We start from the raw sequence: 144,179 nt of genomic DNA on the forward strand, positions 1-144,179 counted from the left end.
ACAAATCTCACTCCTGCAGTCTGATCTCGACTGTGCTCTCTCTCCACATTCCCTCAGCTCACTGTTCACACCCTTCGTTAGTACTCTACCGAAAATCTAGGCTCCACGTGGAGTTCCTTCAAAAATAAAGTCCATCAATGGCTTGGTGTGTTTTTCACCAATAGCATATTTTTTAATACCCAGTGCAGGTGAGCCAGTTTTCTGAAAGCCTTCGTATGCACAGAATCACAATATCATGACTAGTCTGGAGACACAATTCCGTGTCCTGTATCGAGCTGAGGATGCTGTGCAACTTTAGTCGAGTCACTGCTGTGGCACGCAGTTCACAGTACCACAGCATCGCGCTGCTCTGGCTTGGTAGGAATACTGGAGGTGAATTGTTCGACCCATACAGCATTTGCCTCTGGAAACAGCAGCAGTCGTAACCCCACGTATATGCGACGCATTAGGGCATAATTTGCAATTCATAATAACTATAATCAGACAGTTTTATCAGCATTCAAATTGGGAACAATGCTGTAGGATATACTTTCCGGGATGTGAGGTCGTGGTCCAAGAACTTTTCTGCTCCTTATGCTTCGTCCAGGACTGCGCTGGACTTCCTCAGAGGCGCTGCTCCGCTGAGTCTTGCCGACTGACTGGTCGGGTGTCTGAGAGCGACTTATATATTGTGAGAAAGGGACGCGTGGTTCAGGTGACACGTGATGAGCAGTGATAATCCATAGCAAAGATAAGGTCGGCTATCGATTACCACCTTGTCAAAGATAAAAATTGTTAACAATTTTGTAGAGCCGCACTCCATATATCGCTAAGTTTCATAGCCTCCTCTTTCCTATTAAAATTACCGTGATGTTTATAAATTTCAATAGCTTCTCTATATAGCCGTGGATAGTAATTTAACGTTGTAGATAAAACTTCGGTATCCGAAAACTTCACTTGGTGGTTGCCTGGTTGAAGAGCATGTTCCGCTACAGCTGATTTTTCTATTTTTCCCAGTTGACAAAGACTTTTATGCTCTTTTAGTCGCGTGTTTACGCTTCTTTTGGTAGTACCAATGTAAACTTTACCACAGGTACATGGAATTTTATACACACCACATGTCGACAGGGGAGGGCGTTTATCCTTCACAGATCGTGGTACTTGACTTATTTTCTTTGTTGGTTTAAGGACCGGTTTTATGTCATGTTTTCGTAAAATCTTACCGATCCGATCTGTTACTTTTTTAATAAAAGGGAGAACTACTGTATTTTTCTGTCGTTGTGGTTCATTCTTATCTTTTGGTTTTCTTTTCCTTGGACGCAAAATTCTACTTATCTCTTTTCTTGAGTAGCCGTTTTTTTCAAAAGCCTGCTTCAGATGTATCATTGCAGCATCCAATTTTTTTTTCTATACTCCGCGAGCCACCTTACGGTGTGTGGCGGAGGGTACTTATTGTACCACTATCTGATCCCCCCTTCCCTGTTCAGGTGTACATATCCGTTCCGCTCGATCGACAAGACTTTTTATGACACCCGTTTTTTTGTTGTGGATGATGATTAGAATTTTTATGTAAATATCTGTCCGTATGTGTTGCCTTCCGAAAAACTTTATATTCCAAACTTCTATCGGACCGTCTCATAACTAAGACATCCAAGAAAGATATTCTGTTATCCTTTTCTATTTCCATGCTAAACTTTATTTTTGGGTGAATTTTATTTAGATAATCAAAGATATCATCCAAGGCCTTTCTGCCATGGGACCAAACCACAAATGTGTCATCTACATATCGATACCAACGAGATGGTTTGTTATTAGCTTTGTCTAGGGCTGATTGTTCAAATTTCTCCATGTAAAGATTGGCAATCGCAGGGCCTAATGGATTAACCATTGCTACTCCATCAAGTTGTTCATAAAATTCATTATCCTGCTAGAACTGACTTGATGTAAGACAATGTCTGAAAAGAACAGTCAAATCTTCTGGAAAATTATCCGCTATGAAAATCATAACTTGGTTAACAGGAATCATTGTGAATAAGGACACAATGTCAAAACTTACAAGAATATCTTCAGGGGCCAGCGTTAGTCCCTCTAGTTTTTCAATAAAATGACGCGAGTCTTTTATATATGAGTCAGTTTTTCCAATAAATGGTTGTAAACAAGTTGTTAAATATCTTGCTATTTCATAAGTGGGAGAATTGATGGCACTGACTATGGCTCTCAAAGGAAAATCTATTTTATGAATTTTAGGTACACCATACAATCGAGGACACATAGCTTCACTTTTCAATAAAGTTCTTTTATCTTCTTTTCGGATATAGGTAGATGACTTAATCAAATTATTTGTTTTCCTAAGTACACTGGCTGTAGAATCCCTCGCAAGTTTTGTATACTGTCCTGACGTAAAGAGGTTCAAAATTTTCCTTCGGTAAACTTCTGTATTCATAACAACAGTAGCGTTCCCTTTATCTGCAGGAAGAACCACTGTTTCTTCATCTGCATTCAAATCCGTAAGAGCCTTCCTCTCACCTTTCGTTAAATTACTTTCTAGAGGTCTGCTGTGGCTTAAAACTCTAGTGGTTTCAATTCGAATTGCATTCGCGGTTGCTTTAGGGATATTTCGTATACCTGCTTCTACATTCGCGATAATATCTTCAAGTGGTACTTTTACAGGTGATATAGCGTAATTTCCTCCTTTTGCAAGGACGGAAATCTCGTCTTCAGATAACACTTTCTTTGACTTGTTGAAGAGCATGTTCTGCTACAGCCAACAGGCAACCACCAAGTGAAGTTTTCGGATACCGAAGTTTTATCCACAACGTTAAATTACTGTCCACGGCTATATAGAGAAGCTATTGAAATTTATAAACATCACGATAATTTTAATAGGAAAGAGGAGGCTATGAAACTTAGCGATATATGGACAGTGGCTCTACAAAATTGCTAACAATTTTTATCTTTGACAAGGTGGTAATCGATAGTCAACCTTATCTTTGCTATCGATTATCACTGCTCATCACGTGTCACCTGAACCACGCGTCCCTTTCTCACAATATATAAGTCGCTCTCAGACACCCGACCAGTCAGTCGGCAAGACTCAGCGGAGCAGCGCCTCTGAGGAAGTCCAGCACAGTCCTGGACGAAACGTAAGGAGCAGAAACGTTCTTGGACCACGACCTCACATGCCGGAAAGTATATCAACAGCCATGTCACCCGGTCGTGAAAGCCTTCATTCTACAATGCTGTAGGAGCTCCAGCCACTCTAAACTTTGCCAACTGCACTACAGTACTTTCTGTATTCATTCTAAATAATCGTTATTTATGCTTGCTCATCGAATTTCATCCTGTGTCTTTCGGAAATAAATATTTGTAACAGCAGTGGACATCGATAGTTTTAGTAGAGATTAGACACTACAATCCTTCTTAAATGAATATAAATGGAAGATAATTAAAGTAGTTAAAATTTATTAATTTAAGTCCACTCCTGTTTCACCACTACAGCCAAAATATTAATTAGGTAGTTTCAAATCTACCTAGCGCATTTTCTTTTTACATCTGTGTAGCTGATGGATCGTTCTGCAACGTAGAATATTACTTCACAAATACAACTAACGATAGTTACCCCACGTTACCAAAATAAACAAACACCACTGACAATTTTGTAGTCCCTTTGGAATAAATAGAAGTAATATCAAATGGTTCAAATGGCTCTGAGCACTATGCGACTTAACTTCTGAGGTCATCAGTCGCCTAGAACTTAGAACTAATTAAACCTAACTAACCTAAGGACATCACACACATCCATGCCCGAGGCAGGATTCTAACCTGCGACCGTAGCGGTCATGCGGTTCCAGACTGAAGCGCCAAGAAACGCACGGCGACACCGGTCGGCTGAAGTAATATCAATTATATCGAAGTATAAACATATTCCATTACGCGAATTGGAATAATTAACAAGCAGAAGTAGTTAAATAATGACAAAGTTAGTTGGATGTTGGCATGAGCTGTTGAACAGTGAATTCGACTGGAGTGGTCTGGGGCAAGTATGGTTAATATTTATTTTGCTATGGAAGTTCAGTTTGTCAACATTTTAACCAAAAGACAAGTGCAAAGGTTGTACACTGGCTCCAGCCCATTGCTAGGATTTGACCAGCGCCATATTTCACCCTTTCCAATCCCACAACTCCCACCTCACTCCACAGTCACAAAGAAGACCCACAAGCATTCCGACACAGACACCACTGCCATCACAACCAGCAAGAAACCTCAAATTGTCCCAGAGAACACTGACCAAATGGACACTGCTCCTTCTTCCTCACCTTCTCCCCTGGCTGTTCATATCTTCCTACTATCCCGCCCTGAACCTAAATTCCTCAAAGCAAAATCACTCACTCTCAATTTAGGAAGTATCTGCAACATTTCCCTATCATTCAAATTTTCCATCAAATCAACCAATCCCATCTTCCTCATGGATCTCGTTCTCAAACTCCCTGGCAACACCTTTGGTTGTCATGGTTTTTCTCGCCCCATTCCACACCAAACCCCCATCCAAACAATCCTCTCCAACCTCACTACTGTGACCACAAAGCTTGGCACTGAGATGCTGGCAGAGGAGGTGATTACAGAACATAACTCCTATCCTATCCCTAGAAATTGGCACTGTCCACCGTATCCTTGATGACTTTGGAACGATCTACCTCATGTACATGATTACAGAGCATGCTCCTACCAACAACCATCTCCTCACAAAGGGATCTCTAATCTACCATCACCATCATGAAGCCGAACCCTCCAAGTCCCCCTCTCCCAGTCCCACAGATGTCAAAAATGTCTCCTCTATAATTGCCACGTTACTCCAGATTGTAAGAATCCTACCATCTGCCCTCAATGTAAGAAACGCCGCTGTCTTAAGCAATGTCCAAATTTAGGTTCCCTGCCGCCCTGCAACACCTTTACCCATACACACTCTTAGTACTCCATGGAGTGCAATGCCAAACTCCACCCATCAACCTGAATAATTGATCCTATGTATCCTATTGACCTACTGACCATCCCATCCATCCTAACAACTACCTCCAACTACACCCCTGTGTGGAAGACATAATCTGTTTCCTTACTACTGTACTACAAAACATCCACCACTTCTAACGCTCACGCACCCTTCAGCAAATATCGCTGGCCACCTGCTCAGTATTCCACGTCAAAACTCAAGTAACATACTCCTGAAACCAAGTTCACTTTGTATTCACCTGACTCGACTCCCTCATATAAACCTCTCATTCTCTAACCCATGCAACCTTCTATGTATCCTCTTATCATGGCGTGACAGCAGAACAGCATGCTATATAGTGAAATCCACTCCTTCCCCACCAACAAGTCCCTTTTGATGCATATTATTTCCCAACACAATCACGATAGTTCCATCCTTAATGATACATTTCTCCAACCACACAAATATTATCCATACCTGTCCCTATCTCCCCCACCACACTTATAACCCCTCCCCCTATCACACAGTGTACCAGTTAGCTATCACAGAAATACCCCTGTTTGGCCACAATCTTTACTCAGTAATCCGACTGAACCTCTGATCCTCAACCTCTTTTTCAGAACCCTAGCCACTGCCTGTCCTACCATGCACACAGGACCTAATAATCCTATTCTCCGTGATTTTCTCACCGATATTTTCTGTATCTTTCACACCTATATTATTACTGCCAACCTCAAAGTCCATAGTTGATCCCCCACAGATTTCAGTTGGTGTGTCAGTTCAAGGACTCCAACCCAGATGAATCTGTCGCCACCCCACAGAGCATTTGTCATGAAAGCAACACCACCCCAGGTATTATCCTAGGATCTGCCAACCTCCTTGTACATCTCACTGCAGAAGTCCTAGATCCAATTGGAAGTGTCCTCCCATTAGACCTCATCGCCATATCCTAAACTGTACTCTGCCCAATGCACCCCATAACAATCTCCATCCAAAACTTCTCCATGACTATTCCTACATCTAATGGAATGCCTACCAGGAATTCATAGATACCCAGATAAGAAGCCACCCCCTAAGCTTTCAGAAACCAAGTGTTCTCACCCATACCACAACCTTTCTGCAGCAGACGTTGTCAGATGCTATCTCAATTCCACCACCCCTCTAAAGCCATATACCTTCATCATTCCTCTCTCCCACCACAGGCCATATTCCTTCTCTGTGAATCCCATCCCTTATATCGCTCCTTCCAATGGACTCAAGACAAGGACACACTCATATGTACATACAGTGACACATTAGAAATGTACTCAATGCCAAGAAATGCTGGGACTGGAGATAGACATCTACTGGTCTCAGTGCTACATTCTCCATTAACTCCTCCACGTGTTGGAAAGCTTTTCACTGACTTACTGGCACCTATTTAGTCCTCACAATCTGAACCTTCACAACTATCTCCCCTTACCATATGACTTTTGCAAAATCAATCACTTTGTATCCGCTATTTCTGACATCTTCTCCCTCCCTAACTTTCCTCAGTTTGAATACTCTGAATTTCCTACTGACCATGAATGTGCAGATACCACTACCCCATCCCTGGCAACCAGTTTGCAGTACTTGAACTGCTTACCAGATAAATAATGAAACCCCCCATTCATGGCACTGGACATAAAGCAAATACTTCAAAGAATGTGCAACACCTCCACTGGTCATGAGCATATTACTTGTCAACACATCAAAGAATGGACTCTCTCCTTTCCCATCAACCTCGCCACCCTGTATACCACTATCCTCTGCACCTGCCACTACCAAGGCATGTGAAAACACGCCAGACTCCTACTTTTCCTCGAACCAAACAAACCCCCCACCAATACCTCTTTGTATCAACCCATACACCATATCTCAGTTTTTAACAATGTCTTTGAATCCATATTCTCCCAACACATCCACTGCCATTTGCACCAACACCTTCTGCTTCACATTACCGCTATGTGGCTTCCATCCTCCTTCTCTCCTAATGACAACGTCCCCATCTCAACAGTCCTCAAACACCCGAAGCGTTCTGCAATTTCCAGACTGCTCGTGCCGAACTTACGGACCATCTCAATTTTCTCTTAACCGTGCACATGTAGACCGTAGATGATCTTCGTTGTACAGCGAACAGAACGTTTACAATTTATTGATCATAACTCCTGAACCTCGCCCATCTCCAGTCCCACCAGCTCAACCGCCATACATATGCCATCTTTGTCTCCCTTGACCTAGAGAAAGCATACGACTGTGTGTGGCACTCCAGTCTTCCTGTCAAACTCAGGACATCTGCACTCCCAGTCAATTTTGTCCGCCTTAGTGCATATTTTCTCTACACTCGCCTGTCCTTTGTCATCAACAACAACATCTCATATTTTCTACACCACTGTAGGAGTATCCCAAGGTTCTGTTCTGTCCCCTCTCATTTACGTCTCACACACCGACGACATGCCCAAACCACCTCCTCCCTACCAAACTTCCTTAACTGTGCTGAAGTCACCATATTCCTTGTCCTCTATCCTATGCTCCAGAGGTCCAAAAGATCCCTTTAAGTCCACCTCAGTCATTTTACCTACTGGTGTAAACCATGGCGCAATAGTTAAAGGACACACCATCCACACCTTCCATATCCATGACCTCTATCCTCACCGTTAACAATCGTCCTGTCCAGCTCATTAACACACTAAAATACCTTCAACTAACATTCGACCGGCGATTAACGTCAGAACCTCACTTAATAACCAACCAACACAGAGCACACAATAGACTAAAATTACTAACTGTTCAAATATGAAAACTACACTCCTCCACTATCCTTCACACATAAAAATCCCTGAACTGCATCATCCATTGCTATGCAAGTGTTAAGGGATATCTGATCCATTTAAGTCCTATAAGCCCCTCCAAATCCCTGACCACCATGCTTTCTGCTGCTCTTTACACGTCTTCTTTCCATCCCCCACAAGGATCCATTACGAACTCATCAAATTCTGGCCTCTCCTCACTCACACAGAACGCCTTTGGATAATCTACACCATCCGAAAACTCGACTTCAGCAATCTCCTCTTCTCTATAATTATAGGGTGCTGCTGCATCTCTAACTACACATCACACCTATGCTCCACCTGCACAACTCCGATATCCTCTCCCAAATAAATTTCAACCGTCTCCCAATCCCAGATCATGTACTCCTCCTACCAACATTGAATCCACTTACCACTCTCCAACCCTTCCCCTCCAGTGTCTCCCTTCCCATCCTCTCCCTCCCCCCCCCACCCGAGACCTCCTCCTTTTCACCATCTCAGTCGCTCCCCAGTTATCCCTTCAATTAACACATCCCACTGCCAGATATCCTTCTTTCCCTGCCCCACAATAGCCATCCCTGTCTCATCGTCATTACCAACTCTTACTAGCCGTCAGTTAACATCCCCTTCACTCCTTTCTCCCAACTACTTTTCCTTACGTCTACCATCCCATGGCAGGTCCTCTCGAATTTTAGTGAAAGTATGCAGCGATACATTTTTATGGTCAGTATCTTTTCTGTGCTGTGAAGTGTTGTTACAGTCGTCTTTCGAGTGTTGGTATTCCTTATCTATTTCTTAAATTGTGTTGTCTGACCATATTTTCACCACTGCTATTAAACTCTTCCTTCATCTAGCCTTATCTTTCGTAACCCTCATATTTCACCACTATTTGAAAGTTATTATCATTACGTCCTCATGCTTATTTGTTAGCGCCAAAGGATGTGTAGCCTCCGTCCGAAGAGCAGGTTAAGAGTACTGCTACCAGACCACACTCCGGCACACATAGAGCAAGGGGAGATGAAATCACAATAAAGAAAAAAAGGACGAATTCAGTACGTTTGTTTTGTGACTCGACTGACTACTCATGACGTTTTAATTTTGTTTTGCTTACGAATAGCAATACCCAGAAACCAGTCGAGTGTTTTTGAATACACCACATCGGCTAAAAGACGTAAGACTACGCGGTCCCAGTGAGATTTACTGCGGCTCGAGAACTTCAGGCTTTAACTTGCTCTTAGGAATCTCCTTCCGAGAACAACGTGGGACATAACTCTGATCGAGAGTATCATACTTTATGTCGCTCCTCGGATCCTGTCACCCACGGATGGTCAAAGTCACTTCATTCGAACGTATCATCATAGAATCGGTAATTTTGGTGGGAAGTGGCATAAGTGAGCTTGTATTTATACCCTGATTCCTGCTTATTAACGGCAGTTTACAATTTCTCTTTGAACAACTACGATACACTGTGATCTTTGTTATGCTATAGCCTTAAAGGAAGGGCAGACATAGTGTGTTGCAGTCGTAGACCTTAGTGTCCGTTGCTTTGCCAATGGCCAGTTCTATGAGGCTCTCTCCCATTTTAGTGAAAGAAAGAAGTTCTTCGTTCATGTGCCGTTCGTACTCAAACGTTATACACAAACAAGCTTTATAAGAGAAAAATAGATTCTACCTTTACGCGGTCTTGGAACATAAAGAATTACCCAGGGGGCTCTGTCAGCTAGTAAATAACATTTCGCTGTTTTCTATCATTCCCGATGTTTCAATTTTAATGGGCAGTAGTGTAATTAAGCTCTAACGTATGGAAACCGGTCTATACTCCCAGAAGTAGGCTTTACTCACCCTTTGGTGGACTGTGGAGGTGGCAACATCCACTGCCACAGCATTACGATGCCGTACGCGGTTGCAGAGACCATAGCAGATTCTATGTGACTCGTGTGAAATTTCGCCGGCTGCACAATGTTGCGACCGGTGCGGTGCGTCGCTGGAAGCTGGTGCCTCGGCAAACAGCATTTAAAGCGGAGGCCGCTCTCTGGTAAATTAAAGCGGCGGCAGTGGGGAGGGGCCGGGGGGAGGTGGGGGACGCGGCTCGGGTGGCGCCGGCGCCACAACTCGAGCTTAAAGCTGCGGAAGGACCGGTCGAGTGGCGAGCGGGCGCCAGGCGCGCCGGGCCGGGCCGGGCCGGACCCTGTTTCAAAGGCGGCCCCCGAGCGCTCAGATAGGCAGAGACTCACCCACCCCACCTCCCAGCCGCCCTCCACCAGCCCCATCCTCGGTACGATGAAAGACCAGAACCGCCTCTGGAAGGGCGCAACATTCCACCCGGCCGCCCTGCGTAAACGGCGCCGCTGCTGCTGTTTCAGTTTTGTGCTTCCCACAGCGGGAGCTTTTAATTACAGACGCAGTTGCGTAGCAGGTGGTCTACCTCACCACGTCCATTACCATTCTTGACACTGCCTAGTAAATGACAGAAGCAGGTTTTATTTCAATACAAGCAATCATTCTCCAATGAAGAACTATTTAATATACTACTGGCCATTAATATTGCTACAACAAGAAGAAATGCAGATGATAAACGGGTATTCATTGGACAAATATATTATACTAGAACTCACTTGTGATTACATTTTCACGCAGTTTGGGTGCACTGATCCTGAGAAATCAGTACCCAGAACAACCATCTCTGGCCGTAATAACGGCCTTGATACGCCTGGGCATTGAGTCAGAGCTTGGATGGCGTATACAGGCGGAGCTGCCCATGCAGCTTCAACACGATACAACAGTTCACCAAGAGTAGTGACTGGCGTATTGTGGCGCCAGCCACTCAGCCAATCACCCAGCCACCACTGACAGACGTCTTCAATTGGTGAGAGATCTGGAGAATTTCCTGGCCAGGGCAGCAGTCGAACATTTTCTGTATCCAGAAAGGCCCGCACAGGACCTGCAACATGCGGTCGTGCATTATCCTGCTGAAATTCGGGGTTTCGAAGGGATCGAATGAAGGTTAGAGCCACGGGTCGTAACACATCTGAAATGTAACGTTCACTGTTCAAAGCGCCGTCAATGCGAACAAGAGGTGACCGAGACGTGTTATCAGTGGCACCCCATACCATCACACCGGGTGATACGCCAGTATGGCGATGACGAATACACGCTTCCAATGTGTTTTCACCGAGAGGTCACCAAACACGGATGCGACCATCATGATGCTGTAAACAGAACCTGCATCCATACGAAAAAATTTACGTTTTGCCATTCGTGCACCCAGGTTCGTCGTTGAGTACACCATCGCAGGTGCTCCTGTCTGTGATACAGAGCCAAGGGTAACCGCAGCCATGGTCTCCGAGCTGGTAGTCCATGCTGCTGCAAACGTCGTCGAACTGCTCGTGCAGATGGTTGTTGTCTTGCACACGTCCCCATCTGTTGACTCAGGGATCGAGACGTGGCTGCACGATCCGTTACAGCCATGTGGATAAGATGCCTGTTATCTCGACTGCTTATGATACGAAGTCTTTGGAATCCAGCACGGCGTTCCATATTACACTCCTGAACCCACCGATTCCATATTCTGCTAACAGTCATTGGATATCATGTAACGGAGTGGTTTATTATTGTTCCGAAATGTTTGTAGTTTCTACAGGATTTTATTTCTCCTTGCTTTGTTTTCACTCAAACCTGTCCACTACACATACGTGAGGTCTTGTCCAGATTGTTCCGAAACTCCATTTGCTGTAATCCTCCTTAAGCTTTCCCAGCATGTATTTCATATTACCTTCATCTTGAGAGACTATTGTCTGTTAATTCACAAATAAAAGAGAGTAAAGAGTATCGTCGCACGCTTGAGCATTTCCTGTACAAACCGTTCAGTGCCTGTTTCAAATAAATGCCAGGCAATATGAGTGAGATACCACAACTTCGTTTCAGGCATTTGCCAACGAAAGTACTTCAGATAACCTTGGTTCCCATTTTAATCATTACTTTTTCGTCCCTGTATAACATTTTAGCAGTTTTATCCATTTACTCTCACATAAACATTTCTTGCTTCTTATTGTTTGAATCTAGCGAGATCGCCGTAAGCTTCCTACAGATACACAAAGGGTATGCATGCGACTATATTTTAATTTGTATATATTTCCAATAACAGTGTATGTTATCGAGGCATGATCGTCCTTTCCTAAACCCACTTGGTTCTTCACTTAAAGCCGACACATCCTTTTCTATTTTCTTAGTCACAGTATTGCGGAAAAACATAGCTGTTGATGGGATTACACGTACTCCTCTAGAATTTTAGAACATTCATTTGTTATTTTTTATACATTGAGGAATAAATTACAAAGTTCATTAGATAGGTGGATCTTTACCCAGATCTATTTTTTCAAAACCTTTCTGTACATACCTTATCACTACACTTCCTCCATACTTCAGAAGTATCATTCGTACAATTTCTGAATTTGAGGCCTTACATGCTGTTACTTTAGACTGCGCTGCTTTCACATCCTCCTTCATTATTTCTATATTGTTTTCTTCTAATATCTTGACTACTTCTACTCCCTCGTAGTCCAATCTCTTTTCCTGCAATTACTTTCAATAACGTACTGTCCATTCTTGAGCGGGACTTTTTTACGATGTTCTTACACTTACTGAGATTTCTCATTTTTAATAGCTATTCACTATCCAATAGACTTAATATATCCTACTGCCAGCGTACAGCCTGCCAATGTTCATACCACTCCATCGTGATATGGACCTGTTGTCTGAATTTGACATACAGGTCTCTCCACCCTGCCGTCTTGTCACTTAGTCATTTCATACGCCTTTCTTTTATTTCCTGAATCATGTCTTCCAACTCACTGGAAAACCGTTCTATGTATTTCCATTTCTTTTCATCATTTTCTAGGGCTTCTGTTGCTGCGTCCAAAAGACTTTCGTACAAAGCTCTGGGTTCTTGTACCGTCTCCATGTTAAGTTTATTCTAAAGCCTGTTTTAGTATATCATTTTGACGTTGTAATATCTAAGAAGGTGTGCCTAAACACCAAATCCTTTCGTTCTATTAGTTAATCCTCGATTATCGTGATAGTTGTTTACATCTTTTTACAGCGTATTTTCCCCACTACCGAACGACAATTTCTGGTGCACCCCAGTTGTTTATACGTTTGCCAATAGTGTCTTCCTTTTTATCCTCATTAACGTCATATCTGTAATCGATTTAAAGTTCCTCGTAGGCTCATGCCACGTCAATTTACGGATATATTTATGATGAAAAAAGGTGTTTGCTACAGTTTCATCCTGTTCCTTTGATAGATCGATTAACCACCTCTCGTTGTCGTTTACCATGCTTTCTTCTAAAGGACCTAATATTCCTTCTTCAGATATGCCCACCGCGATTTTTAAGCACCAAAAACGATTATCTCCTGTTACTCATTTGCTGCTTACATTACGTCTCCCAAGTAACGAAAAAATTATTCGTTCTCTTCACTTGGCGCATTTTCATTTATTGTGTATTCTCCAATTAAAGCTGTCTTATGTACGTTTAATACCACTTTATCCTCTTTATTACCAATATTTGTTCCTTATTAAATATATATCTCATCCACGTAGTGTGGTTTAGTACAGTCACTCTGATTATGTTGGGATTTTGGTACACCACCCAACATATGGCAATAGCTCCACAGAACCTCTTCTCCGGAGCACTTCTTCTTATTTTCGATTAGAGTTATTACCTACAGTTCTAACTTACTTATTTCAGTTGAGATATCCGTCTGTTTTGCTTTCAAATCCTGAATATTCCAAGTACCAATAAAAGTTGTCGTTTTGCCTAGCCGAAGTCTTTGTTATCCCTCCTGGCCGAAGCTTGTGTTTTTGGACTGAATGCAACCGTATCATTTTGCTCAGAATGAGATGCAGAACCATCGCTCATACCCCCTTCCAGGAGTACCATGTATTATTTTAATTATTTATTCATTTTTGACGGGTGTATTCCCCTGATGTGACTGGCTCCTGGAATTTAGAGTTCAGTATTTCAATATACTCCTTTGCTGCTAGCATTGTAATTGATTTCCTTTGACCAACCACGTGAGATGCATTCCCCTTTTTGCCACCCGCGGAGCCGCCCGATGGGGTATTGCATGTATTGTATTGTATGTTAACCGAGGACCTGGAAACGACAGAGAGGCTCCGTCCCCACCGCAGTCACAGTGGTCCACAACCCCACAACGAACTACCGCAGTCCGCTTCGCCCCTCCGTCACCCCACACCGAACCCACGGTTATTGTGCGGTTCGGCCCCCGCTGGACCCCCACAGGGAACGTCTCACACAAGACGAGTGTAACCCCAAAGTTTCCGTGGTAGAGTAATGGTGGTGTACGCGTACGTAGAGAACTTGTTTGCGCAGCAATCGACGACATAGTGTAGCTGAGGCGGAGTAAGGGGAACCAGCCCGCATTCGCCGAGGCAGATAGAAAACAGCATAAAAACCATCCACAGAGGGTTCAGGAGGGTTATTCGGAACACCGTGCTGGATCCCAGCGGCCTCGTATAACTAGCAATCGATATGACAGGCATCTTATCCTCGTGGCTGTAACGGATCGTGCAGCCACGTCTCGATCCCTGAGTCAACAGATGAGGACGTTTGTAAGATAACAACCATCTGCAAGAACAGTTGGGCGACGTATGCAGCACCATGGACTATCAGCTTGGAGGCCATGGCTGCAGTTACCCTTGACAATGCATCACAGACAGGAGCGCCTGCGATGGTGTACTCAACGACGAACCTGGGTGCACGAATGGCAAAACGTAATTTTTTCCGAGGAATCCAGATTCTGTTTACAATATCATGATGGTCGCCTCGGTGTTTGACGACATCGCGGTGAGCGCACATTGGAAGCGTGTTTTCGTCATCGCCATATTCTCGCGTCACCCGGCGTGATGGTATGGGGTGCCATTGGTTACACGTCCTTACGACCCGTGGCTCTACCCTTCATTCAGTCCCTGCAGAACCTTGCATTTCAGCAGGACATGCAGGTCCAGTCCGGGCCTTTCTGGATACAGAAAATGTTCGACTGCTGCCGTGGCCAGCACATTCTCCAGATCTCTCAGCGACTGAAAACGTGTGGTCAATGGTGGCTGAGCAACTGGCTCGTCACAATACGCCAGTCACTACTCTTGATTAACTGTGGTATCGTGTTGAAGCTGCATGAGCAGCTGTACCTGTATACTCCATCCAAGCTCTGACTCAATGCCCAGGCGTATCAAGGCCGTTATTAGGGCCAGAGATGGTTGTTCTGGGTACTGATTTCTCAGGATCAATGCACCCAAACTGCGTGAAAATGTAATCACAAGTGAGTTCTAGTATAATATATTTGTCCAATGAATACCCGTTTATCATCTGCATTTCTTCTTCGTGTAGCAGTTTTATTGGCCAGTAGTGTAATTGCAATTTGAAGAAATTAACAAGATTTTACAAGATTGGTAATCGGACCTTCAGCTGTGAAAGAGTTTTTAAATTATTACTACCATGACCTTCAGCCAAGAAATAGTTTTGAATTTGTTGTCGTTGAGGCTTCAGCCGTATAACAGTTCTTAATTTATTGTCACTTTTGTTTGTTGTTGTTTCCAAATAAAGTGTACGTGATTGAAAAATAAACTAACAGCAATTGATTACGGCCCCATCCACAATCGTAACCCTATCCTGCCTACCTTGCTACCAGTTCTCAGTGGTCATGGAGGGTCACTGATTAAAGTGCATTCGATTGCTCACTCTTGACGGATGGCATATGAAAGGATCTACGAAATTTTAAATGAAGAATTATAAATGCAAAAATTATTTGCAAGATGGGTGCCGTGACTCTTGACGCGCGCCCACTTGCATGGATCCTCGCCATGGCAAAACTACACGAACTAAGGTATGAATTGTTGCCACATCCACCTTATTCAGCTGATATGGCTCCGTCAGACTTCCATCTCTTCCCAAAAGTGAAAATTTTTCTTGGTGGACGAAGATTCACTTCAAACGAGAAACTGATAGCCGGAGTTGACAACTATTTTGCTAGCCTGGAGGAAACTCATTTTCCAGATGGTAACAGTGCACTGCGACGTCATTGGACCAAGTGCATTGGTCTACATGGAGACTACATTGAAAAATAAAAAAAAGTTCAGTGATGTAAGTATTTTTTCTTCTATTCCCTTCCGAGAACTTTTCTAACCACAAGATCGCTAAGATCTTAGAACAGCATAACCTGAGGTGTGTATTACGGTCGGATTCCGTTTTAATTAGAGTCTGTGAAAGACTGTCTAGCATATCTACCATCTTCTGACAGTGCAACGAAATGAGCAGGACCTGTTGTGACACAGTAACACTATGGTGAAGAAGCATCATTAACTTAATACGCAACTCCACCAAACGAGAAGTTCAGCCATTTTTTATCTTAAAAAGTGGTCACACTGTGGGTTGTGAAAAACACAGATTCCGCAGCAACCCTATCTGGAATTGGCGGGATGTGAACCCAGTGTCTACATGGCTGAGTCTCTTCAAGTAAGGTCCCCATTAAACCATCAAGGAGCCCAGCTCCTGCTTCTAGTGGTGCCAATAAGGAAACAAAAAGACGTTCCAATGGACCACCTCATTTAAATTACTAAACCTCTTTCCCGAAATCAAGTATAGAATAAAGGTTGCCCATCAAACCGTAATAATTGACAAAAAAAATTAGTTTGCAGTAGTTCTCACTGTTATTAGTGAATTTAAAAATTTAAAATGCTGCCATATTGTATTCAGTGAGAGAAACAATCTTATGTTAAAAGCTTAACACAATAAGACAAGTGTTACACTTACAAGGGGGTGCTGGAAAGTAATACCTCCGAACATTTTATCCTGGTCTCAGCATCGGGTGAGCCCTTACTTACCTGCGTATTACTTGGTCGACTTTGCTGCTTCTCTGACACAAGTTGCCACAATTTTTCACTAGAAGTCTCCAAATTGTAGCATGTAACATGGCGGTGCATAACCTTCAAACCTGGCATTCAAATTTTCATGGCTCCTTCATTAAAGTTTGATATTAGTATAGAAATTTTGAGAATGAGAAACGTGGGGCTGCAATAGGTAAATATTTATCGAAGATTTAGGCCTACACTGGTTGGTAGAACGAAAGGGCTAGCATTGATTTCGTAGGACTAAGACGGTGGCAGCTTGTCAGGGTTGCCTAAGTATTGTCCGCTTTACAACTTCAGGCAGGCGAGTGGGGCGCCAGGGAAGGTGCAACGAGCAGATGGCAAGTCCTGCCTTTTTACGTATTTCAGACCGGCTTTGTGGACAGCAAACACGAGATGCGCAAAATAATGGACTAATGTGGCGAGCAGTATTTTAATTCTAGAGGCCCCTTGATGTGAAGCTAATTCTATGCGAGTGAATACACGAGTTACGGTGTGATGGCGCATACGGGTTATAGCATTAGTGCAGTTTTGTGAGATGACAGGCATCTGGAGGTGTCACGCTATTGTGGAAGGACTCTCAAAACTGGAGGGAAACCTCCATACTCGGTCGCAGGTTTTTGTAATTTTACTATCGGTAACAGACCATCCTTGGTGTCAAAAAAAGTGAAAAGCATAAAGGAACGCTAAAATTTTACGGTCTGCACAGCATTCGCAGGCAATCCGTATAAGTTAATTGGTTGACTTTGGTCAGTGGTAGACCGTAGCTAATTTTTGGCGGGACCTCCATCGGTGGCGGTTTGTTTTAGATTTGTTGGAGGAAATGGAGAAGAGTCCATCATAGAAGACGATCGGAGAATGGTGTTGCAGATATCGCAACACACCCTCATCCTCTCTGGCAAGCCATCTCCAGGTCAGCGGCGTTCAGATCGGCACGTGAGATATTTATAGTGAGCATTAAAGGTGGCCTGGCAGCTAGTTCGTTCTGTCATTCTGTACCATACTTTTCGAATTTCATACAACATCTTCACTCAACGGTCAGAGTTCATGTGTTAAATCTGTGATCGTTTTACTCAGCCACCAAGCTTCGTGTCACTGTGTATTTCGATAGCAAATTATGACAGCTCGCTGTAGCCGAAGTGAATGGATCATTTCCTGCAACCAGGGGTGGAAACCGATATATCTCTGTGCCTGTCGAACTTACGTCTTAATTCTGACTCTCACACCATTACACAGAGCGACAATACTCGCTGTGTGAAAGGCACTTTGCGGAGACTTCTGGATACAGGTGGGATGTGTGGACAGAATTATATCGGAAAATGGTTTCTAATTTAAATCAGAAACTTTGAGGGCCATAATAAGAAGACACAGAATGCTGCCTACGTACATCTCAGCATAACAAACAAGTTCGAACTCCACGGAAGAAATAATGGGGGAAGTCGGAAATCCATGTCACGTATACAGCCAGAAACAACATCTGATGTTTGGCATGCTATTCAGTCAATCTTACAATTTCTTCAACGACATGCCACGTAATTTTACTCCGTTGCCACTATTAACAGTCCTCAAGAATATGACACCACCAGAAAAAGATTCTAAAACTACTTGAAGACCCGAATGTGGAAACGGAACTCATGAAACAAGTACTGGACAGAATCCGAGAAGGAGGTCAAAAAAGGAAAGCGAAAGTGGTCCAGAAGGGTAGAACAGGGTAATACCCGGTAGAACAGAAGGTGCTGGCCGAATGTTTCCATCTGTCCAATAAACTGAAGAGTCAGTGCCAGAAATTTTTTTTTCTATGTACAATGGGACACTGCATGTAAGAGGGTTGCACATGTAAATCAAAGAAGTCGGTTAGTGTGCACCATATCAACCATAACAAACGTTTCATTGAGTAAATAAGATCGATTAAAACTGTGAAGGTGAGAAAAGAGTAAAGAGAAGGTTACCGTATAACTATGGATGTAAGTAAATATAGAATAGTCACCACGTGACATACAAAAAACATAACTTCTTTAGATTATCAGGTTCAATGATAATTTTAAATGCCGGCCGGAGTGGCCAAGCGTTTCTAGGCGCTACAGTCTGGAAACGCGCGACCTCTTCGGTCGCAGGCTCGAATCCTGTCTCGGGCATGGATGTGTGTGATGTCCCTGGGTTAGTTAGGTTTAAGTAGTTGTAAGTTCTAGGGGACTGATGACCTCAGAAGGTAAGTCCCATAGTGCTCAGAGCCATTTGAACCATAATTTTAAATGAATGGAACAACTATGTTTATTGTATCCCAGTGAGATGAAGTTTATATGAAATAATTAGATCATGGATCCGGAAGAAAGCTGTTACACACACACCAATTCCTAGTAGAAAAGTAGGAACTGTTTGAATCATGAGCATTAAGGTATGAGGAATTCGTTACACATTTGGTGTTCGACTCATTTTGAGGAATGAGGTGCTGATACTATTCTACTAAGGACATATTATGGTTGTGTAGTTTGTTCAAGTGTTTGGTTACCAAGAAATAATGTGATATTTGTCGTCTTCTTTTTTATTTCCGTCGATGTTGACCCGACTTAGAGACAATGATTTTATATTGATGTTCTCCTCAGTGCTTTGAGCAGATCTGATGTGACTGTGATGTCATGGTGTGGTCGGTTGATGACAGAAGGTCCGAATGAAGAGTACGTTCGGTGTGAACACTGTAGTGCAGGAGAAAGAAGGGCAAGTATGGCAGCAACAAACAAAATGTTTCTCAAGTGCAGTGTAACCCAAACGAGAGAAGACTACTGGAATACATGATACACTGCGGGGCACACCGATGTTCGACAACTGAAATATCTTGAGTCCTGTAACAGCTAGTAATGAATCTTAAATCCCACTGTTTACAACAATTTTTTTCAGTAGTACATGGGAAGAAATGTGCGACTGGAATAAATAGATGTCGATAAAGAGGAATGGTGTATCCATAAGAGCTCGCTGAAGTTACAAAATTGTTAAGGCTTTCGTGGCCACTTGTTGACAAACTGCCTATTGGCGTCTGTCTCGTGTTCTTCGGCCCATGTTCATCTAATGATTTTTCTGACGTTTCGCCAGCACGACTGGCTGGCATTGTCAAAGCTTCACCCTCCATTGCCGGTGGTGAACTGGAGCCGAGCTCGCGGCCGCAGACTATATGTACCTGGCGCACCAACGTCCGAGGGCTTCTCCACGGTCATTTCCGGTGCGGTTCTCCTCTTGCTACTTGCGACAGTCGTTCGCAGCAGTACGGGAAGCCAGGATCCGTTTACCTTAAGGCTTTCCTCTTTCTTGTTGAAACTGTTCGCGTGTTTTTGTATTTCTACAGCTTCCCTGAATAAGCGCGTGTGATAGTGCTTCTCTACAGCCAGAACTTCCGTGTTGGTGAATTTATTACGTGGTCGGTCTCATTCAGTGCGTGCTCTGCCACTGCCGATTTCTCCACCTGCCCCAACCTGCAATGTCGCTTGTGCTCTTTGATTCTGGTGTTAATTGATCGTCCAGTCATTCCGACATAAATTTTTCCGAATGTGCATGGTATGCGGTATATTCCCGACATTGCAAGTGGGTGTCTTTACTCCTTCGCTGATCTAAGACACTCTTTGATCTTCCTTGTCGCTTTTAAAATCGTCTGTACGCCATGTTTGCGCAATACACGGCCGGTTCTGTCCGTCACTCTGGAAATGTATGGCAGAAAGGCCGTACCCGACATTTCTTTTTCTGGTTCCTTACTTCGCCGAGTGTTTAGCCCTGTTACAGTTCTGATATAATTTGTGGAGTACCCATTGCTCCTCAGAACAGTTTCTAGGTGTTGCATTTCTCGTTTGAGGTGTTGCGGCTCACACATTCGTCCTGCTCTCGTTACGAGCGTACTAATCATGCCTCTTTCCTGGCTCGGGTGGTGGTTTGACAGTTTGTGCAGGTATCGGTCCGTGTGTCGGTTTTCGATACACGTTGTGTCTCAGGTTTTCGTCGTCCCTTGTGACCATCAGATCTAGAAACTGAAGTTTCTTGTCCTTTTCTGCTTCCATGGTAAATTTTATGTTAGCATGGAGGCTGTTCAAGTGCCTTAGGAAGTCACGGAGCTGTTCTTCACCATGGCTCCACACCACGAAAGTACACTCCTGGAAATGGAAAAAAGAACACATTGACACCGGTGTGTCAGACCCACCATACTTGCTCCGGACACTGCGAGAGGGCTGTACAAGCAATGATCACACGCACGGCACAGCGGACACACCAGGAACAGCGGTGTTGGCCGTCGAATGGCGCTAGCTGCGCAGCATTTGTGCACCGCCGCCGTCAGTGTCAGCCAGTTTGCCGTGGCATACGGAGCTCCATCGCAGTCTTTAACACTGGTAGCATGCCGCGACAGCGTGGACGTGAACCGTATGTGCAGTTGACGGACTTTGAGCGAGGGCGTATAGTGGGCATGCGGGAGGCCGGGTGGACGTACCGCCGAATTGCTCAACACGTGGGGCGTGAGGTCTCCACAGTACATCGATGTTGTCGCCAGTGGTCGGCGGAAGGTGCACGTGCCCATCGACCTGGGACCGGACCGCAGCGACGCACGGATGCACGCCAAGACCGTAGGATCCTACGCAGTGCCGTAGGGGACCGCACCGCCACTTCCCAGCAAAATAGGGACACTGTTGCTCCTGGGGTATCGGTGAGGACCATTCGCAACCGTCTCCATGAAGCTGGGCTACGGTCCCGCACACCGTTAGGCCGTCTTCCGCTCACGCTCCAACATCGTGCAGCCTGCCTCCAGTGGTGTCGCGACAGGCGTGAATGGAGGGACGAATGGAGACGTGTCGTCTTCAGCGACGAGAGTCGCTTCTGCCTTGGTGCCAATGATGGTCGTATGCGTGTTTGGCGCCGTGCAGGTGAGCGCCACTATCAGGACTGCATACGACCGAGGCACACAGGGGCAACACCCGGCATCATGGTGTGGGGAGCGATCTCCTACACTGGCCGTACACCACTGGTGATCGTCGAGGGGACACTGAATAGTGCACGGTACATCCAAACCGTCATCGAACCCATCGTTCTATCATTCCTAGACCGGCAAGGGAACTTGCTGTTCCAACAGGACAATGCACGTCCTCATGTATCCTGTGCCACCCAACGTGCTCTAGAAGGTGTACGTCAACTACCCTGGCCAGCAAGATCTCCGGATCTGTCCCCCATTGAGCATGTTTGGGACTGGATGAAGCGTCGTCTCACGCGGTCTGCACGTCCAGCACGAACGCTGGTCCAACTGAGGCGCCAGGTGGAAATGGCATGGCAAGCCGTTCCACAGGACTACATCCAGCATCTCTACGATCGTCTCCATGGGAGAATAGCAGCCTGCATTGCTGCGAAAGGTGGATATACACTGTACTAGTGCCGACATTGTGCATGTTCTGTTGCCTGTGTCTATATGCCTGTGGTTCTACAGTGTGATCATGTGATGTATCTGACCCCAGGAATGTGTCAATAAAGTTTCCCCTTCCTGGGATAATGAATTCACGGTGTTCTTATTTCAATTTCCAGGAGTGTATTATCGAGGTACCTGTACCAAACCTTAGGTTTGCAAGTAGCCAAGTCCAGTGCCTGTGCTTCGAATTGTTCCATGAGGAAGTTGGCCACTACTGGTCTAAGAGGACTACCCATGGCGTTGCCTTTCAGCTGTTCATAGAAATCGCCATTCCACGTGAAATAGCTCGTGGTGAGACATGCATGGAAGAGCTTTTTGATGTCTTCCGGGAATATGGAACCGATATGCTCCAGAGCGTCACTGAGTGGCACTTTCGTAAATAATGAAACAACTTAAAAGCTGACCAGGATGTCGTTTGGTGCAAGTTTCAGTTTCTTGAGCTTCTCAGTAAAATGTCCTGAGTCCTTAATGTATGTGTCGGTCTTCCCTACGTGTGTCTGGAGCAGGGAGGCCAAGTGTTTTGCCAGTTAATACGTCGGTGAGCCAGGAGCGCTAACGATCGGTCTCAGTGGAACGTTGTTTTTATGGATCTTAGGTAATCCATACAGCCGAAGTGGTAGGGCCTCTGTATTGCGCAGGTTTCTTTGTATGTCCGCCGGCAGTGCAGACGATTCGTATTCCGTGTGATACGCTGCGTCGGGTCTGCGCCTAGTTTTCGGTACGTCGTCGGCTCTAATAGGTCTCGCATCTTTTGCTCATAATCTTCGGTCTTCATTATGACGATCGCATTCCCCTTGTCGGCAGGCAGTACCAATATACTCTTGTCGGTGTTGAGATTCTTAATGGCTTGTGCCCCTTCTTTCTTCAGGTTGCAAACCCAAGGTGTGGTACAGGTACGTCGACGGTACTTCGTGGTGTGGAGCCATGGTGAAGAACAACTCGGTGACTTCCTAAGACACCTGAACAGCCTCCATGCCAAAATAACATTTACCATGGAAGTAGAAAAGGACAAGAAACTGCCATTTCTAGATGTGCAGGTCACAAGGGACGGCGAAAACCTGGGACACAACGTGTATCGAAAACCGACACACACAGACCGATACCTCCATAAACTGTCAAACCACCACCCGAGCCAGAAAAGAGGCATGATTAGTACGCTCGTAACGAGAGCAGGACGAATATGTGAGCCGCAACACCTTAAACGAGAAATGCGACGCCTGGGACTATTCTGAGGAGCAATGGGTACTCCACAAATTATATCAGAAGTATAACGGAGCCAAACACTCGACCAAGTAAGGCACCAGAAAAAGAATTGTCGGGTACGGCCTTTCTGCCATACATTCCCAGAGTGACGGACAGAATCGGCCGTATATTGCGCAAACATGGCGTAAAGACGATTTTCAAAGCGACAAGGAAGATCAAAGAGTGTCTTAGATCGGCAAAGGAGAAAAGACACCCACTTGCAATGTCGGGAATATACCGTATACCATGAACATGCGGAAAAATTTACGTCGGAATGACTGGACGATCAATTAACACCAGGATCAAAGAGCTTAAGCGACATGGTAGGTTGGGGCAGGTGGAGACATCGGCCGTGGCAGAGCACGCACTGAATGAGACCGATCACGTAATAAAATTCGCCAACACGGAAGTTCTGGCTGTAGAGAAGCACTATCACACGCGCTTGTTCAGAGAAGCTGTAGAAATACAAAAACACGCGAACAGTTTCAACAAGAAAGAGGAAAGCCTTAAGGTAAACGGATCCTGGCTTCCCGTACTGCAGCAAACGACTGTCGCAGGTAGCAAGAGGAGAACCGCACCGGAAATGACCGCGGAGAAGCCCTCATACGTTGGTGCGCCAGGTAAATATAGTCTACGGCCGTGAGCTCGGCTCCAGTTCACCACCGGCAATGGAGGGTGAAGCTATGACAATGCCAGCCAGTCGTGCTGGCGAAACGTCAGAAAAATCATTAGATGAACGTCGGCCGAAGAACCCGAGACAGAAGCCAGAAGGCAGTTTGCCGCTGAAGATATTCTACAGGTAAAGGAAGAGCAAAGATATATCCAGTGTTTTCCATAAAAATATGTAAGTTATGACATTGGAGGTAACATGGGAAACATGTCAGCTCAACTTCGCGCAATATTCATTGGGAAGGTTTACTATGATCAAGCGGTGCTAGCAGAGGTGAGGTTGTGGCTCCATCACCAAAGTCAAACATTCTACAGCGACGGTATCAACGAACAGGTATGTGGCTCGGAGAGATGTATTCGTCGCCAGGGTCAATATTTTGAGAAATAAACATGTAGTCGTAGAGAATGAAGATGCAGAATGTTAATAATGTGTCTTTAATTAAAAAATCTTGAGTGTTTTAACATAAGAAGTTCGGAGGCGTTACTTTTCAGCACGCACTCGGAGAAACAACGTGCTTGTCTCGAGGCAGTTAATTGATGGTGTGTAAATATCCATACGTAATTTATCCAGTATTGGAGAATGAGAGCACTTAGGCACTTCCAACGAACTTTATACGTAATTCCAGATGTTTAAGAAACTTCTTCCAGCTGACATCATCCACAAAATGTTGAAAGGAATTAGTTTGTCGTTTGCTACATTTTCGCTGTCCATGCAGTTAAACTTCAACATCAGGCATGACGTCTTAATATATTGCTTCTTTTCTATCGAATCTATTCGCAACACGCTTTGTGTACAGTGTGTACAATAATTTCCAAATGGACCTGCAAAATTATGTGGTTGTAAAAATATCTCGAGATATGTCTTTATAAACGTTAACATGCCTAAAATACTAGCTTCTGCTTAAAATAAAGCGCCTGTTACCCAGAATATATTATTCCTGTGTTTCGTAATGAGTGTACTTAGCGATTTCCAAAAAAATTAAACCACCATTTCAAACGTTTCCTAAACTTTTCTCGTTTACATGCTAAAAGTCGAAAACTCAACACATTAATGTATTTGTAAAGTAATCAGATGTTTAGTCATTTTTTTAGACGTGGGAGTTAGATTCTACAGAAAATCCGGTGTCTACTTGTCACACCACAAATCAAATGTAGCCTCGTTGCCAATATTAATGTAGAAGGAATGATCCAATCTGACAGAAGACCCAAGAAGATTATAAATTACGTATCAGCCGGAAAAACATTCTGTCACATTATGTAAGGCTTCTTCAATATGAATTCCCGTTTGAGAATGAGTAAATTCAATCCTGTTGTTATCATTCAGTTTATCTCTGTCTTGGAAGGAAAATTAACACATTTAATCACACTATGTAAGAATAGAAGTAGTTGCCAGGGAGTAACTGATGAAATCATAACCAAATTCCTTTTAAGAAATGGGCATTTTATTCACTTTAATAGTGCCTAGAAGAATTTTTTGAAAGAAACAGATTTAAAATTATAATTAGAAAGCACCCTCTAAATATCAAAGTTACAATTTATTCAGAGGCAGAAAGAAACAAGTTTTGACTGTATGAGCTTTCGGGCAGAGAACCTTGCCGCTCCCTTTTGACACGGCCATAGTTTCAACCGCTGATAACAGCCTCTGAAAGACTACACTGGTGCAAATCTGCAACACATCAGATTACTTTAAACTAAGAGTTTTAACAATTTACACAAGCACACAAACAATGCAACCCCTGTTGGAGGGATGGAAATGGTACAAAACACTAACAATAAAAATATTAACCTTGCCACCAAAGGTGCAATATCACTTTAACTTCTGAGAAAAATCTTGCGGTGAATTTATATACTAAAATGATCATTTTAAGAAAAGCCCATGAAATGCAATCTTATATAAAATTTGCAAGGTTGGCCAAACAATAGTTAAGATGCTCTACAGTACACAGATACCGCCTCTCAAGATCATAGGCAATAATATCAAAGTTTACAAAGATCAAAACATATTTCAGGTATTAGTCCGTTACACTCCAAGCAATAAATTCGTTAACACACCAAATCCGACAAACATGACTGAGGCAGCCACTAACGTACGGTAGATTGATAGCGAGATTACCGAACAACCCGAACCGCAGGTTGCTCTAACCCGCCCCTACTCCCAAGGCAAAAACGGACCACCCAATTTATAAACCACCACCACCATCCCGCGGGTGGGCAAACGGAGAAGAATGGTGGGACGACCCCAAAGCAAAACGGCTGGTGACCTCACCAAGAAAACAAGTAGAATTTAACAAGAGTTAATCAAAAAAGATATTACCAATCACTTAACTTCTAATAAACTTCGATTTCTCGAGAAGACCTGGGGCAGCACCCCCAAATCGCTCTCCCGAACCGTCGGCTGCCAGCCGCTTCAACGGACGCAGGAAGACGCGCCGATCTCCCGTCTCACGGCGTCGCAGCTCGCACCGGCCAGACTGGTGTCGTGGGTTGACTCTTGTTGCTCTTGTGTCGACCGCGAAGTCACTACCCCTCGCTATACGCCGCGGCCCATTGAACTCACGTGGCGACCTCACATGCGCCGATGCCCAAGATGGACAAGTCATCTTGTATCTCAGTGCGCGACCGACCAACCGATAGATGCAACCGCCAATAACCATTGCCTGAGCAAACTCGAGCACACCGGAGGCCTAACGTGCAGACTCAGATGTAGGAACTAAGCCCCGACCGGGCGACCACTCGCTGAGTTCTCTTATTGGTGGAGTGGAAAGACTTTTTGCCGGCTTTAAAGTTTGATCCGAACGACAGACATACTAGCAATCCGAACAACAGACCGACACTAACTGCCTAACAAATGCGGACAAGAGACAGATTAGGAACCTGGGCTCGAGAGACTGACCCAGACTGACCGACTGGCGAGTTTTTTTTTTTTTCCTTTATTGAATTTCAATTCCCCCCGAAGGGGGCGGGCTGGCAGCAGCTTAGGACGCCGCTCTGCAGCCTACAGATTTTCTGATAAAAAGCAGGAGAATAAACAATAATAAAAAACAGGCGATAAAATCGGGGACTTAGTGAGTAAACAGGTGAAAAGAAAATGGGGAAATTAAAACAAACAACAGAGGGAGGATGAAGCGAATAAAAATACATACGGAGCAGACAGGGGAAACAATAGACAATTAAAAAAACACGGCGACAGTCTGGATTCTGTTCGCAAAGTATATAAAAATGCACACCCAGCGACAGCATGGTTTCTGTTCGCAACACAACACTGAATAGTCACTAGAACACAGCACGAAAAGTCGGCAAAGGTGACACCACAGTCGAGAGCAGGTGGGGGGAAACTGGACAGGAGATGGGAAAACAAAAAGGGGGGGAAAGGAGAGGAAAAGCGAAGGGGGGGGGAAACCGGGAAAGGAGCTGATGGAGGATGAGAACCCATAAGAGGGGTGGGGGGCAGACGCGACAGGGAGGGGGGTAGGCAGAGGAGGGGAATACAAAAGGACTGGGGGGGGGACTGGCGAGCTCATAGCACCCCTTAAATGCACGTGAACAGGCAACCTTTCCCCTTTCCCACCAGAGGGAGACACCAAAGTTGCGATTGCCACAGCGGCGCCACCTCCAGAAACGGAGGGCGACTGCCTCACACTACAGGCTGCGGCACGCTCTTCAGAACAGCAATTTTTACCACGGCTCAGAACACAAGAAGAAGACGACAACCATAACTGTACCGACTAAACAATACCAACCTAGCAACGGTACCAACGCCAGTACCTAGTCGCTGCACGGCTCAACCTTTTTTTGCACTTAAGCACTGATTTATGAAGTAGTAACACATATTTGTCAAACACTGCGCAGATCATCATCTGAGCTCTCCGCACCAAATTTAAATTTATTTGTCCACTTGGAAACAGTTGAATAAGTAGGAGTAGAGTCCTCCAGTGTGTTCTGGAAGTCGCATGAATGTCCTTTACATTCCTAACTTTCTTTACGAAGTACTTAGACACTGCTCGAATCTCGATATTTTCCATTTTCGCAAATCACTACGCGGGAATAACAACAGAGCCTCGTCACCGCCAAAGCTCTCTTCCAAGAGCACTGACAGGGCACGATTTACAGACAACAATCCAATGAAAATCACGTGAACAATTCGTTACGCTAGCGCTCACTTCTCGTGGTGATTCCGAGAACTTTTCGAACCACCCTCGTACCTTGGAGTCTCCCATTCTCTCTGCTTTCGTGGCGGTCCTAGGTGACGAAAGAGCGTCGCGTCCGCTGGTTGTCACAACAATTTCCTTGAACATCGCCTTTCACTGTTCAATCTCGGCTGGTAATCTCTCATCGTCGGAGATGGGCACCGGACGCATGGCTGCTTAGCAATACGAACTGTGGTGGTGACAGGATATGTCAATATAAATCAATCTTTTCTACATGTTGTGTATGAGTTTTACATCACGTTTTCTTTTCTGTTGGACATGCAGATAATGGTGGGCTATGTTGTGTGATGCCTTCATGAAGTTGAGGCGGTACACAGAACCTTGTTCAAAGATGGTGTCCACACGGCAATTTTATAATCTACATATTAGAAGAATAGTGTTGGGTGTAGACTGTCGACTTTATAGCCTTACCCACCTTTTTCCCGTCTGACCTGTCCGCTAAATTCTTACGAAACTGATCGTGTGGAAGCGAACCTGTCAATTTTTAGTAATTTGGACTACACTTCTATAATTACGGAATTAACAAGAATTGTTTGATCGGAGTTAGTTGCTTTTACTTGCAGCGCTGTATGAATTTAGTCCCTAATGAAGGTGTTCAAGTCTGGACATCTAAGTCCAGCCTGCTGCCTGTTCCTTGAAAATCGGCTGCTCAACCACCCGTTTCTGTACCAGGGCTCGTCTGCCCATGTGCAGCCACAACAGACGCCGTTTATAACATACGCGCATTGCTAACGCCTTCCCGATTTTCGGGTGACACTGCATTTCTGTTAGTGACGGCTAAGGACTGGGAAGATCAACTGAACGGAATAGATTGAGACTGTAAGAAGAACATCTATTAAAAGTAAAGAAGGATAATGAAATGTAGCAAATTAAGCAGGGCGACTCTGAGGGGATTAGATTACAAAATGATACTCTAACAGTAGCAGATGAATTTTGCTGTTTGGGCAGAAAAATGATAAAGACTGGAGGAATGAAGAGGCAAAATGTAGACTGGAAACAACGGTAAAAACGTATCAGAATAAGAGGAATATCATAGTATCTGATTAACACATTTAAATGAAAAGCAGTTATCTCTGATGGTATTTGTAATGTAGCATTGTATGGAAATGAAACATAAATGCTTATCAGTTCAGACTAGAAAGACTGAAGCTTTTGAAATGTGGTTCTGCACACGAATTCTGAAGACTAGATTTGCAATATCGAATAACAAAATACTTGGAAATGAATCGAATCGGGGAAAAGAGAAATTTATGGCAGAACTCAAGTAAAAGAACACATGATGAGGCATCAAGGAAACATCAACTTCGTATTAGGAAGGAGTGTTGGGGATTAAAAATTGCAGAGGGATACCAAAGTTTCGATATAGTAAGCAGATTTACACTGTTGAACGATGGGTTAGTTATGCAGGGATCAAAAGACTTACACAGGATAGAGCAGCAAGGAGAGCTGCAGAGAAATAATCTCCTGATTGAAGATCGCAACAGCAACATGTCTCTTATCTACAAATCATTGGGTCATCACTTTTCATCTATAAGAAGCTGTCTCCCCTCTCATATATGTCAAATCACCGTAACTTCGTACGACCAATGAGAATATTTCTTCTCATTTGGAAGTACTGTTCATGTAAAATGAAAAGGAATTTTTTATATAAATAATAACACATACACTGAATTAGTTTTTGTGTCAATAATATTCATAAATAGATTCATTCACCTTTGACTGAAAAATACGTTCACGCATTATGCGGTCACATGCTTAGAAACTCGCTTACAACATACAGGCATGTACAACATATGCACGCTTGCATGGCGAAAGATTTCGTTGCTTTGGTTCACTGACACAGGCTACTGAACTTATAATTAATATATTTTCAACCCTTTTCTTAGCCTAAAAATCATCGCACGATACGTGAAAATACTTCTGGCATGTTTTTGCCTGTGTACTGGAACCTTTCATGCGGCTTTCACTAAGGTTGGTTAGTTGGTTGGTTGGTTGGTTGGTTGGTTTGGGGGAGTAAAGGGACCAGACTGCTACGGTCATCGTTCCCTTGCTCCAAGACTTGAAAACACCAACACAGAGTAAAAACGAAAAACGGAAAAGATGACAGACGACACAGGACAAGAGAAACTTAGACAAAGAGCAGACAAAACGAATTAAAATCACACAGAGTGTGTTGGTGGTTGGCCGACCATAGTGAAAAAGAGGAAAAGCCAACCACCGAGAAACATGTTAAAAACTCAGGTTAAAACGGTAGGCCAAAAGCCAGACTCATTACTAAATAAAAATAGACACTTAGAGGAAATGATAAAAGCCCCCTGTCCGAATAAAACGCAAAACTAAGCCTGTCATGGCAGTGTCAGCTTGTAAAAGGGCAGGGAGCGTATCAGGCAGCGCAAAAGTCTGCCTGACCACAGCTAAAAGTGGACAGCCCAAAAAAATGTGGCCCACCGTCAGCGTCGCCCCACAACGACAAAGAGGCGGGTTCTCACGACGCAGTAAATAACTGTGCGTCAGCTGTGTGTGGCCAATGCAGAGCCGCCAAAAGACAACTGAGTCTCTGCGAGTGGCTCGCATGGATGACCGCCACGCAGTCGTTGTCTTTTTTTTTTTTTCTATGGGACTTAACATCTATGGTCATCAGTCCCCTAGAACTTAGAACTACTTAAACCTAACTAACCTAAGGACAGCACACAACACCCAGCCATCACGAGGCAGATAAAATCCCTGACCCCGCCGGGAATCGAACCCGGGAACCCGGGCGTGGGAGGCGAGAACGCTACCGCACGACCAAGAGATGCGGGCAGTCGTTGTCTGCTTGATAGCATGGAGTTTATTGGGTGTGGACAGATCGCGCCATTCAGCGTCCCATAGCGCGAAAACTTTGCGGCATAAGACTGCTCGCAAATCAGTCTCCGGGAGGCCAATGTCCAGGGTGGGTCACTGGTGGCCTTTTTGCCCAGGCGATCAACATGTTCATTGCCCAGGATGCCGACATGACCAGGGGTCCACACAAAGACCTCAGAGCGACCGCAACGGGCTAGAGCATGGAGGGACTCCTGGACAGCCACCACCAGATGGGAGCGAGGGAAACACTGGTCGATAGCTCGTAGACTGCTCAGGGAGAAGCTACAGATAACGAAGGACTCACCTGAGCAGGAGCGGATATACTTGAGGGCACGAAAGATGGCGACCAGCTCAGCAGTGAAAACGCTGCAGCCACTTGGCAATGAATGTCGTTCATGGTGGTCCCATAGAGTCAGAGCATAACCGAGACGACCACAAACCATTGAACCGTCAGTGTAAACGACGCCAGGGCCCTGATACGTTCCGAGGATGGAAAGAAACCGTCAGCGGAAGGCCTCCGGAGGGACTGAGTCCTTCGGGCCCTGTGCCAATTCTAGCCGAAGGCAAGGGCGAGGCACACACCTCGGGGGCGTGCGCAGAGGTGCCCGGAAAGGAGGCGGAAGAGGTAAAACCCCAAGCCCGCAGGGAAGCTCTCTAACGCGGACCGCGATCGTACAACCCGACCAGGGCCGACGTTCTGGGAGATGGACGTGCGACTGTGCGAATAGTAGACGATAGTTAGGATGCCTGGACAAGCTACAAACATGCGTAGCATAGGCGGCCAGCAAACGTTGGCGCCGTAACCGCAGTGGAGGGACACCCGCCTCCACAAGTATACTGTCCACAGGGCTGGTCCGAAAGCACCAGTGGCAACGCGTATCCCACTGTGAAGGATTGGGTCCAGCACCCGCAACGCAGAAGGGGATGCTGAACAATATGTCAGGCTCCCATAATCCAGTAAGAGGGTAGATCGGTCGGCGCCCTAGCTGGTGTGGCTCAAGCATCGCAGAGCATTTAGATGCCGCCAACACATCTGGTTAAGCTGCCGAATATGAGGCAGCCAAGTCAACTGGGCATCAAAAACAACTCCAAAAAACCCGTGTGTCTCCACCACTGCAAGAAGTTCGCCGGCAAGATAAAGCCGCGGCTCTGGGTGAACAGCGCGTCGCCGGCAGAAATGCATAACGCACGTCTTGGCTGCCGAAAACTGGAAGCCATGCGCTACAGCCCAAGACTGCGCCTTGCGGATAGCGCCCTGCAGGTGACGTTCAGCAGCTGCAATGCCAATAGAGCTATAGTAAAGGCAGAAGTCACAGCATTCAAGTACGCTGAGACAGACGTTCCCACTACCGCAGCGAGCCCGTTAATTGCTATTAAAAACAGGCAGACACTTTAAAACCGATCCCTGTGGCACCCCATTCTCCTGAACTCGGGAGGAACTATGGGAGGCCGCGACTAGCACGCGGAAGGTACGATGCGACAGAAAATTTCAGATGAAAATCGGCAGTGGACCCCGAAGACCCCAACCATGAAACGTAGAGAGGATGTGATGACGCCACGTCGTATTGAATGCCTTCTTTATGTCGAAAAAGACAGCGACCAGGTGCTGAGGGCGGGCAAAGGCTGTACGGATGGCTGACTCCAGGCTCACCAGATTGTCGGCGGCAGAGCGGCCTTTACGGAACCCACCCTGAGGCGGAGCCAGAAGGCCCCGTGACTCTAGTACCCAACTCAACCGCCGGCTCACCAACCGTTCAAGCAACTTGCAAATAACGTTGGTGAGGCTAATAGGGCGGTAGCTGTCCACCTCCAAAGGGTTCTTGCCAGGTTTCAAAACATTCCCGCCATTGCGACGGAAACTCACCCTCGACCCAAATACGGTTGTAAAGGTCGAGGAGGCGTCGCTGGCACTCCTATGAAAGGTGTTTCAGCATCTGACAGTGGATGCGATCTGGCCCAGGAGCTGTATGACGGCAAGCGGCTAAGGCACTGTGAAATTCCCACACACTGAGTGGAACATTGTAGGATTCAGGGTGGTGGGTGCGAAATGAAAGGCTCCAACATTCCATCCACTCTTTAATGGAGCGGAAGGCCAGTGGGTAATTCGCAGAAGCGGAACTCAGAGCAAAATGCCCTGCCAAGCGGTTTGCAATTACACCGGAGTCAGTACAAACTGCTCCACTGAGTGAGAGCGCAGGGACGCTGACAGGGGTCCGACAGACATAGAGGCGTCGAATCTTGGCCCAGACCTGCGATGGAGGCACATGAAGGCTAATGGTGGACACACACCGCTTCCAACACTCCTGCTTGTGTTGGCGAATAATGAGATGGGCCCGCGCACGGAGCTGTTTGAAGGCGATGAGGTGTTCTACGGAGGGATGTCGCTTGTGACGCTGTAACTCCCGCCGGCGATCTTTAATCGCCTCAGCAATCTCAGGCGACCACCAAGGCACAGTCCGCCGCCGAGGGGACCCAGATGAACGGGGAATGGAAGTTTCTGCGGCAGTAACAGTGCCGGTGGTGACCGAGAGAACCACCACATCCATGGCGTCATTAGAAAGAGGCTCAATAGCGGCAATGGTGGAGAACAAGTCCCACTCAGCCTTATTCATAGCCCATCTGCAAGGGCGTCCAGAAGAGTGACGCTGTGGCAGTGACAGAAAGATCGGAAAGTGGTCACTACCGCACAGGTCGTCAAGCACACTCCATTGGACAGAAGGTAAGAGGCTAGGGCTGCAGACTGAAAGGTCGATGGCGGAGTGTGTGCTGTGTGCCACACTGAGATGTGTGGAGGCACCATCATTTAAAATCGAAAGGTCTAGCTGTGTCAATACATTCTCAACGGTGGCGCCTCGACCTGTTGCCACTGACCCACCCAACAGAGGGTTATGGGCGTTGAAGTCACCCAGTAACGGGAAAGGCGGCGGCAGTTGAGCTATCAACGCAGACAGGACATGCTGTTGGACATCACCATCTGGCGGAAGATAAAGACTGCAGACGGTAACAGCCTGTGGCGTCCACACCCGAACAGCGACAGCCTCTAAAGGTGTTTGCAGAGGGACAGACTCACTGTGAAGAGAGTGAAGGACATAGATGCAGACGCCACCAGACACCCTTTCATAAACTGCCCGGTTCCTATAATAACCCCGCTAGCCACGGAGGGTGGGGGTTCACATCACTGGAAACCAAGTTTCCTGAAGAGCAATGCAGAAGAAAAGGTGAAGGCTGATAAGTTGTCGGAGCTCAGCTAGATGGTGGAAGAAGCCACTGCAGTTCCACTGGAGGATGATGTTGTCCATGGCTGAGAAAGGCGTGAAGGGACTGGGGAGGCAAATTACGCCGCTGGGTCACCTGCTGCCTCCGATTGAGCACCTGTGAAAGTGCTATCCATTGCGTCTGAGGGACTGGCGAAATCCAGGTCCTCAACAGGCGCCAGAATCTCTACCTCATGTTGAGACGCAGAGCTTGTAGGAAGCGGTGGAATGGGTGCCACCGCAATGTCGGCATTCTTGGGAACCTTCTTTTTCTGCTTCGTGCATTGTGTCTTGGGGGGTTCAGGCTGGGAGGGCTTCACTGGGTCAGTGTCAGGGACGGACGACGACCATGAGGCCCTACGACCAGCGACCAGTGGTTGTTTCAGCCACTTGTGGTTGTCCGCGTTTCCGCTGGTCGGAACATGCGAAGGGAGGTCCCCAAGGGACCCATTCCTGGCGAAGAAGTCTTACACTTCTCTGGCTGGGAAGGGGGAACTGATGTCCCCAATGGTTGGGGGGGGGTGGAGTGTTGCTCCTGAAGTGGATGGAGCAGGAGCAACAGGGAGTGAAGTGCCCCCCCCCCCCCCCACCATCAAGGGTGCAGGTGTGGTCCTTGGACTCTGAGAGCTGACTCAATGTGTTGCAGCTGATGTAAGTGTAGCAGGAGTGACAGTGCCGGCATAAGAATACATCATGCGCACGGGATGAAGCCGGTCAAATTTCCGTTTAGACTCCATGTAGGTCAGTCGGTCCATGGTCTTGATTTCCAATATTTTCCTTTCCTTCTGCAGAATCGGACAGTCCAGCGAGCAAGGGGATGGTGCTTTCTGCAGTTGACACAGATGGGAGGCACATGGAATATCAGGATGGGATGGTCGACAACAATCGCGACAGATGAGGGTGGAAGCACAGCGAGAATACATATAGTCGAACTTCCAACACTTGAAGCACTGCATTGGGGGAGGGATATATGGCTTTGCATCACAACGGTAGACCATCACCTTGACCTTTTCAGGTAATGTGTCACCCTCAAAGGCCAAGATGAAGGCACCGATGGCAACTTGATGATCCCTCGAACCCCGGTGGACGCGCCGGACGAAATGGACACCTCATCGCTCTAAGTTGGCGCGCAGCTCGTCATCGGACTGTAAAAGGATATCCCTGTGGAAAATAATGCCCTGGACCATATTTAAGCTTTTATGGGGAGTGATAGTAAGAGAAACATCCCCCACCTTCGTACTAGCGAGCAAGGCTCGTGACTGGGCAGAGGATGCTGTTTTTATCAAGACTGAACCAGACCGCATTTTTGACAAGCCCTCCACCTCCCCGAACTTGTCCTCTAAATGCTCTACGAAGAACTAAGGCTTTATGGATACAAAGGATTCCCCATCAGCTCTGGTACAGATGAGATACCTGGGCGAATACGATTCACTTCCATACATTGCCTTTCGTTCGTCCCATGGTGTGGCCAGGGAGGGGAACGATTTGAGGTCATAAACGTTAGCTTTAAAATGAGCCCTCGAAAGCTTAGAGACTGCTGGTGGCTTGCCACGCTTCATTGCGTGTCATCCACCCTGATGCCACCTACTCCGACCAAGGGCCCGCCCCACAGGCACCACCCAGCCACAGCAAGGGCCACCTGGCAGGATGGCCATTGCCGGGAGTCCTGATGCCCCAGAGAGATGGGCATCTATTCCTTGTCATACATGGGGAGTAAACGGCGCAGGCATCAGTAGAGCGATCCCTGTGTTGTCAGGGGGCTACAATGAACAGGGTACATGGCGGCCCCACCACAACGGACTGCCAACCATGCTGGATTTTAGGTGACATATAGTCCATGGTCGCCGTCAGTGCAGAAAGTGGCACTGCACATTACATGGTGGAAACTGCACGCAGGAACGTATCCATGCCCAAGAGATGGAGAGCAGGCAGGACTGCAATGCAACAACATATAACCTGGCGAAAGATCTCAACACAAGATCGACACAATGCACCAAGTAAGGCGTCCTTCCCCAGTCGGCTCGCTCTTCGGAAAAATTTTGCGATATGGAGGTCAAACCCAAGAGGGGACCATCACATAAGGCCGAATCGTTTGAGACTCCTTTTAGTCGCCTCTTACGACAGGCAGGAATACCGCGGGCCTATTGTTACCCCCAAACACGCAGGGAGGGGGGAGGGAGAGGGCTTACAGTAGGGATAAACGGAAGGAGGTGGCTTCATTTTAAATACGCTGGCCTTTTATTAGAGAGAGTGATGGCTCCATTCTTGATCCTGATTTTCGTATTCCGTGGTTTCCTTAAATTGCTTAGGCAAATGCTGGAATGGTTCTTACTATGAGGCCACAGTTGATTATTGATTGTCCTACTGTTTTCTAAGTAGCCCAGTATTTACGTAAATGACTGCATACATCAATTACGTTAAATTGGTTGTTCTTAATGTAATACCAACAAAAGCCATATGTACTTGTAAAAGTGACGGGTAGAGTACTTCTATTAATACCACGGAAAGCAGCCGTAGGCTCTCTCCAGACCTCAGCTGTTTGTACGCAGTTAAATAAAGATAAGTTTTATAATTTTATTTTGAAACAAAAAATAGTAATATTATCATCTGCACCTTTTAAATTCATATGTCACACGACACACGACTTCAAAGTCGTCAGTTACACTGCTGTAATTACGTTTCGCTGAAGTGCGGATAAACAAAGATACGGTTCGAAATTATAATTTGAAACAAAAAATAGAAATATAGTAAACTCATCCTATTAACTTCGTATCTCACAACACGCCGCGTAGACTACAACGTTCTCTGTGATAAGGTACCAATTACGTATCATTACAGTGTGTGTATGTGTCTGCACATGCTTTGTAATGAGTTGTGCACTCCAACACTTTCAGTAATATTCAGTGTTTTAACCTGTGGTAATAGGTTGAAGGTAATTTTCAGAAAAGCATACTATCTCGTTAGTGGGATGGTACAGAGAGGTAAAAGTAAATTATTTAATGTTTTCAAGTTTACTGTAACGTTTCTGAATCACATTTTGCGATTTTTGTTCCCAGTCCCCTGCCCTGGATCTATAAATTTATAATGTTCGCCTGGTTAGTCCCAAAGCCATTTGTGCACAAATATCAAAGAAAAATGTCAACACATACAACAGCCGGATATATATTAATTAACTGGTTAAAGTTGAAGTAGTATTTTAGTGTGAAACAGAACATGTAGCTCAATCACAATAATATTAATTGTACGTTGAAATAATGATAGCAAAAATATATTAGGATACAAGAGGGTCGTCTGTTTTGTGCTTCGAACACACTTGCCACACAGTGATTTGAGTGCATAATGTTGAGTCCGCCTTCGACAGTAGTTATTAGAGACGGAACAATGCCACAAAACCGTTAGATGTGTCTAGCTTTGCCTTTACTGTCCGCAATCGCCAGGGAGCAGCAGGTCAACGTCGGCCAGCGCTTGTCGGATTAACTGCCGGCGTTTCCAAGGTAACGAGGGACACCGCACCCATGGGACATCTCCGGCGGGATCAACAGGTGCCTGCGTGACTGAGGCGGCATCTCCCAGGAGCCACGGCTGCATTCCCTCTGCCGGCGGTCAAAGGAATACCTAGGCTCCCTGTTCTCCGCTCCTCCCCGCTGCAGACCGCAGCAGAGCATCTGAAGCGGACTGCTGCCAAACGCCACAGTTAATAGAAGACTTCTGCTCACAAACAAAAGCGCTAGTTTGGATGTGCTAGTGCTTTTGAAAACGACGTCATAGTCCCCTTTGACTGTTAAAGCTTTTTCATTTCCACAACTGCAATTCATCAAGTGGTATAGCTGTGCTTTAGAACCTGTCGAAATTTGAAAATGTCCTAAGTTACCTAGGTTTTGACACGTGCTAAAGCACAGTTATACGTGATGGTGAATAGCAAAAATGCAAATAAATAATTTGTATAGTCAAAGGCGACTATGACGTGATCATAAATCTTTACGTGACTGTGAAACCCGACGACAAGAAGTTTGTCATAGCGATGATCATTGCCTATTAGTGAAATTAATTAGCTTGCTTTCAGATAAGGTTTTTTTTAATTCGTAACAAAGTAGATTATTGTTTCCAGTACGGCGCTACCTGTTATTTAATTAACATGAGAAAAAAAATTTCTTTTGCTCCCTCATTTAGTTATAACCTGTTAACTACTTTACGCTTCAGTTAGCTTTACCGAACGTTGTGAGAGCTCTTGTATGCAAATTTATTAAATACTATTTATAGCAGTATACTGATACACGTATCTAAATAATTCTAGATGTCCTTTTAATTTGTAGCCTTTAGTTTGCGGAAACGGTCAACACGTTGAATCTACGATAAATTTCCACATGACTTTCAGTCGCTAATGATAACTAAAGTATCCGTTAACTTTCAGGACTCTTAACGAAGAGATGTAATGCACGTATGTTAATTTTGCTTCACTGCCGACACTAGATGGAAATTACGCACATTCTAAACCAAAGAAACCACCAACCGTGCAATACCTTTGGACCGAAAGTGTTAAACTCTGCTTTTATAGCTCATAGTGCAGACTGTGCACATATACATAACGAAGTTGGTTGTCAGGCTGTCGTTAATTACAAGAAACTGGTTATTACTGAATTACCAAAAATAATAATAATTTGCACATGAAAGTCTCCAGCCACATCTTCATAATAAGTGAAAATCCCGCAAGAGGTATACCAATGCAATGAGGCAAATTGAAACGATAATATTTTTTTCTAAATAACCGTGATATGACTTTTGTTATAGTATTACTTGATATTGAAACGTAATATCTGGTGGCAGGTTTCTACAATTAATATCATACTCATCAGTCTTTGGTTTTCATGGAGTTGACTTAATGTAAAGCAACTGAAATGCCGTAAGGCCTTTTGTAACTGTTGCTTCACTCATTGCAGTAAAAGGCAGTTTCCACTAGTTATGTGATGTTATTTACATGATGCTGGCGACATTCACTCAGTTCACAACTATTAGTTGAACACTTCATGTTTTGGTACTGGTGTCGAGCTTCCTTCACAAATTCGTGTAGTATAGCTTTCAAAAGTTTGCATTTCTTCAGTTTAGATTCTTCAAATGGAAAGAAATCTACTGTTAAAACATTAGCTACCAGCTAATTCCCAACGTACTCACAACTGCAATGTTATTCAAAACTAGTAGGTGGTAGTGAATCAGCGCTATGGTTCAAAAGCATTTTTGGGACTCACACATTAGTTACACTATATTGTAGTGTTGAGAAATATCGGTGAGGAAGACAACTACAACCAGCCCAGCAACGATATTTTTGAACAATAATTTATTTTAGTGCAACTCGTTTCGGACCAATGACCGTTGTCAGACGGTGTCGAGGATTTCTTGTACAAATCTCTGCGTTTTAATCCTGTACTACCAGAGTATAACCGATTTTGTTGATCGCAAAATCTTCCCACTGCTTTACTTGAAGAAAAAAGTTCTTTATGTATCTTCATGTTTATTATGATGAAGCGCTAGCAGAATGAGGACAATCTGACGCACACATGCGTTCTCACCTGGTACGTGTGCACCAGTCGTCACGTTAGATAAGTGGTTTATTTCTTTGCAGCAAAGAACACGGTGATGCAAATAATAGAGGGCACAGTAAGGTAACAGCGTTACTGTTACATTCACATCGATGTTATTGTCGATATCTGACGTGATTTAGTAATTATTATTCAAAGATAAGTGTGGGGAGGGAGATATTATGAAACACCTGTAAAAGTAATTTTAATAATAACTGGACTTTTACTTCATTGTTATGTACCTACGGATTTAATACAATCATTTTTGTAAAGTGTGAACTAAGGGTGTGTCATTTTACTGTCACGAAAGAAATGGTATTCTGCCAAAGAAAGAGGAAGCCATTAGGCAGAGGACAGCCGAAAATTTTCCGTTGGAGTTTTATGTTATGATGGCCTTTTGTACGAGGGAAAATTCGCAATAGGTCGACCCAGAAGACAGCATCAAATAAGGGTTCCAAGCCTGTGCCTTGTCGTTTCCGTTACGTGAACGCTGTTTTTGCAGAACGAAAACGGACTGAACTGTCAAAGAAGCTTGTCAGTAGAGTTTGAGTGAGGTCAGGTGTTAATGTGTTCCGCAAGACATTAAATGTTTCCGCTAACATATCACAAAGAACAAAAGAAGACAATAATTAGCACTTCTGCATTAATAAGGTGTCTCATGCAAACTCTAGCTGTGTATGCAAGACCTTTCGAGGATAAAAGATAACGTTGCAAGAATTACACCATTTTACTACAAAAATGTTTCTCAAATTTGGATATTATGGAGTCTGATCTATGTAGCAGATACCACACGTGAAGAATTTGCCGAAATAGTCTTGCACCACATTCTCAAATTGGTCCTGACAATTCATGCAATAGACAGTTTATTTTACAAATATTTCCAAAAATTAATGGTACCAAAAGAGTTTTGTTTTATTTTACAATTTTTATTTGCCATTACCTGTTTTGAATCACCTATCGATTCACCGTTAGTTCAACTTATTTACTACTTGATTCCAGCAATGTGGGGCTGATGTAGCTGTGGCAAGAAATAAGAACGAAACATATATTGTGGCAAGAATTATTTACGTTATGAGATCGATTTAGAGGCATTACTTACACTTATTGTCACGTTAAACTTACAGTACTTCACAAATTTTGCCACAAGTAACAACTTCCACTTGCTTTACAAAGCATGAATAAACGTGAGAGATTAACTAAACTTATGTCAAAAAGTTAGTGTCCGGCCATAGAGTATCTGTATTCAGCATTCGCATTGCACATTGGCGACAGTAATTATATATCTATCTCTATTATATTCATTATTGCAAAAATAACATATAATATAACTGCAAAAATAAAATATAATTTCACTGCAAAAATAAAAAATAATTTCACTGCAAAAATAACATATAATTTCCCTGCAAAAATAACACGTATTTACACTGCTTAGCTGACTTGCGTTATTTACAAAATCTGTCAAACAATGCTGATCTTTGATCTACAATTTTAACAATGAAATAGCGTTTGGCATCTTTTCAGTTAATGGACATTGATCATTACAAAGAACAAACCAACCGTCACTAGTAGCCGCAAGTAACGCATCTAAATGCATCTAATACTGAAAATAAATCTCACCATATTCAGTAATTTCATGTTTCTTGCAACAGATACATCACCCCACAATACTTAAAACATGCAATAAATATGTACATCTGATGGTAAATCGCTAGGCGATTCAAAACAGGAAATGGCAAATAAAAGTTGAAGGACTGAACAAAAAGTGACTGGTTGCAGTAACTTTTCGGAGCCTTTATTCACCACAGTCGAAGTGCTCTACATCCACAATCGATAATAGTTTAATTTATATTGTCATTCTGGGTAGAAAAACGAGACTGCGTTAGTATAAATGATGTGGTATAGTGCTTTAAGTTCGGTCTATTGACAGTTAATTCTAACCAGTGTAAGCATATTATTTCAAGTATTTACCATCATTTTGATTGAATTCTATCTTAAAATTACTATTTATTGCAAATGCTATGAGAGTGTGGTTTATTAAATTAAGAAGGCATCGCTGGATAGCCGTGCGGTCTTAGGTGCCTTCTCACGGTTCGCGCGGCTACCCCTGTCGGAGGTTCGAGTCCTCCCAAGAGCATGTGTGTGTGTGTGTGTGTGTGTGTGTTTTCCTTAGCGTAAGTTAGATTAGGTTAGATTAAGTAGTGTGTAAGCCAAGGGACCGATGACCTCAATAGTTTAGTCCCATAGTACTTGCCTCAAATTTTCAAATTTCCGAAGTAAGGAAGTTGAGATACACAACTTTTATCCGGCGTTTTGTTACAGTAATTACTTGAATTTCATTTTCTTAAATTCATTTCCTAAAAGTCTCACGTTTAAACCAGTCTCAAGATTAAAGTGACTTGAGTCAAATGTAAAGTTAGAAAAGGAAGTCACTTCAAATGTTAATTTTATTCAGGTACCGGAAAAGCTTCCCTCAGGACTTAGGTCCGTTACTGACTATTATATTTATTGACCATCAGGAGGAATGGATGGATTAGTTTTGCTTCCTGGCCCAGTGGTAAATGCTGTTGATGTGCTTTAGGGGGAAACAATAATTTTCAAAACAATGATGACATGTAACAGTGAAGCAAAGTGTGTACTTTGTTTATGGATACAATGTCCCTGACATCTGCCAACTGAACGGTGCAGAAAAAGTAAGGTAGCTCAGTCAACATTCAGACACTTACAAACGTGGTTAACTTTAGTAAGAGAGTTAACTTTTCTCTGAAATATTGTCAGAGTGTCAAAAATATGGTTTCTAGTAGCGAGTCCGAAGTCACACTTACCACAGTCAGTCTACGTTCTAGCAACTTCACGTTGCTCCACAGGCGTCATCAAATACTCACAAAAAGGGACAAGAGAAAACTATAATTTACGAACAAAAACGAGGGTGTTGGATGGTTAAAATGCGTTTAGCTTCTATGATTTCTGTAATATAATTGTAGTTACAGCTGTACTCATTATTTTCTCCAGCATACATGTTGCAGGCTATTTTTTAATTTTTTTAATTTTCATGTCAACTCATACCATTGCTCATGACGGTTTTATTTGAAAAGAATTGTAAGTAAAACTACAATTGGAACATAACGTGACGAATATTTCTATAGTTACTATTATGCATTTCTGGGCTACGAAAAGCCTATTATTGCTAGACAAAATTGTGAAGAACTTTTAATTTTAATTTTTTTTTTTTGGTAGTAACATTGCACAGTTCAATATTTTTTATGTACACTATACGTTAATATTTACTATTTGTTATTCAATATATTGTGATTCTGCGAAAGTCACATTTAATATTATCGATTAATGTGTCGGTCTGTGTTAAGTCCGACTACAGTGGTTGAACACTGCCAGTTATTATTGTGCTGTCACGTTTATTGAACACAGAAGACAGTTTGCATAAAGTTCAAGCGAGATCCACAGAACTCAGTCCAAGAGTAGTTTCCTGTTAACAGTGTACGAGAGACAGGCCAAACAATACTCAGTATCAAGTCTGTGTAATGCGTAAGCGCCACCTTAGACGATACAGCCGGAGCGATGGGAAGTAACAGCCAGCGAGCAAACACATGTGTCGGTCATTTGCTCGTACGCTTCCTCTGGCCACTTCTGTAGATCGCAAGTCTTATACGTTGATCTTCCTATTCTTTGATGATCTTTTTATGTACTTAAAATATAACTGTCTCCCTGTTTTTCCAGTTTATCTCGAGTCAGAAGCAGCTGTTTATGCAGCTGGGTGCTGTGACCACCTTGTAAGATCACTACGCTGAATTTTTCGGCCTAGCCGCGGAAACTTCGTGCTGCGCGACCTCAACGTTTTCTCGTAGAAGATGTTGGTCACCGCTGAAGAGTGATCAATTAGACTTCAGCCATGCTGAATTGTCCTTGGAAGATGTGGAGCCTAATGTAATGCGCGGTTCCGCGACCTTTGTAGTTTCTGTCAGTGTGTTTTGGCTGTGTAATTCCTATTTCACTAAACAGCAGTGCCTTTTACAATGTGTCAACCTGAAGGTGTACTATGGGACTTGAATTCGAAAGTGGGTAAACCTGCTGAGCAGACTGTTGATTTTGTTCTCGACGTATCTGGTGTGCTGGCACCACGTTAGGTGGTCTCTAGTGGGAAACGAAGGCATTGCACCGTGTCACTCCGTGGAACAGAGCTGTCTGCGATTCTGATGGTTGACGCGGGAGGAACTAACAAGAATTGCACTTTGTCGGTAGTGAACAGAAGGCGGCTTATGTGTGCAGAATGTCACGGGCGAACTGCGTTCGACGTTGGAGAGCGTATACATTCACGCTGCGGCTGAAGAAGGCCGTATTAAAGCACAAGATACACACAGACACTCTTAGGTTTTACAGCGGTGTAGATCGTTTACAAGATCGGTCCAAGGACTGAGCCCTGTTGCATTCCAGCACTTCTTTCACTTTTTTCCTTACACATTCATTTTATACGATTTCTTTTCCAAACACAGAAATTTCGTAATTACAGCGAAGACTCTGTGCTTGGCGTTGAAAGCGTATAAAATGAACGTCTAACGACAAAAGTGAAATAAATAAACGTGTTATCTCGATACGAAAAAAGTAGAAATTTCACAGCTTCATAAGTATGACAAACTGTAGATTGCGAAGCAGACGTAAAGCTACCAGCATAAATACCAAATTGCTCCAAGTGACGAGCAAAATAAACAAATAAACCCGCTGAAGGTCGATGGAAAAATGCTGAAACACGTCTGGGTGAAAACAGAAGTACAAAAGTGTCTAGCGCAAGACAGAATTCCTCTCTACTTCCTACGACAAAGGTACTGGTTCCATTTTCTCCTATGGCGGTGTTCACGGATCGATGAACTTCAGATGGGTATGGCTGCTTCCGTTACTCTTCCTTATTTAGGCCGCTGTTACATAGACGCGAGGCGTCCGGCAGTAATAGTGGACTGTCAAAAATCTGTTGTTGCGTTGTTTCTCCTGGCTAAAGAGCGAAGAAGTGGCAGCACCTTCAGGCATCTGTGGCGTAACGCACTGCGTGAATTTCATGTTTTTTTTTTCTGCTACGTGCTTGGGCTCTGCTGCTAGATGCTTCAGCATAGGCTGGCACCGTCGACGCGGAGGCTGCGGCGTACGATGGGCAAGGGAGTGTCGTAGCCGTACCCATTTTTTGCAGCTTGTTAACTTGTCCGTGTTAGTGAACTATGACGCGATAGGATACGGTGCAGACGTGGAGTGCTCATGTCGGCGTCGGAGCACTTGCGGATAGGAAATCAGGAACTGCACTGTTGCCAGCACACTTGATCCTCTTGTGTGGCATGGAACAGTGGCATGTAACCTGACTGATACTCTAGCACCGGTATCATTGTGCTGGGCCTCGCTGAGCTCTTATATTTTCTGCCAACACCGTGAGACTAGGGAGGAGAGTCAGTAGGAAAATCTTTCTGTTCTGCGGATTGTCATTTGCAAGAGACAGGCATAGTGAAAAAATATCCACAGTCTTTGGCAATTTGAGCTTAACGACCGTCGTTACACAAGTCTAGAGCTTCAAGTTCTTCCTTTCTATGTGCGGAGTTCATAGTGAAATGCAGATCGTGCGGCGTTATCTTGATAACTTTGAGATTTGTGGTCGCGTGAGTATACAATAAGGTAGCTTTATATCCGACGTTTCCAGTGTCACTCGTCGAAAATCTTCAGCCGTACGTATAAAGTGCGTGGCAAAATTGTGGTACACCACCTTTCACCCGGCGTAGTGCAGCAGCTCGATGTAGTATGGACTCCACAAGTCGTTCGAAGTCCCCTGTTGAAAAAGTGAGCCATACTGCCTCTATATTTTCCGTGCTTGCGAAACTGATGCTTGTGGAGGATGTTGTGCACGAACTGTCCTCTGGATTATGTCCCATGTCAGGCGATCTGCTTTGTCAAATTATTCGCTCGAACAGAACAGAATGTTCTTCAACCCAATCGCGAAAAGTTGTTGGCCGGTGACAAGGTGCACTGTCAACCATAAAAGTCTAATCGTTGTTTAAGAAAACGAAGTTCATGAATGGCTGCAAATGGTCTCCAATCAATGTAAACATAGACCACACCATTATGGAGCCACCAGTTTTCACATTTCATTATTGACAAGATGGGTCCATGGCTTCGTGGGTCTCCACCACGTTCTAACGCCACCGTCAGCTTGTAACCTCCCCCTCATTTATCGACCTTAATGACAGTGAAAAATTAAACCGCGTGTACCTAATGGAAATTTGGGAAAAGCAATCGTCACCGAAGTTAAACTGTCGGTAAAGAGGGAGGAAAGGGTTACATCTAAATGAAAGGAACAGTGCAAATGAAACTGGTGGAAATTAATTTTGAAAAGGGGTAAAGTTAATAAAGAAAGTAAATGTGCGGCCGTTACGTTAACAGTTAACTAGCGGTAATTAGATATTTGAGATTTGGGGGAAATTACGGTAGCCAGTCCTAAGGACACTTACTATGGTAACTGAAAAAGAAAGATTATTACACATATAATTAGCACTAGAAGCGTGGCAAGTGAAGGTTGACAAGTGTAGTGTGAAAACTGAAAGTTTGTCAGAAGTAATAAATTTCGCTACTCTGTGACTTAATTTAGCAAAATAATTAATAAAATGGGAAAATCGAAAGTTAATTTAGTGACTGAAGTTAATAGTGAGCTTTCTTTCTGAAGCACATCGAAATTCAGTAAAATTCGGTTAGTCTTCGACTACCTCAACAATCATTTCAAAAGCTACTTGAATCTACTCAATTTAGAAATAAGAGATTTAACTTTGAACTTGAATTAAATGATTCTGAACAATTAACAATAGTAAAATTTAGTACGTACCAAGCTGAGCTGCAGTCACAGGCAAGCTAAAATACGGTAACAAAACTCGCACTCTTCATTTGTGCTTGTGTAATCTAAGTATTGTAGCCAGCTATGAATACTTTAACTGAACTTTGAAATTAAAGTAGTGAAATGGAATGATTGTACTTTAATGCTGGCGTCTGAATTTGAACGACACTCGGGTTCATTCCGGAAAAGGAAGGGCCCTGATTGGTAATGCAATTGGGACAATGAGCAACAAAGGTTCATGCTAAGTAACTGTAATTTTGTGATGCAACAATTTTAAAAGTTTGAAAAGCTGAGGTCTGCAATACAGTTCTAAAACTTTACGCGCTTCCAGTCTTCCTTGTTGGTTGATTGAAGGTTTGATGCCGTCGATCGAGGAGGTGGCGACAGTCACTCATTGTCGGCCGTCGCTGTTGCAGAAGCTGGATGTTGGAGCACCTTCTTCTCGACACGGTTACCAGACGAAACGGGCTCTTGATGTGCGCCTCCTAATGCTTCCCGTCCGCGACACCATGTCAGAAACTATCATCGCAAGTCGAGCGCAATTACATGCTGCCAAACCCTGAAAGCGCGGCAACTCGCGGGAGCTTCACACAACACACCTGCTCCACTCGCTACTCCAGCCAGACTCCCTCTGCTCAGCCCGCGCTCCACGCGGCAGAGTTAACACTACCAAAGATCCTACATACTTTGATTCTTCACACGACCTATCGATGTAATCGTTCGATAGCATTTTCCCTAGGCAAGACCCAGCGTAAAAATACAAATACTATTTACGAAACAAACCAATTATACATCGACATAAATGCATATATATATATATATATATATATATATATATATATATATATATATATATATATATACAAATAGTAAAACAATTACAATTTATAAAGAGACAGAAATGTCATATCTTCAGGTGACAAAACAAGGAGAAAAAATTATAGTACAATAGATGGTAATAGGAGGGTTTGCATTTCCGACGTTACAAGCTGTTACCAACTGAAATCTGCACTGATCTGACAGCCCATGGGTATTCCAGGGGTCTACGGTTCGCCTGTTTTGATCAGAAGCCCAGGAGAGGCGCTACAGGCCATGTACTCTTAACAAGCGCATTGACTTGAGTAGTCTGCTGGCACAGACCATGACGCCAAATTTCGCCGAACTGTCCTAACGGATACGTTCGTCCTACGTCCCGAAGTGGTTTCTTCCGTTATTTCACGCATTGCTGCTTGTCTGTTAGCACCGACATGTCTACGCATACGCCGCTGCTGTCGGTCGTTAAGTGATGGCTGTCGGACACTTCATTGTCCGTGGTGAGAGGTAATGACAGCAATTTTGATATTCTCGGCACACTCTTGAGACTGTGGATTCGGAACACCGAATTCCCTAACTACTTCCGAAAGGGACTATCCCGTACATCTAGCTTCAACTGCCATTCCGTGTTGACATTTTGATAATTTTCGTCGTGAGGCCATAACCACGTTGGACGCCTTTACATATGAATCGCCCGAGTGCAAATGGCAACGCCAACAATGCGCTACCCTTTATGCCTTGTGTAGGTGACACTATCGCAATCTGTATATGCCGAGATAGCCATCCCATGACCTTTGTCACCACTTGTACAGTTCTCTTGAAATTGAAACTTTGGCGTTGGAGGCGGTAGGTCTTATTTTGGTGCGGCAGAAGCGCGTCTGAGCCTTCTGGGGGTTTTGAAAGCAGTGCAAATGCATTAGTAGTTTCTGTTGGGGGTGCAACTGAAAACTGTACTCGTCGAACAGTTCTTCTGGCCTGCACAAACCGTCGGTATCATTTACGTATGTCTTGGCAAGTTTTGTGCATTTGGCGGCGAGAGCCGCAGCTATTCTTTTCTGTCTTGTGGCAGTTCTAGTTGGTGGAAACAAAATGGATTTTTCTTCTTCCAGATCCTACTTCGATAATGCCAGGGGGCTTTATGTAAGTCGTAAATGACTGCAGTGTCTGTTGTCAGAGCAGCGTGTACTGTACGTGTTTACCAGTTAGCAATCTGGACTTCCCAGTAGCACTTACGAGTATAATGCAAATGCCTTTCCGTATTTTCACAAATAATACGGACAATTTAGATATGAAACAACATTGTTGCACTTAATTTCACCATACATTGCGCATAGTGCAAAGTGGGTACAAAGATCGAAGAGTCGTGTTTGTGTGCCAAATGAGGTACAGAGGTAAAGATGGCTGGCTCTGGAAGTACATATTGACTGAAAGTTTTATTTTTAGTGGTGGTAAAATTCATGAAGTGGTTGGGAGAGCCAAATATGTGGTAATGTTGCGTGTGTGTGTGTGTGTGTTTGTGTGTGTGTGTGTGTGTGTGTGAGTATGTGTGTGTGTGTGTGTGTGTGTGTGTGTGTGTGTGCGTGCGTATCTACGTGCACCAGGTTTTACTCCCTGCCCAAGAGCTCTCCACACCTTCTCACCCAACCTGTGTCTGCATACAGGCAACACAGATGTGTGAAAACATAAGGGCAGTACGAAGACAGTACGGCATAAAGCTAATGAGCTAATAAACCACACAGGTAGACGAATACATAAAATTTATTAACCAACAGCTGATGTCGGATATTCCTGCAAGCCGAAAATTTGATCCACTAGCCGTATATTGTTAGGCTAAGGTGCAGTAGTCTTAGAGACAACATATGGTCAATAACTTACTTTTATTTACTAATTTTCACCGTGATTAGAGTACACATCAATTACATACAATTATGTTGGATACCTAGGAATATCAGTTGAAAAACCACAACTATCTCTCTTCATGTTGCTTAAATGTAGCAAGACTCGTATGACTACATAATAACAACCTGTTACGAACTTCGATGAAACAGGGTCATGATTAATGTTAGTCTCGTTGTGTTGTTTTGTATTACTCTTTCCACAGACGGAGACAACAGAGAAGGTGTTCATCTGCAGAGTAAACAGACACTTTTGTAATATGCTTCGCAGTTAAATGGTGTCCATTATTACATGTGGCGTAATTATTATTACATAAGGTAACGTAATAACTTAAAATAATTTCATGAAGTAGTGTGTAAGGAGCGCTCAATTGAAACAGTAAATCCATGGTCAAATTTGGATAAACTGTACCAGGTAAATGAAATAATACGGTTAATAAGATGTTCCGGGTTATTATACTGTAGTCAACTGGATTTTACTTTAAAACAAGACGTTTCGTCTCCATATACGAAGGACATTTTCAAATGTCCTCCACAGATTGTGACGGAATGACGGGTTTTAAAGTGGAATCCATTCGACCACGGCATAATGGCCCGGAACATTTTATTAATTGTGACATTTCCGGCCTTGAAAATTTACATTTTACAAATGATATATTACTTTGCTTTGTACTGTGTCTTCTAATCAAAAGAAATTTTGTTTTCTCATAACACTGTCAGAGTAAAAGAAATGTTTTATAACATTCCATACGTCATGAGTCCGCCGCTCGTGGTCTGGTCTCGCGGTTGCGTTCTTGCTTCCCGATCACAGGGTCCTGGGTTCGATTCCTGATGGGGCCTCCTTCCCCGAGATGACTGGGTGTTGTTGTGTCGTCTTCATCATCATCATATTCATCCCCATTACGGTCGGAGGAAGACAGTGGCAAACCACCTCCATTAGGACCTTGCCTAGAAACGGCGGTGCGGGTCTCCCGCATCGTTCCCCTATGGTCTGTCAAGATGCATGGGACTTTATTTCCACTCCATCCGTCATGAAGTAGGCCTTGTGAACAGTTGTTGAAACTTCAATTTGGGACTCAAGGTAAAATGATGCGTAATTTAATTTGATGGTGACACAAATACCAGATAAGGAGGAATTGACGTGAAACTGATTTCCACAGCGACCAGACGAAGACTCATAAGTGATCAGTTACGGAAAATTTTAGTTACTGAATTTTGTGTCTTTAAAAATTTGTCGGAAAATGAATCCAGTTTGTGCACCAATGCAGACAAGGGCAGAAGGAACAAAAGTTCAATGGAAAAACTAAAAAGCCAATAATAACCTTAGCTGCATACGTAATGTGAGTTGTACAATTTGATATACCCGCTTTGAAGATTTATTTGCAAATTCTGCGTTGAGATATGATTGTAGAAGTACCGTTTTCGTTAAAATAGCAAACAGCAACAGAGTTACAGGACTGAATTTAATTACCTGTTGTGTTTGGAAATTTAGTAAGCTTAGTTAGATTTCATAGTCTGCATAATATACACTTTCCACTGTCAGACATAGCACTACGAGAATGATTCAGTAATTTGGCCAGCCACTGCTATATGCAATAAGCATCTGGAAGAAGCTCAACTGCATTAATGCTAAACAAATATGTGATACAGAGTAAAGTATTTATTTACAATTTTCATAATCTGTGGCATATGCTGATATTAAGATGCATGAAAGTTGTGTGCTACCACCATTCAGATTAAAGGAAGCGATACAGGTGCAGTTACTGATTCTAGGGTAGAGATGACTGATCTCAACCACCCTGTTCAGTGGAATTTCTGACTGTAAGAAATTACCTACATTACCTGTTAGCACATGAAGAATTCTAGCTGACATAAGTAAGCAAAATGAAACTGGTAAGCTGCAGGTCCACCTTGGTGTAAGACTTCACAAGCAGTTTGTGCGTCACACAATTTTTATTACTGACACTCTGGTGCCACAAACATGCTAGGTGTCGATTACCTCAGAGAAAAGAAAGCAATGATCAGTTTTTCTGCAGGTGGAAAGGAAAGATAAATCATTTAGTTTCAGCTGAAGGCCACAGCTCATTTTGTCCACAAACATGAGTATAGGTGGTGGGGCCAAACTCAGACCCACAAATCTGAGCACTCAAAAGTACTTGCAGTGACATCAATACAGTAACCTACTGAGGACAAAGTGTCCGAATCAGGTCATGTTATAGACTATTTGAGAGTCAGCTTGCAAGGTTATCTGACCAAAATCATTTTTGAGGGAAGGCTTGGAGTGTTTAACTGTTACGAGGGCTAATTAGAAGTTGTACTTCATGATACATTCAATATTCTGTCACACTCAACCTCATGGACAAAAAGATTTATCATTACATTAGAATAAAAAACAGATAACCTAACAACCATATCAGCTTCTTGGCACAGATGTTTATGGACCTCTTCCATGAGTAAAGACTGGAATTCATTATGTGCTAGTGTTGCATGACCTGTTTAGGAAGTATTAACGGCTGTAAGCAGTCAAGAATGTGACAAGTATATCTCACAATAGATACACAGAAGCTGATTGTGTGGCTAATATTGAGCAGTTTGACACACTGCTGTCAGATAATGACGCACAATTTATGATTTCCAAGTGGAGAAACTTTCTATGGAACACTGTGTATGACCTGTTTTTATTTGGAAATACTATCTAGAAAGGAATTCAACTGTGCAATGTTTTCACATACTGTTGCCATAGGTAGCAACAGACCGTACGTCGACTGAGTGGTTAGAATGTTTGGAAGCAGTCAAGAAAGTAGTAAGTGTTGTGCCAAATACACTGGCATGTTACATACCTTACGAGTAGTTAATTGACGAGTCAGAAGATATTTAACAGGATAAACTCATACCGGAACTAGTAGGACATGAAGTATCCATATGTCTAAATTTACATATGTATTCAGCAACCCACTTTACCGGGTGTGGCTGGGGTTACTTTTTGTACTACTGCCTTTTCCTGTTCAAGTCACATATGGTAGATGGAAAGAACGATTGCTGGTAACCCTCCATGTCGGGTAAAATCTCTCTAATTCTACCTTTATGTTCTTTTGCAAGATATACACAGGCAGAAACAATATATTCACTGACCCTTCTAAGAACATACACTCTCAGAACGTTAATGCTAGACCATACCATGATGCAGGGCACGTCTCTTGCAGTGTCCGGCAATTACAGAGCAACTCGTGACGCATACGTTCTTACTAAACGAAACTGTAACAAAACGTGCTTTTCGTCTTTGCACCTTCTCTGTTTCCTTTATCAGTCCTCTGCAGTACAGTTATTGTAATGAGCAGTAGTATTTATGTAGTGGCAGTATGGATGTTTTGTAAGCTACTTATTTTGCTGTTTATCTGCATTTCCTGATGCTTCTTCCAATGCATCTCAGTCTGGCTTCTGCATTACGTGTTATTAATTTTATGTGGTTGTCCACTTCCAATCCCTCTGTATATATACCTCAAGATTTTTATGGAGGAAACTGCTTTCAGTGACTGTTTCACAATTCTGTAATCATGTAATATGCAATTCTTTTTGTCTGTGTACCTGTAATATGTACCATTTGTTTACGTTTGGGTCAAAAGCCAGTCCTGGCACAATACGTTGATCTTCGGTAGGTCTTCCTAAATTTCTCTGCAAATTTCTGATGCAACTCCTCTGTATTCAACAGCATGCGACCGAACCGCTGAATCTTTCCATCAGTAAATGGGGTATGTTCTCCACTGACTCGGTTGTTTTAACCCCCTCCACTGACGGAATGACCCACTTCCCAATTCCGTATGTATAAAACCAATACGGACTTGTAGCTGTCACGCCTTTGCGCTTACTGCTACGTATTTTAACTGTAAATAGCTAAGTCCCAATGGTAAGAGGCAGTAGTGAATTCACGTAGTTAATATTTGAATCCAGCACAGCTGCCACAAGCTCAGCTCACTTTTACTCCACTCCTACCCTCGCCATTGCACCACATTAACTAGGTGCTACGTGGACCTTGCTAAATTCACTTGCGTATACATTTTTGACAGTTACTCGCCAGTATTTACCTAATGAATAGTACACTCCTAACCGGACTATTTCCCTAAGAGCTGTGATGATTGAACGGGTTCGATCCACGGCCTACAGTGCCCTACAGTTCACATGGTAACACTGCCTACCTGACCCACTTAACTTGGTAGTGAGCTTATGTATCTAATCACCACTGCTAGCAGCAGTGGATAATCCTATCAGCACGACGAGAGCAGCAGACTTACCGTCGAATCCTCCTGAAAATACTTATAACTACGGTCGCCAGCTCTGAAGGAGCAAAAGAATAAATCAATTTTTGGGCTCGTTTCAAAGTGAAATGGCTTGAGTTGAATTTAAACTTAATTCTGAATATTACTATTTCTGATCATTCTAGATGATTCTACAAAGCAAATACTCTCTCAGTTTCTGTGAGTTGGCTTGGTAATTACTACCAAGACAGGTTATGCAACTTCGATTAACAAAATTCTATCCTTCAACTTATTTAATGATTTTGGATATTACTCTTTGGACCATTGATACAGAATTAGTTAAGTGACTTTACTTGAAAGGTTGCTCAGAAAAATTTAAGTAACTCTAAATAGGCGACTCATTCTGGTGTGACCATTGCTCTTTTCAACATTCTTATACGCTAAAGTATTCTACAACCAAAAGAATTGTAAATGAAAGAGGCGATGGTGGCCTCAGTCTGATTTCACTATACTATGTTTGAGGTTACTACACTTTACAATGAACAACATGCGTCATAATTTTACTCATTACTATATTCTGTCCTCTGCACTTGCATAAAAGAAAACTGGTATTCTCCTTTTACATGTATACAAAGTTCGACTTAACAATTGCAAGCAGTCTTGCCTTGGGTAGACGTGTCGGTGCTGGTGGTGAGATGCATGTGGCTAACGCAGCTCTTCACGCCTCATGCCCTTAATGGCGGCTGGAACTATGAGCTGTAGCACTCGTATAAGCTACTGCACGTCCGCCATAAAATCTGGGCACAGGAACTCTTACAATCAGCCCCAGTGGCATAGAGGCGGCTTCAACAACCATTCGTCGCGTTTTACTCCAAAAACGGCGACGATATTCGCCTCTTCGCTGTTGCACAATCACTTTTGCGTGAGCACAGTTACGCACGTCCGATCACGTCAACACTCCCCAGGCCATTTCATTGTTCAGTCCCTGTGTCTCCAGCTACCTCTAGCTACGCTCGTATCACCAAGAGTGGGGGCGTTCCCCTACCACCTTTTTACCGAAATCATTTAGTATTTAAGAATATTTATATTTACTACCCTGGAGTCCATACCAGTCATAATAATTTACTACTAGCGTTTTACAACATTAAATTATACAGTAATAACTTATAATTACCAAGAAAAAGAATACATTTGACTCTGAGAGCTTAGTGCATTGTCTGACAGGCCGCACTAATTCCCAGTTTCGCCAATAGATGGCATCAGGGTGCACTCCCTGGCAGTCTCACACAAGCGCGCCCGTTTCCGACGCGTGGGCTCCAAATTACTGTCAGCCCACCCTCATTTCAGTTCCGTTACAAGCATCATCCACAAAAAGCCTCATGGAAATTCCTGCGTTATCTAATAGGTAATCTACAAACCCACACACAAATTATATATATATATATATATATATATATATATATATATATATATATATATATATCAATTGAAGAGCCAATGCAATGAAAGTTGTACCACCGCGAGCATTCAGAAGTGCCGCAACACGATTTGGCATAAACTCAAATAACGTCTGAAGTAGTGCTGGAAAGAACTAACACCATGAATCCTGAAGGGCTGTTATAAATCCATAAGAGGACGAAGGAGTGGAGATCTCGTCACAACAGCACGTTGCAAGGCATCCCAGATATGCTTGCTCAATAGTTTCCTTGTCCGGGGAGTTTGGTGGGCAGCGGAAGTGTTTAAACTCCGAATAGTGTTCCTGTAGCCACTCCAAAGCAATTCCATACGAGTGTGGTGACGCATTGACTTGCTGGAATTGCCCAAGGGCGTCGGAATTCACAATGGACATGAATGGATGCAGTTGATTATACATGATGTTTACGTCCCTGTCACATGTCAGAGTCGTATCTAGGCGTATCAGGGGTCTCCTATCACTCGAATTGCACGCGCCATACACCATTACAGGCCCTCCACCATCTTGAACAGTCCCCTCCTGACATGCACATGCAGGGTCCATGGGTACAGGAGGTTGTCTCTATACCGGTAACCGTGCACACTCTCGATAGAGTATGATACGAGACTCGTCAAACTAGGCAAAATGTTTTCAAAGATCAACAGTCCAATATTGGTCGACATAAAAGTTTTCTGGGTGTGGTACGGCGTCATAATGTATAACACTACTGCTGCTGGTGTAGTTTCATACATTAAGACGCGGTACTACACCCAGAATACTTTTATGTCTACTGACTCTGGCCGCGGAAGCCTCCGCAGTTATAATAGTCCAATGCTGGTGTGGACGGGTCCAGGCGAGGCGTAAAGCATTGTGTCGTGTACTCGTCAAGGGAACAAGAATGGTCGGGCCTGTGACTCCGAAAGCCCATATCGATGACTTTTCATTGAATGGTTCGCACGCTGACACTTGTTGATAGCCCAGCATTGAAATCTGCAGCAGTTTGCTGAAGGGCTGCACTTCTGTCACGTTGAACGATTCTCATCAGTTGTCCTTGGTCACGCTATTGCAGGATCTTTCTCCGGCCGCAGCGATGTCGGAGATTTGATGTTTCACCGGATTCCTGATATTCGCGATACACGCGTGAAACAGTCGTACGGGGAAATAACCACTTCATCGTACCCCGGACATTCTGTGAACCTTTGGTCAAGGGCCGCCCATTGATAGAGACCGGGCCAAATATCTCACGAAATAAGCAGCAAACGAAAAAACTACCAAGAACGAAACTCGTCTAGCTTGAAGGGGGAAACCAGATGGCGCTATGGTTGGCCCGCTAGATGGTGCTGCCTTATGTCAAATGGATATCAACTGCGTTTTATAAATAGTAAACCCCATTTTTATTACATATTCGTGTAGTTCGTAAAGAAATATGAATGTTTTAGTTGGACCACTTTCTTCGCTTTGTGATAAATGGCGCTGTATTAGTCACAACCGTATTAGTTTCGTGGTATCACTAACATTCCGCCAGTGCGGACGGTATTTGATTCGTGTTACATTACCCGCGTTAAAATGGACCGTTTACCAATTGCGGAAAAGGTTGATATCGTGTTGATGTATGGCTATTGTGATCAAAATGCCCAACGGGCGTGTGCTATGTATGCTGTTCGATATCCTGGACGACGTCATCCAAGTTTCCGGACCGTTCGCCGTATAGTTACGTTATTTAAGGAAACAGGAAGTGTTCAGCCACATGTGAAACGTCAACCACGATCTGCAAGAAATGATGATGCCCAAGTAGGTGATTTAGCTGCTGTCGCAACTATTCCGCAAATCAGCAGCAGACAAACTGCGCGAGAATCGGGTATTTCAAAAACGTCGGTGTTGAGAATGCTACATCAACATCTACTGCTCTCGTACCATATTTCTATGCAGCAGGAATTGCATGGCGCTGACTTTGAACGTTGTGTACAGTTACGCCAACGGGCACAAGAGAAATTAAGGGACGATGACAGATTTTTTGCACGCGTTCTATTTAGCGACGAAGCATCATTCACCAACAGCGGTAACGTAAACTGGCATAATATGCTCTATCGGGCAAAGGAAAACCCACGATGGCTGCAACAAGTGGAACATCAGCGACCTTGGGCGGTTAACGTATGGTGCGGCATTATGAGAGAAAGGATAATTGGACCTCATTTTATCGATGGTGGTCTAAATGGTGCAATGTATACTGATATCCTGCGTAATGTTCTACCAATGTTAGTACAAGAGGTATTACTGCATGACAGAATGGCGATGTACTTCCAACATGATGGATGTCCGGCACATAGCTCGATTGCGGTTAAGGCGGTATTGAATAGCATATTTCATGACAGGTGGATTGGTCGTCGAAGCACCATACCATGGCCCGCTCGTACACCGGATCTGACATCCTCGGATTTCTTTCTGTGGGGATAGTCGAAGGATATTTTCCATCGTGAACCACCGACAAAGCCTGACAACGGCGTCAGCGCATTGTCAATGCATGTGCGAACATTACGGATGGCGAACTACTAGCTGCTGAGGGGAATGTCTTTACAGGCAATGCCAAATGCACTGAGGTTGACGGACATCATTTTGAGCATTTATTGCATTAATGTGGAATTTACAGGTAATCGCGCTGAAACAGCATGCGTTCTGTAACAGCATGCGTTCTCAGAAATGATAAGCTCACAGAGGTACCTGTATCACATTGGAAGAACGGGAATAAAATGTTTAAACGTCCCTACGTTCTGTATTTTAATTTAAAAAAACCTACCTGTTACCAACTGCTCGTCTAAAATTGTGAGCCACATGTTTGTAACTATTACAGCGCCATGTATCACAATGCGAAAAAAGTGCTCAAACTAAATCATTCATATTTCTTTACGTATTACACGAATATGTAATAAAAATGGGAGTTCATATTTAAAACTACGCAGTTGATATACTTTTGACCTATGGCAGAGCCATCTAGCGGGCCAACCATAGCGCCATCTGGTTTCCCCTTTCAAGCTAGACAAGTTTCGTTCTGTGTAGCTTTTTCGTTTGACGCTTATTTCGTGAGATATTTGGCCCGGTCACGATCAATGGACCACCCTGTATGTATATATCTCCCTGAGGCAGGCCGGAATTACTTTTACGTCTGAACTGATCTCTGTTAATAATGCTGCATTTAGATTGGTAGAGGCTTTTCAGCCCATCCACACCGTAGGTCTGATATTCAGCATGCTGATACACTGACGAAAAAAAAATTAACACCAAGAAGGAGTTGTGCGTCATTAATTTAACTTGGTGGGCATTTTTCGGCATCTGAGAGTGGTATAAGAGTGGCGCTAGTACCTCCACTATGAGGATGAAATCAGTTTGCTTTAAATTCACGGTGTAACGGACATGATTCGTAGTTTCTTTTGAGATAAGATGTGGGGAGTTGATATTGGTCACGAACGTCTTTAACGTTAAGAAGACACCATCACCAACACTTTACTGAGTTTGAACAAGGTCGTGTAATAGTGTTACATGACGCTGGATGTTCCTTCTGTGATATTACAGAAGGAGTTGGCAGGAACGTAGCCACTGTACATGACTGCTGGCAGCAGTGATCATGAGACCGCACGGTCGCAAGAAGACCCGCCTCTGGATGGCCACGTGGCATTACCGAGAGGAAAGACCTTTGTGTTCAGTGCATGACAGTGCCACATCGTACTACATCTGCAGCAGCAATTTGAGCAGCGTTTGGCAACACAGTGACAACGAACTGTTAAAAATCGGTTACTTCAGGAAAAACCCCGAGCGAAACATCTTGTAGCGTGCATTCGACTGACCACAAACTACTGTCATTTGCGACTTCAGTTCATTGGATGGCAGGCTGCAAATCAGTTGTGTTTGCTGATGAAAATTGGTTCTGTGTCGTTGCCAATAACGGCAGTTTGTTGCTTAGAAGGAGGCCATTTGAGGGCCTCCTACAAACCTGTCTGCAGCATAAACACACAAGACTTATGGTCTGAAGTGCGATTTCCTAAGACAATAGTGGCAATCTTGTTGTCATCCCACTCAATAACTGCATATTAGTACGCCAATCTGGCGATTCCACCTGTTATGCTAAAACTAATGAACAGCATTCCAGGGGGTGTTTTTCAACAGAGTAACGCTAGCCTAGAAATCGCTGTTGGAACTGTACAAGTCTACAGAGTGTCGACATGTTGGTTTGGCCTGCTCGATCACCAGGTCTGTCTCGAATCAAGGACATATGGGATATCACTGGACGAAAACCCCAAAGTCATCCACAAACGGCTTTAACCGTCCTTGTATTGACTGACCAAGCGCAATAGGCGTGGAACTTCATCTCAAAATCTGACATCCGGAGCCATTGCAACACAATGCGTGCTTGTATTCAACATTGTGGTAGTTACAATGGTTATTAATGAACAGATATTTCACATTAGCTATAGCTTATCTCCAGCTCGAATGAACTTGTGATCTTGCAGTGTTAATCACATATCTTACCTAGACAAATGTATTGCCGAAAATACTTTATTGAAAATTAATTATTGATTGTTGTTGCGATCTATTTTCTATCAATGTTTGCTTCATTAGTCAGCGTTCCGGAAATGTATTGAATGCATTCTGGAAGCCGAAGGGACACGGCATCTACCTAGGTACCTGTACATAATGACTTCTGTGTGTGGTGGAAGAACCAAGAAAGCTGGTTCCCTCACAGTTGTTTTCGGACCCATGTTGATCGCTACAGGGAAGGGTTTCGGCCTCCAGAAACATCATGAGTGTACAATATGTTCCAATATTCTACAATTCACTGATATCAGAAGTGTCCTCAGCGTCTTTAGTGGTGGCATGAATAAATAAAGTCTTCTCGCTTTGCCAATAAAATTCTCGAGCTTTCGATGGCTGGTTCCGCCATCGTCGTCAGGAGTAAAACTAGCGACTGCCAGGCATGGACATAAGAACATAAAAGTGGAAAGAGTGGGGTTAAAATATGCACTTACATGGAGACATTCAATGTAGGAAAGTTAAAAAGTGTGCTTATAGGTAAAGAACACAGCTGGCGATTTGCAGAGCATGTAAAATACACTGAAGGCACACACGTAAGTTAAAATTAGGCCCCAGTATGAAAACACACCACAATGACGACACCTTAAAACTACTGCACGAGAAGAAGTCATACACAACGAAGAATTAAAATTGCCGTGAGGAGCCTGCCAGGGAGGCGAGGGGAGGCCTGCCGGGCTGGTTTTTCTTCTTTTTCATTATTGTGATTTCATTCCATGTCCCATATGGGACAGGGAAATATACACAGATAAGATGACGTTCATTATGGGACAGTTAAAAAAAGTCGACATAAAGTTAAAGTAATACAGTAGCCATTTCATGGAGCACATAAAATACGCTGGAGACACATGCACATGTTAAAAGTTGGTCACGGTATAAAAACACTTCAGAACGACAGACACTTAAGAAACCACTGTAAGAGATGGAACACACTCGAAGACTAAAAACTGCCAGGAGGCACCTGTAAAGGTGCAGGAGGCCTCAGAGGAGCGGAAAAAGAGGGGAGAGAAAGGTGAAGTTTGGGAGTGGTGGTTGGAGGGGGTGGGATGAAAAGATAGAGTGGAGTTGGCGAAGCACCAAGGTGCAGAAGACAGGTGGGATTGGAAAGGGAAGGCAAGTCAGGAGACAGCACAGAGACACAGAAAGGGGAATGACCGAGGGAGGGCGTGTAGGAATGAGAGAAACCACTCAGGGGAAAGGAAAAGGAGGGTAGAGGGAATCCTGATGAGTGAGATGGCGAAAGTAAAGTTATGGTTTGTAGGAGGGGTAGATATCAGCATTAAGCTCATCATCCGGAAGGGGTAGGGGCTGGAAGTCGCATTGGGAAAGGAGGGGGAGTGTGTGCGATGGAGAGAAGGTGGGACACAACGATAAATGCGTGATAACAGCTTGGGGTAGAGAGAATAGAAGATATCAGGTGGTGGGGGGATTGAGTTGGAAGACGATGTACAGGGTGTGGATGTGTTCAAGGAAAAGGAGAAGCCGTGGGAAGGGGATGATATCGTAGAGGTTCTGCATGGGGGACGGGAGGAGGACATGGAAGGCAAGGCGGAGTGCATTGCATTCAAGGATTTTGAGGACCTTGTAGAATATGGAAGGGGTGGAAATCCAAGAAACTCTGGCATAACAAAGAATAGGGTGGATCGAAGACTCATAAGTGTGAAGAATTGCAGGAGGATGGAGTCCCCATGTCTGACCAGACAGGAGTTCCAGGAGGCAGAGTCTATTGTGGGCTTCCTGTTGGTTGTAAGGGGGAGGTGGGGAGGGATTAGAAATTTTGGGTGAGGTGGTCATTGTAGAGGAGACAGCACTGGCAGCAATAGGACTGTGAAGGGGAACAGCAAGGGTCAATCGGTTGGCGACGGTTGAAAATCAGGGCTCCCTGATTGAAGAGGTGGTCTATGGAGGAGGTGGGCTCTAAATACATGCATTAGGAAGGCAGGCCGGGAATAGTTGTAAATGCACCAGGCCAAACATATTTCCAGGGTGGGGTGGGCTTTCAGTGCCACCAACACCTCAGTCTTCATGATCAAAGGGCTTAGATTTGTGATTCCAATGAAGAGGATTGGTGGACAATGAGAGTTTGGAGCTGATTGGGAGAGGAGGGGGGAAAGAAAGGGGTGAGGGATGCAAATGGGCCAAAGGTGATAGTGGGAAGTTTCTGGAGGAGATCAGAGTGGAAAGGGGGAGAGGGGAATTGATGAGGATAGTGTCTATATGTGGGATAAGTTGGGCAATGGGGGAACTGGAGTTGTACTTACAGATTTCGAGGGTGAGGGTGTGGACATCTAGGAACTTACGACAGGGCTTCTTAGGGATGAATGTATACAGGGAGTGGGCGGGGGATGCGAGAGGAGGGGTGACGTCCATGGGGATGGGTGTCAGGAGGAAGAGGACTGTGGGTTTTTAAATGAAGGGGTGGAGGTGAGGTCGCAACTTGGGTGGTCGGGAGGTTAATCGTGGGAATTTCCTGTGAGAAGGGGTGAGGATCTGGTTGGTTTGGAAGGTGGTGGGAGGCAGGCCCCTCGTGCGAGGCAGAGACACTTTGAACGGAGCTGGGAGCGAGTGACCTCAGATAAAGCGAGGGGCCGGCGCCATGTTTGAAACTGCCGCTCCCGCCTCCATACAAGCGTTAAGCATTTGCCGTTGCTTCCTTTTGGCATCCAAAGCCTTCCCCCAAGCCCTACTTAGTATGTATCCGTTGTCCCATTTGAAATATTTGCTGTTCCGTCTAATCTCAGACTATCACCTCAAGGTGCTATTTTTATCGGAAGCTTAGTCGCGATGCGACACAGGCCATAGTCAGGAAGACAGGGAAGCTATTAAAGGAATCTGGTTTACCAGATGAAATGGTGATGAAATTAATGCTTGGCACCACCTCGCATGCTTATTAGACTGGCAAAGATATATAAGGAACATTTTTTCTCTTACGCCGATTGTTAACCCAATCAGCTCGCCCACCTACAGACTGGCGATACATACTGCAGAATTATTAGCGCCAAAACTGGGTCATTGTGAACACCATGTTGTAGGCTCGGAGACATTTGTTGAAATGGTCAACAAATGAGAATAGGTTGAAACTATGTAATGATCAGTCTTGGACGTGGGTCACTTTCTATGAGGGTTTCTACAAGACACTGGATCTTTTGGCCCAACAGTTTCCACGTGGAATCGTCGAGTTGTACCGTGATGTTATAACGACAACGTATTTCTTGTACCGAGACCAATACCATGAAAAGACGGGTGGCATAGCAAAGGGCTCTCCACTGTCTTCTACAGTCGTGAATTTCCTGATGGGGCACTTTGAGGCGCAAGCTCTGAACTCTACGGTTTTGCGTCCGTCTGGTTTCCTTAGGTACGTCGATGTCACGTTCCTGATACCTCTGTATGTCCATCTTTTCAGACATGGTTCGTGGACTCGTCTATTCGATACAGGATGTCAAATTAAACACCTTTCAGCCGTCTAGTTTCCTAACTTATTTTATTTGGCTATCAGTTCCGGCGATTTACTACGTCATCTTTAGGTCCCTCACCGACGTGTAGGAAGATTTCACCTCGGTTCTGGTCAAAGAAGGGACGAACAATACAGGTATTTGTAGATTTCTGATTGCTGTGATAGTTGAAGTGATCGCCGAAACTGGTACCCAAATAAAATAAGTTTGGAAACTAGATGAATTAAAAGGTGTTTAATTTGACATCCATTCCTATTATTGCCTCGTGTTGAATATACACTGCAGCATTTCGTGGATCACATGAATGCTGTCCATCCGAACATTATACTTACGATCGAGACGAAGAATAATGGCAAGCTACAGTTCTTAGATATTTTAGTTGAGCGGTAGGCTGAAGGCCTGCTTGGTCATTCAGTGTGCAGGAAACCGATGCACTCTGGTCGATATTTCAACGCCAGTAGTTCTAATCACCCTGTACACAAGAAAGCGGTGCAGAACACGTTAATAGACAGAGTCAAAGTTATTTCTGAAGACGTACACCTACGGTCTGAATTGCAGCACTTGAGGCACTTGTTCAGGGAGAATGGCTACAGCAAGAAAGACATTGCAAAGCGTTCAGGTGTCACCGAAGAACGACGCCTTGTGAAACGGCAGAAGAAGCCAATCCGGCGGCTTTCTTGGCGTACTGTGGGGCAACGGGCAACATCTACTGCAGAGACAAGGATCGAGACCAGTGTTTCGGCCCCTCACAAAGATGCGAGATACGTTGCGCCCTGTTAAACACGACGTAGCTCTTCATGTGTCCAGTGTGTATGGTGACCCTTACGACTACGGCAGAATCTACACTCCTGGAAATTGAAATAAGAACACCGTGAATTCATTGTCCCAGGAAGGGGAAACTTTATTGACACATTCCTGGGGTCAGATACATCACATGATCACACTGACAGAACCACAGGCACATAGACACAGGCAACAGAGCATGCACAATGTCGGCACTAGTGCAGTGTATATCCACCCTTCGCAGCAATGCAGGCTGCTATTCTCCCATGGAGACGATCGTAGAGATGCTGGATGTAGTCCTGTGGAACGGCTTGCCATGCCATTTCCACCTGGTGGCTCAGTTGGACCAGCGTTCGTGCTGGACGTGCAGACCGCGTGAGACGACGCTTCATCCAGTCCCAAACATGCTCAATGGGGGACAGATCCGGAGATCTTGCTGGCCAGGGTAGTTGACTTACACCTTCTAGAGCACGTTGGGTGGCACGGGATACATGCGGACGTGCATTGTCCTGTTGGAACAGCAAGTTTCCTTGCCGGTCTAGGAATGGTAGAACGATGGGATCGATGACGGTTTGGATGTACCGTGCACTATTCAGTGTCCCCTCGACGATCACCAGTGTAGGAGATCGCTCCCCACACCATGATGCCGGGTGTTGGCCCTGTGTCCCTCGGTCGTATGCAGTCCTGATTGTGGCGCTCACCTGCACGGCGCCAAACACGCATACGACCATCATTGGCACCAAGGCAGAAGCGACTCTCATCGCTGAAGACGACACGTCTCCATTCGTCCCTCCATTCACGCCTGTCGCGACACCACTGGAGGCGGGCTGCACGATGTTGGGGCGTGAGCGGAAGACGGCCTAACGGTGTGCGGGACCGTAGCCCAGCTTCATGGAGACGGTTGCGAATGGTCCTCGCCGATACCCCAGGAGCAACAGTGTCCCTAATTTGCTGGGAAGTGGCGGTGCGGTCCCCTACGGCACTGCGTAGGATCCTACGGTCTTGGCGTGCATCCGTGCGTCGCTGCGGTCCGGTCCCAGGTCGACGGGCACGTGCACCTTCCGCCGACCACTGGCGACAACATCGATGTACTGTGTAGATCTCACGCCCCACGTGTTGAGCAATTCGGCGGTACGTCCACCCGGTCTCCCGCATGCCCACTATACGCCCTCGCTCAAAGTCCGTCAACTGCACATACGGTTCACGTCCACGCTGTCGCGGCATGCTACCAGTGTTAAAGACTGCGATGGAGCCCCGTATGCCACGGCAAACTGGCTGACACTGACGGCGGCGGTGCACAAATGCTGCGCAGCTAGCGCCATTCGACGGCCAACACCGCGGTTCCTGGTGTGTCCGCTGTGCCGTGCGTGTGATCATTGCTTGTACAGCCCTCTCGCAGTGTCCGGAGCAAGTATGGTGGGTGTGACACACCGGTGTCAATGTGTTCTTTTTTCCATTTCCAGGAGTATATATAGGCCAGACAATTCGCACAGTTGGAGTGCGTTGTACTGAGCAAAAAGGCATATTCAGCAAAGTGAGCTCTACAAGTCGGCCATAGCTGAGCATTGCCTCGAAAACGGACACAACACAAGAGTCTGGGACTTCGTTATAAAACAGGCGGCTGAGATTAGAATGAGCAGCAACAATTTCAACAGAGACCATGGCTACACGCTGAGTATCGCGTGGGTGTGGGTTTTGGGTGCTTAACGCTTGTAGGAAGGCGAGAGTGGAAATTTCAAACGTGACGCCGGCCCCTTGTGCCACCTGACGTCGCTCGGTCAAGCGGTTGGCCGGAGCTGCTATGAGCTGCCCAACTCCACTTAAGCGCATGCGTGGTTTCAGCCCTCCCTTGTTGGTGGCAGCGGCCGTAAACGTAGATATCAAAGTTTGAAATAGTGACTGCCCCGGCAATCAGTAGTTTACTCCTTACGGCGATGGCGGAGCTAGCCAATGAGAGCTCTAGAATTTTATTGGAAGTGATACGGCTTGGAAACCGAGAAGATTTGATTCACTGATGTCAGATACAGAGTGAGGCAATTAACAGTGTCCCGAACGAGTGGACATGACTGGAAGTTAGTGTGTGCACATAACCATTGCATTGGTCTTCGTTCGGCGAAAGTATGTCATATCTGGGAGAAGTAGTATCTGTCATTTCCTTGCTTGCGGCAGCACCAATGGAGGAAGGCGATCAATTTTTTCGACCAAACACCACAGTGCCGTCGAAGGCCGTCAGGAGATGTTCATCTGTATCTGTAACATTGCACTGTGGACTCGGTGGCGTGTCTGTCTTGGGAATTGTATATAAGCCGGATTAACTCACGTATTTCCCATTTGCTACATGATTCCACAGTGGGCGCTTCCCCCTATAACGTGGTGCACCGTGCGCCATACCACTAACCATGTCACCGCTGGTTGCCGCCCCTCTACAGCATCACTTGGCCGTCCTTGAGATGCTTTATATATCGCGTGCCGTTGCTGTCCTGGTAGCCTTTGCTCCTTAAAAAAGATTCGTATGTGGGCAAGCCAAGGTGAGATGTGAGCCACTGCTACCTGTACCAGTGCGTCTACCAAAGTGCCCGTCACACTGGTGTCGCGTCCATATCTTCGCCGCCTTCATTACTACTACGTAGAGTAGACTTCAGAAAGCAGCCCTGTGCTCACAAAATATCCTAAGCCAGGATTCGGTGTGCCGACACCACCGGCTTAGGGAGAACTTGGGCCAGGTACGGAATGCGAGAAGTTACATAAGTGTTGGCAAAGGTGACCCGTTGCATCATGTCTAGAGCCCTTAACGTGGGACTTCGAACACTCTCACGAACCTTTTGCAGAAGATTCCTGTAGCTGAGTGCCACCATGCGTCGAACGTCTGTGATGAAGATAATTCCCGAGCATTTCATTTTGTCTATCAGCTGTAGTGATGCCACATTTCTCATTGCGAGTCCTCTACCGATGTCCATCGCTCCCGACTGTGCCATGTTCATGCTAGTTTCCGTAGCCATTCCATACAAATTAATGTACTACAAAGCCATTCTAGCCTTGCCGTCCAACTTTGCTAAAAACAATAGGGCATCCGCGTATGTTCGGTACAGAAACTCGTGATGCCTTATCGTCATTCCTTGGAGCAGGTTCCGCAGCCCGCAGAGCAGCAGCTCGAGAGCGATGTCATAAAGCTTCATCGACAACGGGCACCCTTGTCTGTCCCATCGAGAGATGCTGATGGGACCCACCATGCGTCCATTGATGAGCACTTCGAGGAAGCGCCGCATACTTTGTGGACAGGGATGATCCTTCCTTCCACAAAGGCGGGTGGAAGAGAAACACCGGGGGATGTTATTCCGGATACATTTCAGTCCGGCCAGCCAGTGTGGCCGAGCGGTTCTAGGCGCTTCAGTCTGGAACCACGTGACCGCTACGGTCGCAGCTTCGAATCCTGCCTCGGGCATGGATGTGTGTGATGTCCTTAGGTTAGTTAGTTTTAAGTAGTTCTAAGTTCTGTGGGATTGATGACCTTAGATGATAAGTCCCATAGTGCTCAGAGCCATTTGAACCATTTTGAACCATTTCAGTCCTTTGCGAAACCTGAAGATATATAAATGCCCTATAAAACTCTAACTGAAACTTGTCGGACCTCGGTGACTTCTTCGATGCTGCCTTATAAAACGCTTGTATTAAGGCATTATCTGCGACTTCCCATGTTAACTCTCGCTCGGCCGTCGCGTCGGATAGCGTTCGTTGGAACATCATGGAAGGTTGCCCCGTCCTGTTTCGCTTCGTCGTAGAGATGACCATGTTGTTCCACAAAGGCTTTGGCAATTTCTTTTTGTGAAGGCATAGGGCGATCATCCGGCAGTACGACCGTCTGCATTAAGGCTTTGCGGCTATTTTGTTTCTTCTGATAACTGATACGTTGACAGCGATTATCCTCGGACTTGTTCAAAGGACCTCGCGCGGACTGCGAAACCCTACAGAAGGCATTGCGTTACGGTAATTATTTGGAGCTGCACTCATTTTATGGCAGAACTCCGATCTTGTGAAGGCGCTTTGTACAGAATGTTCGCGGAGCATCATGAAATAAAATTCCATCGTGTGGCGTCCCCACATCACCTGCTCCCTTCCGTATGCAGTCAAGGCTCGGCGCAACGCAGGCTTAACGCATTCCAGCCCCCGTTGCAAGGTCGTCGGATATGTCGGGAAGCGTCGTTCACATATGTGACAAGTGTCTTCGATTAAGCGTCGGTACTCAGATTCCCCGAAGAGTGTGATATTTAGTTTCCAAACACTGCGACCCCTCTGCCGCCGTTGCCGGTGTGGGGAGCGGTGCATATGTATGCAATGTGATCTGAAAAGGCGAAAAAGGCGATGGGTCGTAATTCCGCACTGAGGATCGCAGATTCGAGACGGCGTGTTAATGCAGATTCCACCCAGGCGACTTGCAGAGTGACCTGCGACATACGTATAGCCGCGTCTGTTGCCATGTACCGTCTCCCACTTGTCGATTACTTTCATGTCCTGCACCAGTTGCCGCAGCTCGACGCATGAGTTATAGCGTGGCTACTGCCGCTGCTCCTGGCATGAATTATAGCGTTGGTGCTGATCCTTTAGTGCGAGCACGCAGTTAAGTCGTCTCCAAATAGAGTATGCTCGTAACGACCTAAGAATAGTAGTGAAAATTACCCTACTCAAAATGAGGATCGATCGTGCCTTCTGTCAGACCCGGACGGCGCATGAATATCAACGATCCGTAGTCCTAGAACGCTGAGCTCCAGCCCTCGCGCTGACGGCAGATACACCAAATCCTCTGTCTGAGTTAGAATTATCGCTGTTCCGCTGTCATTATCTATAGTGGGTGTAATGTATGTGTAGTGCTCATAGACGTCAGGAAACCTGTCGACACATACCTCCTGTGGAAGGACCATGACGCACACAGCATGTCTCGTAACAATTGCAGTTTCACAAGCGTTTTAACTGTTTTAATGTTAATAGAGGCTGCCCAGTAAGTCTTCCGCTGTTTCTCAGTGCGTAAAGCGCAGATAAATGCTTATAGGTAGCCTGTGTGCTACTGCTCGTCGACCTGGCGTCTGCTCGATCGTCTGCATCCTCTATGTGGTTAACATCCGGTGGACGCCGCACCTACTATTGAGGCTGTGTCGTCGATCTGTGGATCAGTATGGGATACATCAGCCCAGTTCCCATGCTGAAGGGCTCTCTCTCGTCATGTTTCTCCCATCGGGCTGGTCGAAGGCAAAGGTGTTGTTGCGTTGGATGGAGGGAATCCTGACTGCTGATCTCCGTCTGGTGGTTCTTTGATCAGCCCCTGACTTGTGTGATTCACGTCGTACTGCTGTGATGGAGGGAGAACATTCGTTCCTCATCCGGATTCACTGCGTACGCAGCTCCGTCTTCCGTGCAGTGCTTCAAGCAGTTGTCTGACGGCGCTAGCTGTTGTTTCTTGTGCCGCTTCGGTGACAGTTGTTTGCGCGTGTGCGCTTCCGTGTCCCAGATTAGAAGTGACTTCCTGCGCTCAGGGAAGAATTCAGCTGTCAGCACAGCCGTGGGGTCAGTTTCCATCCCTCTTAGGGTTCCATTCGCTTCGGTCAACGGCGTCGCCGGCGCCGGAGTGGTCCAAGTGTCAGTCTTCAGGTGTCCAAGTGTCCGTTCTTCACAGGTCGGCTCTCCACTGCGGGCGGTTGCCGAAAACCGCCTGCATGGTGGAGCTGGTCATTCTTCGGGATGAGATCTGTTCGAAGCGAGTCAACATGCGTTAGTGTCAGCGACGTCGGCGTGGACGTAGGCACTGGTTCGCCGGTTGGAACTTGCACAATCATCCGCTGCACATATACTGAATGGACGTAGCCTTCTTTCCCTGATCCGGAGCAGGTTTCGGGCTGTCCATCTTACATAACGATTGCTCTACATCCGCTACCGAACGAACAAGTGTGAGGGCACATGTTATCATGTCCATTATAATTATCCGGGCTGTTATGCCGTGGTCGGTTGATGAATGCTGTGGTGATTCCCAACGTTTCGTCTCCGACTGCGGGAGACATCTTCAAGGGGGTCCGTAGCTTGATGGAAGGTCCAACACACACACTGGCTCGCTACTGACATGTCAGTCAGTAGCGAGCCAGTGTGTGTGTTGGACCTTCCATCAAGCTACGGACCCCCTTGAAGATGTCTCCCGCAGTCGGAGACGAAACGTTGGGAATCACCACAGCATTCATCAACCGACCACGGCATAACAGCCCGGATAATTATAATGGACATGATATTTCCGGCCGTGAAAGTTTACATTTTAGTATGGCACACGTTATTTCAGTTAGATTCTGATCTGTCGCACCGCACTGAGAACGGGGTAGGTGGTGAAGTTCGACCATCTTTCCTCCATGTGGCTAAGCACTCTTCCATATTGGCGTAGGGCATCAATTATCACGTCAGACGGAACCTCGATGGGAAGTTAGAAATTCGTACGCTTTGTAATCTCAGTCCTGCGTGACAAACGTCCTATCCGCACTTATCCCCACCATGTTGTTTCAGTAATAGCCGTTTCCCTTGTGCTCGAAGTCTCCGTCTGTGCTAGCACGCTATGATTGAGCGTGATTGTGTTATGGCTCCATAGAGCAAGTCCCGAAAAATGACACTTTAGGAGTCGGCATATTACACCATTTAAGCTTCTTGATAATGGCTCTGTGGAATGTGGCAATCTAGTAGGAGCTGCGCTCTGCCTTCTGCAACAGAGCATACCTTGCGTTCCCCCAGATACCTGTTGTGGCACATATTATGAGCCGGTAACACACGGTATGAGCCGGACCTAATTCTCCAACGTCCGCACCAAGTAATAACTCTAAAAATTTAAATGCGTGCCCAGGAATATTATTTGCTGTGAAAAATTACTAAGAAAAGGAAAGAGATTACATTTTTATGTCACATTTCTCTGAAGTCATTATACATAGCAAACTAGTTCAACTGTTGAATAGTGAAAGTACAAGTTAAATTAAGTGGAGGTATACAGAAATGGGAATATGTATTACATGTTACCGGGGACGGTGCGTGTGAGTACTGTCTTGGGATGAAGAGATGGCCGCAAGAGTGGGAACTGTAATGCATCGAATTACACAGGAGCCCGACGATCCACAATTTAATAAAGAGTCATATTTCCTGACAATTTTAGCAGTTTATGGTTATATGGATGTTAGTATATTATGTCCAGTCATCCCGTCTATGGCCGGCCGCGGTGGTCTAGCGGTTCTGGCGCTGCTGTCCGGAACCGCGGGACTGCTACGGTCGCAGGTTCGAATCCTACCTCGGGCACGGGTGTGTGTGATGTCCTTAGGTTAGTTAGGTTTAAGTAGTTCTAAGTTCTAGGGGACTTATGACCTAAGATGTCCCATAGTGCTCAGAGCCATTTCAACCATCCCGTCTATTACTTTAGCTTGTGTTTTGCGTATAATGTTTCATTGACTCAATACAGAACCTTCTCATTATTATCGCCTCTTAATTCTTAGCGTTCTTCTATCACACCATCTCTAAAACACGACGATTCCCCTCTCTTCCAGTTTTCGCACAGTGCTCTTTTCATCTCCATAAAATGCTGAACTAAACAGGTATGTTCGCAAATTGAGGCCTACTGGTACTTGTACTCTGCCTCATCTCATGAAGCACTCTTCTCTTGCGCTATCCCAACACTCATGTCATCTTTGGCTAGTTATTTGTAGCGCACTGCATGCCAAAAGCAGGGATCTGAACCCAGTGTGCAGTTTTACTTTTTCACATTCTGTAAGGTACTTAACTGAACAACATCTTTGATATATAATTAATATTTTTCTTTTTTGTCTTTAAGAAATTACACAAAAGGAAAAAATATGACAGTAAAACATTCTATCCTTGTGGGAAGAGAAAACAGTCTAATGAGGAGTAATTAATTGACACAGTGGTTGTGACAGAGCAAAAGCACTAAGACCTCTTTAAACCAGTAGCAAATCTCTGCTACCGCAGATTGCCGAGTCTCATGCACGCAACGTTGGAGGCAATAAACAGGATTAGGCGCACATTCTGGTCACCGCTGCCGGCTTTCCGTATCACCATTTGTGGCCACCGCTATGTAGTGCCCACTAATCAAAACGTAAGTACATTACTCACGCAACATCAAACGAGGACATTAATGCAGTAGCCAACATGCCTGCGCAACAGACACGTTTCATTAGCGGCAGCCTACACAGTATCTCGATTTCGTTCACTACCACGAAAAATAAATAACTACAAGTGATAATAGCGCTTTACTACATGGACAATGTTGACAGATTTAGGGACCCAACGAAGACTTTTACTTGGGATACTTTTGTAATGCCATGTGATATTGTGACAATTATAGAAAATGGACACGCAAGTTTAGAAGTTTCCTACGAAATAGAAGTTTCATTTTTTTCATCGACAGCATTATGAGTGAGCGTTATTTTTGTAAGAGCTTCTGCTTAAAATTCGACGTAAATGCTTTTACTGACCCTATCTAGCGACTGGCGTCCTATGTTTTGTAAATCTGGTGAAGAAGTGTGTCATGAAACGTTCAAGTCATTGTACTTTAAATGCTGTATATGACCAATAAAGAGAGGAAAGTAAATTGTATCAGGAGTTTTACTGCTTGTGCAGTATCATGTAAACTATTATGGGCATATCGATGGAGCCAATAGAGAAAGAGAAATACAGGTATGGACTGGAACCATATTGTCTTCGAAGTAATCATGAGTTAGTGAAGTACAGGGACAATCTACATACACGAGCTGTAAACTCTGGAATGATAATCTGTGATTTCTGTGTAAGTACGGTTTCATGCAACTAGACAGTACAACTGCACATTTTTCTGTGTAAGTACGCTAGATATTCCAAGCGTTGAATCGGAAGGGGGGGTCGGGTTCATTTGCATGACCACTTCACTCAGTGCTCCTTTTGCCTGGTACCCATTTTCTGAGAGCATGCTACACCTTTCCTGTACGTGACACTAGCTCCCAACGACGAAACACTTCTCGCAAAGATACTGGTAAGGTCTAATTATGTTCGTGTGGTTCCTGACATACTTGATATACTGTAAAAGGTTTCTACGAAAGTGCTATGCATCTATAGACTGTGGTGGTAGCCACTTTGACCACCGTCTCTACGTACAACATTTTTCAGTAAACATTATATTACTCTTACTTCAATAAAGGTGTGTGTGCATCCGTTGACCTTATTGTTCCTCACATTCCAAAACTTTCCATGCCTCAGGATTACATTACATTGCCATAAGTTCCTACTCCAAAGCATTTCGACTCCTCTGTTACCTCTTTCAATTAATACGCAACATATTCAATCACAACTTAAAAATTATTACTGTTATTAATAATGCTAATTATTAGTATTGTTAATTATTGTTGTGGTGATTGTCATTGAATATTTTTATGGTTGCCTGAGATTGCCAACTGGAGAGCTGTCTCTTTCTTTCTTTTGGTCTCGTCCCCTGTCACGCGGGTTCGGCCTTGTTATAACGGTTTGGCAGTGCTAATGGCAGAGGGTGGCCGGATTCCCTTCCTGCCAACACCCCGAACCCCCTTGGGATGTAAGTAGTGTACCCCAGCTGTTTACTTATAGCGCAAGCCATAAAACTGGGTGAATATCTGCAAATGTATATGAGTCGTGTGGCTGAGGCGGAACGTGGGGACCAGCCCGGCATTCACCTAGAGGGATGCGGGAAACAGCCTAAAAATCGCATCCAGGCTGGCCGGCATACCGACCATTGCCGTTAATCCGCCCAGTGGATTCGATCCAGGGCCAGCGCGCCTACCCGTGTCCAGGAAGCAGCGTATTAGCTTTTTTTTTCTTTTAATGGGTATTAACCCCGCCGACGGAAAACAAGATTCGACATGTTGGTGAAGAGGTCTCGATATCGAGGCATTCGCAAGCATGTCCAATAGGCAGTGATCATGTACTGCACGAAGTTCATGTGATCTTCCCCCTCGTCTTCTACAACATAATGAACGAAGTGTCCCAGAAACTACAAAACGATGTGGGTTTTAGACCGTGCAAAGAAAGAAGAATCTGGGCGCAATATGATGTCCGTAGTGTATGCAGTCTCAGAAGATCGAGTAAGGAATGCCAGTTGTGTCCTGATCCAAGATCAGTTAGCCATATGACCCCCACAACCAAAGCGAAGTCGTATCGTATTTGGAGAACTATAACGACTACATAAATCCGTGTCACTAATCCCAGTACGGAAAAGATGCTCGTTCGTTGGAATCAGGTTAGTTACTACATTATACCACGAGGACGCTACGCGCATCGGCAAAATCGGAAGACTGATATTGAACCAAATTGTCGTCCAGGTTGTATGCGGCGATTCTCTGTCAATGGGGTTCGGGCAAGTGACTGCTTCCCATCGAATCTTTAGGATTTTCATGGTAAGTACAGGTCTCCATGTCAGTCTCTAAAAAGCTCACCACAAGACATAAGTCACAAATGTGTTTTAACTCATAATTTACGCGACCAACATCAGTAGGGGGTTAAAAACTAGCAGGACATACACACAGAAATAAATGAGACGTGAATGTGTAGGTTTCTTGATTCATCGTCAAAACATTACGCCGCACGTATAGCATCTGCGTCTTCCTCCGTAAATCTGTGAGGTCCAACCCTCCAAAGGAACGAGGCTTCGTTATCACCTCATACCGTAAGCGAAATATATGTCTCTTCCATAAGAAACGACCGGACAATTGTAGTTTCTTCGTCGTCATTGAGGGAAGCTTGGGCCACATAATAAGCTTAACATAAGACACCTTTCATGCTTTAGTATCGCTCCCTGAATTTTGTCCATAACTGACTTCCAGTTGAGCGTCGCCATTTCTAGTGGACAACGATCAATTATGATATCGTGAGAGGTATGCCGATGCCCGCAGTAGTCCATGGAACAACCGCGTAATCAAAACCTCGCAAGAGAAGAAGCTAGCATTTATCTTCATTAAGTTTAGCACCTCAACCCAAACAAAAATGATAGATTACAGGCTTCAGTCGAGGTGTTTCAGCTTAAAGGCAGATAAGAGCGTTGCGTTGTGTTCAGATGTAATTGTCGTATCCAAAATTCCGACAAGTGGGTCGTAAAAGGTTTCATTGGACTCTTCAACGTCATAGATTTTTACATAGTACTGGTGTAAGATACGCACTACATCAGCTTGCGCCATTACGGTACGTCCATCATTTGTCGGGAGAGAATGAATACAAGCGCTTCGGCGACGGGTCTGATGCCGAAACAAATGATATAAGGAAGTCAGTTCTTCCGTCACCAATGAACACGGCTTCGATCAGATTTTCAAACCTTCCATTTGTTTTCTCTTCAAAGTCAACAAATTTCAAATGGTTCAAATGGTTCTGAGCACTATGGGACTTAACATCTGAGGTCATTAGTCCCCTAGAACTTAGAACTACTTAAACCTATCTAACCTAAGGACATCACACACATCCATTCCCGAGGCAGGATTCGAACCTGCGACCGTAGCAGTCGCACGGTTCCGGGCTGCAGCGCCTAAACCGCGTGGCCACCGCGGTCGGCTCAACAATTTTACTTTTACACACCTAAGATCCGCAATTCGCAGAACGGCGTGATTCGACGCAGCATTAAGTTCACGCAGTATGTAATAGTAATATTCATAACTTCTCCGAAAGTCTCGTGCTTTGGCTGGACATAAAAGTATCAAAGTTGGCCTGAGCCTCGGTTTTGCTAGCTGTGCCCACCAGTAAAGGGTGGAAGAGAATTTGCCAGTCTACCGTTGAGTACGCTCTCACACGACTTGCATCACGTGATCGAGAGAGCGGTCAGCTAGGTGAGCGACGTTTTACATCCACGGAGGGCGAAACAATTTCACTCGTTGCCGTTCAAGATTAATAGTTGTGGTCACAGCACAGTTATCCGTAAAGGAAGCTGGAATGACTTCAACAATCAGAGTACCATCGCTCAGGCAGTCTGATAAGTGAAACCTGCTAGTAGAAGTCGCAGTAAAGTGGGTAAATTTAGCTAACTTCGGGTATTTACATATCCAGACGTCTTTTAAGCGTAAGAAGCAGAACAATTCGTGTAATTCACGAGAGAAATTAAAATTTGGAGATTGATCTGCAGGACGCAATACACAGTTAAAATAACCACCCAGCAGAATAGCCGGGGGACTCTTACGCAACAGATAAACAGTTTCCTCTATATAAAAATTGGAACTTTCCACTGCACGACCAGTCCCAGAAGGGGCATATAAAAGAACCGAGGTAAGAACAAAGTTGACAACCTATGCCCCTGCCAGAATCCAACATTTCCACCTCAGAAATAGGAATGCCTTCGCGAAAAGAATAAGGAGGTCCCCCGAGAATATTCGGGTGCTACATTTTAGATGATACGAAAATCAGTTAAGGAGAAATTACAAAATAGCACTTCTGTAAGAAGACTATGTCCGTACATGAATCATAAATGAATTGCCGCAGCGAAGCCAATCGCAGTTCTGATTCCACACGATTAACGTTTGAGGAAAGGAACGTATAGGCTTGGGGTCATTGATCACAGCTGGACAGGGATGTACGGAACCTCCGAGTAGAACTAGGCAGGCAGCTGAGAGTCAAGGTCCACTGCTGAGTCTTGAGAGGACTCAGACATCGGAGGACCAGAACCTCTGTCATCGCGACCTTTTTTCTTAGATTTCTTACTTGCCACCGCAAGGTCAGGTTGTGTATGCTGTTTCTGTCTGCTACGTGGGATGGCGGCCTCTGCAGACGGAACTGTGGGAGGGGTCATAGGCACAGCTTTCTGTCCACCTGCGTTACTGCCAATGCAACAGGAGATACTTGGTAGCTAATTTTATTCTCCTCGGGAGCTGCAGTAGTCGGAAAATGCAGGAAACCGTCAGCGGCTGAAGTCGAAGGAGCAGGAGGGCATTGCATCTTCTCAGACTGTATCGGAGGACACAAAGCCGAAAGGGGAAGGGGGGGGGGACTCCGCTCCCTCAGCACACACAGGCGGCTCAACAGGAGCCACTTCGCCACTAACCGTACCACGGACGGGAGGTACCGTAACATCGAGTGGAGCAGGGGGACAATCGATGCGGAGGAGGCTGGAGTAGAAGGCATACCCAAATCATAACCATCACCATCCTGACTGCGACGTCGCTTGTTGGTCGCCGTTATAGATTCTAACCTAGGGCCAATAGGTTTCTGAACCTGTCACGAAGGTAAAGGCGGAAATTAATTGACACGATTATCAGAACTGACTGTTTGTTCATTATGATCCGAAGCAGAAGTAGGCCCGATGCCGGGAGTGGAAGGAACAAGATCAGCATTCGTCAATTTGCGACGCTGCACTAATGACAGCTTTAATAAAAAAGCCCTCCACGGACATTTAGACAAAACGTGCCTGCTTTCATTACATAGGAAGCAGGTTCCCTCTTGACCAGTATACATGGTACGGACGCGGTAACCACACCTTCTAAATGTGATGGAATGTTGCGTTTGACATGCATTTCCACGGAACGAATTCCACTGTAACACCGTAATCTGTGTCAAGTAGACCAGCGCTCACGACGAACGTTTTTCACGTTACCATATGGAGACGATATATCCTTCAGAAATTTATCATCAGCTTCCAGCGGGAGGTTGAACACTCGAACATTGGTATAATCGAATTCAGCATCTCCCGGGGACACCATACAATAGGAATTATCGCAATGCTTGAACGGAAGTTGAGAGCCGTGTCGCGACAGCAATCTTTCGACGTGAAGGGGATCCCATAATTTTCACGTAAAACACGTACTCGTGTGCATCAAAATAAGCGGCGTGGACCTGAATGTTCACATGAATTGTATCGACAAGCCAATCGTGGATTTCTAGAAACCTGTGCTGCAGGTGTCGCGTTGTTTTATCGAAAATAAAGCTCGCAGTACTTTTCACGGAACACACGTAGAAACCATAGTAGCCATAGTGGAACTGCTGACGCCGCTGCAAGTAGACTAACATAAACAGACAGTAAAGGCGGAGCGATGGCGCAACGACTCACTCGGCAGACAGAACAACACTAACGAGGACAACTCCACAAAAGCGACGCTGCGGCAAGTGAAATAAACAAGAACCTTCCCGCTCGATGCTCGAAGCGGAACTGTCACCTCTCGGCTACCCTGGCGGGTAGGAGAGCCACCTCTGAAGTTGAATAATGTAATTTGCTTAATACAGAAGTTTGTTTGCCCAGATGGCAGATGTTACCATCTTGCGATATGGAAAAGTATTACAAAAAATTTTTTGCAATCTGATGATCGTTATTCGTCATAACGAAGGAAACCAATTACGTGTGTTGACAGCTGACGGCTTATTGCCGAGAGTTGGTCGAGCGGACTACATAGTGTTTAGGGATACCACCAACCAGCAGCGGCGTATTACATAATATTGCTAAGTTATCGTACAGAAGACAGCTGTAAACGTATAAAAGAACAAATTTCTCAGAAATAAAAGTAGAATGAATTTAGTAGAGCCTGTGAAAACAACTATTTCTAGTTCACATGCCATCTGACGGTCAGTTCTGAATGAGACAAATGGCTTATTTTTCAGGAAGCCAGCCAGAGTGGACGAGCGGTTCTAGGCGCTACAGTCGGGAACCGCGCGACTGCTACGGTCGCAGGTTTGAATCCTGCCTCGGGCATGGATGTGTGTGATGTCCTTAGGTTGGTTAGGTTTAAGTAGTTCTAGGGGACTGATGACCTTAGATGTTAAGTCTCATAGTGCTCAGATCCATTTGAACCAATTCCACTCACTGCGGGCAGTGTTTCCTCACCCTAGGCTGTAGGGGCGGTCTGAAGACTTACTTAAGAAGTCACATTTTTCATACAGGGGTCAATTAAAATCGTCGCCAATGTGTTCACTACGCTCGTTGCTACTATTAAATGGTTCGAATGGCTCTGAGCAGTATGCGACTTAGCTTCTGATGTCATGAGTCGCCTAGAACTAATTAAACATAACTAACCTAAGAACATCACACACATCCATGCCCAAGGCATGATTCGAACCTGCGACCGTAGTGGTCACTCGGTTCCAGACTGTAGTGCCCAGAATCACACTGCCATTCCTGCCGGCTACTATTAAATCATCGAGGCCTTGATAAAGTTTCTTGTTCATTACATCAATCCTGTCGTAACTGTGACAGCTTAACATAAACATTAATATCAATTCTTTGCTAATACCACGTGCTGATCCCTGGTATCTCTTGAAATGTAGCCATGTCGTCTTTCTCCCAGACAAAAACCTCATTTTAATACTGGTTCAATCAGTTTATATTTCAGGACAAGATGTTTATGATATTATGCTTTTCCACATGGATTAACCAATCTTTAGTTCCACATTTGTGTACGTTTCATGATATAAGTGCAGGTACAGGAGATGGACAGAAATATGAAACACTAATAACGCCACAGAGTACTGTGCCTAATACGTTTTAGAGAAACCGCTGGGATTCAAAACAACTTCCAGTTGTGTCAAAATGGACAAACACACCTTGCGTGGTTTTCTAGGGAATTCTATAATATTTTTACTTCTAAACAGGGGGAAGTGCAAATAGTGATGATGGGCGTGGACAGCGATTGCTCATCCTTCTCTCGAAAGCAGACCACAATGGCTCAATAATATCGTGATCTGGTGACCGTGGTCTCCTGAGGAGATGTGACAGTTCATCCTCGTGCGCCCTCCCACCCTCCCCCTCCCCAAACAGTCTTGGACGATGCGAGCTTTGTGAGCAGAGGCTCTGTCGTCTAGCAATATATCGTCAGCAATGACGAACAAACATTGTATCATGACTTTGACTCGATCAGTCAGAGTGGTCACACAGTCCCTGTCAGTAATGTCACCGTGATGAGTAACCACGGGTCCCATGAAATACCACGATTATGGCTGTCAAAATGATCACCAAACATCAGCGAGTTTTATTCTTGCAATGCAGACTCGGCCAGAAGTTGGAAAGAGTACGAATCAAGACTGATTTGACCAAATGACTTCCTTCCATTGCTCCACTGACAAGGTGATATTGCTTCGGGACTGCGTTTTGCTGTTGTGGGCACTTGCATCATCGATAAGTGGTTTCGGAATTCCAGATCGTTCGGCAGTTCCCTGCTTGTGGAGCTCCCAACGTTTTGTTATTTTATTGACAGGATTCGCCAGTGTGACATTCGCTTCTGCAATGACATACTGTGCGCCGTGACTTAGCACATGGTACTTTATTCGTTTCCCATGTATGCGGTTGAGATCTTGGATACGATGCCTCTTGAAACATCACATACTTCACCTAACTTGGTTTCGTAAACAGACACCATACGAGCACCAACAGTTTTCACACGTTCGAATACAGTGACCACCGACACAATGCATACACAACTAATCGTAGAACTTATCTGATGACTACTGACACAGGCAACATATTGAGGACATTGCATGTTACACATCGCGATCTGCAGGCTAGGCTAGCACCTGCTTCTATGTTCAGACATGCTGTGGACTCTGGAAACTGTTGTCACCATAGGGTGCCATGCTTATTGGAAGAGTGTGGTCCGTTGAAATGCCTTAGGGCAGGGGCGGGCAGGAATCCTGCACATGTGCGGTGCACTTGCACGCATGCAGTTAACAGGTGTTCCGCGTGCACACAGGGGCAAGCTGGCCACCCGCTTATCTCCTATCCCCACCATACCTTCTGTCCGCTCCTTCCTCTGTAATGCGTTTTGTTTCCTAGCTTGCTTTATTGAGTGAATGAATAAGGTTAGTAGGAGTGCTTGGAAGAAATCATGGTTTGAAAGAGTACCTATTACCTACGATACGTTTTATTTAATTATCACAGGTGGAGTTTACAATACGTTTAATATCTGGAACAAAATTTCTACATACAGACAAACACAAACAGTAACGTAAATTTTCATCACTGATGTTTGCTCTTAACCGAGACTTATTAATTCAGCAAATGGTTTTCCAGCTCTCGCTATATTAAGCGCAGTCTTATAACTTGCACATACCGCTGGGCTATTATTGTTGTCGTCCTGAAAACTTGAAAACAGTGCTCCATAAAATGTTAAATCAGTTAGATGAGAGACATGACGAGAGAAAGTCGCAGATCTTTCGTGACAACAGTAACTACGACAAATTCAAATGGCTCTGAGCACTATGGGACTTAACTGCTGTGGTCATCAGCCCCCTAGAACTTAGAACTAGTTAAACCTAACTAACCTAAGGACATCACACACATCCATGCCCGAGGCAGGATTCGAACCTGCGACCATAGCGGTCGCGCGGTTCCAGACTGTAGTGCCTAGAACCGCTCGGCCACTCTGGCCGGCCAACTACGACAGATTCATCTGGTATCGTCAGATCGCTCTTCTTAAGCTCAGTCAATTCCCCATCCGCTCAGAATCCGACAATAAATTGTACTCGTCCTTGTCAAATTTATTATAATGGCCTTCACTACTAAACTTCCGTTGACCAGCGAGAATACTGCCACATATTAAACATTTCGAATTTTCACGTTTTTGCACAAAGAAAAAATGATTCTCCCATTACTTTTTAAAAGATAGCAAATCTCCACATCTCCGTTTCTTGAAATACAACGTTCACTACATAGTGCTCGCTGCGCATCAACGTCCGCAGCTTAGCCTGGCACTACACTGCCGCAACCTGTCGGCTGTCGCCACAGCCCCGGTCGACGCCTGCACGCGAGCAGCACACGTGCAGCGCTGTGCGCTCGTGAGCCGCGTGCAACGTTTGCGCGCCCCTGCCTTAGGGCATCAGTGATACAGTGCTTGCTGTAAATGCATTTACTTTCAAGATTCAAACAATGCCACATTAACATTAACTAAGGGGCAGAATAGCGCCTGTTAATGGAAGTTGCTGACTCTTCCAGCCCAGCAGTGCCTACGTTGCACGTGAGAGGTCAGGAACGTCTCCTTCAGCAGGGGCGTCGCCGTGCAGGTTGCCAACCCGGAGGCCTGCAGGTGTTGCCCACCTAACCTTGACGCCGACGGCTGACATGCTACTCAACTTAGGTGCTCTGAAAGACATCAAAGTTGACTCCAAATGAGCGGCCAGCGGCTCCGCATGGGATGATTATGGCCATGCAGAAGTATGCCCTGGTCTCCCAAGTAGGGTGACCAAGCTACAGCCAGGGAGTCAGCACGAATGCTCCTCTTCTGGACACTGTGTATGGCCTGCAGCTAGCATGTCACCCTCGAGTGACCTCCGCTATGGATCTGGTCAAGAACGCTCGGGTCTTTACATCTCTGGTAAAAAAGCAGGGGGCAGTGGCATTGAACAGCAGTGTAGTGCATCAGACGGGCTGGGCTGTCGTAGCTGTAGTCACGAAACGAATATTAGGCAGCACATCTTGAAACAGCCTCGACGTAGATTTGCAGTAACTCACAAAACTGTCACACCAACCAATGACTGATGCTAGCAACCGAATAGAGTAATACAGGTTGCTTGCTTGAGATTTACCAGTATTTATGCTGTTTGGCTCGTACGGATGGCGTTATCAAGCTGTGTCGATTAGTGAATTTGACCCCATTTCTTAAACTTTTCAGAGCTGTGCACCATACTGTGAGGTCCCAGCTTTGGCATTCAGATATTCAGCTTCGCGCTGTCTAACATATTGGCAGGCTGAAAGTCGGTGCGCTGTGTGTGCAGGCACACCTGTATTCTGTCCAACATTACAGTCAGATGTTAGCCCCGCCACAGTTCGCCGCCAGTTCTGTTTTGCCAGTCTGCCCAGGCTATGACGCCCAACGTCTGTCATGAGGGCTGGCCGCCCAACGCCACGACGTCTGAACGTGGTTTCACCTCTGTTTCGCCATAGCAATCCTCGAACATCCGACAAATCGTGCAGTTTCCGAAATGCTAGTGCTGAGCCTCCGGGCCATCACAATCTGCTCGCGGTCAAACGAAGACAGACCGAGTGCTGGTCTCTGACAAGCAGTCATTCTCGCCAGGTGTTGCTGCTCTCGCGGGGACGGGTTTGTTTCGATAGTAGGTCGTTGGTTATAATATTCTGACCGGTCTATATATATGTATTACACTGCTTATCGCTAATACTCAATACATAAAACGTCCCTTATTAGTAAAGCAACTATAATCACACCACTGCAATGGTCACCTGTGTGTGTGTGTGTGTGTGTGTGTGTGTGTGTATGTGTGCGTACGTGTGTGTATATTAGGCCTATAAAAATAATTTTTCCTACTCGGACGAATTTCGATTTTCACAGGCAGCAGAAACCATTATTCACCGTTACTGTTAATAATTAAAAAAAAACTGCGTACGAAACGGCCAAATATTTGTAATACCTTAGTTTCAGTCTTCCTCAAAAATGGAAACAAACATCGCTGTAGTTAAGTCACGTGGCAACTACAATTTGATCATAGCGACATGCCCAGTTTGCCATGCTCACCCAGTAGATATCCATATTCTACAACAAATATTTTTGATTACAGCGCAATGAGAGTAACATACGAAACAGCAGTTCATGTTGATGCTTACCTAATTTCAGTCTAAGTAGGCACTACTAGATCTTCAGTGAGATTACATTAATTATTTTACAGTTACATACTTCCCTGGGAAAGACAATGGTGACTCTCGTCGGAAACTTGAACTTCATGCAGAGAATTAACTTGGTAAGTGCACTGAGAACGTTTAACACAGATGTCATATGACATTCAACAATAATGGAAAAGCCCTCAATTTGGCCAAGAAAAAAAAATATTTAATCACTGGAAGATTAGGTAATGTTATTTAAACCAATTTCAAGTGACAGGAAAATTTATTAGTCGATCAGTACCTAAATTCTGTTTGCAGACAGGAAGTTCTGCACACCTGTAGTGATATACATTCAGTAATGCATTCTCGCACACAGAGCTGCATCCCTGCAGACTCGTTTGCCTTTCAATCCTAAGGGCTACACACACCTTTCATCGAGTCCTCTCCGCTGTAGCCGTCGACAAATACTTATCCCGGTAATGCATCCCCGCCAGAGGGTGGTGAGGGGGTGGAGCGATGGAGGAGGCCGGTCGATATTCCAGGGGCCGCGGGCGGCGAACGGCTGGAGCCGCTGCCTCCAACTGGCTGCAGTCGGTCTCTGGAACCCAACTCGAGTTCTCTCTCCAGCGCACTGAAGTGCCCTCTGCAGGCCACTAGCCAGATCCCAGGCAACTGGTGGCCGATATTAACGCACCCCTGCTGTCCTAAATGGTATTCTCAGTACCAAATACTCCAGAATTCCATTTAATTTTCAGTGCCTTCATTCGTTCGCAAACAGCCATTACGAGACATCAACTAAAGCACCGCAGTTTACTTGATCTAGTTATTTCCTCAACGTTCTGAATACTTTCTGTTTAAAATATGACGAGAAGATCGATTCGTCACCATACTCGTGCTTGGAACAGGTGGAGGAGTAATATTTGACACTGTCACACTAATAGCGCAGAACATTCACGTACATTTACTACTCTCGTAATATCTGTCAATGCCCGTAATGTAGTTAGGAAAACCAAATCAGCAGTGACACGGAAAAATGGTCACTTAGCGGAAGCGGCGAGCTTCCTTTACTCCTACTTCGAACATTACAAATGTGGCGACCATAGGATTTCAGTGCCAGGCGTCATTTTCTTTCTTCAAGCCTTATTCATAAAAGTATATTAGTAAAAAAGCATTCGAAACGCCTTCTCGGGGTGCGAAACTGCCCCTACGAGTGGAAGAATCATCAACTTCATGATAATCTAGAAATCTGTAGAAATCACTGCACTGACTACTTCCGTGAGAAATTATTCCAAATTATTTTAATAGTTGCCTCTTCCTCCTAAAATAATAATATTAATAATGCGAAGGTTACCTGGTTTCCGTTCGGATTTCATGTAGGGACTTGGCACATCGGACTCTCAGGAGAAGAGATTAGAGCACCACAGTTTATAAAACGGAGCATGTGATATTGGCAACTTTCATTTCTTAGGGAAGCTTCAGAGTTGGAAAGTAGATTTAAGTATATTAAAACTATGATTACTTGGTGTTCGTGAAAGTAAATGGAAAGAGGATAGAGACTATTGACAAGATTCTGATAGGGGAATAATAACAACATCACAGAACATTCCTTGACATACGAATGAAGAAAACGATATAGAACGGATTAGCAACACAGCAATAGTAATATATTTCTAAGTAGTAAACTGATAGCTACAGTAACAAGCATGTACAAGTCTGTATAAGACACCCAACGGAAGAATCGAAAAGAGCGCTGAAAGATTCATTTTTATCTTCCTTTTACTTTCCTCAATGTGTCTTTCCTTGTTATTATATTGATAAGTTTCACAGATGTATTCTGTCATATTTTACAAAGTTATTAGAAATGGAATAAGAATGGAGCGAGCATATTTAATCATTCTGAGAACTAGTAATCTGTCTCCGTCCTCCCCTTGTCCTGTAATGATTTCTGTGAATGAATGAGTTTCAATTATGCCTGTTGTGTGAAACACATTCTCTTGGCGTAGAGTAATGTCAGCTCCTCCAAAAATTTGTAGCAAAGTAGTTATTCTTAACATGAGTTTGCCCGCTGGTTCCGTCCGGAATATTGGCTAGAGGATCGCTCCCACTGTGCTGGAAGAAAGAAAAAAAGAAAAAGAGCTGATACTCGCTGCAGTGGTTGCTGGAGCTTTTTTAACTTGCTGTGAGATACGCTTTCGAACTATGAATTTGAGTGTGTTCTCTGTAAAGTGGCTTGGTACCGATTTAATTTAAGTTAATTAGATTTAAGTGTTATAGACTACTGCTGCGCTAGTGTCAGCCCTAGGCGAGAGAAAAGGAAATATTATCAAAATTCAATGAAGGCGCGGTTGGGCGATGAAATCTGGGGCCCCTGGCATAGTAACAGTCGACTGCAAGCAGGCCAGGCAAGGCAAGCATGGCACTCGGGAGCGTGGATCTGAGACGGCGGTATTGCACGCACCATTTATTTTGAGTGGAGCAACAATGAGGCAGTAAGCTGCAGCGTTGCTTTAAGTTACTGCGATGTATGAGGCAGGGCACTAGGCCTGAGCCAAGAGTGGCAATTTGTAAGTGGCTGACGTGTGGGAATTTATCACTGTCATAGTTTCTATCTCTCTCTGACACTATGTCAGAAGCGAGGGAGAAACCAATAAAAATAGAAGGAAATTGTAGCGTCGGGACGGACCTGTACTGGTCTACGCTTATAGAGGCCAGTCTACCAGCAATGTTATAAGTATTCAGCATAAACTTGTACTTTGTTTCTACATACTTGTTAGGGCTGTTTTCCACCTCCGGGGACACAAACCGGGGCAGGACACCTGGAACTTGGAGATCACACGGTCTGCATGAAGGAGGGCAGTGACAGCGATCTGCAGTGGGTCCAGGAGGGGCTCAGTTCCACTCGAGTCTACAGGCCATGTTCGCTTCCCTCGTGACAAACCGGGGTCCGGGCCAGGCGTACGCTGCGGGAGGTGCAGCAGCACTGTTACACACCATAGACGGTGGCGGGTGTTCCCATCCGCAAGCACCACTAGCGGCAAGTTGCGGCATAGCGTCCAGGAGGGTGCGGGTTCGAGTCCGATGCTGTCGTGGGAGCAGTGGTGGCCCAAGGGTCACGGGTGACCAGTGCACCCACTTTCGTCCCATGGTCGGACAGAGCAGGCCAACGGGCCGGAGGGCGGCGAGGTGCAGGGACTGTAGCAGTCGCGGGCAGCGGAGCGGCGCCAGCCGCAAAGCCCCAGCCGGCGGAGACCTGGAGAGCGCGGCCGACTTCCATCGGCGGGTGACCTTGATGTCGGCAGCAACGGCGTCGGCATACCAGGAGTTTGCTGAGCCGGCTGGACTCGCGGGACATCATCGCGTGGCGTCACGCTGACAGTACGCTTCACCCATAGAGTACAGTACAGTGGACGAATAAACGAATGTTACCGACTCCCGCTGTATCACTCTGCACTGCCCCTCGACGATCTTGCACTTACTCAGCCTCTTGACAAAATACGGCGCGGTGGGTCCCGGCTTCAGCTCGTCCATCTGGAATCCCGGGTTCGACCCCCCGACCGCGCAACACTACACTGAAACCCAAAGAAATTTCTACACCTGCCAAACATCGTGTAGGGCCTCCGCGAGCACACAGAATGGCCACAACACGACGTGGCATGGACTCGGCTAATGTCTGAAATAGTGCTGGAGGGAACAGACACCAAGATCTCTTCCGAACAGCACATTGCAGGGCATCCCAGATATGCTCAATAAAGGCTATGTCTGGTGAGTCTGGTGGCTAGCGGAAGTGTTTAATCTCAGAAGATTGTTCCTCCCACTCTGCAACAGCTCTGGACGTGTGGGTGTCGTATTTTGCTGCTGGATCTGGCCAAGTCCGTCGGAATGGACAATGTACATGAGTGGATGCAGGTGATCAGACAGGATGCTTACATACGTTTCACATGTCTAAGCCATATCTACACGTATCAGGGGTCCCACATAGCTCCAACTACACAAGCTCCACACCATTACTGAACGTCCACCAGCTTCAGTAGTACCCATGGATTCACGAAGTTGTCTCCACAGTCCAGTGTCGGTATTGACGGGACCAGGCGAGGTGTGACGCTGTGTGTCTTGCAGTCATCAAGAGTACAGGAGTGGCCTTCGGCTCCGAAAGTCCATATCGATGACGTTTAGTTGAATTGTTCTCACACTGACACTTTCTGACGGTGCAGCATTCAAATCTGCAGCAATTTGCGAAAGGTATGCACTTCTGTCTCGTTGTACGATTCTCTTCACTCGTCGTTGGTCCCGTTGTTGCAGGAACTTTTTCCGGCCGCATCGATGTCGGACATTTGATGTTTTACCGCATTCCGGATATTCACGGTACACTCATGAAATGGTCGTACGAGAAAATAGCCATTTCATCGCTACGTCGGTGATGGTGTGTCCCACCACTCGTGCGCCGGCTATAACGTCCCGTTGAAAATTACTCAAAAATCTTGATAACCTGAATTGTAGCAGCAGTAACCGATCGTCAACTGCGCCGGGCACTTTTCGTCTTATATAGGCGTTGCCGACTGCAGCGCCGTCTTCTGACTGTTTACGTATCTTTGTATTTGAATATGCATGCTTATACAAGTTTCTTTTTCAGTATATGAAGGAATCATTCACCTATTTCATTTATGGGTTGGGATGTGTTTTTGATTTCATTTCAGATGTGATTCTTCTGTAGTTATTGTGAATGGGCAAACATAACGCTTGTCTTTGATTTGCGCTGACACCGCCACCTTCATTAATCACTTGTTACATTGAGTCTCTTCGTATGCATCTGAAAATTAATACCTCTAAACTCATGGGTATTGCAGCTCGTTGAATTAAGTATTTTAAATGAAATTTGCCGGATGTGAGTAAATTAGTGGTCTTAAGTTTTGAATGTGTGTATGGTAACCCCGTTGTGTAAAGTTTGTAACTGTTTAATTAGGTAAGCGCCTTCAGCGACACACCTATTATTCTTATTTGTACCCCCATTAATTTTATCGTGGGTTTAGTGATGTCCCGTATCTTGGTATTTCAACCTCACGTCGCGCGTCGCCATGTGCGATGAAAGTGACAGCGTACTTCATGGAGATTGAACCTCGATTTGTGTGACAAGAACCCAATGTAAGTGAAGTTATTGAGCTCACTGGCTTCTGTGGCAAAGCACTTATGTCAGACTCTCTCTTACTTTGGTTCCACCTTTATCTTTTGTGTGGTTTCATGGAAATGGAATAAGTTTCTAGAACTTCTATAGTGTACTTCATTACGTGTGCACGAGGCAGAATAATTATGCTTTCTACGAAATTTCCTGGTTTTGAACCAGTGCTCTCAGTGTGTTTTTGTAGAGTGTGTCATTACGCGCGTTAGGGGAAGATTTTCTCTCAATATTATTTTAATGTCTGTTGTTCTTTATTCTGGTATTCAGACTATTGCGATTAGCTACTGTTCTGATAGTTATTGACTTGCAAATATCCAAGCCAGTCACAGAGTTTCACATCATCCGAACAACCCCTAATGCTTTTCACGAGATACAGTGATGTATTATCAGATATTTCCCAACATGAGTGAAACAGGTTATCAGATGTAAATTTTGTTTCCATGTTTTCTTACCGTATCCGTATCATTCCATCATTTCTCAGTCTAAATTCAGGGGGTCATAAATGATATACACTACCACGAACGGACGGCATTGTGTAGGCGAGAGTAATACGCAGGAAATATGAAAATTAATAGCTTCCCCCTCTTCCGAGTAAACGGCGAGTCCCTGGCTGTAAGTTAAGAAGGGGGCCTGCTAAGGTATCGGCATATTACACAATTATAACTCGAAGCGCAAACCATCGAAAAAACAAGTTTACGCTTTTCCCTTATAAGCGCTTCCAAGGGGTGTTTGAAATAAAACCTAGTTGACTTTTTTTACTTGGTGATGCCTGCCACAATTGCGGATTACTGTAGCCTTCCGATAAAGCACTTAACTATGGAGTGAAAATCTAAATTAAAAGAAATTTTGACTTTTTAACAACCACGCGATTCTGCTTGTGTACTTCTGTATAATGCATTGCTCAACGGTGCTGTTTCTCTTGTTCCCTGAAAAACGTGCGTTTTCCTTTTGGGTAAATATATTTCTGTTATGTGTAGTCTTTGTTACGTCAGTGAATAACTTTATTTAATGAGCACAAGTAGAAAATTACTTTCACAGAGAAGTGATGTGGGAATCGCTATTTGTTACGACCTTGTCAGTTCTCATAGCATGCTATATTCCTGAAGCGAATGACAGGTGACTCAACAGCGAAACGTTCACTCAGAATGAGCGACACAGAATGTGATTCTTTGAACAAGAATCGCTAGGCAGTGCAGCTACAACACTAAACCAGTGTGAATTTAGTCTACTGGGTAGCACGAACTGAGCAGAGACCAAATTGCTACCGGAAGAAGACAACACAAGAACCGCTAGGCAAGTAATGAGCGAAACCAGCCCACCAGAAAACAGATATACTGCGGAGCGAAATTTCGGTGCTCTGACCCATCTGCAGCGAAAATGGTGTGCAAACCAAGCTCGGCAACCCCAGTCGCCTTCGATTTAACCAACTTTCAGTGTCTATTCTTATAACAAAAAAATTGTTCAAATGGCTCTGAGCACTACGCGACTTAACTTTTGAGCTCATCAGTCGCCTAGAACTAAGTAAACCTAACTAACCTAAGGACATCACACACATCCATACCAGAGGCAGGATTCGAATCTGCGACCGTAGTGGTCGCTCGGTTCCAGACTGTAGCGCCTAGAACCGATCGGCCACTCCGGCCGGCTCGTCTTATAACAGTTCAAAGGACAAAAGTGGATGTTGATGATCAGAATGCGGTTGCAAATAACCAGATTGCAGAAAGCAGGAATACTGGAGAAGAAATTATGAAGAAGGCAGCAAATTTGAGGGCTGATGTGGGGACCATAAATTAGTAGTGGGAAGATATTACTAAGAATGTGAAAGCAATAATCTGAAGGGAGTTAGAACTATGACGACTCGAAGATTGGGTCAGTGCAGTGAAAAGTGGCTTCTACATTTACATACACACACCGCAAGCCACCGTATAGAGCATGGTGGAGAGTACACCGTACCATTATTAATCATTTCCTTTCCTGTTCCAGTGGCAAGAGTGTCGGAAGAACGGCTATCTATATGCGTCTGTACGAGCCCTAATCTTTCTAATCCTTGTGGATCTTACGCGAATTAACGTTGGTGGTAGTACAATGATTCAACATTCAGCCTCAGATGCCGGTTGTCTGCATTTTCTCAGCAGTGCTCCTCGAAAACAACGTCGACTTCCCTCCGGTGATTCCCACTGAGTTCTCGATGCATCTTCGTAATAACTGCGCTTTGTTCGAACCTAAAGGCAACAAATCTAGCAATCTGCCTCTGAAATGCTTCGACGTCTTCCTTTAATCCGACCTGATGCCGATCTCCAGCACTCGAACATTACTCCAAAATGGGTCACATTGGTGTCCTATACACGATCGCCTTTACAAACGAACCACACTCCCATATAACTGTCCCAGAAAACGGAAATCGACCATTCTACTTCCCTACTACAATCATCACATGCTCATTCCGTATCACATTGCTTTGCAACATCATACCTGAAAATTTAGTCGAGGCGACTGTGTCATGCGGGACGCTACTAATGGTGTATTCGAAGTTATGGGTTTGTTATTCCAACTCATCTGCATTGATTTTCATGTTTCTACATTTAGAGCAAGTTGCTATTTATCGCACCTACTAGAAATTTTGTGTAAGTCATCTTGTGTCCTACTACGCTCACGTAACGACGACACCGACCCATACGGCACAGCATCATCAGCTAACAGCCGCAGACTGCACTTTATCCAGTTCACCATATCATTCATGTATACCAAAAAAGCAGCGGTCCTGTCACGCTTACCTGGGGCACTCCTGGCTACATACCCTGCCCCGTGATGAAAACTCGCCATTGAAGACAACGCATTGTGTTCCGTTATTTGGGATGCCTTCGAGCCACTCAAGTATCTGTGAGTATTGTGGGCTGATGGTATGTTGAGTGATCTGATGCAGGTACAAGAAACTATAACTGCCGTTAGTAAAGAGCATGTAGAGATTCTTCAAGGCGTCTGTCAGTGCATATCCTTTCGTGGAGAAATCTTACATCAGTCAACACGGTGAGGACGTCAGTAATGTTACTAATAAATTAAAACTATCAATGAATGTGGTAAAATGGCTGTCACTCCTCTATTAAGCAGAAAACGACCCCACACGACCAACTGAAATCAGAGAGAGTGGGAAGATTTAGTCACTGCTTTATTTCAGACTGAATGAAATGGATATCAGTTGTAGAAACTACGGGGCACTGTCTCACCTCCAACACGCGACTGCTCACAATGGCGGTACCCGAGAGGGCATGACTGATGTTAATAATGGGACTTGCAGTGGACCAAAGAGAAAGGTATAGAAGCCGAGGAGTAGCGAGACTTTGGAGAATGATTATACCACATGCAAAGTACAACAACGCATCCGCATTCAGATAACTGCGAAGTAATAAACGAGTTCAGTGACGACCAAATTGGAAGGCATTTCTTGCTTTTTCAAATGTACGCAATATTATTTGACTCCACTGGTATTCAACATTTTTGGATGTGGATAGACTAGTTTGATGGTCCATTATGTACGCCATGCTCTCCAGTATTAAAGATGAATTTTTGTATGTGTACACCTGAGAGAATAGTCACCGGCCCACGAGCACATTTTAATCCACAAATGTAAAACATATTGCGGTGTGCGTTTTTGGATGAGAACTGCATATGAGATAAAGCCAAACTCAGTATACAAATAGTGAAGATATATGGAAATTACATTTACCAGAATCCAATACCATTTTTCAAGAAAATGGTATGGAGTAACAAGTATTTTGATGCGCCGTGTGCCACTCCCGAATTAATATGGGTTTTCCTTATCGCGAAATCACGGACAATATGAAACTGTTCTAGCAGTCAGGCTACAGCCATGGCATTGAGGTGTGTGAGCGAGTACCATCAATGACAAAATTACTTTTTCACGTAGGTTATCAGCACGAAGTAACAGGGAAACAAGGCATCCCTTATGGCAGAATACATAAAGGTCGTGACTCGCAGAGGAACTGCTCGAGCCTACGAGGTAGGCTGAATGACAGAATATCGTTACAGATGACGGGAGCTCAAATCGCGTATTCCTTAGAAGTGTGGAACTAACCAGTGCAGACCCACGAAGCAACAAGTGGAATGGTGTGGAAAAGAAGGCTCCAAGGAATTGACAAGATATGGATAGATAAATGTAAGTCAGAAAGGCCCTCGTACGACTGTTTGTGGGGAGGGGGGAGGCTAGCACCTGGGATACGAAGTATTTTAACACTTTGGAAGCAGCTTTAAAAAAGTTCAAGTTCTAACCTCGTTAAAAGCTCGAGTAATAGTCGCTTCCAAATTATATTCGTGAAAGTAAAACCCTGGAAGTTACAATGAAATATACACCCTTAGCTGCTTACAGGCGTTGACATACGTCAACGGGGGCAAATGAAAATGTGTGCCCCGACCGGGACTCAAACCCGGGATCTTCTGCTTACATGGCAGACGCTCTATCCATCTGAGCCACCAAGGACACAGAGGATAGCGTGACTACAGGGATTTATCTCAGGCACGCCTCCCGCGAAACCTACATTCTCGACGTATTGTCCCGCACTACATTTCTAGTGCCCCCGCCCATTATACTTATTACTCGCGGCGCGTTGCCGATTCCCGTAAGAGTTCGGGCACTGTTTGTGCATTCGCACAGAAGAAGAAGATGGTCAAGTCGCCGGTGAGCCTTAACTATAAATTTACTAAGATGGTATCTGTAACAAATAGTGATACATTTATCTTATTGAGTTATCATAGCAACAGTAGAACACAATGCCATTTGGTTACGTTTGACGTTTACATAAGTAATAGCTGTAGAAAAATATTATGAACTTTATGTCTTGTGGTTGCATCCAGATCAGGAACGACTGAACACAATGAAAAGTGTATTAGTGGGGAGATAAGTGAAGCGTCAAAGACAAACTAACATAGAGTCACTCAGTGAGATGAAGACAATTTAAATTCTTACACAGAATACAGGGTTATTACAAATGATTGAAGCGATTTCACAGCTCTACAATAACTTTATTATTTGAGATATTTTCACAGTGCTTTGCACACACATACAAAAACTCAAAAACTTTTTTTAGGCATTCACAAATGTTCGATATGTGCCCCTTTAGTGATTCGGCAGACATCAAGCCGATAATCAAGTTCATCCCACATCCGGCGCAGCATGTCCCCATCAATGAGTTCGAAAGCATCGTTGATGCGAGCTCGCAGTTCTGGCACGTTTCTTGGTAGAGGAGGTTTAAACACTGAATCTTTCACATAACCCCACAGAAAGAAATCGCATGAGGTTAAGTCGGGAGAGCGTGGAGGCCATGACATGAATTGCTGATCATGATCTCCACCATGACCGATCCATCGGTTTTCCAATCTCCTGTTTAAGAAATGCCGAACATCATGATGGAAGTGCGGTGGAGCACCATCCTGTTGAAAGATGAAGTAGGCGCTGTCGGTCTCCAGTTGTGGCATGAGCCAATTTTCCGCGGGCTACGCGTGAAACTTGCCCGCACGCGTTCAACCGTTTCTTCGCTCACTGCAGGCCGACCCGTTGATTTCCCCTTACAGAGGCATCCAGAAGCTTTAAACTGCGCATACCATCGCCGAATGGAGTTAGCAGTTGGTGGATCTTTGTTGAACTTCGTCCTGAAGTGTTGTTGCACTGTTATGACTGACTGATGTGAGTGCATTTCAAGCACGACATACGCTTTCTCGGCTCCTGTCGCCATTTTGTTTCACTGCGCTCTCGAGCGCTCTGACGGCAGAAACCTGAAGTACGGCTTCAGCCGAACAAAACTTTATGAGTTTTTCTACGTATCTGTAGTGTGTCGTGACCATATGTCAATGAATGGAGCTACAGTGAATTTATGAAATCGCTTCAATCATTTGTAATAGCCCTGTATTATCTGAAACACCAGGCATCATTCGAAATAGTTCTGCTGGTTTACAGGAAAGAACATGAACTGAGAATGGAACGAACAGGTATAGTGTAAAGTTAATGCACTGGTAGATGCATTCCTGACAACTTACATACACCATACACCATAATTTAGACAATGAATTCTGTCTCTCTACAGATAGCTCATTTACTGGCCTGGTGGTCCGTTTGATCCAACGACAGGAGCAAAATGGAGTCCCAGTACAGCGCACAATCACATCCACTACTGGGATTTTAACCAAGTCAGAAAGGACCTATTCTGTGACGTAATTATAAGCAGTAGCAATCACGTGGGGTTTCTTGAAATTTTCATACTTCCTGTCTGGCAGAATTACCCAAGTTTATAGCGATCACAAAGTTTTGGAGTTTCCAACGACAGAAAATTCAATGCATGGGAGATTTTTCCTCTAATCACTCTACTTGCAGGAGTTCATATTCAAGATGGTCTATGTCCTGGGGAAGGATAAGATATTAACTAACGTGTGGCTGATACAACGTGGGACCATGATAATGACATAAGAGAAAAAAAAATTGACGTCGTGAAATAGAAAAAAAGTCAGTTTTGAGAATTTTGTTGGTGTGACGCTCCCAGGACATTACACACTAACAGAATAGTTATCCAGTTCTTAAGGGGGTGAAGCTGAGATTTAGTGACAGTAAAAAAATGTCTACAATGAAAATTTCACTCCGATGCAGAGTGAAAATTTCATTATGGAAGCATACCCCAGGCTGTGGCTAAGCCATTTCCACTTATCCTTTCTTCCAGGAGTGCTAGTTCTGCAAGGTCTGCAGGAGAGCTTCTGTGGAATTTGGAAGGTAGGAGACTAGGTACTGGTGGAATTAATAAGGGGTCCTGAGTCGTGCTTGGGTAGCTCAGATGGCAGAGTACTTGCCCGCCAGAGCAAAGGTCCCGATTTAGAGCCTTTGTGCGGCACACAGTTTTAATCTGCCAGGAAGTTTAAAACATGTGTCTCTCAATAATACCATTTAAACAATGATATTCTGCTCAGGAGAATGAATGCATGTTGCACCAAGTGTGTTCTGTGTGTGCCTGAAGAGTTCGTTAACAAACTTATATGTTTCATCCGCCCAAGTTATGCACGTTTAAGTCACCATAAATACTACACGAAATCATAGGTATGAAATCCTTTCAACAATAAGCGACCTACTGACAAGTGCGCCAGAATGCCTTGTTGTCTACACTCACTCACCACAGACCGTTAATTCCAATTGTTTCCATCAGGCTGTGAGGTCTACGTTACAGGCTCATTTGCACCATTACCGTGCACATGAAGAGTGTTCCTATACATGCTATTAGCTACGGAGCTGATCTCAAAGTTCATAGCATTTTCTCGGTTATGTAATGCCAAAGACATATAAAAGATTTCAATGACCACTTTTTGAATATAGCGGGAAGTGTGGACAAAGTGATTTTGGACAATGGACAACAGTTACATTCACGTAGGTGGCAGAAGCTGCTCCACCACAATAGGATGAAACCTATTTACATTTCAAAGTATCATCTAGCATCAAATTCAGTGGTAAATAAAGGAGGAGTTGGGAGATATGTGTTGTTTATACTGCAATAGCTAATATGGATTCTGGAACTTTTATATGACTTACAGTTACATTCCCGTAGGTGGCATAGCCTGCTTCACCATAAGAGAGAGAAACCTATTTACATTTTACAGTATCATCTAGCATCAAATTCAGTGGTAAACAGTGAAGGAGTTAAGAAATATGTGTTGTTTATACTTTAATAGCCAACGCGGAGTCTGGAACACTTATATGACTTGCAGAATGCTATCGATGAATTACCACATAGTATGCTAGTCCTGAAGAACAAATGGTAAGTGGGTAGAATTAGGGAACTTATAATTCTTCCTCCTGTTGGATGCTGTAGACATTCGCCAAATGTAAAACTGGCGATACAAAGAACACGGAAAAGGCTAATAGATGTAAGGACAAGACAAAAATATAACTGTATGGAAAACAGATCTGGCAGTCAGTGACAAGGGGTCGATCGAACCTCAGCACCTGTCGAAAAAGCACAAGTATGTCCGCAGCAAGATTTTTCAACGCCTGCTGTGGAGCACTCCACAGAAGGAGGGCTGTTCATGATAATTATTTGGGGCTCGATGCAGTAGAATGAAGTTATTTAGGGAAGGTACCACGACAAAACCTCACAAAAATTAGTGAATAATACAGTGTTTTAATAATTTATGCTGTTTATTATTTCTGCCTATGTTTACTGATTGTTTTTCTAATACGTATTATGAATGAGTTAGCTATTACGTGAATAATGTAACAGAGTCACCTTTCAATAATAATTGTTCTGTTAAAGAACGTAGTGCGAGGGTTAAGTTTCTTTTATTTTTTTGTTTTTCTTGTTTATCCCGATTCGTCAGACCACAGAAGAAGATACTTCACAGTAACCATACGGTGTAGTTCTTAAGAAGTATATGTGTTCGATTACCGTTGTGAAGGTGTTTATCTTAGAAGTGTAAGTAGAGTACTGGAGCTGCAGGTCGTTGAAGTACATGATACGGTTTGAGGGTTGAATTTGTCAGTCACTATGAAAGAACTGGACACGTGGCGATGTAGTTGATAAGCAGTAGAATTTTACCTTCCAGAGTCAGAGTAGAAATATAGGATCTTTGCTACTCGAGTCTTTGTGGTAAGGGTTTTCTTCACTGCAGAAGAGTTTTTGATTGTTTGTGTCCAATGGCGATGTAGTTGATAAGTAGTAGAATTTCACCTGCCATAGTCAGAGTAGAAATAGCAGGATCTTTGCTATTAGAGTCCTGGTGGTAAGGGTTTTCTTTGCTCCAGAAGTTTATTCATTGCTTTTCTCTATAGTAAGGATTCCATTGCAGGGATCTTTGTCAGCAGCATGAAATAATGAAAAATAGAAGATAAACTATGATATGAGGTGAGGAAAGGTTATCAGCCACAGCCAAGGAATAATGACATAGCACATGTATGAAATCAGTGAACTAAGTAAGAAATGAATGTATAGTTATCTTTAAATGTTCTCTATACTAACTTGATGTTACATTGAGGTTGCATTCAGGGTTCTGATTTCGACATAAAATGAAACCGGAACTTACGTTATTTATCGCCATGAATTTCATGAATTGGCTAAGCTCCGTTCGTTTTGATATTTAAGTCTAAATTCCAGGAAGTAAGCAGACATGCGAAGATATCGTCTGTTCCCAGTTCTTTTCGTCAGTTTCCCTTTTTTTTATCTCACTGCATTTCAGAGAACCATTGACTGATATTGTTAAAAGTAATGTTACACTGAGGACGAGAAAGGAAGTTCTTCGATATAGACATCTGTGTTCAAAATATCTTAAGGACTTCACTGGTGTGCTCTCAGAATGCTTTCACGGAGAACTGTTGGGAGTATGGCCAGAAGACACAGAGATTAATATGGACTAAATCAATTACTTCTTCTCTTGTACAATTTGGTTTGATTTTTTTGGTTTATAGAGATATCATAGAGGTATTTAGTGATATGAAAGAATATGTAAATGTACTCACGATGTCTTCTATCTGTGGAAATCAGTTATCAAGAGATTCATAGTTTTAGGTCTGAGTAGTCTGTAACTGCATCTGTGAGTAACTATTGATAGTGTGAGTTGTGATGACTGTGTAGTGCAGTTAGAGGCGTGCAGGATAGGAGATACTTGCAGTGTGGATTTTTCTGTACCCACAACCGTTTATTTTTCTTTTCCGCGTGGCGTATAAGCAAAGTATGTGTTTAAAGAAAGCAATGGTGTTTTCAACTGACTCTACTTAGTATCCTAATGTATGGCTCTCATCTAATTTAATGATATGCAGGGGCCACTAGGATGTTTAAAGTCATTTCAGCGAACTTGTTATTGTTTCTAAGTGACCTGGTTTAGTATCGTAGTACATGGCCCTCATCTAATATCAAGATATGCAGAGACTGTTAAGATACTTCCATTCATTTCACTGTGTCCATTTCTGAAGGAGCAAAAGTTGTCATTTTTATGTTAAGTGGCTGGTCAGGACATGTTTCGTGTCAGAGTGCATCCCGCAGCTGATGGGCGCCTAGTCTCTTTTGCGCCATTGTTCCATGGTTCCCCAAGGCCTGCTTAAGATGGTTCCTTTGGTTGTCTGTCTCTGTCCCAGTAACGGCACCCTCGGTAGACATCTGCTTGTGGCATTCACCACAGTTTCCTCACCAGCTGACTGACAAGCCTGAGGTCACAAAGAGTCGAGTGAGAGCGTGTTCAATAGCCCAAGGCTACGAGCGACACCAACACAGAAGGGACCACGAAACTGCCAGTTTCCAACGGTGGTGATACATGAGGGATGAAAGCCCTCACTCCCCTTATACTTGTAGTGACATGTTGAATGTTGCGATTTATACTCTATACTTGTAGTGGCTTGAGGATGTGCAAAACCCGTGTGTAAAGACACTCAGCCACGAACGATATGTAACTGTGGTATTTTCAGTTACTCTTGGTGATGCAAGATGAGCATTGTGCAATGTCGGGATGGAAGGTTACGAATGAGAGACTGTTATAAGATTAGACAATGAAGGACCCGTGACAGCGCGAGGTGCCATGGACCTACACAAGTCATTTTCTACAAGGTGCATGAACTCTGTAATTTACGTGTCTCACTGATGCATTAGGTACCTCTGGATAAATATGACGAAGAAGAGGCAGACATTTATTCTTACGTGCTTGCCATTAGGTATTCACGAATTTTCAGCACTATTAAGAGTTATGAACTATATCGAGAGAGTTTCGTCACTTGTCTACAAAATTAGATAGTGAGGCTTTCACAGAAACACTGTTAATGTTTGGAGTGAGTGTGAAAGGTAGCAGAAATTTAGTCATGAAGTCTGTAAATCACATAAAATCTGAATAAATTAGGGCTTGGGACAACTGCATTTATGAAACTTTAGAAGGAAGCGCCAAGGCAGATATGGGATATATGGAAATGGCGAGAGTCTTAATTGTTTTCAACTAGACTTCGGGCAAATCTCGCATCACCGACACCATTTCCCTCCTGTGCTCGTCCTCCTGGTGTCTTGGAGGAATCACCCACCTCCGTTTCTGCTCCTGTAAGAATCAACCTTTTTTCTAAGATTTCTAGCGTGAGTAGTGTAAATCAATGATGCTTCTCTTATTTTTGTTATTTCATTGAGTTTTCTGCTATTTATAGTTTATAGGTTTCTTTAAATGTCAGTATCAATGTATTTTTTCATGTATGTCATCATGTTCGTCCAATGGAGTTCAAGCCCCTTCTGTAGGATCGCTGCAAGAAGAATGGCAAATGATATCCCCCCGCATTTTAAATAGAAAAACGAAATAAAGCAGCAGCAAGTATGTAGTTTTCTTTCCAAGTGATAAATGTAACATATTTTCCCCTCTCTTTCATTTTTCTTCATTCATCTAATAGTTACATAGATATTTTCTGGGCTTTTAGAAAATGGCAATCAGTAACCTGTTTCTCTCTCACTTTGTCCTTGAATGGTATCTGTATGTGTGAATGGGTGTGTGAATCAGTTCCCGATACGCTGGTCGCAAATGGAATTCATTTCCTCTTTCCTCCTACTGTAGTTTAGTGTCTACATTTTTGAGGTCATTCAGAGATGTCTGTCAACGAATATATGTCTCCATACTGAGCTCTCCCGCTCTAACGATACACACACACGGCTGGAGGACCGCCACCAATGGCCACTGTCGTTTCTAAAAACTAATAACTCTAATTGCGAGAACTACGTTTCATTCGATCAGGTATGTTAAGTTAAACTTTCAGGATTTACGTAAATCAGTGACCATTAACGATGAATTTCATACTCACATTGTGTGAAGTTTGTAACTATTTAGTTGAGTAATCACCTTCAGCGACCTACCCATGGTTCTTGGGTTGTGATGTATGATACCTTTAATTTTATTGAGGATTTTGTAATCCTTCCCTGTATGTTGGTCTTCCAGCCTTGTGTCGTGCGACTGCTATGTATATCGATTTCGTGACCATAGGCAGCACTAATGAACAGACCAAAGTACTCTAAGCAGAACGTACCGATTTCTGAGTTGTGGATACCCAATTTAAATTAAGTTATAGGATTTATTGACTTTTGTGGAAAAGCTACCCATCATATTTCGCCCCGTGTTTTAATTCGGTCTTTATGATGTCATACAATTGGAATAAGGTGCTAAATTTCTTAGAATCTCTATGGAGCACTTTATTACATGTGCACAACCCAGAACTGTTCTCATTTTCATGATATTTCCTAGTTTTCATATCGACACCTTCACAAGGTATCTGTTCCGGCGCTTCCACTGAAGCTTGGTATAATGTAATGATTATGTAAGTCGACAGAATATTTTTCTTTTAATATTTATGATATATATGTTTTGTTTGGGTATTTAGATAATGTAATATACTCCCATTTAGATCGTAACTGGCTTGCAAATGTTAAAGCATGTTATACGTTTCTGTATTCTACGAAATCCCCCGAATGACTAATAGGTCATGCTTTCTAAGGGATAAATGAGTAAAATGAATAAAACATTGTATTTGTTGTGTATTTCGTCCCTGTTTTCGTACCGTATCCGTAGTATCTCCCCACTGTGCAATCTGGATTCAGAGGTTGATAATGAATGTACCCTAAGAGGAATGAGCGGCACTACAGGCGCGACAAAAGAGCTGATAAGCAAGAAATAATAGCATAACACCTTCTGAGTGCACTGAAAGCAGAACGTTCGTGGTTACATGGCCAAAAGTGCATGTACTAACGTATCGACAAGTTATATAATTGAGTGATGGGAAATATAATTGGAAAAAGGCTTAGGCTAATTTCAATTACCAATACCTCTCAGATTGACTTAAAATAAAAAGTAGTGCTCTGCTTTGACCTGGAATAAAAGGGAATTTTGATAAATATGAGAAAGTCATTACACTTTATATTCTTTGTTAAGTGGAACTCTGTTAGCCAAGAGAGAAGGCATGCAACTGTTCCAGGATGATAATGAACGGGAAAACAGATTTGAAATAAGATTCTAAAGTTCAGCATCTGCTTTGCATGGCAGCTGTATCCTAATGGTTAACACTAAACTTTAGATTATCCTGCGCTTTTCGTAGTCTATACGCATGTCGAATCACTTCCTGGCATGGATACCACACCTGGATTTAATGATAGATCAAAATTTTGGCTAAGGAATTGCAGACCGTTATGTAGAAAACTTCAGCTGACTAGGGAAGCACGACATATATCGCTCTTTGAAACTTGGCATGTTCAAAGAAGGTTGAAATATGGAGACACTTCAGCTTGGATGTCAATACTCAATTATTTTCGGGAAAATGAGCGTGAAACTTCCGACGCGATTTCTTGGTCCATTCGTGCATCGTATAAGCAAGTGGCTTGTAGCGCATTTACAAGAAGCACAGTTCCGAAATTTCATGCACAGTATTCAAATGCAACCTTTCACTCTGGTTTTTCTTTCTTTGTAGAGGAAGTATGTGACGTCGGTATTTTTGTGACTTCGTACAAAACAAAGGAATTATTGACAAAAGAAACCAACATTTAAAATCTATATCAAAGTTGACTGCATCATAAGACGTCGTATGTAATCTTATATAATAAATAGTAATCGATAATGAACGTTCCAGTATATAAACTTTCGCCTTGATTTTTGATTTTGTGGTTCAAGAGAATCATTGCATTCATAAAAACTTTCAGACCGTAACAGATTTGGAGCGAAGGCATACTTATGGAGCATGGTATTTTAATTGCGTAGCTTCTACTTGTGATTTCCCTTTGCTGTGCGATGACAGTCGGACGCTTCTGTTATCGACAAAAATATTTTCTCACCCTCCAGTAAAAGTGGCGGAATTACTCTTAATGAACGCTTCGCTATTCCTGTTTCAGTGCTAAATACCACATCATGTAAGCAGTGGTCTTTTTGCCCAGCCCACCAGTCAGTTAAGTACAGAAACAGTTTCACTGTTTCGTAATGTTTCAGAATTTGCTCACAAACTAATGATAGCTTATTTGTGAGAGTTCCATATCATGTGGCTGCTGCGTGCACGGTCCGATCTTCCATTAATTATTTTACGTTTTAGTGGATTGGGGGATCAAATTTGTCATTAACATCTTACAGACAAAAATTCTGTTGGTAGCAGTTTTCTGGAAGGTGTCAATCAAGACAGTTGTAATGATAAAATGCATTTTAATCTGATTTGAAATCTTCATTAATTCATGTGTATTTCAGGATGTCATGAAAACACAAAAATAAAAAGACTGACGCGTAAGACTTGATTTGAACACGGGGCGCAAATCTCAGTCGCTGTGCTACCAACGCATGTAGTTCCATGCCGCGTTAGTAGCCTGATGAAGTCGTATAGAATCCTCAATCGTCATTTTCTTGGAAACCATTGTGTGTTGGCAGCTAAACCAAAATAGGTGTTCCTTTATTTTCCTCCTTCTAATACGCTGCCAAATATCGACTGTGTTTGGCGGGAACCCTTGTGAGACCAAACAGATAATATGTATTTTAGATAACATAATAAGCAGTCAGTTACACAAATGGATAAGTACTCCTGGTGCTGGCTTGTTGGCTTCTACTAGGTTGGAAGTAGAGGAGTGCATTACACTGCTTGGCATGCGAGGAGAATGATTCGTCTACAGCGGCTACTGAGCATGCCGTTTGCCAAGCAGGGCCTCAGTAAGTGAACGTTACAGATGAAATGTGCAGGCTGTAGTGCCCGTTGTCACTGGAGGTAAAATTTTCTTCGTTATTAATCCGCATCACAATTCTCCCGTACGATCGACGATTCGATCCCTCTCCTGGGATCTTCTTCAGGGTGTTGTGATATACACGGCTGACTGAGACCAGTATCGCGTTCTTGAGTTTTGCCATCGTTTGTGCTGAAGTTGTTGGATTATTGGGTAAAATTCCTGTGGTAATCATTGCAGTCCATCGTCACTGGATAGAGAGTCTAGTATACCAGTACTGGTGCTGAAGAAGTGGGGTTATCAACTAACACTGGCTGCTGCATAGAAGGGGATATTTCCCACACTTATGCTGCAGAGGAGTTATTGATTAAGCGTCTTCCTGCTGCTATTGGTGGCCCACCGTCATTGAATGGAATCGAATCGTGCAGAGCAAGGCAGGAGCTACCTAACCTCCGTTAGACGGCTTTCCGGACGTTGTTTGTATTGACCGCAGTCTACGGCGGTGTATTCACTTTCTCGACCTTCAGTCGATTACATATGAACTCGCCCTATCAGCGTCTCTGGAGCCCATCTGGTGCCAAGGAGTGCGGCACTCATAGCCTTTGTGGCTATATTTGGAGGCGCCGCCCTCAGCCTCAGATAAAAGGATCATCCTGTCCACGACTTATCGTTCAGTTACAATAGATCTTATTTTAAACGTCCCTGCATAAATTTCTTCACTCTTGCCTGCTTCATGCGTGACCAAGGCTTTGATTAGCATCTTCGCGTTTTGCTCTGTCCGCTAATTGTCTCAATTAAACAAAAAACTACTCCTCCTCCCCTGTACTTTATAAATTTTCCTTGTGGGTTTCATTGCCAGTGAGCCATGGGAGAGTGATTTTACGTGTGATTCAGAGTTACCGTTCCTTCCCAAGGTCTTTGGTCGCTGGCATAACGAATAATGTAGAGGCCAGTTCCCTGATATCGCACAAAATTGTTTACTTGATACTACAATCGAATACATCAAAGTGTGACAGAGGGGAACACGGTGACTGTCCCCTCTGTATACCACTTTGCATGTGAACTTGTGTGTGTCCTCTCTTAGCCTCATATGTAGTTTTGGTACACCACGTGGAACAGCAACTGAATTAAAATAACTATTGAGTGGGGAAGGGAGGCATCTACTGCAATCCACACTCAGTAACGCAGTATTTGTTGAACTGGGATGTCTGGAGGTGTTTTGATGACAAATGGGGTGACATTCAATCAAAGATGGTATGATGCATTGTATTAGTATATTGCACTGCTGCAATATTCGTGATGACCGAGTGAAGGAGACTCTCCGAGGTCATAAACGCCTTTGATTTATCTTGTATCACAATATCGAGTCCGTACCATGATTACCTTGACTCGGGGAAACTACCATTTACAGAGTCATTTGCCATGAAGAGAGTAAGTAGACAATACAGTGACGTGATAAAGGTCTTAGGATACCTCCTAATACCGCTTTTAGCCAGACGTAGAGCACCAACTCGACGTGGCATGGACTCAACAGTCGTCGGAAGTCCCCTGCAGAAATACTGAGCCATGCTGCCTCTACAACCAACCACGATTCCGAAAGTGTTGCCGGTGCAGGATTGAACCCCATAAATGCTCGTGGGATTCATGTCGGGAAACCTGTGTGACCAAATAATTGTCTCAAATTACTCAAAATGTTCTTCAAACCAGTCTCAAATAACTGTGGCCCGACGACATAACATCGTTGTTTAGAAACATGAAGTCCATTAATGGTTGCTAATGGTTTCCAAGTAGCCGAACATAGATTTTTGCAGTCAGTGATCAGTTCAGTTGGATCAGAGGACACAGTGCATTGCGTGTTAACACAGCCCAAATCATTATAGAGCTTGCACAGACCCTCTTGACAACTTGGGTCCATGGCTTCATGGGGCCTGCGCCATACTCGAACCACCTGAAATCGGGACTCATCTGATAAGGCCATGGGTGTCTGATGCGGATAGGAGTCCAGGTCACGAGCTGCAGGCGACGCCGTGGTGTTATCAGAGGAAATCCAGTCGTTCGTCTGCTGCCACAGCCCGTTAACGTCAAATTTTGCCGCACTGTCCTAACGGATATGTTCGCCGTATGACCCACAATGACTTCTGCGGTTATTTTACGCAGTGTCGCTCTTCTGTTAACACTGAAATCTATGCAATTGCCGCTGCTCTCGGTCGTTAAATAATGATCATCGGCCACTGCATGGCCCATGGTGAAAGCTGATGCCTGAAATATGGTATTCTCGGTACACCTTTGACGCAGTGGATCACGGAATGTGACATTCCCTGGCACTTTCCGGAATGGCCTGTCCCATGCACCTAACTCCAACTACCATTCCACATTCAAAGTTTGTTACTTTCCTCGTCGTTTGACGACAATCACGTCAGAAACATTTTTACATGAATCACCTCTGTACAAATGATAGCTCCACTTAATGCCCTTCTTTATTTCATCCCCTTCGCCCCATATGGGTGAGAGGTTGGTTTTGAGCGGCACAGTGTTCCACTCTTTTGCTAAATGATGTAAAAGAACTTATAATGACAGAAACAAAATATGGGGCTGTTTTTCTACTTTAAATTAAAAATCAAAGACGGACAGTTACAAAAAGTAGTATATATACTCTATAAAAACACATCGCAGGAAGATGAAATTCTTCTGATGTATAAGATCTCTGAAGCACTGTACTTTCACATAAAATCTGATGGACCTGCACATTATTACCAGAGGAGAGAGTGTATTTATACGGTTGAGGGGTGTGGGTAAAAAGGTAAGGGTGATTTAGGTAGGAATTTTATGGAGATGATAGACAGGAGCTGAAATGGATAGTGGGCAATACAGTCTGTGGCAAAGACACAGGGTGAGGAGTAGTGTGGTATAGGGGTGTAGTAGTGGTTACAAGATGAGGATTATTGGGATGGAAGGAGAGGGGAAGGGAGGGAGGAGCCATTATGTGGAGGGAGAGCTATCTTTGGTAGGAAGGATAAATATCGGGACGTATTTCATTGTCTGAGAGATAAAGCTGGTTGAAGAAACATTTGAATAGGATGCGGTGCGTGTGTAGGTATAAGAAGGAAGAGATGTGTTTCTGAACGCTCGGTACCATACCAGGGTCAGTGGTCGGAGGGGAGACAATAGGGTTACTAGCATCTAGCCTCCAGATGGTGCAGGAGATGTGTTCGATGTGGGTGGGTGCACTGCTCGTGGTCTAGTGGCTAGCATTGCTGCCTCTGGATCACGGGGACCCGGGTTCGATTCCCGTCCTGGTGGGGGATTTTCTTTGCCCAGGGACTGGGTGTTTGTGCTGTCCTCATCATTTCATCATCACATTCATGACAGTGGTTGGATTGAAATGTGAAAAAATTGGACTGTGTGAAAATTGGGACTTTGTACGGGCGCTGATGACTCCTCAGTTAAGTGCCCCACAAACCAAACATCATAATCATCGTCGGTGTGGGAGGGGAGAGATGGGAATGTGATGAGACGGTAGAGGATCCACTTGGGGGATGTTAAAGGGTTTGGAATGAGGGACGGAGTGCACGGCGGTCGATGATTTTGAGGGACTTATAGAACTCCTGTGGGGCGGAGACGCGTGCAACATTTGAACAGCAGAGGATAGGGCGGATCTGGATTTTGAGAATAGTAGAGGAGTGTAATCCCTAAGTTTGGCCTATTAGTAGATTTAGTAGTTCTAGTCTCTTATGGGCTTTCTGTCGAATGGTTATGAGGTGAGGTTGCCACATTAGTAGTCGGTCGAGGGTTAAAGATATTTTAGTGGGTTAGTTAAATGGATAGGACAGTTCTAAATAGCAGGGTAGAAGTCACTCAGGCGGAAGGTGTGGTTGGTTCATCCTATAATTATTGTCTGGGTTTTAGAGTATTTAATCTTGACGCGCTATTGGTTAAACCAGAAGTTAAAATGACTGTGGTGGATTTTGAGGGATCGTTGGCATTTCTGGAGGACAAAGGACGAGAAAAGTTGTGTCATCTGCGTACCGGAGGAAGTGGACTTCTGTCGGTGATTTGGCTATATTAGCAGTGTAGAGGATATATAGGAGACGAGAGAGGACGGAGCCTTTGGACAGTCCTCCGATGTGACGGAAGGTACGGTAATTACAGCTCCGACAATACACTGGCCTTTTATGCCTTGTGTACGCAGCAGCGGATTGTATTCCAAATCCTGGAAGCAGCGTACTAACGAGGCACGTGATGGGCATTGTAGATTAGTGAGTACGGACGTTATTTACATCTGCCCTTCTGTATGTATCCAATATTGCTGTCCTATGACTTCTGGCACCTCAGCTTCTCCATCACTTGTCGTGGATTGGAGTTGCGAATAGAAGGGCCAATATTCTGCGTATCTCGTAAATTAATGATGTGCTGCATAAATAATTTTCTTCATTATCCCGGCCTTAGTTCTTAGTTCTAGAGTGGTCACCGGATGTCCTATACTATGTGGAAGTGTGCGAACGTTTTGTATTCATTGATGTTTGCGAATTGTGTAGCGTGGGTGCCAGCCCAATAGTTACCTAATCGAATGTCAGGAACCGCCTCAAAACAACATCCAAGCTGACCAACAGACCGTTTCTAGTCATTATTTCGCTGAGCGTATTTTATTCCAAATCCTGGAAGCAGCGCACTAACGAGGCACGTGCTGGGCATCGTAGATTAGTGAGTACGGACGTTATTTACATCTGCCCCTTGCCTATCGGGTGTGCAAATTATTGCCACACACGCCTATGTCAGGGTACAGTTTACATCGTAACACACATCCAGTTCTTGGTATTCAACTTGTTCCCCATTCGCATATTTAGAATATAGCTAGTTTCTTTTCAGTTTGGCTTCCCCATTGTTCAGCCTGTAAATTTTCACACTTTGGATTATTTACAGTTCTGTGCGCCAGACATACATTTTCTCGAATTTGTATCTAAAGACCACAAAAATACTTCTTAGTAGAACTTCCGGCGACATCTAGACCAAGACGTCACCTGTACCATCTTTTATAACTTTTCTGGGTGCATGTATTTTAATTTTCTTGAACTGTTATATACTTGTGTTACAGATTTTTCACAAAACCGAAAGATATTCTGGTAGTATGCAGAGGCCGTTGGTGGCACCCAAGCTCGCGTCCAGTCACTCACGGGCGAGACTGTAACTCAAATTGAATACAACAAAGCAAAACCTGAAATCCTATTTTCAGTTGTTTCGTTGCAAAGGAAAAACTAGGAGTTCTGCCCCAATACAATTCCTCTGCCACTGAGAAGACAAGTGAAGTGGATATTAGTGTCACTGCGATTGGGAAACAGCTAAACTCGTTAATATCAAAATCCCAGGATGCGATGGAGGCTCAGTCTGATTCTATACGTAATATGAGAGTGAGTTAGCCCCTGATAACTGTCGCATGTTCATCAACCAGGAAACCATGCTCAGTACTAGAATGAAAGCACCCGTCTACAAGAGGGATAGTTAAAGTTTTCCACAAAACTGTACTCCAATATCCTTGGCATTCATTTACTGCAGAATCTTAAAACATCTACACCTACATCTACGCGATTTCTCTGCTACTCACAATAAAGTGCCTGGCAGAGGGTTCAATGAACCACATTCAAGCTGTCTCTCTACCATTCCACTCTCGAAGACGAGCACTTAAATTTTTCTTTGGAGGCCCTAATTTCTCTTATTTTATCGTGATGATCATTTCTCCCTACGTAGGTGGGTGCCAAAAAAATATTTTCGCAATCGGAGCAGGAAAGTGAAATTTCATGAGAGGATCCCGAGCCGACAGGTGTGGCCAAGCGGTTGTAGGCGCTTCAGTCTGGAACCGCACGACCGCTACGGTCGCAGGTTCGAATCCTGCCTCGGGCATGGATGTGTGTGATGTCCTTAGGTTAAGTTAGGTTTAATTAGCTCTAAATTCTAGGGGACTGACTGATGACCTCAGCTGTTAAGTCCCATTGTGCTCAGAGCCACTTTAAACCTTTGGGTTTCCGTCTCAACAAAAAATGCCTTTGTTTTAATGACTGCCACTTCACGTATCATATCTGTGGCATTGTCTCCCCTATTTCACGATAGTACAGAACGAGCCGCCCTTCTTAGAACTCTTTCGATGTAATCTGTCAGTCCCACCTGACACGAATCCCACACCGCATGGCAATATTCCAGAATAGGACGGACAGGCGTTGTGTAAGCAGTCTCTTTAGTAGACCTGTTGCACCTTCACAGTGTTCTACCAATGAATCGCAGTCTTTGGTACGCTCTACTCACAACTATATCCATGAGATCGTTCCAGTTTAGGTTATTTGTAATTTTGATCCCTATGTATTTAGTTGAATTTACAGCTTTCAGATTTGTGTTACACATCGCGTAATTGAAATTTGATGGTTTTCTTTTAGTACTCACAGGAATAGTTTCACACTCCTTTCTTTCTGACATAATATCACGAATACAGTCACACATCTTAGGGGGTATTCCATAGACACGCAGTTTAGTTAGAAGACACTTGTGAGGAACGGTACCGAAAGTCTTCTGGAAATCTAAAAATATGGAAACAATTTTACATTTCTTTTAATAGAACTCATTATTTCATGAGTAGAAAGAACAAGTTGTGTTTCACAAGGACTATGTCTTATGAATCCGTGCTGACTAGATGTGATTAAATCGTTTTCTTCGAGGTAATTCATAATGTGCTAACACAGCATATATTCCAAAACACTACTGCAAATCGACGTTAGTGATATGGGCTTGTAATTCAGCGGATTACACTTATTCCCTTTTTGGGTATTAGTGTGACTTAAGCAATTTTCCATTCCTTAGGTTCAGAATATTCTGTGAGGGAGCGGTTGTATATAACTGCTTGATGTGAAGTTATTGTATCAGCATACTCTAAAAGGAACCTGACTGGTATACAATCTGGACTGAAGGCCTTCCCTTTATTAAGTGATTTAAGCTGGTTTGCTACACCGAGCATATCTACTTCTGTGTTTCTCATCTTGGCAATTGTTCTTCATTGGTTCAAATGGTTCAAATGGCTCTGAGCACTATGGGACTTATCATCTGTGGTCAACAGTCCCCTAGAACTTAGAACTAATTAAACCTAACTAACCTAAGGACATCACACACATCCATGCCCGAAGCAGGATTCGAACCTGCGACCGTAGCAGTCGCGCGGTTCCGGACTGAGCGCCTAGAACCGCTAGACCACCGCGACCGGCGTTATTCATTGGAATTCACGAATATTTACTTAATCCTCATAGGTGAAGGAGTGTTTAATAATTCTGTTTAGATGCACTGTCATCAGTGACTTCACCGTCGTTATCGCGCAGTGAACGTATTGATCGCGTCTTGCCACTGGTGTGCTTTATGTATGACCAGAATCTCTTTGGGTTTTCTGCCAGCTTCCGAGTCGGTGTTTCGTTGTGGAAATTACTAAAAGGATCTCACAATGAAGTACTCTCTATATTTCGAACTTCTGGAAAACAGTGCCAATGTTGGGCATTTTGCGTTCATTTAAATATAGCATGCCTTTTCCGTTGCTTCTGCTACAGCGATCAGACCATGGGGGATCATTACCATCATTACCATCATTTATTAATTTATATTTATTAAATTATATTTATTAATATTTTTTAATTTATATATCTCTCAATTGCCGTTGTTACGCTTTCTTTGAAATCATTCCACATCTTTTTTAAGCTTACGTGATCAGATCGAAAGGAATGGTGTCTGTCTCTTAAAAAGACGTTGAGAGTATTCTTATCAGCTTTTTAAATAGATATACTTTTCGTTTCTTTTCGATGGGTGTAGGTGTTACGGTATTCAGCCTAGCAGCATCTGCTTGGGGTCGTTAATCCCCGCATTCATAATGACACTCCGTAGCAGTCCAGGATGATTTGTTGTTCAGAGGTCAAATATGCTTTCTCAAAAATTTACGCTTCGAGTAATTGTTCAAAATAATTTTCTGAGAAAGCATTCAGTACAATTTCGGATGACGTTTTATGCCTGCCGACGGCTTTAAAAGTATAATTTTTCCAGCATATCGAGGGTAGATTGAAGTCACCACCGACAACATTATATTTGAAATGAGACTCACGTTTTCTTTGAACTGTTCAGCAATTATATTTTCTTAGTCCGGGTATCGGTAAAACGATCCAATTAACAGTTTAGTCCGGTTGTCAAGTATAGCCTGTAGCCATATTATTTCGCAGTAAATATCTAAATTCACTACATGGTAAACTACTTCTGACAGCAATGAATATTCCACCACCAACTGCATTTAATCTATCCTTTCTGGGCACTGTTAGGTAGTTTGCATAAATGTCGGCTCAACTTATTTCCAGCTTTAGCCAGTTTTCCGTACCTATAACTATTAGAGCGTCCGTGCTTTCTATTAGAGCTTGGAGCTCTGGTTCCTTCCAAACACAGCTACGACAATTTACAACGATACCGATTATTGCTACTACTATCTTACTGTGTTTTACCTGGCCCCTTTCAGACGGACGCCGTTTCTGTGTTTCCCAGAAACCCTCTAATCTAAAAAAAAACACACACAGTCACTTCCACACAGTCCCCGCTACCCGTGTAGCCACTTCCTGTGCGTAGTGGACTCCGGATCTATTAATCGGAACCCGGAAACCCACCATCCGATGGCGCAAGTCACATATTGCCTCTACAGAATGACCATCTCCGTATCAGCCATTGTGGAATTCGAAAACATTGATCATCTGGATACGAACTCGCACGTTTCTCACATGACATACCGAAAGTTATGAATCCGTTCAGTCAGGTGCATTCATTATTGTGAAACCTTCCGGTTATCTTGCCGCGTCAGTTCGGCACAAAATCTCGAGATAGGCTCCATCGTTATCGTCAGGAGCAGCAGATAGTCTGAACTGAAGTCTGGAATTAACCATCTGAAGTACGTGTTCTCAAAGAACGGCTATGATGCACGCAATATAAACACAGCATTTTGCAAGAAAAGGAAACGTGAAAATGCTGCATGAGCCGTGTGCTGTTCGCGTTGGTGCCATTAGTAGGTTGGCATCGTGTAATAGGGATAGTGGCGACTCGTTTTCTCTTTATGCTTACTCGCGCCAATACGTTTGCTAGTGTTGTCTGTCCGCAAGTGGCAGCAGCAGCGTTATCGATATCTAGTAGCGTGGTACTATGTTTGGAAGGACGTCAAGTGTTTTCTGGGTCGGGTGTGTCGGGACTTCCGTTGGGAAAGAGCTGGAGTGAGGTCCGGTAGCGCGAGGACATGCCAGGACCGCTGGCAGAGCAGGCATTGCCGGACTCAGGGGCTGTAATGGCGAGGGCCACAACCTCGTTGTTCAATGGACGCACGACGTTTCAGTGAACATTAACCCAGTAGTGAAACCTCCACTACTTTGAGATTACACCGTTTGTTCGTGCATTGCTGTTCGCAGGGTCGTTGAGATGAGAAAGAATGAGCGGAGTGTTTGGAGTTGGCGAAATTAATTAGCTGTCCTCCACTTCTTATTATTACTCATTGAATTCCTTGTGTTTATTGATGAAGCTCTACCAGAGGTATTCTTCTGCCTAGTGGCCACTAACACCCCAGTTACCTACCCTGCAGCTTAGCGTATTTTCGCGGCAGTGTGCTTTTCCTCACCTTGCCGCTGTTGTCCGGTAAGGCGTGTAGTTCGACAGCCTCCTTGATTGTGATTCGGATATTTTGTTCTTTTGGACTACCTTGGTCGTAGTGGTTTCTTTTGCTTCTGGATGTTCTAAACACCGAATTCTGAAGACGCAATACTGTCCGCCGGTTCCACCTTGCCTGGGTTATTTCATCACTGTGTCGGTTACCAGACATTAGTTAGATTTTCTATGACTGTCACTAGTTTGAGTAACCATCTGGTTAAGTGAAAAGTGAACACAACTCATGGCGGCCTGTCTCATCGTTTATGATGTTGAGCGCATTTCCGAAGTTTATCCTGAGGCCCACTTCTCCCTTCAGCCGAGAATGCAATTTATCTTAAGAATTTTTAAATAGATATTGTCTCTTAATATGATTGTCCTTTTCTTATGATTGTTTAGTAAGGATTGCTGTCTAGGCCATCAAACGTCGAATTCGTTTTGAGTAATTACTGTTGGGGTCTTTAGCTGACAAATAATTTGAATTTCTTGTCAATAAGGCCATAATCATAGTTAAGACTTGGTTCAAGAAACATGAAAGAAGGTTGCATACATGGAAGAGGCCTGGAGATACTGGAAGGTTTCAGATCATATAATGATAAGACAGTTATTTAGGAACCAATTTTTTAAATTGTAAGACATTTCCTGGTGCAGATGTGGACTCTGATCACAATCTGTTGGTTATGAACATTAGATTAAAACTGAAGAAACTGGAAAAAGGCAGGAATTTAAGGAGATGGGACCTGGATAAACCGACAAAACCAGTGGTTGTAGAGAATTTCAGGGAGAGCATTATGGAACGATTGACAGGAATGGGGGAAAGAAATACAGTAGAAGAAGAATGGGTAGCTTTGAGGGATGAAATTGTGAAGGCAGCACAGGTTCAAGTACGCGAAAAGACGAGGGCTAGTAGAAACTCTTGGGTAACAGGAGATATTTTGATTTTAACTGATGAAATGAGAATATTTAAAAGTGCAGTAAATGAAACAGGGAGAAAGGAAATCAAACGTTTCAAAAATTAGATGGACAGGAAGTGCAAAATGGCTAAGCAGGGATGGCTAGAGGACAAATGTAAGGATGCAGGGGCATATCTCACTAGGAGTAAGATAAATACTGCCTGCAGGAAAATTAAAGAGACCTTTGGAGAAAAGAGAACCACTTGCATGAATATGAAGAACTCAGGTGGAAACCAAGTTCTAAGCAGAGAAGGGAAAGCACAAAGGTGGAAGGAGTTTATAGAGGATCTATACAAGGGCGATGTACTTGAGGACAATATTATGGAAATGCAAGAAGATGTAGATGAAGATGAAATGGGAGATATGAGACAGCATGAAGAGTCTGACAGAGCACTGAAAGACCTAAGTTAAAACAAGGCCTCCGGAGTAGACAACATTCCATTAGAACTACTGGCAGCCTTGGTAGTGCCAGTCCTGACAAAACTCTACCATCTGGTGAGCAATATGTATGAAACAGGCGAAATACCCTCAGACTTCAAGAAGAATATAATAAATAATTCCAATCCCAAAGAAATCAGGTGTTAACAGATGTGAAAATTACTGAACTATCAGTTTAATAAGTCACGGCTGCAAAAAACTAACGCGAGTTCTTTACAGACGAATGGAAAAAATTGTAGAAGCCGACCTCGGGTAAGATCAGTTTGGATTCCGTAGATATGTTGGAACACAAGTCAATACTGACCCTACGACTTATCTTAGAAGATAGATTAAAGAAAGGCAAACCTACGTTTCTAGCATTTGTAGACTTAGAGAAATTTTTTGACAATTTTGACTGGAATACTCTCATTCAAATTCTGAACGTGGCAGGGGTACAATACAGGGAGCGAAAGGCTATTTACAGAAAGGCTATGTACAGAAACCAGATGGCAGTTATAAGAGTCGAGGAGCATGAAAGGAAAGCAGTGGTTGGGCAGGGAGTCAGATAGAGTTGTATACTCTCTCCGACGTTATTCAGTCTGTATATTGAGCAAACAGTGTTGGAAACAAAAGACAAATTCGGAGTGGGAGATAAAGTCCATGGAGAAGAAATAAAAACTCTGAGGTTCGCCGATGACATTGTAATTCTATCAGAGAGAGCAAAGGACCAGGATGAATAGTTGAAAGGAATGGACAGTGTCTTGAAAAGAGGATGTAAGGTGAACATCAAGAAAAGGAAAACGAGCATAATGGATTCAACTGATGATGGTGTAAGTAGAGAGGAAATAAAACGAAGACGCAATGGCAAGGAAGGCGTTTCTGAAGTAGAGAAAATTGTTAACATCGAGTATAGATGCAAGTGTCAGGAAGTCGTTTCTGCAAGTTCTTCAATGGAGTGTAGCCATGTATCGATAAATAGTTTGGACAAAGGAGAATAGAAGCTTTCGAAATGGTGTGCAACGGAAAAATGCTGAAGATTAGATGGGTAGATCACATAACTAATGAGGAGCTACTGCATAGAATTAGGGAGAAGAGAAATTTGTGGCACAACTGGACTAGAAGAAGGGATCGGTTGGAGAACATGTTTTGAGGCATCAAGGGATCACCAATTTAGTGTTGGAGGGCAGCGTGGAGGGTAAATATCGTAGATCGAGACGAAGAGATGAATAGATTAAGCAGATTCAGAATGATGTAGGTTGCAGTAGGTATTGGGAGATGAAGAAGATTGCACAGAATAGAGTAGCATGGACAGCTGCATCAAACCAGTCTCTGGACTGAAGACCACAACAGCAAGGCCTTCAGCCGTGAATGCAATTTGTCTTAAGAATTTTTAATATGAATGTCCCTTTTTTATAATATTTTAGTAAGAATTTGCTATCTAGGCCTTCAGCCATGAATGCTATTTGTCTAAAGAATTTTTAATTAGTTATTGTCTTAAAAATCAAATTTGATAATTGTTCTTTATTGTCAACCTAATATGCAATTGATTTCAAAAAAAAGTGTATGTCACTTAAAAAAAAAACTGATCAAACAACAGTAACTGAGTAAGGCTTTGTCCACACCGAAATCTTCTCTTTCCCTAAGTCTCAAGTTTCACACTCACAGAATGAACTACCGATTGTGGTTCTTCCTTTTTGTTGCACTATATAGTGTAAAATAGGAAGAGTCATAGGTAGTCGGGGTATAAGACAGATTTTTCGTCCTCGTAAGAAAATTAAGGAGATGATGCCCCCTGTTGAGGAAAGTCTCGGCATGAGGCTCACTGGAATGTATAATGTCACCTGTCAGTGTGGAAGCAATTGTATAGGTCAGACCATTCGTACCGTTTCACATGTGATGCAGCCTGTGAAGGTCGCTGTGTGTGGACGGGTTACTCCTGTAACCGAAATTGCAGATCTGAAGATGGTTCTAGAGGAACCAAAACCGGTCATGTGAGTAAACGTTTTGCAATCAAGACGAATTTTAAGTAACATTGTATAACCAGTGATTGGGGTATCCCATCAGACATTATGTCTGTTTTTGCAAAGAAATAGAGGAATCGGCAGTTGCGCAGCATGGCCTCACTAACAAACACAAAATACTGTCTGATGAAACAAAAATGTTATCCCATGGCTACTGATACTGGGATTATATTTTTAAGGAAGCTGTTGAAATAAGAATGAGAGAGAATAACTTCAACCTTGATGGCGGATATTATCTGAGTGGTGCCTGGAAACGAGCGCTCGATGCAGAGAAACAGCAGTAAATGAATTTTATCCACGGTGGATGCTGTCGAACTCCGTGACTATTCCTTTATCGGGTGTAGGCAATTATCCGCTACCAGTCACAATAAAAGGTTATTTATTTGTCACACAACCGGTCTCGCGCTTGCGCCCATCATCAGGTGTTTATACATTCATTTACATGTTTATACTGTTGGATATCAATAAAAATGAAGCACCATTATTACAGTCGTGCTGTGGTGACAGTTTTGCCCCTTAGTTACACACTTATTGTCATTTTCACGTGCATATTTCAGTTTTACCCGGTATTGCTTCATCTTTCAATATTATGTGGTGCCCTCATCAAATACACTATTTCCACGGCAGCCGTGGCGCCACCAGTGCACACACTGACACTGTCTGCGACAGTAGTACGTAATCACCGACCAGTCACAAGCTGACCAATCAGAATTTGTCCAGTGGCTACAAAACGCCACCACAGTAGCAGTGAAGACAAATCTCTGGCGATAACTCAGAAGAGTACTGCCTTTCGCTAACAGTATAATCATTTATCGAAGCGTTAGGTGTTGCAGATGCAGCAGCAGATGACCATCGAGCCAGCCAGCGAGACAACCAGCGTGCCAGTCAGCCAGCAGCAGCAGCAGCAGCAACAGCAGCAGCCATCCCGGCAGCCCAGCAGATCAGCAGAACAGCAGCCCAGCAGCCCATGTGGTCGCCCTCTTGCCAGCAGTAGCGGAGTTGAGCTTCGGTCCCAGTCGGCGTCTTCATCTGTCTTCGTCTGTCTTTGACCGTCTTCATCTCCGTGAGCTCCTTGTTTTCTTCTCTCATTTTGTCCAGTCCTGTCCTGTTCTTTTCCTTCCTTTCTCCTTCTAATAATGACTACACCCACCACCACTACCACCACCACTGCCATCGTCTATACCTCTTTGTCCACCACCGCCACCATGATTATGTGGTGTGCCCAGTCGCCTCCCCCCCATTCCAGGCCCCCCTTCTCACCCTCCCTTCTCCTACACTCTTCGTCTCCCCATCCCTGGCTCCTTCCCCGTTAGCCTCCTCCTCTTATCCCTTCCCTCCCCTCCCTCACCGTGTTGCCTCCATCCCTGTGGCCTCTGCCTGGGTGATAGTCTGGAGGGCTACAGCCCACACACAGCTGTCTCCATTGACATCACCATCACCATCGCCTTGGCCATCGCCTTCACCATTACTGTCATGATCGCCAACACCAGCACCAGCACCCTCACCAGGCTTGGCCATCTCCCACTATGTCCTGGTTGCTCCCGTCCCCCACATCTCTACTCACGCTTCTGTCACAGTTAAGGACCCCAGCGGCACCTCCGCCTCCTCTGCTCCCAAAAAATCCCAGCCTCTCCCTCCTCCCATCCCTGTGAATGCCATGGATGTCACCTGGCCATTCCCTTCTACCACCTCCTATTCCTACTCCCCCTCCTCCTACAAATACCTCCTGTCCCAAACTGATCCCTCACTCCTCAAGGCCCAGAACCTCACACTGCTCTTCTGCCAGCGCTTTCCCAGAGCCCCCATTTCCCTCCTCACTCACCGTCAGGACTCCGTTCTAATCACCTCCCCTAGCCCCACCTTTAGTCCTCTCCAGAATCCCTAATACCTGCCTTGTCCCCAATGCATCCCTCACCACTGCTCCTTCCCCATCCTCCTCCTGACAACACCAACTCCTACATTGCCTGACAACCCTCATTGCCGAGTTCACTCGGCTTAGTCTGACGATCACAGAGGAGGAGGTGTTGCTGCAACTTAAGGCACACCCCTACCTGGAAATATGGGCAGTACGCCGGATTTTCAACCCTGCCAGCCTCACCCACCTTATGTGGGTGTTTTCTGAACACAACCCTTCCATCAACCTTCTCCTGAAGGAGGGTCCCTCCTTTTCCATCGCCAATACAAAGTTGACTCCTCCCATTCCCCTCCTCAGCCCCTCTGCTGCCAGACATGCCTGCATTATACCCAACATCTGAGTGTTGCGAGGCCCCCATCTGCCTGCACTACAAACAGATGCACTTCCTCCGGCAGTGTAACAACCTCCAGTCCCCTCCTTCCTACAACTCCTGCAACCTCCCACACCCTACTTACTCCCAGAAGTGCAAGGCCTGACCCCCCCGCCCTTCCACTCCCGAACTCATTGTCCCCGTCCGCCCTCAGGACGCCACCACCCCTCCTGGCAACTCCCTTCATCCCCCACCCCCCACTGCCGAGGACATCATCAGGTTTGTCACCATCTTCCTCAAGAACGTCCACGCATTCCAGTGCCATACACCCTCCAGCAGATATCCCTCGCCGCCTGATCTATCTTCCATCTCAACACCTATGCCACTTGTTCCTATAACCAAGCCCACTTCACCTTCCCCCGTCTGGACACCCTTGTCTCAATTCCTGTCATGCCGCAACAGCACTGTATTTTGTTCAATAACATCCGTTCCCTTCCTGGAAACGAGAACCTCCTCCTGCACACCCTCATGACCCACTGCAAGAATGCCTTCCTCCTCTATGAAACCTTGCTTCAGCCCCAGCATACCATACACACATCAACCTACCTCCTCCACCACTCCAATAATCCCCTCCCAATAGTGCGTGGTGGAGTAGCCATCGGGCACCACCGCCAGATCCCTGTTCGGCTCCAACACCTCCTTCCTGACCCCACAGGACACCTATTCCTCAGTCTCTTCTTCCTCGGCCTTACCATTACCTGCACCTTTCTCACACTGTCAGTATCTTCTCCTCCTACATGATCACCACCGAACTCATCATCCATAGATATTCCACCACCCAGTTACGATGGTGGCATTGGTTCCTCTCCTCCCACCAAGGTGACCTCGTTCTCTTTCCCCATTACACCCACCTTGAATCCAATACCACTTCTGATGTCGTCATCTCCTCCCCTAACCTCCTTGGCAGCATAGTGGTGGACGTATGGCATTACGATCTCCTCTTCAAGCTTCAAAACTTCGCTCTTTCTATCAGCTACATCCATCTGATTGGGTCCTTTCTTTCTCAAAGTCCTTCCTGTGTCACTCTCCATAACACGGATTCCTACATAGGTGTGCTCCAAGATTCTCTCCTGTCCCCCCTCGTCTACCTTCTGTATATGACATGCTGCCGCCTTCACCCCCTGTCCACCTTCTCCAGTACACTGATGACACCGCCTTCCTTGGCCTCGCCCCCACCCTGCAATGCTGCCAACACCTTCTCCAATCCCATCTTGACTGGTTTACCATTTGGTGTAGCCAGTGGTTGCTCAAGGTCAATCCTTCCAAGACCCAGGCGAATATTGTAGACAAAACCACCGCTTCCTTCCGTCTCCTCGACCTCTATATCACCATTTATGGCCGTCCTATCACCCTCGCCCCCACCCTCAAGTACCTTGGCGTCATCCTTGACTGTCACCTCTGCTCAACCCCCCATCTCCGGACTATCCAAGCCAAGGCACACAGCCAGTACTATCTCCTTAAGGTCCTTTCTGGCTGCACATGGGGTCTGGACCCCTCCACCATCCTCCACACCTACAAATCCCTCATCCACCCTATCCTCTGCTACACCCATCCTGCCTAGATCTCAGCCCCTCCTACATTTTACAAATATCTTCAAATCCTAGAATGCCACTCACTCTGCCTCGCCTATTGCATCTGCCTCCCCTCCCCCTCATGGATTCTGTAGGACCTAATTCCATTCCCACACCCCGTCCTTTTCCTCAAACAGATACAGATCCTCTTCACCTCCCATAAACTTGATGCCCCTCAACCGTTTGTCTCTCCCATCCTCTCCCACCCCTGTCTGCTGCCCCGCCTGTATTCCCATGTCCGACCTGCTCTCCATCTGTCCACTCTCAATACCCTCGCCCAAGGTGGCTTCTGCCAACTCCCCCTCACTGATGATGCCCTCATCCCCTCCATCTACCCCTCCTACCAACTTTAACCCTCATCTTCCACCCCCTGTGTCTTTCCCAGAGGGCACCCTCTCTCCCTTCTCTCCCTCCCCACTTCCTCCCTCCTACCCCCCTACCTTCTTTCCTCCCCCTCCCATCTCGTCTGCCACTGGCATCTACACCCTCCCCTCTCCCTCCTCCCCCACCATTTCCCCTTTGGCAGGTCCCCAGACTCGTACGTATACAGTGTACATTCACGCGCCAGAGATCATCGCCATCGGTTTTTTGTGTGTGCCATCGTGTTAGTGCTTTAGTGTTTCACTGCCCACGCTCCAGCGTTCACGTATGTCATTTCAATCCTCTGTGTTCGTGTACCAATGTTATTTTACTACTTACAGCTATTTTACTACGACTGTGGACGGCTCCATGTTTTTTACCTAGTGTGTCTACTGTTATTTGTCCATAATTTTGTTTTGTTTTTCTGTGTCTTCGTATTTTTCCGCTTGTACTATCAGTAGCCGAAGAGCGGAGTAGTATTGCCGCTGCCGGCCTACATTGTATAAGGTGTTAAAATAACAATAAAGAAAAAAGAAGCAGTGAAGGTAGTCAGTTCCTCCTCACGATGACGATGGAAGCGAACGTCGAGAGTTCGAGATTTTATCCCTAATTGACGCGGCAAGAAAACCGAGTATGGTATACATGTCAGTGCCGTCGCAAAAGATTTGCTTCTCAGATTAAATATTTATATATTTCCGATGAGCATTTTACGCAGTACCACCCCAAGGTCTGTTATCGAAAGTGTCATCGTATGGACTGTCAAGTGATATTTTTGACTGGATTGAGAACGTTTTGCTAGGGTGGCCGCCGCACGTCATCTTGGATGGAGAATGATCGACAGACGTAGAGGTTACTTCGGGTGTGTCCCTGGGAAGTATGCTGGGTTCCTTGCTGTGTTGTACATCAACGCCCTTGTGCACAACATTAATATTAACCCAAAACATTTCGGAGATAGTGCTGTTATCTGTGAAGAAACACAATAAAGCAAACAATCAGAAAGAAGCTGCAGAAGCTTTCAGTTACATATTGATAAAATTTGAAAGTGTTGCAAAGAATGGCCACTTTTTAATGTTTAGAAACCGAAAATTGGCAAAATCAAACAAATTTCACAATACCTGGTACATTTACAGAGTGCTAATATAAACAATTTAGTGGAATGCTGGTGGTACTGGTGTAGATTACGAGGATGTTCTATTTTTTCAAGATTTTTGTTATGTGGTCAGTAACGCCCTTTGTGTTAGGCAGAAAACCTTTTTATTTCGTCGGCGCTTGAGCATCGCTACGATTTCTACACGATGGTCTTAACGCTCTTTTCCCCCTCTTCGAACGAACAACAATTACTGAGCAATGCATTGGTGAGATGTTTTTATTCTGTGTGAAGCAGCTCATGTTCACAGATTTTTCTTGCTCTCCCCGTCAACGTTTTTATGATGCCGCGCTTTTGTTGTGGGTGATTGGTCGAATCCCGATGTAGGTAATAGTCTGTGTGCGTGGGTATTCGGTAGACCGTGTTGCCCAATCTACCATTTTTCTGGAAAACTAGCATATCAAGAAAATTCGATCTTCCGCCTTCCTTCTGCTCCATGGTAAACTGAATCTTCGGACTGATCCTGTTTAGATGTTTCAAACGATCCAATTCCTCCCTACAACGCCGCCATAAAAGAAACCTATCATCCACGTACTACAACCAAATACTCGGTTTCTTGTTCGCAGTTTCCAGTGTCTGCTTCTCGAATTTTTCCATAAAGAAGTTCGCTATAACTGGAGCAAAGAGGCCCCCCACTTTGATACCATCTGGCTATTCACAAAACTTATGCTTTCATTTGGCTGTGAGGCAATATTTAAACAACCTGGCAGATTAAAACTGTATGCCGGACCGAGACTCGAACTCGAGACCTTTGCCTTTCGCGGGCAAGTGCTGTACCAACTGAGCTACCCAAGCACGACTCATGCCCCGTCCTCACAGCTTCACTTCTGCCAGTACCTCGTCTCCTACCTTCCAAACTTTACCGAAGCTCTCATGCGCAGGAGAGTTTCTGTTACTCAGCATCTCGATTCCGATTCCGGTGCCGAGTAAGATGTAAAACAGTCTGCCGCCGTAGAGTGACAGCAACAGCGGACGACGGCAGTTGACAACAGCCAATTGCGCTCGTGTATTCAAAACTTGTGACGTCACGGCAATGCGCTGAAGCGCGTGGAAGAACGCGGCAGTGGTATTTTGCTGTAGTCAGTAGCGAGCCAGGGTGTGGTTCAGACAGTCAAAGAGGCTACGATCGCCTTTGAAAATGTTCTCCACAGATGGGGACAAAACTTGCGTTTTAAGCTGAAATACATTCTACACGGCGTAATAGCCCGAAACACTCTATTAACTGTAAGAGAAAAATTTCGCAGAAATGTGACAGCTTAATTTTTTAAAGACAGTGATCTTTTGTTCCTTGGTAAAAGCCCATCTTCTGTTTCACGGTACTATAAGTAAACGACCGACAAATTATAGCTTAAGCGTTCACAGGTGGTGCAACTAGTTTTTAAAGTATATAGAACTTTCCATGGCACATAATACTGTAACTCAAGAATTAACAATATATTTCAAAAAGGTTTAATACGTTATACAGCACTTCAGTATGTAGATCTCGTAACAGTTACAAATGCTGCACAAAGCACAACATTATGTCTAGCAACAACGGAAACTCTAGAATATGGTGGAAACTACTGATGGCGATTCCTGGTGCGCATTCCTTAAATTGGTTCTAAAGTCGGTCGCCAGACTGAAATACCAACCAAACAACATCATGATTTTCTAGGTACACAGTCCTGTAGGTAAAAACGTCTCCCTGAAATGCAAATAAAATTTTTTGTATGCTGTTCAAGTTTGACCTGATTTCTGCCGAAGTAAACCTGTGAAAAGGCGACGCTGGCTGTGCATTTCCTTCCAGCAGAGAGCTTTTGGCAATAGCTGCGCTCGGACCAGGGAAAAGCTCCGCGGTGGAATGCAATCCGGCGAAGGAGAAGAGAGATTTTCCGTGGGGCGCCCTCCTGGGAGTTGTGCGGCAGGTAGCGAAATCAGGAGCCGTCCCGCCGGAGGAGGGACCGCGTCGGTGGGTTGCGATAGCGGTGGTAGTCTGTGAGGAGGGTGCGGGGGGAGGGGAGTTAGGGGCCAGAGGCGGCGACCCGCGGTGTAATATCCGCTCGATGGCCAAGGGCGCGCATGTAAGCCGAACCCATTAGCGCCGCACCCAACACGCCACGTCCGCCTTGTACGAACGGAGAGCTGCGGGTGGCGGCAGTCTTGGAGTAAATCCAGTGCCGTCATAGATATGCACAAACCTTACCGACAGTTAAAACCGCCCACACACGTTGGATGAATTAATGGTAACTAAATAAACTAGTGAACAAGACTTAACTTCTTCGGTCTGTGGGTACACATACGAGTTCTTGGATTTTCGTTTCGTAAAATTAATAAACTGTTCTAAAAACTCAAGATCTGTGTGACATCTTCTTACAGGTTGTGTAGTTTCAGTTAGCGCTACTTGATGGCACTCCTCTTGCAGCGCCCCTTACGGTATGTTGTCCTTACGACTCAACGGAGTGTCCGCTCAGAAGGTATTTCGAAATAGTAGGTTACGCTGTCCCTTAGATTTCTTTGTTACTTTCAGTAGGCGGAAAGAATAAAACAAACTAAAAACAGCGTCCGACCAGGTCTCGATGGTCAAACGGTACCCACCGACCTCCGTGTCATTCTCACCAGACAGGCGTCACTGGTTACTGACATGGAGGGCCACGTCGTCAGCACATCGCTCTCCGAGCCGTTGTCAGATTTCGTGACCGGAGCCGCTACTTCTCGTTCTAGTAGCTCCTCAGTTGGCATCACGTGGGCTGAGTGCAATCCACTTGCCAAGAGCGCTTGGCAGAACCGAACAGTCACCCACCCAGGAGCGAGACAAGCGCAAAGGTTCTTTTTCTTTTTTTGGTCATCAGTCTACTGACTGGTTTGATGCGGCCCGCCACGAATTCCTTCCCTGTGCTAACCTCTTCATCTCAGAGTAGCACTTGCAACCTACGTCCTCAATTATTTGCTTGACGTATTCCAATCTCTGTCTTCCTCTACAGTTTTTGCCCTCTACAGCTCCCTCTAGTACCATGGAAGTCATTCCCTCATGTCTTAGCAGATGTCCTATCACCCGGTCCCTTCTCCTTATCAGTGTTTTCCACATATTCCTTTCCTCTCCGATTCTGCGTAGAACCTCCTCATTCCTTACCTTATCAGCCCACCTAATTTTCAACATTCGTCTATAGCACCATATCTCAAATGCTTCGATTCTCTTCTGTTCCGGTTTTCCCACAGTCCATGTTTCACTACCATACAATGCTGTACTCCAGACGTACATCCTCAGAAATTTCTTCCTCATATTAAGGCCGGTATTTGATATTAGTAGACTTCTCTTGGCCAGAAATGCCTTTTTTGCCATAGCGAGTCTGCTTTTGATGCCCTCCTTGCTCCGTCCGTCATTGGTTATTTTACTGCCTAGGTAGCAGAATTCCTTAAATTCATTGACTTCGTGACCATCAATCCTGATGTTAAGTTTCTCGCTGTTCTCATATCTACTACTTCTCATTACCTTCGTCTTTCTCCGATTTACTCTCAAACCATACTGTGTACTCATTAGACTGTTCATTCCGTTCAGCAGATCATTTAATTCTTCTTCACTTTCACTCAGGATAGCAATGTCATCAGCGAATCGTATCATTGATATCCTTTCACCTTGTATTTTAATTCCACTCCTGAACCTTCCTTTTATTTCCATCATTGCTTCCTCGATGCACAGCTTGAAGAGTAGGGGCGAAAGGCTACAGCCTGTCTTACACTCTTCACTTCGTTCTTGATCGTCTACTCTTATTAATCCCTCTTGATTGTTGTACATACTGTATATGACCCGTCTCTCCCTTTAGCTTACCCCTACTTTTTTCAGAATCTCAAACAGCTTGCAACATTTTATATTGTCGAACGCTTTTTGCAGGTCGACAAATCCTTGCTTCCAATATTAGCCGTAACGTCAAAATTGCCTCTCTTGTGCTTTACTTTTCCTCAAGCCAAACTGATCGTCACCTAGCGCATTCTCAATTTTCTTTTCAAACCCAATCTATATTATTATTGTAAGCAGCTTCGATGCATGAGCTTTTAAGCTTATTCTGCGATAATTCTCGCACTTGTCAGCTCTTGCCGTCTCGGAATTGTGTGGATGATGCTTTTCCGAAAGTCAGATGGTATATCGCCAGACTCATATATTCTACACACCAACGTGAATAGTAGTTTTGTTGCAACTTCCCTCAATGATTTTAGAAATTCTGATGGAATGTTATCTATCCCTTCTGCCTTATTTGACCGTAAGTCCTCCAAAGCTCTTTTAAATTCCGACTCCAATACTGGATCCCCTATCTCTTCTAAATCGACTCCTGTTTCTTCTTCTATCACATCAGACAAATCTTCACCCTCATAGAGGCTTTCAATGTATTCTTTCCACCTATCTGCTCCCTCCACTGCATTTAACAGTGGAATTCCTGTTGCACTCTTAATGTTATCACCGTTGCTTTTAATGTCACCAAAGGTTGTTTTGACTTTCCTGTATGCTGAGTCTGTCCTTCCGACAATCATATCTTTTTCGATGTCTTCACATTTTTCCTGCAGCCATTTCGTCTTAGCTTCCCTGCACTTCCTATTTTCTTCATTCCTCAGCGACTTGTATTTCTGTATTCCTGATTTTCCCGGAACATGTTTGTACTTCCTCCTGTCATCAATCAACTGAAGTATTTCTTCTGTTACACATGGTTTCTTCGCAGCTACCTTTTTCGTACCTATGTTTTCCTTCCGAACTTCTGTGATGGCCCTTTTTAGAGATGTCCATTCCTCTTCACCTGTACTGCCTACTGCGCTATTGCTTATTGCTGAACCTATAGCGTTAGAGAACTTCAAACGTATCTCGTCATTCCTTAGTACTTCCGTGTCCCACCTCTTTGCGTATTGATTCTTCCTGACTAATGTCTTGAACTTCAGCCTACTCTTCATCACTACTATATTGTGATCTGAGTCTATATCTGCTCCTGGGTATGCCTTACAATCCAGTACCTGATTTCGGAATCTCTGTATGACCATGATGTAATCTAATTGAAATCTCCCGGCCTTTTCCAAGTATACCTCTTCCTCTTGTGATTCTTGAGCAGGGTATTCGCTATTACTAGCTGAAACTTGTTACAGAACTCAATTAGTCTTTCTCCTCTTTCATTCCTTGTCCCAAGCCCATATTCTTCTGTACCTTTTCTTCTACTCCTTCCCCTACAACTGCATTCCAGTTGCCCATGACTATTAGATTTTTGTCCCCATTTACATACTGCATTACCCTTTCAATATCCTCATACACTTTCTCTATCTGTTCATCTTCAGCTTGCGACGTCGGCATGTATATCTGGTCTGCTGTCGATTCTGATTAGAACAACCCGGTCACTGAACTGTTCACAGTAACACATCCTCTGCCGTACCCTCCTATTCATAACGTATCCTACACCTGTTATACCATTTTCTGCTGCTGTTGATATTACCCAATACTCACCTGACCAGAAATCCTTGTCTTCCTTCCACTTCACTTCACTGACCCCTACCTTATCTAGAAAGAGCCTTTGCATTTCCCTTTTCAGATTTTCTAGTTTCCCTACCACGTTCAAGCTTCTGACATTCCACGCCCCGACTCGTAGAACGTTATCCTTTCGTTGATTATTCAATCTTTTTCTCATGGTAACCTCCCCCTTGGCAGTCCCCTCCCGGAAATCCGAATGGGGGATTATTCCGGAATCTTTTGCCAGTGGAGAGATCATCATGACACTTCTTCAATTACAGGCCCCATGTCCTGTGGATACACGTTACGTGTCTTTATTGCAGTGGTTTCCATTGCCTTCTGCATCCTCATGTCGTTGATCATTGCTTATTATTCTGCCTTTAGGGGAAATTTCCCACCCCTAGGACAAGAGAGTGCCCTGAAGCTCTATCCGCTCCTCCGCCCTCTTTGACAAGGCCGTTGGCAGAATGAGGCTGACTTCTTATGCCGGAAGTCTTCGGCCGCCAATGCTGATTATTTATCAAAATTTAGGCAGTGGCGGGGATCGAACCCTGGACCGAAGACGTTTTGATTATGAATCAAAGTCGCTACCCCTAGACCACGGGTACCCCAAAGATTCTAAAGTTCTGTGATGTGACGGCCACCGCTGTGGCAAAGCCGTTGGCGGAAAGGACGTGTATTTGAATGATATAAGTTTTGCTACAACTTTATCTTGTGGTGACGACAGCAGTCGTGTATTTCAGGTTATATCCTGAAAGGTGTTTCTGTATTTCATATGAAATACTAATAGTAGATTTTCGTTAATTCTGAGTGAGGAAGATCCCAGAATTACGTAAGACTTTGACTATACCTCACATTGTTAGGAAACCTATTTTGCACTGTCAACAATTAATTTATGTTATTACTATGCACTGTCAACAATTAATTTATGTTTTTACTAGCTGGGGTGCCCGGCTTTGCTCGAGATGCTGATACGAGTTACAATACATATTTATAAATGTCTTTTTTCATGTTGTTATCCAGGGTAGTTTTTCGAATTTCTACTCGAGAGCAAGCTATGTATAGTTGACCGTAAGAGACGCAGGAGGCTTTGAGGTTAATACCGCAATGTTTTCAAGTTGGTCCTTAAAGCTTGGTTAATTATAAAACTGTAGGCTAAATTGATTGAAAATTGCATTTTTTTAAATTGGAATTACAGTTCAGTAGAAGTCGGTGGTATTATGGGGATAAGTAGTGTGTGTCCTTCGTAATTTCCACTCGAATGTTCGGCTTCGATGACGTTATTCGACAGCAATTTCACTGTCATCTTTCTTCCATTACGTAGTTTTGGTGAGTTGAGATTTCTGAGTAGCATAATAGCACCTCCAAATTTAAGTCGAAGGCAGTGTAATGACATTATTGGTACTTACAAACAGTTTACAAATTCTGTATGTAGGTTCACACTTTCTTCAGCGTTTGCCATCGTGTCGATCGATTTGTGTATTCTCTCTTCACCGAGGATTTTCTTTCGAATATTAAAGCTGTTATCATCAATAATATTATGTTTAGTTGCCAAAATAGACTTTTCAATAGCCAGTCCGGATTGATTTAGCTGTGAACAATGTTTGGATAAATTTTCTCCGTGAGTTCGTTTTGAGCAGTGGCTATGTTGACGAAATCATTGTTGAGCTTAACGACGCCGGTCTTCTTGACAGTAGGATATGTGCCTTCGCCTGTCTGTAAAAGTTGTTGAGCAAAATGTTCTGTTGTTTCGTCTTGATATTTCAACTCCCATATCATTTGTTGTAGTATTTGTGTGTGTAGCCAGACATTTTTTTAAAGCATGCATTGTCTCATCTCCTGGTATAGACTTGGGGATAACTGGGAATGTTTGTCGAAAATCAGCTGAGGGTGAGTAGAGCTCCTCTAATCACTCCAAAGTTTCCTCGCATGTCTTGTAATGTTCTGTCCATGGCTTCGAGTAATTTTTTATCTGACATTGTGCATTCGACTCATAAGATAATTTTAGCTTGCTTTAGAAGTTCACTCCATCCAGGTGCTCTTGAGATTTTACATACAGGGAATTGTTCTTCAGCTGTATTGATCGTGTAACACTTGCTTTCGACCTGTTTTGTATCTGTACCGATATTTCTATGTCAGTTTGTAGTGTGGCTTATGTAGAGTGTTGTATCTGTCATGGAAATTGTTTGACTATGTATACATACTTCAGTTAGGTGAACTTTTTGGACGATATTGTTTTAACTGTGCTTGTGGATTTTTAGCCTGCCCGAGTGGAAAAGGTGTGGTCATTTGGGGTAATGAGTCTGGGCTGAGCAGTGCTGTGGTTAATATCTCCCCACCAGTAGCGAATCATTGTCGCTCATTTTCTTGAAGTTTTGAGGCCAGAGGAGCTTAAGAGCAGTAATAATGGGATGCTGCATTTGGTGATACTATTATCATGGGATGGTTTTTGGTACTGTAAAAATATAATTCTCACGCCGAGAAGATCTGTAACTGGGCGAGGCCAACAGTACTACCATGGCTACAATACCGCCATATTAACAGCCACTGAAAATTAAGCCACTAGTGCCATCAACCTTCCACTAAATTTTTTATGTTTGGCACTCTGTAAATGGACTAGGTATTTGTGAAATTTAGTTTATTTTAATAAGAACCGTGATGTTGCTAAAAACTCTATCTTACACCAGTTATTCTCCCAAATCATAAATCAGGACAGGAATAGTGGCCTAGTGAATTTAATTCCGAGTGTCCTGATTTATTATGGAAATACTTATTCGGCAGCTGTAAAAATAGTTGTGATTGTTTTCCAATCTGTGGAGTTGTGTTGTTTAAAAAAATGGTTCAAATGGCTCTAAGCACTATGGGACTTAACTTCTAAGGTCTTCAGTCCCCTAGAACTTAGAACTATAAACTTAACTAACCTAAGGACATCACACACATCCATGTCCGAGGCAGGATTCGAACCTGCGACCGTAGCGGTCGCGCGGTTCCAGACTGAAGAGCCTAGAACCGCTCGGCCACCCCGGCCGGCTATATTGTTTAAAGCTCAGCTCTTTAAGTTTGAGAAACACTCCACTTCCAGTGCATTTTTAAATCAGTCTGCAGTCGTTAACTTAAATAATTTGCCTCACTTGAAAAGCTGCCTGAAAATAGTGAAGTTGATCCGAAGTGAAAAAGTTTATTAGTTGTTGCATTTATGCACTTTGACCATAATTACGAAGTTTCATCAGTGTTTATTTCATAAGAAGTTGTTTGAAGTTGAATTTAATGATGTGTTGGCATTTGTACAGCAAACTACATTTTGAGTAGTTTGAAATACTGCTTATCAAATCACATTTGGTATTTAAAGAGTTTTAGTTTGTTGTGCTTTACTTAATTAATAATTATTGATGAGAATACCATTTCTCATACATACTTGTATACTTTTGTTAATAAGCACGGTTCTTCAAACCATGAAAATTTAACGATCCTCATGTCCTAGGCTAGTTAGTTAATGAAGCAATGCAAAGGCTCCTTCAGAACAAGTGTACAGTTTGATTTTCATTCTGTTTAATTGCTTCAAACCGAGCTTAAGAAAGAAATATTTACTGTGTTAGCTATTATAATGCAAGTTGGTTAATGCGCAGTCGTAGAGAGCCTGTACAAAGCAGTGATGTTATAGAGTATGATCATTAATAGATCCGCTGACCTAAATCAGAATCATGTCATGCTCTTCTAGGTTTACTATTACTATTAGTTTCATTTGTGTTGGTTATTGGTTCTATAAACTGCTGCATCTAGTTCATTTAAGTACGTGGTGTTGAGAGGCATATATTACTGGTTGATATCTCATTGACCATTCGTTAGCCTGACTTCCAAGTCAGTATTACATTTTTCTACAAGATAAGGTTACTGTGTTCTAGTGTGAACAGATACAAAGAAAGAGTTTAGTGTGTGTGTGTGTGTCAAGGAAGGTTAGGTTAGTCTTAGCGCTGCCTTCTGCTTTATTATATTGCTTGACAGAAGAATGTCTACTAAGAATGGCGATCGATATTAATACGTAATAATACAACTTGCTTTTGTGCTGGAGAACGTCTGTTCCTGACCCACCTGTTTACTGTTCGTTATACTCTGCTTGAGTGTTAGGGAAACGAATCCCAGTCTAATTTTTCTGTTCCCATTAGGTTATCTTACGGTCACAACTTTCTTAATAATTCCTCGGAGAGTTTTAACGTTCGCATCGATTGCAGTTTAGGGTGGTCCGTGTTACCGTTGCAAACGGTACTTTTTGGGCGGAATGGGCAGTTCGTCCTTCTTAAAATAGTGAGGCTGCAGTACCGTATGCTGTCAGTGGAAGTCCTATGTAATTTTTAGCACGTGTTTCGCGAGTAGTAGAGTTATTAGAAAAGTATTCCCGGTACCGCCTGGTACGTCCAAATAAATAATTCCGCCAGTATTGTCGTCGATCCGGTCCATGGTTAGGTCGTAAATTTCCTTCTGTATTTCATTGAGGAGTGGTTTTGTTGTGAGCAATGTATTGATGTAGTTCGTTCATGAAGTCGCTTTTTTCATTTGTACTATCGATGTTTAGCACACTGATAGCACTTTTCATGGTGCTTGAGTCCCAAGTTGTACTAAGTTCTGCTTGTTTATTGCTAAACACATATGAGTGTTTCATAGACGATGTAGTCGTTGAATTCGATGGTCAGTTCAGGATGAGCTTGTATGATTTGGTATAGTACGTCTTCACTCATAGTCTCTTTGAAGAAACCCCAAAGCCGTTTTGGATTCGATGAGATTGTGTGAGTGAGCCAGTCCTCATTTTTGTCATTCGATTGTGAATATCAGCATGTAAAGGTACCAAAGGTTTGATATTTTGCGATTACTTCAATAAATCTCATTTGTCGGAAAACTCCATGTCACTTCGACAGATGGGGGCTTGTGCGTATCTCTTTGATTTCTGACCACGACGAGCTGCATGTGAATGTTATGAAGAGGTCAGGTCGTCCACATCTTCTTTCGTAGGTCATGGCATCTTGAGTGTATTCGTATAAGTAGGTCGGACTTCGTTCGTATGATGAAGGTAAGGTTACCATTGTTCCAATGTCTCAATGCTTCCGTCGTTTGTGTTGGCGTCTTGAAGGTGAATGTGTTCTTTCTTGCGTAGTTTCTTCTGATTCCGTCTGATGTAAAGCATCCGTTCGGCCCCTGTTTTTAGATACATATCTACCACGAATTGTTGGAACAAACGGTGAGTGTTGAGAACGTGGTTGTATGGTTCATTCTTTCCGATCATTAAGCGGCAAGCATAGATTTTCCCCTTGATGAGAAAAAGCATGATCGATTTCATTTGCGTAAGTGTTGATCGGAGTGACACGTAAATAAGTCATTTCGACGCAGGTGTTGTACGCTCTTATATTTTGAAGAATGTGTTTTACTCTGGGGTTTCCCCTATCACGTAATGTAAAAATTCTTGCGGAGGTGCTTCCAGTGGTGGCAATCGAATTTTTCCATTCATTCAATAGGTGTCTGGAGATTCTCTACTGACTTTTTCAGCGTTGAAAATTGGCAGATGTTATTCATTTTTCCTTTTACGACGTCTTTGCGTTTCTTATATTACTCTTTAGTCGAGTCGTCGTGGAGTTCCTTATTTGTTAAGTTGGACTGTTTACTTGTCCTCGTCCGCTCTGCTCGTAGGGTTGTATTTTCATGTCTGACTTGGACTCGCAGTCTTTTATTATAAGACTGTGTCGCAATTCTTGATTCATCAAACCGTTCTCTTTGTTGGTCTTCCGTTTCTCTGCCGCTGACGATGTTCATTCTCGTTCGCTGGGAACTGAAACGTGCTTCGCGTCCTTCGACTGTTTCGTTTTTCCTCTGCTTTTTTGGTCTTCGCCGTTTCGCTTCATAACTGGCAAGATCTCCTCCTCTTTTATGTTTGATCATTGTCTAAAATGTAAATCAAACGAACGTTTTATTATTAAATACACTACGTACGCTTTACACCCTTTCCCACTTCATTTTTGGTTTATATTCAGTCACTGTATCAGTTTGACTACTCAGACTTCACTGTTTATTTTTATTCACTCGCCGTACTACTTTTTCGGTTGCTCCTTCGTCACTAATAAGAAACTGACTTTGGAAGCCACGACGTGTCTTGTTTTATACAACCTTACCAATGAGTAGCCCCACGAGTGGCGAATTCCAGAATATAACAAAAAGGCTTGGAAGGTTCACAAGGTTCCAGAACATTTCAAAACATTCTGGAGTATTCTGGATTGTTCCACAATGATATGGGATGTTCCAGAAAATTCTGAAATTTACCAAGATATTCCAGGCTATTCCAGAATATTCTAGGCCAGCCGCGGTGACCGAGCGGTTCTAGGCGATTCAGTCCGGAACCGCGTGACTGCTACGGTCGCAGGTTCGAATCCTGCCTCGGGCATGGATGTGTGTGATGTCCTTAGGTTAGTTAGGTTTAAGTATTTCTAAGTTCTAGGGGACTGATGACCTCAGATGTTAGGTCCCATAGTGCTCAGAGCCATTTGAACCTGAATATTCTAGAATGTCCTGGACCATTGAGGAACATTCCGGAACATTCTGAAATGTTGTGTAATGGTGTCGTATACTCTATATTGCTTTCGAATACTCTCAAATTATACGGAATGTTCTTGAAATTTCTAGGTTGCGAATTTTCCAAGCCCTTGTATCTTTAAAAGCACGCGCTTCAGGTAAAAATGGGAACCTTCTTTGTGGATGGGTGATAGAGAACTACCACATCACATAACTCTCTTGAAGGTATGGGACTTGTTTCTGAGTTTTTGCGGAAGCATGTTTTGCATTCATTTTTATAATATATATACTGATTTTCAGTTATCAACGCTGAAGAAATAGTTCGCATGCCGGAGCATAGCGATTTCAACTCTTACTCTGCTGTACTCCTGTTGTGAATGAGCCATAAGGTAGTTGTAAATGACGATAAACTGTTCATAAAATAGAACAAATACAAGAACAAAACTGGTGATTTTGACTGTTTTATTGTTTCACTGATTTACCTGCTAATTATTGAATTAAGTACAAAAGAGCTTGGGCAGTGGACATAATACCAGAATGTAAAAGACTGTCACAAATAATTTTTAGAGAGAATGTGGCTAGTATGTGGACAAGGTCTCATGCGAGATGTTTGTCACGGTTCTCCAGAGCAATATCTGTGGATAAATGGGGGAAACCCTGATGTTTCTGGATGTGAGAAAAATATAGCAAGAGAAAAAAAAAAAAGCTGTGGCCCAGTCAAGAAAGCTGAGTCAGTTTGACCTGGCTGAACACTTTCCTTAATGCTAAAATACGAAGAATGTCTCTAAATGGCCCCATGAAGGGTATGGAACTATGTGCAAGAAGGGGAATACACGTTTGTTTCTACTTAAAAGTAACTGATATTAAAAATTTCATGGACAGATGGTTGAAATGGCTCTGAGCACTATGGGATTCAACATCTATCGTCATCAGTCCCCTAGAACTTAGAACTACTTAAACCTAACTAACCTAAGGACAGCACAGAACACCCAGCCATCACGAGGCAGAGAAAATCCCTGACCCCGCCGGGAAACTTAGTGGAAACGTGTGTGGTAGGCCACGAAAACCCGAAACCACGAACTTGACAACCTAACTGTTAGATGTTCGTTTGTGCGCTGGGCCATTTAATGTTTATTAGTGCAGTAAACAGTTTCACATATGTTCTTTTCTCAAGGAACGTTGAGCCGCGGCGAGGACTCGCTATTGATTCTTCCCTGCCTTCCGTAGTAGTATGTGTCTATGGCGCTAGGTTTCCCTCTGTGTGTCGTTTCTCCTTGTGAAGCAATACCTCCGGCGGTGCATCGACGAGGTCAAGCGAAATGGTAGGTACGGCTGACCACGCCGACCATCGGCCCAGACTACGAGCGACAACTTAGTTTCTCCGGTGATTGTTTTGGTAACGACCTTAGATTTCTCGCTTACTGCAATTTTTGTGGAGACGGCGTCCAGTTGAACGAACTCCATACGTCTTGTCGTCCATTGGTTTTTGATACAGTCGATTCAGAGCTGTGTGCGACATTTACATATATTTAATACTGCCATGACAATATTCAACTTGCGTTCGCCTGTTGTGCCTTTCATGGACACTGGTGGTATTGCGATCGCTTACGGCTTCGCCTGGTCTTGGTGGCTTCCTGAAGAACTGAATTTAATGTGATCACTTACTGAGCCTCTTTTCTCTATTCATTAGTATTTTTTATTAATCGTGTATTTGTGCCTTCCAGTGCCTCTACAAGGATTGTTTTCTGCGTAACTTAATGCATGTGTAATTTGGTCGCTTGATTCAAGTTACAGTGGCGGAAGGCATCTGTTTAATTAATGTTATTTATTCTTTTATTATATTGATGATTACTTTAAAAGTTGTCATTGCTTTTTTTTACATTTGGTGGCCACCCTTTTTTTAATAAGAGTGTTGTAAATTAAAGTTTAGTCCTTTAGCATTTTTCAAACAATTTTGTGGTGTAACTGAGTCTGAGGTTTCCTAGGATGGCCACGTGAAGTTCTGACTGAACTGAAATGCTTAATCAGCCATATGAACACCAGAGTCTAAGTCAATTAAATGAGTATAAGTCAGTTAAATCTACCAGTTGTATTTTCTGCCGCTGGTTACTTTAAAAGTCGCCTTCTTGTTTTTATTTTTTTATTTCTGGAGAAGTGGGCTTAAACGTAGTATGTCTAATAAATATGCAAATTGTGTTATAAATTTCCTTGCTTAAAGTGTTGCATAAGCAGGTAATGGGCTGTGATAATCTGCTTAGTTCCAGGTCTATAAAGATTAGCTTGTTCCTTCTTGCCTTATTGTAATAAATGCCAGCAAAAGACTTGGCGGCGTGGCAGTTATCGGCTGTATTTGTCGCTGAGTCGCTGTGATTAGAATTGTGACTAGCCAGCTGATAAAGTTTGAGGTTGCCTTTATTAATGATGTTCTCTTTTTTTTAATAGATATCTTTGTGACCAGAGTTGCTCCTCTTTGGTATTTTCTTGTAATGGCTTCATTCGTAAATGCTAAACCGGTTCTTTGGTCCTCACTTATTGAGTGCCTTTTATGAACAGCTCTAACTTAAATCAGCTAGAGGCCGACTTCTCTATGCCTCAGGGGTGCGTGGACCTGTTGATGTTGTACGCCGCCTTTCTGTTCGGTAACTTGTGTCGTGACGTGATGGACTGGCCTAAGCACAGATTTCAGGCCGTCTATTGCAACAAGCAACTTAAGTTTTCTTCTGTATTTTACGCCCCATGTTGTTATCCAAAATTGTACCCTCTCTCTCTCAACATTTTACTTATTCGGGTTTTTGATTTAAGTAAATATACTCTACCAGCTTCCCCTCAACCGATAGGGATTCATAGTTTATTTGTAGGTGTTTCTTTTAACTGACTTTTCCCTGCGCTGCGAATGTGTTATTTTCTTTAAACAAAACTATCAAAATTTAGGGGAAATATTATGCTTTAACAGGATATTCGTATAAGTTGTATATCTCTGTTATTCACTTCTTACATATTTTCTGTCTGGTTTTTGTATGTTAAGAGGGAATCTCATTATTACTGTGTTTACTGTTATTTGTTGTTATTTCAATAAATGTAATAAAACGACACAAGGCATTACTACTCTGCATTATCTCCCTCACACTTAGCTATCCTTCCCTTCTGTGTAAAGGGCTTATCAAGTGTATTGGACATGTTGTAATTTACGCATGCAGTAACAATGATACCTGCTAAAATTGATTGAAACCGATAGAGTGGTCGTCAGTAATTCGAGGTATTGCATATTGAGTTTCAGCAACGAGAAAATGGATGTGATTGGCTGGCCCCAACCCCGTCGACTCAGCTCAGATGGTGCACCTCATAATTAAAAGCTTATCTATCAACTCATACGTGGTTATTGAAGTATAACGACTAAGGAACTGTGTGAACCGTTCTATGTCGGCTGTAATGCCTCAGACAACGTACTACGCGCACTTGGTTATCAAGAAAGGTCCCGGAGACAGTTTCAGAAGGTCAAAAATAAATGGGAGGTAAATTAATCGGATAATGATGTCAAGAAACCACAGTACTACCGCAGGGTCTGATGGCCTCTAGCAGTGCATTACCAACGAACATTCACACTCTTTTAGCACCGAAAAGCTTAAAAAATCAAAAGCTCCAATACTTTTAATAGCAGCAGAACAAATAAGAAGATAGGAAAAGGAACTTCCTGTTTTCTTATTATAAGATAGTAAATGAATAAGTATGATTTGTGTTTGCAGCTTTCTTTCATATTAAAGAATGGTCTTAATTTCAGATTACATTTATACAGTTAATAATGGTTCTTTTATAACGGATTCAGGATGTTATACTTTTAATGGTTAAAAAATCATTCTGTGGCTAGCACTAAGGTCCATGTAAAAAATCCATTAGTAATTAAAAAAAATAAGAACCTGATGAGCATCCATTAATACTAAAGTAGCATTTACGTGGAATGGAAACAGTATCACATATAAAAACAACGTAAGGTGCCACAGCAATCATAACATCCGTTATTGTGCTGTGCTGTACGTTAGGTAATATGTTCATTGGACAGTATGGAGGATCCAGTACATCCACACGTGTGAACCAACATCTCAGATACAAATCTCTTAATCGGTGCTAACTTTATTCTGTCGCTACCATAAACACCACACTACCTCTTCAGAGCGAGCACCAAAGCCTTAAATTTCATTAAGTGAATGTGGCATTTCTCAGATTCTCGTGAATATAATTAGACCTCATTTTCGTTTCCATCGTATTTTCCTGCACTTTTGGTCGTTATCTGCTGTTTGACTGGAACAGTCTGACATACGTAAGGAAATGGCAGTGTATTCACATATTGAGCTTCCCTTCGGTCTTTAATTTCACAAATTTGATAGTGTTTGATGGTTTGCCAGCATAATCGGTGAACCAGCTCTCTGTTGGCAACGTGAAATATTATTCTTTGTCATCTAGTAAACTAGTGCAGTACAATTTATGTTCAATGGTTTTTGATCCGAGAGACGAAATTAACACGAATGATACCGAACGCCTAGGAATTCTCAAAGAAGCAACCAGCCACACAATTACGGGTGCCGGCTCACCTGTGCGTTAGCCGCAAACCTTTGCCCAAGCCACCACATTCACTGTAAACCAAAGTAGGCTACACATACAGGATGTCAGATAGGAAGAGAGCCGTTGACCTATTGTAAAGGTGGTATTCTTCTGAAACAGTGCATCGGATTTTTGGCGTATAAATCGCGTTTGAGGGAAACAGGATAGTGAACTTTACTTTGCCTGGACGCTTCTGAAACTAAGAGTGCAAAATATAAACAATAGGCGTTAGACAAACAGAACTCTAAACTTAACTTCACCTGGACCCTCGTGAGAACAGGAAAACAGAGCTCAACTTAAGAACTTCAAATCGAAATATGCTGAAAAACATTTTTTAACTAATCTCAAGAAAAGAATCATTTTTGTCTAAAAATGTACGAGCATTTAGAGCCATTTAGGTGATTTCACAAATAACATCCCTGGCCTGCTGACGAGTAGAGAAGGAAAAATAAAGTTCTGTGGATACGTTAGCGGTCCGTAACTTTACACTGAGAGATGTGCCGCTTTCGCTCAGGTCCGTACACCGTCTTAAGTAGTGCAAGATTGTAGCACTTATTTGGCGGAGCGGACACTAGAAAAATTCATGAACATATGTGGGACCTGAATCTTTACTTTCGTAAAATAGTTCTCTGAACTCTGATTATTTGACAGCGCCACTCACCGTCTTGTTAATATAGGATTGCGTGAGGCGCTTTTAGCATTTGTTAAAACTGAGGTCTACGTGGACCGTCATACTGACAAAAGAATAAAAAACTTAATCTCACGGATTGTATGTCTTGTCATCACATTTAAAAATTGCTGCAGGATATCTTTACTGTAGTGATATTTAATTGAAAGAAACCTTGTACTGAAGGAAAGTGTTACCCTTCTTCTTAACGTAATAATCTTCGTCTTCCCGAGAAGCGCCCAATATCTGAACTTAATGCAATGTTCTTTGTTTTTACTTTCACATAACATAAAGTAGTATATTCACTTTCTTTTCCTTAACAATTAGGATGCAAATCTTTTAAGGTGTCCGTTGACAACAGAAGGCAAAGAAATTTCTAATGAATTTATTCCTAAGCAAGATGCCTGCCAAGAATGGTCGATTGTTCGACCGTTCTTGTCGTTTATACCGCGTGCTGAAAACCTTAAAAATAATATTTTTATTTCTGCATTAAGGTCACAAGGCATATGAAGGAAAAAAATAGACATTCAGCATAAATTATCATACATTATTTAAAATTTACAACTTATAATTCGTAATGGCTGCCGTAGCGTGTGTTAGCTTCGACACTAGAACAGAGAGTGAGTGATAACGCTAGTCGTTTTAGTTTCTTTCGTCAGCTAGTAAAAAAATAATATATTAGTATAGAGATACTATACAGCTATCTTATAGAGTCTGTTTGTACCGTTATTATTTCATTTTATTATAAATTACCATTAAGAGAGGTAATTGCACACGCATTTTCAGATATTGTTAATATTTTCATTTTACTTTATTTTGTGTCTGACTTTTCATCGCACAATTTAATATTTAGCATAGTACATCGGTACAGAGAGAAACTATTTCTTGAACTCCTAAGTTCAAAGTGAATGTATTAGCATTTCCGAATCGTGTAATAGAGCTTTAGAAAATATCACATTCTCTGTTTCCGTCCATAGCATCTGGTATTCAAAATACTTTGCTTCATTTCAGGAGGATAGTCATGCCACCTTTGTATACATTGAGTATCCTGAAGTATATGTCCACATAGGAGCTACTGGCATTGGGAGCGACTGGTATCTAGTTTTGTAAACTACTTGTGATCTCCAGTGTATCTTATGGGCCTCCCAAATGAATAACGATAAAGAGTTAAATCAGGTAACGGTACTATAGAAGAGACTGGCCTACCTCGTCTAATCCACCGACTAGTAAAAATTTAAGGTACTCTTGGCCACCAATTAAAATTATGTTGGACACTCACCTTACCGCTATCACATTAACATCCATTACAAAATCTTCCGACAACTGTGTCTGCACATTGTGTAGAGTGCCCCTAATTATTTAATTGTTCATAAAAAATCTTCGAAAACTTTGTCACGTTTAGTTCGAAAGGAGATATCTGTGATTCAGGCGTGCCCGTTCTCTTGCTGATTTGCTGTTTTACCAATAAGAGCTTGCTTCTGTCTAATAGGGTGCATTGTTGTATTGACCTCGCTATTAGAATGAATATGGTGTCAGCAATACTCGTAGTCCTTAAATCGACATTTAGATATCTAAAGCAGGTGCGGAATCCCAAGCGACTCTTCGTGTAAAATCATTTAGGTCGTTATTCATTGTAATAAGAGTACGTGCATTTCTATTGGTTGTAACGTATCTTCCGTCTTGATGGTCGGCTTGTGGGTCTTTTGCTGTAGAGGCAGAATGGGTCAATGGTTCTGCAGGTGACTTCCAACTACTGGTTGAGTCCTTCCCACGTCGAGTTGTTGCACTGTTCCAGGAAACAGAGGTCCAACACGATATTTGTAGAAATCCCACGACTTTTGTCACCTTAGTGTACCGTGAACATTAACAGTTGTGTAATATTTCCTTAGCATACTCTAGAAATTTAGATCTATCGACTCTGCTTCGTTAAGATCGAAAGTTAGAATCCACTCTAATAACAAACTCTAGTCTGATACCAGGTAACATCTTATACTGTTCTGTAAAGGACCAACTTAATCTAAACCGCAAGGACATCTCGAAATATCGCGGTTTGTGCAAGGCTTCCTTTGTCTTCGGCGATCTGTGTCTCATGACGATAATACCAAGATGAATTCTGCAATATGAGTAACTGCAAATCAATGCTTATTTTTATAGAGGAGATTTTTATCCTCTAAAAATTATAATACTTGAGCGTGAAATATGATCCAAAATTTTACAGCTTACTGATATCACCGATGTAGGTCTGCAGTTTAAGCCTCAGTCCATCCAACTTTCTTGAGACTGAAAATCATCAGCGCATTTTTGCCAAAAGCAAGGTACTCTTCAATGCTCCATCGACTTACGACAAACTGTTTTCTCGAAGGCAAGTAAATTCATTCGCATAATCTCTGTAAGATCTCACATGTATCCCGCCTGATTCCCGTGCCCTTCCACAGGTGAGTAATCTTAGTTGATTTTCTGTCACGCAATCACTTATTGGTATGCGTGCGGCAAAGGTAGGGCGAAGTCTTTTGGATATCCCTTGGACTGAGAGCCATTTCTACACCCAACTGAAGTATCATCTTAGTGTCACTATCACTATCCTATAGTATAAGAGCAAATTATGAATGTCACTCACTTCTTCTTGTTTAGGCAAATGGACCAAATCAGTTGGTTCTTTTTGCATTTAATGTTGTAGACGGTGGATTTAATGAGCCTTATGAAGGCATCATTATTACGTGGTCAGTTCCTCTAAAACCACACAAAAAGAAATTTCAACCGCATTTTCACAGTGACCTGCGAAACAAAAGGTTGTCGCGGATTCCAAGATGGCTATGCACTGCAAATAGCTGAAATTTGTATGATATATTCCCAAGATCTCAATCTCAAACAACCTTCAAAATTTTCTCCATATCTTTTCCGTATCTGAAATATACATAGGTTCAAAGTTACTCTACCTGCACACGTAAAATTCGCACTACAATTGGGTCTGTGAAGTGAAATTAGTTTTATGTTACTTCAATTTCACATAACTAAACTACAAAACATTTCTGAAAAACAGATTTATTTTCATATGAGTTTCATATGAACCAGCGGAAAAATGCTCCAATCGGAGAACAAAAAATATAAACATGTTCTCGTTTATTTAAAGACATAGCGGAGTATCAGTTGCCTGTTTCTTCCTTCCTCAGCAGATTTAAAAAGTTTCCCAGAAATTTTGGCATGCGAAAATATTCTCGCGTTTTATGCTGAGAGAGAAATCAACAGTGTTAGTCATAACTTGGAAATTGAAACTTCCTGACAGATTAAAACTGTGTGCCGGACTGAGACTCGAACTCGGGAACTTTGCCTTTCGCAGGCAAGTGCTCAACCAACTGAGCTACCCAAGCACGACTCACGCCCCGTCCTCACAGCTTTACTTCTACCAGTATCTTACATTCTGGAAATTGAAAATTTGTGTTATAATGAGAGACAGCTTCTATGATAGAGACATCGAATAAGAGGGAGATAGTGACTGTGAGAAAAGGCGGCAGCAGCAGTAGGAAGGAAGGAACGAGATATTAGCGGTAAGAGAAAGACCAAGATGGAGACAGTGACATTGAGAGGAGACTGTAGTATTAAGACTGAACGAAGGAGACTGTGGCTGACACACAGGAGGGAGTGACAGAGGAACTCAAAGAGATAACAATGAGATGGGCTGAATGAGGGAGTGGATGGGTACGACAGACTTACAGCAATGAACTAGTGGGTCTGAGGGACTAATAGTTAGGGGAACTTGTGGGAATTTGATGTGAATTACATATGAAAATGAGTGCGTTATATTGGTATATCAAAGTTTCTACGAAAATTTTAAAAAATGCAGAGAAATGTAGAGTGAGGCAGTTAGTATCCACATTTCAGTCGTAGTCTTTCAAATAAATAGGAACATATTGGCGTTTTTGTGTCCCGAAAGGAGTACTTTTCCGCTAGTCTCAATATGTGTAATTTCGCGCTTCAGGTAGTTATTAACAGGATGAACCGAATTACGATCTTGCTGATTAAACCATTTACGGAAGGCCCTCAGCTCTTCGGTGTTCACTCCGTCACTTTCAGTTTGGTTGAGAATATGGTAGCTAAAAGACTGAAAATATAATTTATATTCGCTTACTAATTTTACGTACGACCGGAACTTTTTAGGATCTGTTGTAAGAAAGGTTGGCTAAAATTTACTTTTAGAGCCATTGAACATTTCTCGCTTTATTCTTCTCACATTCATTTCCGCTTCATTTAGCATTTGCTCTTCATTACTACGATTAAATCTGTGATGAAGCTCTCTTTATTTTCGTAGCAGCTTCCTGATTGAAACATGGTTAGTTTTTTCCATTAATCGCGCCCTTGCACAGTCACACATTCCTGAGTTCCTTTTTAATTAGTATCCCACAGCTTAGCTAGAATTTTCGTAGCACGTTTTAATACTGAAGAAATTGCAGATTTTACAAGTATGATAGTTGGGTTTTGAGTGGATAGGTAAATGTGACTGAAAATGAGTTACTGTGATTGTAATGTTAAGTTAAATACTAGTTTACACATTGTTAGATTCAACTATTGCAACAACATTCGTCTAGGTCTAATTATTTCACTGCATCCACAAACATGCCCATCCATACCCACCCAGCCCCAAATACACACACACTTGTGTATATACGACTTCGCACTATCCTAACTAATGTAAGGCGTATGTATCGAACTATGTTCCTTATCTTCTTTCACGCAGCTGGAAATTTGATAATGACTATTTAGATTACAGTTTGCATCCTATCACTTTTAATAAGCAAAGATGATGAAGGCAGTGACGACTACGACGGTGATGACGATGGAGATCATTAACACCGTCTATCAAGGAAGTAAACACGCAGCCACGGGGAGCTAACATAAACAACTACGAGGAAACGACCGACTCTCCGCAATAGCAATAATTAACTGCCAGTAGATTAGTATCGACACTTCGTAACATAAATTTTTGTCAAATTTTTTATGATTTCTGGGGTGTTTATATGTTACATGAAAGACGTGGTCCGATGTC

This window comes from Schistocerca cancellata, chromosome 3 (genome assembly GCF_023864275.1).
Source record: "Schistocerca cancellata isolate TAMUIC-IGC-003103 chromosome 3, iqSchCanc2.1, whole genome shotgun sequence".
In the NCBI taxonomy this organism is placed as follows: domain Eukaryota; kingdom Metazoa; phylum Arthropoda; class Insecta; order Orthoptera; family Acrididae; genus Schistocerca; species Schistocerca cancellata.